Genomic DNA, 121896 nt, shown 5'->3' on the forward strand with positions numbered 1-121896 from the left:
CATATCGTTGCTACAGAGAGAAGAAAAAAAAAGCGCGGGAAGCGCCATATCTTTTCTGAAATGCCTAAATCTGGTAATATTGAGGCTTTTGATGGCGAAATAGAAGATTGGACCACATACGTGGAAAGAGTAGAGGCTTATTGCACTGCAAATGGAATAACAGATGAAAAAAAAGCTTCAGTACTTCTGAACTTAATGGGCGCGAAGACATACGGGCTGTTACGAAATTTAATCACTCCAGCCAAACCAAAGGACAAGACTTTTAAAGAAATTGTTGATACCCTGCAGGAGCATTTAAACCCAACACCGCTGCTGATAGCGGAACGATTCAAGTTCTTCAAGAGAAATCAACACAAGAATGAAAGTAACACTGATTACCTAACCGAATTAAGAAAGCTATCAAAGTACTGCCAATTAGGAGCAGGACTATCGGATTATCTTCGAGACAAATTTGTTTGTGGTCTCTTAAGTGAAGGAACACAAAAAAGACTGCTTTCTGAAAAAGATTTAACATTGGACAAAGCTTTCAGTATGGCTGTATCATACGAAGCAGCAGCAAAAGGAGCTGCAGAGATACAACAAGAGACACAGGACTTCGGCACCCATAAAATGACACAGGAGTTCGGAAGATGTTATCGCTGCGGCAGATCCACCCATAACCAGAGGGACTGCTGGTTCAAGGGCAAAGCATGCAGGCAATGTGGTAGGATTGGACACATTGCACGGGTATGCCAATCTGGACAAAATAAATCCACTGACAGAAAACAAAAAATCAATAAAGAAAAGTACAGGAAGGTACAAATGATGACGGACAATAGCTCCGAAGACCAGAATAGCGATAGCGACTCCGGAAACAAGAGACTAAGCTGTCTCAAATTACATAATGTACTTGCCAAAGAGGGTTACCAAACCATTTGGGTTACCCTCACCATAGCAGGGTCCCCAGTTAAAATGGAGCTAGATACAGGATCAGCTCTAACCGTAATAAATCGACGAGATTACGAGAGGCTATTTTCGCATATACCTCTAAAAGACACATCCATTATCTTAAAAACATATACGGGGCAGAAAGTCTACCCCAAAGGAAAAATAAGGGTGCCTGTGGTATACAACGGCAAAGAAATACAAAAGTTGTATTTATACATTCTACAAGATGGTGGTCCACCGTTGTTGGGACGTAAATGGATAAGGAAGATACGTTTAGACTGGCACTCCATTCAGGCACTGACGGTGACCAGTAAGGAAAAAAACAATGATGACATCATACCTGAACGATTAAAAGACATCTTGGCCAACGCCAAAGAAGTGTTTCAAGAGAAACTAGGAACCTTGAAAGGCATCACCGCCTCAATAAAAGTGGAAGATACAGCAATTCCAAAATTTTTTAAGGCAAGACTGGTGCCATACGCAATAGGTCCGGCAGTCGAGGCAGAGCTGAAGAATTTGGAAAAGGCAGGCGTATTATCCAAAATAGATTGGAGCGAATGGGCAACACCCATTGTTCCAGTCATGAAAAAAACATTGAAAAATAACTCTGAGGAACAGAAAAAAATTCGCATCTGTGGAGACTTTAAGGTGACTGTAAACCCGGTCCTTCACACGGTACAGTATCCTCTTCCGAGGATAGAAGATATTTTCGCCTCACTATCCGGAGGGAAACGTTTCACAAAAATTGACTTGGCACAGGCATATCTACAGATGGAGGTTGAGGAGACCTCTAAAAAGTATCTCACAATAAACACACACAAAGGCCTGTACCAGTACAATCGACTGGTTTTTGGAATAACATCAGCTCCAGCTATCTGGCAAAGAGCTATGGAGCAAGTCCTGCAAGGGATTCCGGGGACTCAATGCTACCTAGACGACATCCTTATAACAGGAGAAAACGACAACGAGCACCTTGCCAATTTGGAGCAGGTGCTCACTAGGCTGAAAGAACGGGGCCTACGAGCAAATCGCCCCAAGTGCGAATTTTTCCAAAATCAGATATCATATTGTGGCCACATAATTAATAAGGAAGGGTTGCATAAGTCACCTGAAAAAATTGAAGCAGTTATAAAAGCCCCAGCACCTGAAAATGTTTCACAATTAAGGTCATTCCTGGGATTAATAGATTACAACCATAAATTTTTACCGAAATTATCAACTATTCTACACCCTCTTAATGATCTTCTACAGACAGGAGTGATTTGGAAATGGAACGAAGACTGTAAACGTGCCTTCCATAAATGTAAAGACTTAATCACATCCGAGAAAGTTTTGGCTCATTACAACCCATCACTACCAATCAGACTGGCGTGCGATGCATCCCCTTACGGCATAGGAGCGGTATTGTCCCATAGATTCACTGATGGCTCGGAACGGCCGATAGCTTTTGCATCACGCTCATTGAACTCAGCTGAGCGTAACTATGCCCAGATAGACAGGGAAGCACTCAGCCTGGTATGGGGAGTGAAGAAATTCAACCATTACCTACACGGACAAAAATTTACCTTGCTGACTGACCATCAACCCCTCATCTCCATATTCAACCCTAAAAAAGGTGTCCCCATTATGACGGCACAAAGACTACAGAGGTGGTCCCTTTTTCTAGGGGCACACCAATACAACATTGAATACAAAGGGTCAAAACAGCATGGGAATGCTGACGGTTTATCACGCCTACCGTTGCCAACGATAGAAGAGGCACCTACAGTAGACCCAGTAGAGATATTCCACTCTACCATAGTGGAATGTCTACCGGTGACAAATTCTGCCATTGAAAGGGAGACAAGAAATTACCCTACTCTCTCACGGGTCTATGATTTAACAGTGAAGGGATGGCCAGCACATGGCGAACCACTATTGCCAGCATTCTCGCAAAGAAGAGAACAGCTGTCAGTGTGCCGAGGAACCTTGATGTGTGGATCCAGAGTGGTGATTCCACCCAAACTCCAGGATAAAGTGCTAAAGGAGCTTCACGAGGGGCATCTGGGTGGAGTGAAAATGAAGAACCTAGCTAGGGCGTTTGTATGGTGGCCAGGTATCGATGGAGACATCGAAGACATGACCAAGAGCTGCCTAGGATGCCAGAAGGTCCAAAATGCTCCGCCACAGGCCCCTCTACATCCATGGGAGTGGCCCTCATCTCCCTGGCAAAGGGTGCACATCAACTTTGCTGGTCCATTTTTGGACTCAATGTTCTTAATCGCAGTTGATGCACACTCCAAGTGGCCGGAGGTAATAAAGATGTCCTCCACCACCATGGAAAAAACCATCACAGTATTAAGGACCATATTTGCCAGGAATGGGCTGCCGAAGCAGATATGTTCTGATAATGGACCGCAATTTGTGTCCGAAGAATTCAGAAAGTTCTTAAAGAACATTGAGGTAAAGCACTACACGTCCGCCCCATACCATCCCGCCACCAATGGATTGGCTGAAAGGTTTGTCCAGACCTTCAAGAAGGCCATCAAGGCCATGGGTAATGAAGACATAAAACTTCAGCACAAGGTGGATAACTTCTTATTTGCATATAGGAATGCAACACATATGGTTACTAACCAAACTCCCGCCATGATGTTCTACAATAGAAACCTAAGATGCCGGCTGGATTTGGTCAAGCCCAACATCCGAAGGGACGTGGAGAACCGGCAGTTTCAGGGCATGAATGAAAGGCCAACTAGGGCCTTCCAGATAGGCCAACCGGTTTTGGCCCGGGACTACCGTACCGAGAAATGGCAGCCTGGAACTATCTGCACACGATTAGGACCACTGATGTATACCGTGGACACCGGAGACAGCATAATAAGGCGCCATGCTGACCAAATCATCAAGTCATCCGAAAAGGGACAACCTACACCACCACTCTATACATCTAACGATGAAGTAGAGATACCCATATCTACCTCCGATCCGGTGATACTGGAGCCCGATGAACCCGACACTGGCCTTCAAGCCGAATCAGCCTTGCCAGAAGAACTTACTACACCACCAGAAACTACTACACCCCCGAGGCGTTATCCGGACCAAGTCAGGAAGCCTCCTGAGAGACTAACTTATAATTAATTAATACAGCAATGTATATTATTTTGCATATAACATGTAATTAATAATTACTTAAACTATGATGTACTAGTTAGCTAGAAGGGGAGGAATTGTGGTGTATGTGCCTTTAAGAGCCCCAGGTGTGCGTAATGCTGGTAATTGCCACTTGGGCTATATAAGCCTGTGTATTCTGCCCTCGCAACGCGCTTCTATGCAGAGCTAGACAGATAGCGAACAACTCGATATCTTCCAATAAAATCACAAGGTTTGACTTTTCTTGTAACGCTTTACTGAACGATTCTAATTGTAAAACTGAAATACAACACAGAAATGGAAGCACACATTAGTATACAGGCGCATAACTGATATGTATACACAGATTTAGGTACGCCTGAGCAACACAGTACATTTAGTAAACTGGGAGGCATTCTCTTTAAATTAGCCCTGTACATAGTGTATGAAAATACAGCTACTAGTTAATCAGCTAGGCAGAGAAAAGTTACAACTAAACATTTTCTACAACATACAGTGCACATTAATCATCCATAGCATTCTAAAATACTTACAGACAAACAATTTCCAAGACTCAAGCATGGGGACAATACAACTGCCCGGAGCCTGTGCTGCTGTAGGAGCACCGTGGTGTAGGTCTGTGTCCCAGCGAGGACTCCACGAGGACTACGTAGCAGTCCTGTGGGGAGCGTGATGACCTCATCACGCTCGGTAGCGTTGTCCGCGCTTGGGGCGTCACGTGATGCGCGTGGTCGCGTTTCTGGCCGTGGAGGCCGAAGTCGGGAGCGGGAGCTGGAGGCCAGGCTGAGCCGATGCTTGCCGCGGGAGCGGAAGATCGCGTCGCTCCCGGCGGCTGGTAGATGCGGCCAAAGACGCTAGGCCGGGCTGTGCCGGCAGCCTTTCTGGAAGGCCGAGTCAGGCCGGCAGCCGCCTCACGCACGCTACGTTGTACGTGACGTGACGTCAGCACGCTAAGGCGCGTCTTAAAGGGGCAATGGCCCTAAAAGGTAAGTTAAAGGGGCAACGGCCCCAACAGGTAGGTTATACATATATAAGTAAGTTAAATACATACAGTGAGGTTAAGTTAGAGGGAGAGGCAGCACACTGTGTATTGTGTATATCCTTTAGAAACCCCCCCCCCAGACTTGCTTAGTAAATACCTATGAACCAACTCCTGTCTTCAGTGTCTTTATCTACACACGGACACTACAACTTATAACCTGCATAAAGCTCAATCTGTCTTCCAAATACAGTAAGTGACAGCACCTGAGCTTGGAAAGTAAACAGCTGTGAGATGGGAGCTGTTATAGCTCATTTCAAGCTGTCACGTAATGAGATGATTCCATGCCCATTCAACTCCCGCCCAGCTTAATAGACATGATCCCCGAGCAGCGTGGACCCCGTTGGTGAGATGGTAAATTCTAAAGGTGAGCTCAAAATTGTTGTTAATCCTCTGTTAACAAGGTCATAATAGCCTGAATTGCCTCTCCCGCCGCTGCATGTCGGGTCTGCTCAGCGCTGACAGACCCGACATTTGGTAAAGGCATGTGACGGCGGGTTGACAGTGGGGTCCCGACCTGCCACCAATCGCGCCCGCTGACCCTGGAAATTTCCCCCCAACGTTTCTCTGATGAAAGTATGATGCTAAGTATTTCCAACATTTTCTGTTTATAAATTATATGAGCAATACTATCACTAGGGTATATTATGATGATTCAAACGCTGTCCTGATAATTTTTACTCATACTCAATCCAAAAAGTCAACTTCCGCAAGCAAGCACACACTTCCTATGGACCAAACCTTGACCTCATCTGTAAAATATTTATGATCACAGATCTCAGGGTAAATAATGAGTCCTTTTACCAATGGGGCATGCTCGGGAAGTGGTTGCACCATGCATTCTTAATCACTGACTGATGAAAAACACCATGCTGATGGCCATATAGTTCAAACTAAAAATTACTAATACATGTTTATTAGGAAGTTAGATTATTTCGAGGCAAAATAAATCAGCTTATAAAAATAATAAAAACAGTACTTAACTTTCACTGGTACAATAATCTTTGTCTTTTTCAGTGAGTATTAACTAAGTTTTGATAAGCATTATGGAATCCCGTTTTGCCAGTATGATTCAGACATGAGATCTCCAAGTGAACTCAAGGCACTCAGACTGTTTTATTGATGTACCTAGTCCAGGCAAATTGCTGATACCTCAGAACAAAAGAGCCTTTCCCTCATTAAGCAACCTTCTTTGAAGAAGTTCCAATTGGTATAAAGCAAGATAAAGTATGCTCAACAATCAATCACAACTGTCAATCAGGAAAGATTCAGAGACTGTCTCTCAGGTTTCATTGAGTCGCATTGAGTGTAAGTAGAGTTTGGTAAGTGGCAGAGTTCGGGCAAGTGGGAGGTGAAGGGGTGCTTGTTGCTCTGTTTTGCTTCCCTCTCTCAGGCTAATCCAACACTGCGGATGTGGAGCAGTGAGACAACTCAACCGGATAGGTCCCCCAGACAGCTTCCACGAGGGAGGTTGGTGATCAACTGGTTGGTAGGTTCTCTTCCTTCTCTTCTATACCTTTAAGTTGGTAAGTCCTATTAAATAGTGGTGTAATATTATCATCTATATCGGGGCAGAGGGTCTTCATAACTAATAATAAGAAATTTAATTAATTACACAGATATGGGTGAACAGGTGATGTGTCACTGTTGCGAAATGTGGGAGCTGGTGGACCCCATTGAGGCTCACGGTGATTAAGAACATAAGAACATATTGCATTTGTGATAAGTGTTTGCTGCTAGAGGAACTCAAGCTCCATGTTAAAGAGCTTGAGACCGAGCTTCAGACACTGCGACACATCAGGGAGGGGGAGAAGTTCCTGGACTCTATGTTTTAGGAGGTGGTCACACCTATGAAATTAATTACTGCAGATGTAGTCCGTGGTCAGGGACAGGACAGTGTGACTACGAGTGAGGAAGGTACAGGGATCCAGGATGTAGTGTTGAAGGAGCCGCAGCCCTTGCTCTTGTCAAGCAGGATTGAGGTTATTACTCCCTGTGAGGGCGGGAGCGGGGACTGCAGGGAGGATGAGCAACCTGGCCACAGCACCATGGTGCAGGGGTCCATTCAAGTGGAGGGAGTAAATAGAAATGTTGTAGTGGTAGGGGATAGTATCATTAGGGGGATAGATAGGGTTCTCTGCAGTCAAGAGCGGGAGTCCCGAAGGCTGTGTTGCCTGCCCGGTGCCAGGGTTAAGGACATCTCTTCTGGGCTGGAAAGAAACTTGGAGTGGGAGGGGGAGGATCCAGTTGTCGTGGTCCATGTTGGTACAAACAACGTAGATAGGACAAGGAAGAAGGTTCTGTTAAAGGAGTATGAGCAGCTAGGGGTCAAATTAAAAAACAGAACCTCAAGGGTAATAATCTCTGGGTTATTACCTAAGCCATGAGCGAATTTGGCTAGGATAAATAAAATTAAAGAGTTAAATGCGTGGCTCAAAGACTGGTGTGGGAGAAATGGGTTTTGCTTCTTGGGACACTGGCACCAGTACTGGGACAGGAGGGAGCTGTTCCATTGGGATGGACTCCACTTGGCCAGTGCTGGGACTAGAGTCCTGGCGAATCATATAACTAGGGCTGTAGAGAGGGCTTTAAACTAATTAGTGGGGGGGAGGTTTCTAGAGAGCAAATAACAGAAATGACAACGGAGAAGGTCATAGACTTAGGTAGCAGTGGGGAAATTAAAAAACAGAACATGTCAGGAAGGGACAGAAGGTATGGAGTAAAAGGTAAAGTAGTAAAAGGGGAAAAAACAGGAACTAGGTGTCACAAAACATATTTGAAAGTTCTTTATCTTAATGCACGTAGCATTCGTAACAAAATGAATGAGTTAACGGCACAAATAATTACATATGGGTATGATCTTGTGGCCATTACAGAAACATGGCTGCAGGGTGACCATGACTGGGAATTAAACATACCAGGTTATTTAACAATCAGGAAGGACAGGCAGGAAGGGAGGGGAGGTGGGGTGGCTATGTTAATAAAGGAAGGAATCACTATAATACAGAGAAATGATATTGGGTCAAAGGAGCAGGATAGTGAAACAGTTTGGGTAGAGATAAGGAATAATAAGGGGAAAAAAACACTAGTGGGCGTAGTCTATAGGCCTCCAAACAGTTGCAACTCTGTTGGACGGAGTATTAATCAGGAAATAGTTGAGGCTTGTAATAAGGGAACAGCTATAATTATGGGGGATTTTAACTATCATATTAACTGGACAAATCAAACTGGGCAGAGCAGCCTTGAGGATGAGTTCATTGAGTGTATTAGGGATGGGTTTCTTGAGCAGTATGTAACTGAACCGACCAGGGGGCAAGCAACCTTAGATTTGGTCCTGTGTAATGAGACAGGATTAATTAAAAATGTCCTAGTAAAGGATCCCCTTGGAATGAGTGACCATAACATGGTTGAATTGCATATTCAAGTAGAGGGCGAGAAGGTTGGATCTCAAACAAGCGTGCTGAGCTTGAATAAAGGAGACTATGAAGGTATGAGAGCGGAATTGATTAGAGTGGACTGGGAAAATAGATTAAAGGGTAAGACGGTACATGATCAGTGGTGTACATTTAAGGAGTTATTTTACAACTTCCAAAAAATATATATTCCACTGAGGAAAAAAGAGTGTAAAAGAAAAGATAGCCATCCGTGGCTAAGTAAAGTAATTAAGGATAGTATCCAGCTAAAAACAAGGGCATATACGGTAGCCAAATCTAGTGGGAAGATAGAAGATTGGGAAGTCTTTAAAAGACAGCAAAAAATAACAAAAAGATTGATTAAGAAAGGTAAGATAGATTATGAAAGTAAATTAGCAAAAAATATTAAAACGGATAGCAAAAGTTTCTATAGTTATATAAAAAGAAAAAGGGTGGCTAAAGTAAATGTTGGTCCCTTAGAGGATGAGACTGGGAAACTAATGGTGGGAAACATGGAGATGGCAATAACGCTGAACAAATATTTTGCATCAGTCTTTATGGTAGAGGACACTAAGAATATCCCAACACTGGACAAACAGGGGGCTCTAGGGGGAGAGGAGCTAAATACAATGAAAATCACTAAGGAAGTGGCACTTGGTAAAATAATGGGACTTAAGCCAGATAAATCCCCTGGACCGGATGGCTTACATCCTAGGGTCTTGAGGGAAGTGGCGGTAGGGATTGTGGATGCATTGGTAATAATTTTCCAAAACTCCCTGGACTCAGCAAAGGTCCCGGCAGATTGGAAAACTGCTAATGTAACACCCTTACTTAAAAAGGGTAGTAGGCAGAAGGCTGGAAACTATAGACCTGTTAGCCTAACATCTGTGGTTGGTAAAATGTTAGAGTCCATTCTTAAGGAGACAGTACAGGACATTTGGATAAACATAATTTAATAGGACAAACTCAGCATGGTTTCATGAAGGGGAAGTCATGTTTGACAAATTTGCTTGAGTTCTTTGAGGAAGTAACATACAGGGTGGATAAAGGAGAACCAGTGGACGTAGTGTATTTAGACTTCCAAAAGGCATTTGACAAGGTGCCACACAAAAGATTATTGCTCAAGATAAAAAATCACGGGACTGGGGGTAATATTCTGGCGTGGGTGGAGAATTGGCTATCCAACAGAAAGCAGAGAGTTGGGATAAATGGTTCATTCTCAGACTGGCAATCAGTAACTAGTGGTGTGCCGCAGGGGTCAGTGCTGGGTCCCCAACTCTTTACAATCTATATTAACGATTTGGAGGAGGGGACCGAGTGTAACATATCAAAGTTTTCAGATGATACAAAGATGGGAGGGAAAGTAGTGAGTGAGGAGGACATAAAAAACCTGCAAAGTGACATAGACAGGCTAAGTAAGTGGGCAGAGATTTGGCAGATGGAATACAATACTGGAAAGTGTGAGGTTATGCACTTTGGCAGGAAAAATCATAGAGCAAGTTATTATCTTAATGGCAAGAAACTGGAAAGTACTGTAGTACAAAGGGATCTGGGGGTCCTGGTGCACGAAACTCAAAAAGTTAGTATGCAGGTGCAGCAAGTGATCAAGAAGGCCAATGGAATGTTGGCTTTTATTGCTAGGGGGATAGAATATAAAAACAGGGAGGTATTGCTGCAGTTATACAAGGTATTGGTGAGACCGCACCTGGAATACTGCATACAGTTTTGGTGTCCATACTTAAGAAAAGACATACTTGCTCTCGAGTCAGTACAAAGAAGGTTCACTCGGTTAATCCCGGGGATGAGGGGGTGGTCATATGAGGAGAGGTTGAGTAGATTGGGACTCTACTCATTGGAGTTCAGAAGAATGAGAGGCGATCTTATTGAAACATATAAGATTGTGAAGGGGCTTGATCGGGTGGATGCGGTGAGGATGTTCCCAATGATGGGTGAAACTAGAACTAGGGGGCATAACCTTAAAATAAGGGGCTGCTCTTTCAAAACTGAGATGAGGAGAAACTTCTTCACTCAGAGGTTTGTGGAATTTGCTGCCCCAGAAAGCTGTGGAAGCTACATCATTAAATAAATTTAAAACAGAAATAGATAGTTTCCTAGAAGTAAAGGGAATTAAGGGTTACGGGGAGCGGGTAGGAAATTGGACATGAGTCTAGGTTCGGAATGGTCATGGCCCTGTGGGTAGTGGAGCGGGCCCAGGGGCCATGTAGCCTGGTTCTGTTCCTACTTCTTGTGTTCTAATTCTGTGTTAGATTTCAGGAGATGGTTTTATTCCTGTTCCTGGCTGGGGTGGAGATCGCCTTTACAGAAGGTAAGTACTGTAGAAAATATAGGGACAGAGTGATCTCCTTGATGAGTTTCGATCGCCTAGATGGGTCGGAGAGGAATTTCCCAGATTTTTTTCTCCCAAATTGGCCATTTGGTTTTTTGTCTGGTTTTTCGCCTCTCCCGGGAGATCACATGGGTTCAGGTGGGCTAGAGAGTGATAGACGATTTGAGGTTAGGATCAGATCAGCCATGATCTTATTGAATGGTGGAGCAGGCTCGAGGGGCCGGTTGGCCTACTCCTGCTCCTATTTCTTATGTTCTTATGTTCTTATATAATTCTGACATCTTTGGAATAAAGCAAAACTACCAAAATGGTTGAGAGTCATCCCCTGGTGGGACAACCACTACAGATAACCATTTCTGTCAGAAAATTGTGCTGGTTGTGTGGTCGGCACCTTTGGTTTCAACTTGCTTTGTTATTCTCCCAGGCTCCTGGGCCACTGGAGCCTGCTTCATTTTGCAAGTTTTTCCGGTTTCCATATCTCCTGCTTTAACTCCCACCAACTCAGCTACTTACACACTCTCGGTGTCTCATAAATGTCTTTAATTTCACTCATCATGCCTCCTGTTAATATCACTTCAGCCATTTAACCATCTCCTCTTGTCCATTTAAGGACTTTACACATCATTCTATTTTGTGAATATGTATTAGACTCTTATTGACCTGAAGCTGGATGAATGCTTTGGTCTGTCCAATTGTGCACCCCTGTTTCAAACCAGCATTTCTCCTGAGTTGGGTAGGATTGATTGGGGAAAGTCACTCAAAGGGTTGACGGTGGATAGGCAATGGCAAACATTCAAAGACCGCATGGATGAACTACAGAATTTGTTCATCCCAGGTGGCTCAACTGTGGCTAACAAGGGAAATTAGGGATAGCATAAGATCCAAGGAGAGGACATATAAATTGGCCAGAAAAAGCAGTAAACCTGAGGGTTGGGAGCAGTTTAGGATTCAACAAAGGAGGACAAAGGGATTAATTAAGAAAGGGAAAATAGAATATGAGAGTAAGCTTGCAAGGAACATAAAAACTGACTGTAAAAGCTTTTATAGATAAGTGAAGAGAAAAAGACTGGTGAAGTGAAGCGTAGGTCCATTGCAGTCAGAATCGGGGGAATTTATAATGGGGAACAAAGAAATGGCAGACCAAATAAATACATATTTTGGTCTGTCTTCACAAAGGAGGACACAAATAACCTCCCAGAGATGTCGGGGAACATAGGGTCTGCTGAAAGGGAGGAACTGAAAGAAATCAGTATTTGTAGGGAAATGGTTTTGGGGAAATAGATGGGATTGAAGGCCGATAAATCCCCAGGGCCTGATAATCTACATCCTAGGGTACTTAAGGAAGTGGCCCTAGAAATAGTAGATGCATTGCTGATCATCTTCCAACATTCGATAGAATCTGGAACAGTACCCATGGATTGGAGGGTAGCTAATGTCACCCCTCTATTCAAAAAAGGTGGTAGAGAGAAAACGGGGAATTACAGACCGGTAAGCCTGACATCGGTAGTGGGGAAAATGCTAGAGTCCATTATAAAAGATGTAATAGCAGAGCACTTGGAAAACAGTGACAGGATTGGACAAAGTCTTTGTTCCCCATTATAAATTCCCCTGATTCTGACTGCAAGGGACCTACGCTTGACTTCACCAATCTTTTTCTCTTCACATATCAATAAAAGCTTTTACAGTCAGTTTTTATGTTCCATGCAAGCTTACTCTCATATTCTATTTTCCCCTTCTTAATTAATCCCTTTGTCCTCCTTTGCTGAATCCTAAACTGCTCCCAATCATCAGGATTACTGCTTTTTCTGGCCAATTTATATGTCCTCTCCTTGGATCTTATGCTATCCCTAATTTCCCTTGATAGCCACGGTTGTGTCACCTTTTTTGCTTTATTTTTATGCCAAACTGGGATGAACAAATTCTGTAGTTCATCCATGGAATCTACTGGAATTTTTTGAGGATGTAACTAGTAAAATTGATAAGGGAGAACCAGTGGATGTGGTGTATTTGGACTTTCAGAAGGCTTTCGATAAGGTCCTCCATAAGAGATTAGCGTGTAAAGTTAAGGCACATGGGATTGGGGGCAAGGTATTGGCTTGGATAGAGAACTGGTTGGCAGACAGAATGCAAAGAGTTGGAATAAACAGGTCTTTTTCCGAATGGCAGGCAGTGACTAGTGGGATACCGCAGGGATCGGTCCTTGGACCCCAGCTATTCACAATATATATTAATGATCTAGACAAGGGAACTAGATGTAATATCTCCAAATTTGCAGACGACACAAAGCTGGGTGGGCATGTGTGCTGTGAGGAGGATGCCGAGAAACTACAGGATGATTTGGACAGGTTGGGTGATTTGTCAGAAGCATGGCAGATGCAATATAATGTGGATAAATGTGAGGTTATCCACTTTGGTGGCAAAAACAGGAAGACAGATTATTATCTGAATGGCAATAGATTGGGAAAAGGGGAAGTGCAGCGAGACCTGGGTGTCCTTGTGCACCAGTCGCTGAAGGTAAGCATGCAGGTGCAGCAGATGGTTAAGAAGGCAAATGGTATGTTGGCCTTTGTAGCGAGAGGGTTTGAGTACAGGAACAAGGATGTCTTGCTGCAGTTGTACAGGGCCTTGGTGAGACCACATCTTGAGTATTGTGTGCAGTTTTGGTCGCCTTATCTGAGGAAGGATGTTCTTGCCATGGAAGGAGTTCAGCGAAGATTCACCAGGCTGATACCTGGGATGGCAGGAATGACGTATGAGGAGAGATTGGGTCGATTGGGCTTGTACTCGCTGGAGTTTAGAAGAATGAGAGGGGATCTCATTAAAACTTATAAAATTCTGACAGGACTGGACAGACTAGATGCAGGAAGGATGTTCCCGATGGTCGGGAGTCCAGAACCAGGGGTCACAGACTAAGGATAAGGGGTAGGCCATTTAGGACAGAAATGAGGAGGAATTTCTTCTCCCAGAGAGTGGTGAACCTGTGGAATTCCCTACCACAGAAGGCAGTAGAGGCCAATACATTAAATATATTCAAGAAGGAGTTGGATATATTTCTTAAGGCTAAAGGCATCAAGGGTAATGGGGAGAAAACAGGGACCGGGTACTAAATTTGGATGATCAGCCATGATCGCATTGAATGGCGGAGCAGGCTTGAGGGGCCGAATGGCCTACTCCTGCTCCTATCTTCTATGTTTCTATGTTTCTGACATATTGGGAGCAATGCTATCACATAATGACAAATATATACATATATTTTAGTATGTATGTGTGTGTGTGTGTATATATTATATATATATAAATATATATCAAATTTTTACAGGAATTCTTCAGTGGCAGATCAAGGGAATGCAGCAGAGAAATGGCATAAATGGCTAGAAATGGCCATCTGTGCAGCATCACTGGGGTTTCTGACAATAGTCAATTGAAATTACAGCTGGGGATCAGGAACATCCCAGAGAAGTCCAGGGTCAGGCTTTCCATAACTCTTCACATGGCACTTATTCTCACTTTTAACAAAATGAAATACATGTAGGGAATATTGTTCAAAGGAGATTTACAATTTACACTACATCTATAGATGCCCCTATGCCTTGTACAGAACCACCACAGATCACTGTGCAATATATCCAGAGATTGGTAGATAGGTTCGCTGTAAATAGAAGAACAAACATTTTTTGCAAGTAATTTTTGAATCCCAAAAATAACATTGACCCCAAAAATGCGCAGGACATGATTTTGGTCGTTATACAAGATTTGTGCCTGCCAGTGCTGTTGCAACTCTTGAAAACTCCCATCATGCTCACCAGTTCAACGTAATTTACAATTATCTTTCCGAGTTCATTTTACTTCTGACAAAATGGGCAGGAACTTGCCTAAATAGTTCACCATACCAGGATACCGTTGCAGGTCTTTTTTTGTTGCTTCCATTTGTGTAATTGTTTCCATTTTTTTTCATCCTGATGTGTGTGCTTTCTGCATAACCAATTTCTAGTAGTTTCAATTTGCACATTGAATCAGATGCAAGACTTCTATATAAAATTAGCTGTTCTCCCATACTGCTGTAAGTCTAACCCCCTCTCAATATAGATCACAATTGACACATCTGAATACAATTTCGACAACCTTACACCGTCATACTTTAAGGGACATTTGACTATCTCTTTTCTGAGTTTTGTTAACTTTTAAAACATACTTAATGATATCACCTGGTACTCGGGGCATGGGATCAGTTACTCCAATGCAGATCAAAGGATCCACTCGTCCAAGCGATGGCCAGTAAGAATGCTTGAAACTGGACAGTCTGAGAATTTATGAGCCTTTTGTTTCCCCAATCATCCCTTGTTCATTGTTGTGTTCTTATTTGTTCTTTAGAACTATTCAAAACTTTCTCTTGAATGCTGTGCAATTCCAGTCAGATTTGCTGATAGATTTAATTGCATATCTGTAAGAGTTTCAAAATAATAAGAAATCTATGAAGGGTACATTTTCCACCTTTTGCAAATTTTAGTGAAAATTAGATGAGATAACAGCTGCTTTCCTCATTTTATAGTCACATCTACTTTTTCACTGAAACAGTGAAGGAAGGACAATATAGCCTGCTACATATATTAAATAAAGAGTTATCAATGCCTTGGAGTCATTACAAGGCAGCAATCTAATGAAGGGCATCAGATACCACCGGCAGTGAAAGTGAACCTTGAGTAGTTTACAGAGACATGATCTGAACCCCAAAGTTAGATTATTAAGGGTTAGCTTTTCTCTCCATTCATAGTCAATAGGCAAAAACTCCAGTAAATATCAGTAATATTTATGACTGTTAATTATTTCCATTGTATAGGAGCTTTATTTTTGAAATTGCTTGTGCTCACAACCACTTTACATTCGACAGTAATCTGATTGAAGGGTTCACTGTCTTGAAAGCAATCACAATTTTATCTATTACTTTTACAATAGAAATACAATGAATGATTGTATTCAGTTTTAGGTTTATGTTGCTGCAAATTTATCAAGAAATAATACAGCAGTATATATTATATGGGTGAGGCAATCCTCAAACTTAGAAAAGGAAAGACAAAAAAACAGTTTTGAATTGTCTATCTAATGTAAAGGGTGGTAAATATATGGAATAGACTGCCAAGGTAGGCAATGGGGACTGATTGTATACAGCAAATCCAAGAGAGTCAGGCAGGTATCTGGTAAAAAAATTTTACCATCTTTTGTTTCTTAACTTGTCCCATTACCATCTCCTTTTGCCTTGCACCATCTCTTAATGTCTCTTAATCTCTCCTGCTTTCCATCCTATCACAGACCTTCCCTTTTGTTCTTTCCTCCCCTCCCCCCTTTCCCAGCCCTTGCTTAAAAACCTGTTCGATCTCCAGCTTTTTCCAGTTCTGACAAAGGGTCATTGACCTGAAACGTTAACTCTGTTTCTCTCTCCACAGATGCTGCCTGACCTGCTGAGTATTTCCAGCATTTTCTGTTTTTATTTCAGATTTCCAGCATCCGCAGTATTTTGCTTTTGTAAAAAAAATTGTTGGAAGAGAATGAAAGGCATCTTCCTAGACACTGGGGCTGGTCAGAAGGACCAGAATGGTCTTTTTCATCCCTGTACTCTCCTATGCTCCTAGTTCCTATGTGGCAGAAATAATAAAATGCAAATGCTGGATCACTGTATAATCTTTGTGTATGCTACAAAGCTACTTATACATTTGGGCAAGTGAAAGCATTCTCTGGGACATAGAAAGTTAGGGCTCACCTATGAGAGTCATCTGAGACACGGAAGCCAAATAAATCTAGAGTAAAGAAACCCCAAAAACCTAACAATACCATGGCAGAAAAAAAACTGAAAATGGTAAGCTAAATTTATTTTTATAAAGTTAGAAATCTTTACTTCTCTGTATATCATATGGAATAACACAGCCTGGACAGAGTGTGCTCTCAGGCAATCTCACATACTGAAGTTAAGATGACAGGAGTCAGCACTCCACCTGACTTTCACCTATTGTTCTTCTCCTGCCTTCATTTTGTTCAGTCCTATTAAGGGGCTTCCCATTCTGATGAAGGCTCTACAGCCAAGCGTTAACTTGCCTTTTTTCTTTTCAGATGCTGACAGACCTCCTGTTGGCCTTTTCAGCTTTTATTTTTGCTCTAAGCAGGTACTGATCTCAAACTGATACCTGCAGTGCAACAGTATCCTGAGAGAGGTCATGTCAGAAGTGCCTGAAGGATTATAATGAATCAATTGTTCATGCTATTGTTTTTATTTAATTAAATGCATGAAAGTTCTCAGCTTGCATACTTGAAAGAAGATGTGTACTTTTTGATAGAATTAAATATTGTTCGTGTAGACTGGCTGACAAAAAGCATTCAGTCTCTTTAACTGATTATAATGAAAGGTTGGAGATAAACGATTGCTCGAGGTAACAAATTTGTCCAGTCATTCCGCAGCAGTTTGTTATTTATTATGTGTCACCATGTGTGCAAATTGATTTGATTTATTTTGTAAAATGAAACTTCTAATCACTTCACCAAACAAAAAAAATCAAAAAACACTCCACAATCAGATGAATATAATCAGATAAAATATTACAATAGCAAAGCAGTATCTGTAATAGCTGCAAACTGAAATTTACAAATAGGTTGTCCTGAAGCAATCAGCCAGACCTGATTGTAAGCCACTAAATCATAGGGTACTTGAAGATTTTTTGTTCAAATATTCAACATGAAAAAGAACAAACAAGGTTTTAAATGTGCCTCAGAGTTAACAGAGCACTGCCAGTTATATATTACTTTATCACTAAGACACCTAACTGTAGAGTTTGGGTGCACTATTATTTTTAATACGTCCTGTCATTTTTCTCCTGTTTGTCTACCCTGCCAACTTACCCCATTGCATCTATCTAACCTGCTCAATAGGACAACAGTCCACCACACAGATAAATCTGTAGGTCTCATGAAGTGATGTAGGAAGAAACTCATCTCCTTCCTTGGCCATTTTCCCTTGCTAGATGACCCAACAGAAATAGTCTTACTTCTTCCTCAGAGGTAAAGAATCTCTTGACAAAGTCCAGTTAATCGGTCTGTAAGCCCTACATGATTCAGCCTGGTTACTGCTAATCGGTCTAAGTACTCCACGTGAGCTGCTGTTTACCAATCTTTCACTGAACTGATTATAGGTTGCTGTGTGGCAGCACTAAAAAGTTAATTGTAGCACCCTGGCTTTAATGATTAGACTAATTATCATTAGGTCACATACAGCACAAACAATTCAGTAATGTGGAATACCCCGGTAAAATGTTGCCTATAATTTCCTGGTAACTCAGACTCTTCCTGGCTCATTGCATCACTGAGGGTCCTTTCATTACAGTGTTTGTATAGCAGCCTTTTTTGTCACATGATCTAATCCCAAGAATATCACACAGAAGCCAAGAACTCTGCAGGTCAATGAGCTTTTATTTCATCAAAAAAAACTTGCTGTTTATACACATACCCTCATTACAATGAGAGCCTCGGGTTTAATAATTAAACTTTATTGTCATTGCACAAGTACATGAACAACGAAATGTGATCTTGCAAGCTCCCATGACTGGGAGAAGCAAAGCCGCTGCGTCGGTGCGCGCCGCCATTCCATTTCCACCATTCCTCCTGTCCGACAATCTTCAGCCCACCGCCCGGGCCTGCTCACCAGCCGCTCCTCCCGTGGCTCCTTCCGTGACCTTCTCACCAACTGCCCCTCCTCGGGGCTCCTTCCGTGACCTTCTGCACCTGGTCTTCCCTGGTGGTCACCCCTCCAGGTACTAACCAGGCCTGGCTCTAGCTTAGCTTCTAAGCCTTGCCAGTGACCCTGTCCCTAGTCCCAGGAACAGGGGCAAATTTATTCATTTTTTACATGAAATTAAAGGATTTTTACTGACGATTTGGGGATCGCATTCTGTGAGATCACTTATAGACTCAGAGTCATAACGGCACAGAAGGAGGCCATTCGGCCCATCAAGCCCATGCCGGCTCTCTGTAGAGCAATCCAGTCAGTCCCATTCCCCTGCTCTATCGCTGTAGCCCTGCAAGTTTATTTCCCTCAAGTGCCTATCCAGTCTCCCCTTGAAAACATTGAGTGTCTCCGCTTCCACCACTTCCATCGGCAGCGAATTCCAGGTCGTCACCACTCGCTGCATAAAAAAGTTTTTCCTCACATCCCTCCTGTATCTCTTGCCCAAAACCTTAAATCTGTGTCCCCTAGTCCTTGTACCATCAACTAGTGGGAACAGCCTTTCCCTGTCTAGCCTATCCAAACCCGTCATAATCTTGTACACCTCTATCAAATCACCCCTCAATCTCCTTTGCTCTAATGAAAACAAATCCAGCTTTTCCAACCTGTCTTTGTAGCTAAGATCCCTCATCCCCAGAACCATTCTGGTAAATCTCCTCTGCACCCTCTCAAGGGCCTTCACATCCTTCCTAAAGTATGGTGACCAGAACTGGATGCAATACTCCAGTTGTGGCCTAACCAGCACTTTATAAAGGTTCAGCATAACTTCTCTACTTTTGTACTCAATACCTCTATTTATGAAACCCAAGATCCCATATGCTTTGCTAACCACTCTCTCAATATGTCCTGCCACCTTCAGGGACTTATGCACATTAACTCCCAGGTCCCTCTGTCCCTGCACACTCTTTAAAACAGTGCCATTAAGTGTATATTGCCTCTCCCTGTTCCTTCTGCCAAAATGCATCACCTCACACTTCTCTGTACTACATTCCATCTGCCACTTGTCTGCCCATTCTGCTAGCCTTTCTATGTCCTGTTGCAGTCAATTGGTATCATCCTCACTGTTTGCCACACCCCTAAGTTTGCTGTCATCGGCAAATTTAGAAATTCGACTTTGTAATCCAATATCCAGGTCATTTATATATACCTAAAAAACAGAAATGCTCCCCGTTATAGTCAGAAATAGTTCTATTTCTTGTCCTGACATCATATTTGAATATAAACCTTCAAAGATAAAAAAATGTACATTGAACATGGTTTCAAGCTCTTTTAGCATCTATTCTTCATGTAATTTTCTTTTTCTAAAGCACTGGGGGACAAAGGAAGGAGCTATAGCTGGTGTACATCCCATTGCATGTGTATTTTTCACAGCAAGTACTGTACAAGGTATAATCAGTTTGCATGCGAGTAGCAAAACAGCAAGTTTTTCACAAATATTTTCTTATCAGATATAGTAACCATATAGATCCTAGGTTCTGCGTGAGTACAGGATTTGTAAAATCCTAGAGTGTCCACAAATACCTACAAGTATCAGTGTAGTAATCTCTGGCAGGAGCATGTGACTTTCTCTAATCCCATGAATCTCAAACAAGGCTAATTGGAATTCTTCCAAATCACAAGTCTAGGAGATTTACCTAGACAGTGCTGTTGAAAGATTAACTTATATACTTTTCAAAGCTTTTAGGATTGCACAAAAAGAAAGTTTTTTTTTTATTTACTGGGCCTGAAGGATTAACTTTAGCATTTACAGTGAAATAATATGAGCTGCTGCTGTAGCAACACCTTGGGAATATATTTTCATAAAAGGCTCAGAAAATAGAATTTTTAAAATTGTGTATTCTTAAAAGGACCAGCATTCTTTAATTTCTGCATAAATTAGGCTTTTTCAGATAAAGATACAGCTGATTTTCTTTGCTCATTATCATTAAAGCTCTTTTTTAAACTGTCAGGTTGAAATTACTCTCAACTGTATTTATAACAAAAACACGTGTTTTCAAATGAATTCCTCTGAGCACTATTTTAATGTAACCAGTTAAAGTAAATGGGTTAACAAATACATTAAAACAGTGCAAATGAATTCACTAATGTATTAGACAAATACTATTGAAATTAATTTGAACCCTTTTATTCTTCTGATAGTTTATTTATTCCAGCATTTACAAGGATTAAAGACTTCCTGAACCAGCCATTTCCCAATTCAGACCCCATCCTGCTAATACAACCTCTAATATTACAGTAATAAAGCTACTGAAATAGTTGTACTATAACATTAATCCTAGGATACCAAACCAAATGCTCTAAAACACGTAAACAAAAATATAAAAGTTTGCTTGCCCTATCTTCCCTTTTATCCTAGTCCCCGCACCATTATTTCTCTCTTGTATTATTATTATTTTGGTTTAGTTCTAAATAATATACTGTATTTACCTTTCTCGTGCAATTCCCACCACCCCATTATAGGAAGGATACTAGAGCCATGGAAAGGCCACACTGAAGATTCATGAGAATGCTATCAGGAATGAGAGATTATAGTTACGAAGAAAGACTAAAAGAATTTGAAGTCTGCGGAAAGTAAAATCGGACGGGGTATAAAAATGGAGGCTCACCTGATCCCATCAGTTTCCCACCGGGCAGGTTAGGATAAAATTACCCCCATAGATCCAGTTGAAGAGTTAGCATTGGCACAAGCATGTTGGGCCAATTGGCCTCCTTCTGTGCTATAACTTCTCCGATTCTATAACTAATATACACAACTTTAACTTGCCCACACACTTCTTTCTATCTTTAAAAGTTTACATATTAAACGTTATACTTCCCTGATCCTCCAAGTTCTGCGTCTGCATTCTGGAGATGGTACCACACACCACCAAATTAGCCCCCTAATTAGCTTTAAGGATTGACCTGGTCAAATCTTTTGATCAGTCAGGCCAAGTTTTTGACAGCTTTCTGTGCACATCAGGAGCTCCTGCCACTCAATAAATGATGGAGAGAAGCAGACATCAGTGAAACAATTATCGATGGCATCCTACGGGTTAATTAGCTTGCCGTAGGCCTGCAGCTGGAAGCTACAGCTCCTGCCATGTAAGGACTGAAGAGTGAGACCGAGTCATCATGCTCTAGGATGTCAAGAGACTGGCAGGAGCCATTTTACTTTATGTAGGCTGGAAACATTGCTGGAATGAGGGACAAATATTGTCTCAAATAAATCAACATCTGCAGTACAATTCAAGGAGTAGGTGACTGCTCACTGAGCTTCAAAGAGATTTGAGAATTTAAAGACACTAGTTAATGTGAAACATCACTGGTTTTCAGAGTTTACCATTTAGGGTTCCCACCTGCAGCATACTATCTTGCAAGTAGAGTTGCCAACTCTGGTGGGATGTATTCATGGAAGTTTGATCGCATGACATTCGATCACGTGATGTTTGATGGCATATTGCAAACGTTATTCCGTTTATCTTAGTCGGGTTACCAGGGGCAGCATAAAATATTTCACTCTTTTTGTTTTATAGGATACAAAGATTTCAGAGAGATGAATTAAAATATAATTCATAAATCAAAGCAAGTCTGGGTAACCCATTTCCTGAGCTACTTTTGGGTTGATGCTGAACTTTTTTTCTCTACCAATAAAGAACCTTCCACTGCTCCAAATCCTTTTACCCTCATGCTCCCTATTTTTCCCCTCACATTACCAGTATTTTACATCAACTTCTCATTGCTGCCACCCTTTGCCTTTGTCTGTTATCCTGCCCCTCTCCCTTCCTGTCAATCAATTGTCCCCATGTGACTGAACTGGCTCAATCCCCCTTTCAGGATTCCACACAGGTAATTTAAATTGAGGAGACAATTGGAATGCTGCAAAGATAAATCTTTCAGCTTTAAATTTATTCCCCCCCCCCACCCCCGCCATCATAAAGGGCCTTTCCCGCCCTCCCAGTTTTCAACTGGATGTTACTATCTTTGTGACGATATTTCCAGGATTTCCCCTTCTCTTTCGAATCACTCTGAGGCACACAGATGCGAAGTTGCACTTTACTGCCAGGTTATTAGCAGCAGTGCCAGGAGAGCAATCCTCAATTCTCAAACAAGCCAGTAGGGTTGGCATCGCTACTTGCAAGGGTGATGGAAATTAACATGGGGAAGAGAGACTTAATTCCATTTTTTCTCCCAATCTTCTATGCTTTAGAAATAGAGATCCTGAGTACTGCTTGTCCGAATTATTTTAACAGTTTCCATTATATTCGTATTGCTCTGATAAGAAGCTGCTGTGAAATTATAACTCAAACAGAATAAAGGAATTATTGAAATATGTTTGTGACCATTCTGCGGGTTTTCAAGATCTCAGTGTAGGAGATTTTATTTTTAATACTCTGTGCAATTTGCTAAGTCTTTTCACCCGAGAAGCTAATGTTACATTTTACCTCCATTCTTTCCTGTATAAAATCCAGATTTTTGCAATATGTACGTGAATAGTAAAATGGCCATTTCCAACCTCTGTTGTTCGTCCATAGGGAACAAAAATAACACTTCTGGATGTGCAGCAGTAAGAATAACATCCTAAGAAAGCCTGACTCCAATCAAGGTCAAAAATATATGTAGAAGCCCTGGCAAATGTATTACCATGTCAAAATAACTGAAGTATATACATTTGTTGGGGAGTAACTGCGCATTAAACAACTAAAGGGCCTATTTTCAGATCAGTAGTACTTTCACGCATTATTTCACATGGTGATTGAAAGCAGATTTCTACCATAGTTACAAAGCGTTGTTAGTCCTTCAACAATAACTTCTGCGTGATTAAGGCCAGAGTGATTTATTCAACAACAAGTTTTTATATATATTGGCCCAGCAGTATTATTATACAACTGACTTCAGATTACATTAAATGACAAGAAAGAAATACAAGCAAGTAATACAACCCAGTTCCTAGACTCCGGAGTGATCAGTTCCTGTTCTCTAGGTCACCCGCTCGGCAGTGGACTTCTGACTGCCCTGAGAATTCTAACTTTTTGAAGGGAACTGGCTCTATTTTTATAATATTCCGCTATCTTGGGCTGCATGTACACATCTCTGTTCCTATCTCTTCGCCTCCTGGGAAGATGGCATGGAGGTGGGTTGGGGGTGGGTTTGGCACCCGCCCCCAAATTCTACCATTTTCCCGGCAGTCCCGTCTCCATACCCGCCTCCCGAGGGCTGGCAAAATCACCCCCTACGTTTCCCGTGGCATGAGTCTTTAGGTATGTGGGTCTCTTAGCAACCAACTCTTATCTATTCTCTGTCTTTGAGTTTCCAAACTGTCTTTTGTTCACACACACACAGATAACTCAGCTTCTCCCCTTTCCTCTGCTAGCGTAAAGTTAGCTGGGATACTTGACTACTTTCTTAGATTTAAACCAATATTAAAATATTCTAAGAGTGGTACTCAGCCATTTTCCATTGAATTACTACTTTTTTCATGTTAATCAAGCTAGGATATCTGTATTTACCACCTGCTTCTGATTTTTCAATGTTAGGACTAAAAGGATGATGGCAACTCAGCTCTGCCTTTAATGTCGATGTGGCCAGTTTAAATGCTAAATCTGAACGGTTTGAGTCACGTTCTGAGCAGTAATGCCAACCACAGCAAGTGGGTTTGATTTGTAGTTTAGCACAGAGCCAGGCAGTTCTGCATGCTGTTCTTGACAACAATGGCCCAGAAATTCCAGAACGGGGCTTGCAGCGCGTGCAAGCCCCGTATTTACACTTACCCCGCGCTACTGACGATCAGCTCCAGGGACGCCTGGACTTGGTGAATGAAAAAGAAGAATCCCGGGCAGCGTATGACGTCACGCCGCCCAGGAGTGCAGCCAGCGCGAAGCCAGGAGCGTGCAGTGTAAGTGAGACACGCCCCTTGAGGTCTCAGTTTCACTGGACACGCCCCCAATGTTTCTGTCAAGCTGCTAATCATTTTTACATGCAAAGCAGCAGTTTAAATAGGTTTTTGGAAGTTTTTTGAAGATTTTGGTAACTTTTATAAACTTTTTTAAATGTTTACATTATTTTGAGTAATCTGAAGTAGTTTTAAAGAGAATTAAAGCAATTTAAAGACTTTTAAAAGCCCTAAAAGAATTTTTTTAATTCCATTTATTTATTTAGCAATGTCGTCGTCATACGTGTCTTCACACTGTTCCCTTTGGGGAACTGTATGAAGTGGTGGAAGGATTTATGGCCGTGATTAACGCTCATTCCGTGACCGTAACCATCTTTGAACCAGCCATTAGGGCGGTTAGTCCTATGCCGGGAGGGTTTTACGGGCTCCCACAAGCTATACAAGGAGGGGGGGCCACCCACACCCACGGACGCAAATATCCCACTGGATGTCAACCCAGAATTTAGAGCCGGAGCTCCGACTCCACTTGCCGGGACTGTCTGGAGCGGGGTTCGAAACCCTACCCTGATCTGGCCCAGCGGCGGGGATCCTACCGCTATGACAAAGGCCCAATCCGATTAGCAATGTGAAATGGCAGCATAGGGCTCCAGTCACGGGGAGGGAAAAGGCGCAGGAAACGTATGGGTGTCACCTTTTGTGCGGAGTGGGCCTTTTGCGTAGCAGTAAGCATCCCCGCCGCTGGGCCAGAAGGAGTAGGGTTTTGAACCCCACTCCAGACAGTCCCGGCAAGTGGAGTCGGAGTTCCAACTTTAAATTCTGGGTGGACATCCAGCGGGATACTTGCGTCCGTGGGTGTTGGTGGCCCCCCCCCTCAGATGGGTTGTGGGAGCCCGTAAAACCCTCCCGCCATAGGACTAACCACCCTAATGGCTGGTTCAAAGATGGTTACGGTCACGGAATGAGCGTTAATCACGGCCATAAATCCTTCCACCACTTCATACAGTTCCCCAAAGGGAACAGTGTGAGGATACGTACGATGATGACCTCTTGCGCAATGCACCTCCTTGGACCCTCAGTCGCAGATGCGAGGGGGCAAGTCGTGCAATTGTTAAATTTTTCATTTTATTGACATGTAAAATGTTGGCCCAGTAATTCCCTTCCAACTGCGCGAGTACGGTCGGGGTACTTACGCATCTGGCCAGACGAAATGCCGGTTTTCAGCATGCACAGTGCTTTTGGGGAAAACCGGCATTTCCTGTCCTCTGAACGAAGGGGTTCAGAGGCAGAACGCGTGCGACTGCACAGGCAACGCGTGCGCAGTATAATTCGCCGCTTTCATTACTGCTTTCAGTGAGGTCAAGTCCTTACAACTTACACATGAAAAAAGCATGGGTACAGTTGCTCCAGAGGCTGCGGAGGAAGATATTTCTTATCGTGGAGCTTCTGAAAGTATGTATGTCTGTATATATTCCTTTGCGTGTTATGTATATATTCCTTTACTTATGTGTATGAATGTATTATTTCATTATGACTTTCAGAGAAAGTAACTTATTTGAAAATCATAATTAAAAACATACATTCATACACATTAGTAAAGGAATATAAAACATACATACATATACGTAAAGGAATATATGTGGACATACATACATAACTCATTCTCACATTCCATTCACACAGCCACAATTGCTCCTTCTACCTACCGTTCTGAAAACACTTTAAAAAAAAAAAAATTTTAACTTTAAAACTTACTTAAAATTTCTTAAAATAACTTCCCTCCCTTTCCCAAACAAAAATATTGCATTTCAGAAGCTCCACGATAAAATGTTTCTTCCTCCGCAGCCAATGAACCACTTTACACTTGCTTTTTTCAAGTGTAACTTCTGAGGACTTACCCTCACGGATTTCATGAATGAAATCTACGAAGTTCACTGCGCAAGCGCTGCCTGTGCAGTCGCACGCGCTCGAGGTCTGGAAATGCCGGCGTTCCCCGCATGCGCTGTTCATGCTGAACGCCGGCATTTCCAACGGCCAGATGCGTGAGTACCCCGAGCGCACTCACGCCTTTGGCCGCGAATTTCTGGCCCAATATTTACATTTAAACATTTAAAGCAGGGCTACCCCTCGTTACCACTAGCAGAACCTGTACACATTTTAACTTGTGCTTTACAACTAGGTTTAGAAAGCAGTAATGACAGAAGCCTGAACCATTTTCTGCCAGTAGCAATACTTTTACCATTCACCGACCTGAAAGTAGCCAAGTAAATTGGTAACTTTAATTGAAGTATACAACTGCTCTAATTTCAAATTGGTTGGATGCTGGATTATAGTTATGAAAAAATATGCAGTAGCCATCCTGAGCACAAAGCAGACTTTTTCTGTGCAATTCGGGCTCTAAACACAAAAAAGTCTGTATTCATTTAACGGAAATGTAGAATAAGCATCGTCAAGTCAAAAGGAACTTGTGCAAAGTCTGTAGCGAGAAAGTTGCATTTTTATTTTTATTTATTTAATAGAAAATATTCCATGATTAAGCATTAATGTCAGTGCAATCATGTGTCTGTGTAACTGGTGTATTGTATTGCAATTAATTTGCATGTGGAAAATAAAGAGTTGTATTTATTTTAATGAAAATAACTTTCCTTGGTGATTACTTGGGCTTAAGTCGGTAGTGCGCCCTAGAGTGAGCCTTAATATTATTCTAAAGCCATTAGAGTTCATCTGCCTCTGCTGCTCCCCCTGCCCCAATCTTCCCTTTTCTCACAGCCAAACCTCCCACCAGGCCTCCCACCCCACTCTAGCCTTGAACCTCCATCTCTCACCCAATTCCTCCATGCCCTCTCCTACTTCATCACATCCATGAGACCTACCTCCTTCTCCCTCGAGCCCATTCCCACTGAACTCTTTACCACCCAACTTCCCTTCCTGGCCCCTATGCTAGGTGACATTGTAGATTGTCTCCACTCCTCGAGCACTGTCCCGTTCCTCGTCAACACCACGCTCATCACCACCCTCCTCAAAAAACCCACCCATGACCCCTCTGTGTAAACTACTGCCCCAACTCTACCTTCCTGTTCCCCTCCAAAGTCATTGAACATGTTATCACCACCCAAATCCGTGTCCATTTCTTCTGCAACAATTTGTTTGGATCTCTCAAATCAGGTTCCTGCCTCTCTCGCAGGACTGAAACAGTTCTAACCAGAGTCACAAATGATATTCTCCTTGAGTTTGATTGTGGTGCATTATCCCATCTCATCCTCCTCGACACCTCTGCAGCCTTTGACATGATTAACCACACCAACCTCCTCCAATGCCTCTCCTCCATTGTCCAGCTCAGTGGGACTCAGTGGTTCCACTCTTAGCTGTACAATTGTAGTCATAGCATGTCCAGTAATGGCTTCTCTTCCTGTCTCCACAGTTATCTCTGGAGTGCCCCAAGGATGTATCCTGGGCCCCTTGGCAACATAATCACTAGACAAGGGGTCAGCTTCCACACGTATGTTGATGACAACCAGCTCTCTCTTCACCACCTTTCTCAACCCCTCTGTGCTGGTCAGACTGTTTGGATGAGCCACAATTTCTGATTATTGTTGCCACAAACTCTACACTTGCCGACTGCGGTCCCTTCCTGGCCATTGTCTCAATCTGACTCTGACTGTTCACAACCTTGGCGTCTTGTTTGACCCCGAGCTGAGCTTCCAACCCCATACCCTCTCTAGCACAAGGACTGCCTATTTCTACCTCTATAGCAGCATCTGCCTCCACCCTTACCATCACCCATCTGCCACTGAAACACTCATCCAATGTCTTTATAACATCCAAACTCAATTATTCGAATGCTCCTCTGGCTAGTTTTCCATCTTCCACCCTCTAAATTTCAGCTCACCCAAACCTCTGCTGGAACTATCTTATCCCACTCCAAGTCCTATTCGCCCATCCATCCTGTCCTTGCTTACCTACATCAGCTCCCTGGATGCTTCAGATTTAGAATTCTCATCTGCATGGTTAAATAACTTTAGGGCCTTGCCACTATCCATCTCTGTAACCTCCCCCAACTCTATGACCCTTCCCCCTGAATTCACCACTTTTCTGACTCTGGCCTCTTGCATCTCCATCCCTTTGCCCCACCGCTGGCAGCCATGCCTCAGTCACCTAGGCCCATACTCTGCTATTCTAAGCTGCCACTCCTTCACCTTCCTCTCCTGCTCTAAAACCTTCCTTAAAGCTCACCCCTTTAACCAAGTTTTTGGTCACCTCTCCTAATATTTCCTTCTTTGGCTCAGCATCCATTTTTTTGACTAGATGTTTTTGGAGTTTATTTCTTCCCAGACTGTCAATATGAACCCTCAGAGCATTTTACTGATTACAAACAGTGGTTTTATTCAAAAACAGGGAATTGGATGATTAAAGGTTGATTACCTACTACCAATGGAGCTGGTGGCCCCTTGGGGTAGAAGGCCATTTCTGAGATGTGTTTCATGTTTTGCTGGGTTTTTTTCTTAAGAAGTTCCAGCAATTCTCAAACCTTCCAAAAGAAGTTTCAACTGAAGATTCTCAAGAGGTCTAGAGATACACAACTAGGCATTAAGTGAGAAACAGGAGGCATCTTTGTACCCCTACCTCATAGGATTTAACACATTTCAACTACTTTGCAGGCTGTGTAATATTGTCCATCAGAAATGTTTCATATTTCACAGAAATTTGCACTGTTCTAGCAATAGATTGAATCTGGGAGATTTGCTAGTGGATACATTTCACCCAGTGTACTTGATATTTTGCCATTCTTATTTATTCTATTCCCAGGAAGTATACCACCTGCCTGTATTCCTTCTCAGGCACTGAAGTAAAAAATAGGATTCTGCTGTGGCTAGTGGAGACTATAAATTCTGCCTATCCTGGCCATAGGAGAGGAAAACTGATTCAAACTCTTCTAAATAGTCAATAGATCAGTGGAAAGTGGAAAGTGGAAAGTGAAATCCAAGAATGCCCATGGAACCAGGTAACTTAAGTTCAAAACTAAGCTATAAACTCTCTAAACTAAAACTTCAGGGATAACATGCAAGGGTAGAAGCAAAATTGATGCTGTTTGTAGGTATTAAACTCCAAGGGGGAAAAATTCAGTTAGTTGTGCCTCCTGTTAGCGCCTTAAGAGGGCGCTAATGGGACACAAAGCAACTAGCGCCCGGGCGCAACATTGCCCACGCCTCCCACAAAATTCAGCGTGAGGTTAGTGGTGGTGCTAACCGGTAGCGCCCTGCGGTGCTGCACCGCTGGTGATGATGTCATTGGTGTGTGCAGCGCCCCGCTCACGCCCTGGCCACGATCTTCGGGAGCGCCCCCTGACTTACCACCAGACGCTATGTCCGACGGGGTCAGGGAGGCGTACCTGCAGCCAGGGAGGCACAATTTAAAGGCGAGGTGCGGGGCGGCCATTTTTGTTGCTGGCCACCTGCCAGCACCTGCCTGCGCTCCCGTCCCAGACCTCCTGAAATGTCCCCGCTCCCCCCCGCCCCCCCAGTGGAGTGCTGCTGCACTCCAAGAGCCCGGCACTTCTCTTGAGTGCCGGGCTCTTTTGCCTGCACTCCCGATCCTCGGGGGGCCCAGCTGGGCCCCAGGTCACGCTGCAAAAGGCCCTTCCACTTGAAGAAGGGGAGGAAGGCCTGCAATACCATGGCGTGACGTGCCGCAGACTCACAGTGCCCCAAGAGGGATGCAGGGCACTTCCAGTAGTGCCCCGCTTCCCTCTTGGGGCGCAACCACTCAATTTCCGGCATGGGGATGCTAATTTTTCCGGGGCGCTACATTTAACGCCCCGGCGAAGTTAGCATCCCAATTGGGGCGCTACTCAATTTTTAGCCCCAGGAGATCTACCCAATAGGTGGTAAATATAAGTGCAAGAAAGAAATACATCCTTAACTTTCTTTGCTTCTTTCTGAATTGGGAAACCCGGCATGAAGTTATACATTTTGGTAGAATGAGGAGAAGAAATATAAACTAAAGGGTTCAATTCTAAAGCGGGTGCATAAACAGAGAGACATAGGTGTATATGTGCAAAAATCGTTGAAGGTGGCAGGGCAGGTTGAGAAAGCAGTTAAAAAAGCTTACAGGATCCTGGGCTTCATGAATAGAAATTTTGGGCTGGTGTAGGGGGTGGCGTGTGGCGCGTGCACCCAGTCAGCTTCGCCTCTGACTGTCCCTTGAGCGGTTCGAATCGCTCCCACGCCCCTGGGTTCTAGACACCAGACTTAGGTACAGGCGGCGATGCAGAAAATTGAGTAGACAAGTGGTTTGGTGTAAGAAAACCAAGATTTTATTAAAACAGAATAAAACGCAGTCTTATGAGAATTACTGGTATAAAAATACAGGCATAAACAATTACACTTATACAGGGAATGGGGAACACACGGCACATCGAGGGAAAACAATTACATTAACAATCCCCTTATCCTTATCCCACCCCCTATACCTAACTAGATTAAGCTATGAGGGGCCAGGAATTCATGCTCACCAATCCAAAACCAGTTGCTTTAACGTTGTGAGTTTTGAGGTTTGGTTCTGCTGTCCTTTGGGGTCCTTCGTCACCACGTGGTCTCAGGGCGCGGTGCTGGAGTTGTTGCTGCGACACACCTTCCCTCTCCTCAGCTACTGTCGTCATCTCATCGCAATGGGTTCTCTTCTTCTTCTCCCTCGGGCGGTCGTCAGCGGTGATGGGGCGGTTGGCGGGTTTTACTGCTTATTCGATTTTACTACCCATTCTTTGAACGCCGGTATATTCGTTGCGGGTGTGGACACCCGCGTCTAATGCCAGCTTATTTGCAGTGTTCAAATGCCAACTAATTCTCACTGTCCATACATATACTTTCTTCCCCAAGCGCCAGCTTATAACTAGGCGTTTGGTTTTTATCAATGCGTCTTTTGCTGCCCTTCTCTGCTCTTGTCGGTTTTACCTTCTTCTTCATCTCGTCTTGTCTCGTCTCGTTTCGTGGCCCATGTGTCCTGTATGACTTTGAACTCGGGTCTCGTTCTCCTCCCATGTTTGGTATGGGTGTCCTTGGTTGTCTAATCAGTGCAGGGAGCGAGAAGAGAACCCGCCATGAGGCCAGGGCACGAGTACAAGCGGCAGCAGCCCAAGACCAAACAAGAGGTCAGAGTCAAGAGAGCGATTGCTACTGATGGACCTCCAATTATACCCATTCTTCCATTCCTTATCTGCGCGCCAAATCAGGTCAGTCCATTGTTCAACTTTTGGCGGGCTGTTTTAAATTATTACAACCATTTATTCTAACTACTTTAGGAGTGGGTATATCCGGGCCTAATGGCCCGATGCCCTGCTTGCTTTGTCATGGATAAGACTTGATTGTCTTCATCCTACCTTGGTGGCTACTGTGAGCTGTTATCGATTAAATATGCAGGAAGCTAATGGCCACCATTATAGGCCCATCTAGCTTGATTCGATTTGATTCAAATAAATGCGTATTCTGTGTTTACTTTGTCTTGGTGGGCTCCAAAGAGTCTCTGATCACAAAGATTCCTGCATTTTAATGTTTCGCCTGCAGGCCTGCTTGCTGGCAGAGCCTTGCTTTTAAAAAATCTTGTCAATGTTGGTCACGAGGTTTACAGAAGCCATTTTGGGTGCCCTGGTTTTAAATAACTTGTCCAAACAGGGTCCCTTGATCCATAACTTGGGGAGTGTGGGAATTTTGAACACCCTGCACTTACACTGGATTTTCATTCAGGAGTCGGGTTGGAGGTGGGACTACAACTTTTGGGGTTGTAGTCCCGCCTCCATCAAGATACGGCCAATCCACTTGATTTTAACTTGATTGACCTTGTTGAGCCCGCCCAGCGGGCTCAGCAGGCCAATTAAGGGCCACCCGGTAACAGGTGATGTCACTGTAGGGGGTGGTGTTTGGGCCAGCTTCGCCTCTGACTTATGAGCAGTTTGAATCGTTCCCACTCCCTTGGTTCTAGACCTTGGACTTATTTGGGGGTTGTGATGAAAAGTGCAGCAGACAACTGATTTTGGTGCAAGAACTTTGATCTTTATTTGAGAAAGAAAATACAACACAATAATCTTAACACTCTAAAAATGGGGAACACTTCAGTACATACGAGGGAAAATTACAGTAGACAAATACTTCACCCCTCCCAATCCCACTTTACTAGCTAAGTTGGGCTCCAAAGGACCAGGGATAATGCTCACCAAACGAATCCTTGACAGTTGAGCTGGTTCACGGTTTTGGGGTTCACTGGATGTGTTGGTTGGTGCCTGCCGTACCCCGGACACGGTAGAGGACTTCGACTGCGTGTCTGGTGATGTTCTGGATCGCTGACACTGTTGAGAACTTCTGTGGAGAACTGGTGCTTCCAGAAAGAGAGACTGTGAACTGATGCTTCCAGAGAGAGAGAACGCCTGTGTCGAACTCGAGAGCGAACTGTGTAGAGAGAGAGAGAGCTGCCTTTCTGAACTGACTGCTGAACTCTGTAGAGAGAGAGAACTGCTTGAACTGCTTCTTGATGATTACTTTGATGAACTCCCCTCGATGAACTAACTGCTTTCTTGTAAAAACAGACCACCAATTATACTAAACGAGGCCTGCTAATCTACGCGCCAAATCAGTCCTGGCTTATTGTTAGATTTTGGGCAGGCTCATTAATATTGATCTGTTCAATTGTTTAATTGGTTTCGGGATGGTTCCATCGCTTGCTTAAGTTGTTTAAGAACGTGTGAAGTGGTTTCGGGATGGTCCCATCGACTGTTTAAACTCTTGTTTAATTGTCAGTTTTGTCCTTAGTCTTTGAGTTTCCTGTGGGGCCTTGAGATTCTTTGTTGGTTGGTGGCATGTTTTGTATTATGCATATTTTTCGATGGTTCTGTAATTTGGGCAGGAACTGCTCTTCCGTAGGTCTATTGTCAGTATGTAAAATTGTCTGAGTGACTGAGACAGTTTAGATAGTCCCCAGACAGCTTGGCTAATGCCAATACCCAAAACTCTCCATTTACAGAGGCCAATCCCAATTCCTTTGTTGCAGCCTTTTTCCCTTCCACAGGCTCCAACATGCCTTTTTAAAAATACCAAGATCCTGGGGTTTTTGGCTTTAAGACTCCCTTAGGCCCAATATTCTTATACCATTCTGACATGGTTTATAAGAGTCCAAAAATCCCTCCTTTAGAGTAATCTTCTTGGTTTTGGGAGATCTGCTGAATTTTGCGAATCTTACATTCCCCCCTGTGATACTCTATTTGCTAGAGTATCATACTGGGTGAGCAAAATTCCTGATTCCCGAGAGCCACCCTTCCCCTTTATTATCTATCTAAAACCCAAAAACACATACATTCCCCTTTTTGGTGTAGTGTTCAAAATATATATACAAGGTACGAAAATTCAGTTACATTCACATCCAAGCACGGAGGGGGTCCAACACCCCTGCACCACTTGGAAAAATATTGTACACACATAGAAAAAATAACAACACATAGTCACAAAACTTTATTTTTAATAACGGTTAAGGTTTGTTTTATACCTGGTCATAGACTTTATTTTGATGCTGGTCCCATGCTCTCTCATGTTGAGATCGGAGCATCCTGTCTCTCCCCTTGCACTTTGTGCACAGCAAGTAGAAAACTATACCGAGCTGGCAGACCACTAAAATGTGGGAAGCCAGTCTGATCCTAGAAGGGACCTCTATATTTTCAAATATATCCCACCAGGATGGAACTACGATATCCAAGATCTTGGTCCCTATCTCGACTGCCTTCTGTTCTAATGTGTAGAAATGTTTTTGTGATATAACTGCTTTTAGTAGGGCGGTAAGATGTTCGGGTAGAGGGGGAATTTCATAGCCAAAATGTGTGACGTAATTTTGCAGGTTGGTGATATTTTCCCTGACAGTGAGGTGAACAGTTGAGGGTTCAGGAATGGGGACAATCCGTTCCTGGGCCAATTGAACTTCTAACTCGGGTTTAAAGCAGAAACTGCTGTCACTCACCGGACACCAGATGTGCTGTCCATGCTGGTAGTGGGGCGCACTTGTGGTGACACAATATGTCCCACCCCCTGTGAATGCTACCTGTGGGGGAACATGGTCTTGTACCATTACCTCCATGGTACAGTTCACAGGTTGTGCGCCAGCAGCTTTAAACCCGCACTGTGGTCTTGAATAGGCATTCAAGTGCTGGGGACACAGTATTATGTGTGCCCCCCAGCTCCGGCACCCGGAGAGGTCAGTACCTGTCATAGTGTGCTCCCACTTTATGACATAAAGTGGGACCACTGCGAAACGGACGTGTGCATCCCCTTGAATGATCCCAATGTTCTCCACCCTGTATACCAGTGCGGGTCGGGCTGTCCCACCCATGACCGGCATCCTCACTACTACCCCCATGATAGTGTGGTTGGAACGTCCACAATCCACTGGGGCAGGGTAGGCTTCAGAGGCTAGGCGGAGCTGACATGGGCTCAGCGAATTACTAAATGGGTGGAGGGCTGCGAGATGCTTGTTGCTAATCCAGGAGGGGACTAAATCCTGTTTTAAATCCCCCAGGTTGCTACGGCGCTTGCCCAGCAACCATGCCCCGTATAGCACACACACCTCATTCTGTGCAGCCTGATCCAAAGCATTCCTGTCCTCCCATATGAGTGTATTTACTGTCTTGGCATGTCTCTCCAGCTCAGCAATGACTTCTTTTAAATGGACCATCATAGCTTGGACCTCGTGTAGCTCTGAGCCTACCACTGTGTTTTCTTCCTTTAGGATCTTTCGCAATTGGGTTTTTAAACCATTTATCTGTGTTTGTAGTTCTATATCATCCAGGCTATTTATTACAGAGGATCCTGTATTATAGGCAGTGAAAATATCATTCCAGGTTTCCCTTCTTTGTCTCCCCGCACCCATAGTCTGTTCAGGGTGTAAACTGTACAGTTTCGCTTTGTCTACGTTGGCAAAGTCAAATTCATAAAATTTCTTAAACATTTCTTTCAGTAGGGTCTGGTATAGCTGTTCTGTCTCCTTAGGACACCATTCAGGTAAGTGTACCTCGGTCAGGTTCAGGATCACTGAGGCCACTGGTACAGCAACTTGTCGGTTGGCACTAGGACTAACTCATTCCCTGGTCCCTTGGTGGTGGTAGGACACCTCTCTACTATGGTCCGTGATGTTGTGGTCATGGGCAGGGGCTTTCGGGGGTGTGCTACGAGTTTGGTGGCGTTGACTGGAATTGGGGAGTGTGGGATCGCGCACGCATGCAGGCTAGAATCCCACCCCATCCCCCCACCCCCGGCATCTTGCCATTGTCTGTGGAAGATGATGGATATGCCTGTGGGGCAGACTTTCTCTGACCCCCACATACAAATGTAAACTCCCTGTTCCGATTTCCACCACTTATCCCAACACACACTCACTCCCCCTCGGGTCCCTGTGATCGTACGGTGGGTGTCATTCCCCAGTCGTTCCCAGTCGGCTGTACAGTCCCCTATGTCCCTGCTCAGCTTCCTGAGCCACCACCACCTATCCAGGGGAATCTGTCCTGTACATGTGAGACACACACGTTTCCCCTCAGTGACAGTGACCCTTGTAGCAACGACCCGTACCCTGGGGCACAGGATGGAGGCCTCCCCGTAGGTGAACCCGGTCTGGCTGGAGTATTGTGTAGAGTTAGACCCCAGCCACCCTAGCCACCTTCCCTCATGGAAGTAAATGGCGAGCTCCTCCACATCCTGTTCACCAGCCCCAGCAGTAACGATTGGCGCTCTCTCTCCCGAGCACCCACAGATGTGGGAGTTCTCCACGTCTCCTCGGTCACCGATGCTCACCCCCACCAGGGCGAGCAGGAGCAGGAACTTTCCAATGCCAATTTCCTTTCTGTAGGGACACATAAAACAGATGGCCATGTCCCAAGAAGGTTCTCTGGCTTGACACAGTTACCGAGTTTCGAAAACTTAAACTTTTCATAAACTAAATTAAATAATAATAATCCTAAAACTACCAACTGTAAAACACACTTAAAAATTTACCAGAAAGCTTTGTACATCCGCCGCCCATCTCCGGGCGGCCAGGCTAATTCCTGTTTGGTCTCCGTCTTTTGTGGCTTCTGGGCAGCTTGTACGCCTGGGCATAAGGTGGCCTGTGCCACCGGACCCGGAGAGTCCTCCTTAAAGGAACTGGGAGTTTCTCTGAATCCCAGTTAATCGGGGGAGTTTGCCCTCCTGTGTTGAAGCACACTACCCCCTTCGGTGTGGCTGCTGGCTCCCTGTCCTGTCCTGTGGGTTCTGCGCAGCCTGATGCCGCAGGCTGGGGACCCTTCTCTCTCTCTCTCTCTGCCCAATGCTACCTCTCCTGTGAGTCCCTCACCGTGGGAGGCTGCAGGCTGGGGATCCCTATTTTTAGGCTTATCCCTTACCTTGGGCATTCCCTTTTGGGTTGTGGCCCTTCCGGGGCTAGACCGTTTAAACTGGTACACAGGTGACCACAGTAGTTTAGGCTGTGGTATGCGAGGAGACCTCCTTAGGGCTCTGGTTACTGGGGGTGTGTCCCAAATAATTGGTGGGAGGGCCCCTCCAGTAACACAAGCCACTGCCCCCTCCAGTGCGGTCTGTGAGTCTGCCACAGCTGCAGGCTGATGATCTCTGTCTTTAAAACGGTTCACCCTTTCTGGCCATTCCCCTTTCTTGGGTTTAAACAGTTTACATTGATTCTGTGAGTCTGCCACAGCTGCTGGCTGAGGATCCCTGTCCTGAACCTTATCCTCTGTTTCCTGACCCTCCTCGTCCCACTCCACCCGGGTTTCCCCTGGTGCCATTAAACAGACCATGCCTCTGGCCTCAGACAAGGCTTGGGTCAATTTTTTAATCCTTTCTTTGCAGGGACCATGATCAGAGTCTTCATAACCCCTACTTCTTGCTACCTTATGAGCTATTTTAATGTCCCTTAGCTGACCCTCCACACCGTTAGCTCTCGTTGTTAATCTTGCGTTCTCCTCCCGTAAGGCCTGCTCATTTAACCTGGCCTCCGTAACCTGGCACCGCAGGTATTCCCCCATATTACGGGAGGTCTCTTCCTGGACGCATCTTTCAAGGGGACACAGGTAGACAGGCTGCGCTAGTTCTAGTCATAGGTCTGGGTTGTATGGGGCAGATGGAGTTAAAGCACCCGTGGCTGTGGCTACCTTCCCTGGGCCATTTAATATAACTCAGAGCGCAGCTACTATTGAATCAAGCAAGGGGGGAGAGGTCGGTGTTTCTGTCTTTGGGGCAGGAGCTGGGGAGTTTTTTCCTACATTATCCTTCCATGGATTCCTACAGTCCCTTCTCCAATGCCCACTTTTCCCGCACCCGAAGCAGTTATGCCTCGTGTCGGAAGGGTTACCCCCTTCCTGGTGCCATTCTTTCTTACTAGTAGGTTTCATTTCGTGAACCTTTCCTTTTGGTTGGTGTTCTTCTACCCCTCTACCGTTGCGGTAAGGCAGGGTCAGTTGTCTGACCACTTTCTCCTCGGTGACCTGGGGGCCTTTTGGGTCAAACCACAGCTCAGCTTTGGCCCTGATCCGTGGCAAGCTGTTTGCCACTGGGCTTCGGAGCCAGTGGGCCAGCTTGTCCTGGTTCAGGTGAGTCCGGTCGAGATCCCCATTACAGGCACTCTTATACACAGGCCACAGTCGGTCTGTGAAAGCCTGTGGGGTCTCCCCTGCTAGCTGTGTTGTCCTCTCCACCTGGGAGAAGGGACTACCATCATTCATACCCATGGCCTCCAGAACTTCCTCCCGGATAACAGCGTATCCGTCCAGCCCTTTTTTACTCTCTGCAGAGAGGGACTGGTAGAGGTTGCCATCCAGGGAGAAAAGGAACATTTTGGCCATTTCGGAGTCATCACACTTGTTGATGCCTGCTGACTGAGTTTGTTCAGGTGGCTTACCATAGCCCTAAGCTGTTGGGTACCATGGGGAATCACGAATTGGCTTTCAAGGGGTCCCTGACCCCCACCACCGCCGGGCGGGCCAAACTTTTGCTGCCGAGCCTGGCACATCGGCCCAGGCTCCGAACTATCCTGCATTGGCCTGCCCCCTTCTCCCTGCTGCCAAACCGAGTTAAAACCTGGCACCACAGGTGGTGGTGGTGTGCTCTCTTCCCTGCCTTCCTTACAGATTGCCTGTCCTTCCTGCTGCCCAACCGAGTCGTTCCCCAGCACCACAGGTGACGTCTGAACAGTTTCCCCTTCTACTCCCAGGCCCACCCGGGCCGCACCCGGGCTCACTAGGCATACCACGCCTTTTGCCCTGGACAGAGCAAGGTTTAAACTATCGATCTGCTTTTGGCAGGGGCTGTGATCTCCCGCTTCAAAACCCCTAGTGCTTGCTACCTTATAAGCTGCCTGTATGTCTCTTAACCTCTCTTCCTGTTCTTTTATTTGCCTGGTAAGGCGGGCGTTCTCCTCTCGTAACACTAACTCGTTACCTTTTGCCGCGGTGACTTGACACCAAAAATATTCATGTCTGTTCCTGTGCTTTTCCGCTATCTTTAATTTCTCCTGACTTTGGGTCTTTAATTCCTGCAATAATCCTTCCCCTGCTAGAGCCCTTGCTTGAGACAGCTGAGCTGATTCCTGCAGCTCTGCTGTTAGTGCCTTAATGCGCTGATCTAAAAGCTGGATCTGTCGCTGGGAGCAGACCAACCAGATGGCTTTCTCCACAGACTTTTTATGATCCTTGCTCTCAGTCCATTTGGCTGCAGTGCGCTCAGCGCGCAACAGACTGAGCACCCATTTCTTTGTTATATTCACTTTCTTGAACACGTAAGAGAAAATCCTCTCTTCCATCTTCGTTCGTTCCTCAAAAACAGTGTCTACTGCATCACATCCCTTTTGCCAAGCTCATGCCGCGGTCACCATTATGTATGGGGTGGTGTTTGGGTCAACTTTGCCTCTGACTTATGAGCGGTTCGAATTGCTCCCACTCCCTTGGTTCTAGGCCTTGGACTTATTTGGGGGTTGTGATGAAAAGTGCAGCAGACAACTGATTTTGGTGCAAGAACTTTGATCTTTATTTGAGAAAGAAAATACAACACAATTATCTTAACACTCTAAAAATGGGGAACACGAGGGAAAATTACAGTAGACAAATACTTCACCACTCCCAATCCCACTTTAATGGCTAAGTTGGGCTCTAGAGGACCAGGGATAATGCTCACCAAACGAATCCTTGGCAGTTGAGCTGGTTCACGGTTTTGGGGTTCGCTGGATGTGTTGGTTGGTGCCTGCCGTACCCCAGACACGGTAGAGGACTTTGACTGCATGTCTGGTGATGTTCTGGATCGCTGACACTGTTGAGAACTCCTGTGGAGAATTAGTGCTTCCAGAAAGAGAGACTGTGAACTGTTGCTTCCAGAGCTGTCGAACTCGAGAGCGAACTGTGTAGAGAGAGAGAGAGCTGCCTATAAGAGTCATGAAAGTTTAAGAAAGAAAATACTTTAAAATATTGGTTAAATAGTATAATACAGTTAATTTACCTGACTGACTTATTGTATTGAGAAACCCCCTATTTTCTTGTTCCAGTAGTATAGTCTGAGATACCCCCTTTATTCTTGCTACAATGGTACAGTCCTTAAGATTGTCACATGGTATCCAGCCATTTTACAGTTCAAGCTGCACGAGGCTGGAGCAATACAGTTTTTGACCGTGTTCATTTAAACGTGTTTTGCTTTGTAATTCTGTTTGTAAGGTGTTACAGTAAACAGTTTAAAGACAAAGTTACGTTTTGGAACGTTTTATTTCGACACGCATCTACTCGTTGTTAAAAGCCTCAAAGCTCAGTGGCTGCATGTTTGGAAATTACGAAGCGCCACTACACTGCCTTTCTGAACTGACTGCTGAACTCTGTAGAGAGCGAGAACTGCTTGAACTGCTTCTTGATGATTACTTTGATGAACTCCCCTCGATGAACTAACTGCTTTCTTGTAAAAACAGACCACCAATTATACTAAACGAGGCCTGCTAATCTACGCGCCAAATCAGTCCTGGCTTATTGTTAGATTTTGGGCGGGCTCATTAATATTGATCTGTTGAAATTGTTTAATTGGTTTCGGGATGGTTCCATCGCTTGCTTAAGTTGTTTAAGAACGTGTGAAGTAGTTTCGGGATGGTCCCATCGACTGTTTAAACTCTTGTTTAATTGTCAGTTTTGTCCTTAGTCTTTGAGTTTCCTGTGGGGCCTTGAGATTCTTTGTTGGTTGGTGGCATGTTCTGTATTATGCATGTTTTTCGATGGTTCTGTAATTTGGCCGGGAACTGCTCTTCCGTAGGTCTATTGTCAGTATGTAAAATTGTCTGAGTGACTGAGACAGTTTAGATCATCCCCAGACAGCTTGGTTAATGCCAATACCCAAAACTCTCCATTTACAGAGGCCAATCCCAATTCCTTTGTTGCAGCCTTTTTCTCTTCCACAGGCTCGAATATGCCTTTTTAAAAATACCAAAATCCTGGGGTTTTTGGCTTTAAGACTCCCTTAGGCCCAATATTCTTATACTATTCTAACATGGTTTATAATAGTCCAAAAATTCCTCCTTTAGGGTAATCTTCTTGGTTTTGTGGGGTCTGCTAAATTTTGCGAATCTTACAGTCACAGACTGAAATTGTATCTGTCAAGACATTTTGACAGATGAAATATCAGTGTTTCACAGCTGTTTGAAGCTGTCAAACACTGACAGTCTTACTTCTAACATGAGTCCTTCTCCACAGACTCAGTTAGAAATCTCACCAGCACAGAAAGCTGAAGGCTGTCACTTTTGACAGATCACAGCCATTCTGCTTTCTGTGCCGGTGAGATAAGGGACTCCCTGAACCTAAAGGAAGGAAGGCTGAAAAGGTAAGAAAATGTATGTAAAACTTATTTAATCACTTTAAACACACCAAACACACTTACCTTTGCACTCATGCACACATCACTCACCTGAACACCGACATCTCGACCCCTCAAAGCCCTTCAACCCGACGGCCCGACTTCTCCAACTTGCCGTGGTTTGGAGCCATTGAGAATCCCACAGTTCAAGCTTAAAAATAGGGATTAGGCTAAAAACTGCCTGTTAACTACCTGTTAACAGGCAGTTAATTGGCACTAATCCCTTCCCACCTTAGGGAGGCGGGTCCCAGTGCAGGGCGGGTACCCGCCTCCTTTGAAACGGGCATGGAGGTGGGTTGGGGGCGGGATGGGGTCAGGACCCCCGATTTCAGGAATTTAACCCCCTGCACGCCTCCAAACCCGACTCCACGGCACACTGAAAATCGAGCCCATAGAGTACAAAAGCGTGGAATATTATGATGAACCTGCATAAAACTTTGGTTCGGCCTCAACTGGAGTATTGTGTCCAATTCTGGACACCAAAGGATGTGCAGGAACTTAGAGAGGGTGCAGAAAAGATTTACAAGAATGATTCCAGGGAAGAGGGACTTCAGTTACGTGGATAGACTGAAGAAGCTGGGGTTGTTCTCCTTAGAGCGGGAAAGATTGAGAGGAGATTTGATAGAGGTGTCCAATATGATGAGGGGTCGGGACAGAGTAGATAGAGGGAAACTGTTCCCATTGGCAGAGGGGTTGAGAACCAGAGGATGCAGATTTATTGATTGGCAAAAGAACCAATGGCGACATAAGAAAAAACTTTTTTACGCAGCGAGTGGTTAGGGTCTGGAATGCACTGCCTGAAAGGGTGCTGGTGGCAGACTCAATCACTGCTTTCAAAAGGGAGTTGGATAAGTACCTGAAAGAAAAAATTGCAGGGCTATGGGGAAAGGGCAAGGCAGTGGGACTAGCTGAGGTGCTCTTGCAGAGAGCCGGCATGGGCTCAACAGGCCGAATGGCTTTCTTCCATGCTGTAACCATTCTATGATTTACATAGGTCACTAAAATCTTCAAGACTTCCGAACATTTCAACCAAACCAGACTGAACAACTGCATATGCAATTGAGACAGATGCACTGGCAAAAAAGACTGCACCAGGACTTTAGATAAGGCCAATAACAATGGCATGTCTAAAATCAAGGACAAAATCAAGACTGGATAAGTGTGATCAAAACAGTGAGATATTAGAAGTCCTCAACCCAGAGGCAAATCACCCAATAAGAGATTTCCAGAGTTCTTAATCCAGAACTGTACATGGCTTATTCTAACTCTACATAGTCTGACAGTTTCACCTTCAGTGGTTCAGTTGAGATACTTGCTAGAAATCAAAGAAATCAAATTTACCAATAGTTTTTCCAGCCTGTGCATGTCAGCTGGAGCAGAGGCATTAAGTCAATTCATGGACCTGCTTGGAACCAACTGTAGCCCCAGTAGCAGGAATTCCTGTCAATGGGCACCTTCCTAATTGTGCTGCCAGTTGGAGGCCCGTGGTAACACTCATACACTTTACCCAGAGAATTCCAAATATTTCCTCCAGCATAAGGTCAGAAGTGGGGATGTTCGCTGATGATTGCAGTGTTCAGTTCCATTTGCAATTCTTCAGATAATGAAGTAGTCCGTGCTCTCATGCAGCAAGACCTGGACAACATCCAGGCTAGAGCTGATAAGTGGCAAGTAATATTCACGCCATACAAATGCCTAGTAATGAACAGCTCCAACAAGACAGAGTCTAACCACCTCATCTTGACATTCAGTGGCATTACCATCGCCAAATCCCCCACCATCAACATCCTGGGGGATCACCATTGACTAGAAATGCAACTGAACTAAATGCTGTGGCTACACCTGCTGACTCCCCAAAGCCACTGCACCACTTATAAGGTACAAGTCAGGTGCATGATGGAATTCTCTCCACTTGCCTGGATGGGTGCAGCTGCAACAACACTCGAGAAGCTTGACACCATCCATCACCTTAAATATTCACTCCCTCCACCACTGACACAATGTGGCTGCAGTGTGTACTACCTATAGGATGCACTGCAGCAACTTGCCAAGGCTTTGTCGACAGCACCTCCAAAACCTGCAACCTCTACCACATGGGAACACCACCACCTCCAAGTCCACTTCCAAGTCACACATCATCCTAATTTGGACATATATTGCCATTCCTTCATCATTGCTGGGTCAAAATCCTGGAACTCCCTACCGAACAGCACTGTGGGAGTAACTTCACCACATGGACTGTAATGGTTGAAGGTGGTGGCTCACCACTACCTTAAGGGCAACTAGGGATGGGCAATAAATGCTGGCCTTGCTAGTGACACACATAGCCAGAGAATTAATTTTTTTAATGTACCAGCAACCCAGAGCACCAGATCCTCAACTTGTGCTGACATCAATTGTTCAGAGGATGATCTGGAGAAAGACGACATTGTCATGAGGAGCTGAGTGCTTACTAGCATCTCATATGAGATATTGCAGTGCCTTAATCAATAATTTTCAAATGGCTCAATCCTGCAAACAAGAGCAGTGCTCTCCTGCACCAGAAAAATGACTTAAATCTGGTTTAAATTCCCCAGGCAATAGAGGTGCTATGAAATCAGTTTTCATTCCTTTGCCCTTGATGAAACCAACAGGAAGTATTTAAGACTCCCATGGATTGAGTCATGGATCGTTCTCTACCTCCCACTGGAAAAGCATTACAACTCCAGTTTGCTCCTCCTTCAAGAAGCTTAGCTGAGATTAGGAAGTTTCTCTACATATGAACATAAGAATTAGGAGCAGGAGTACGTCATATGGCCCCTTGAACCTGCTCCGCCATTCAATAAGATCATGGCTGATCTTCAACCTCAACTCCACTTTCCCGCCCTATCTCCATATCCCTTGATTACCCATAAGTCGAAAATTCTATCCATCTTAGCCTTGAATATACTCAGCGACTGAGCATCCACAGCCCTTTGGGGCAGAGAATTCTAAAGATTCACAACCCTCTGAGTGAAGAAATTCCTCCTCACCTCAGTCTTAAAAGGCCAAGCCCTTATCCTGAGACTATGCCCCCTAGTTTTAGACTCTTCAGCCAGGGGAAACAAAATCTCAGCATCTATCATGTCAATTCCCCTCAGAATCTTGCATGTTTCAATGAGATTACCTCTCATTCTTCTAAACTCCAGAAAGTATAGGCCCAATCTACTCAATCTCTCCTCACAGGACACCCCTCTCACCTCAGGAATCAATTTAGTGAACCTTCTTTGCACCGTCTCTAAAGCAAGTATATCCTTCTTTAGTACTGTGCACAGTGCTCCAGGTGTGGTCTTACCAAAGCCCTTTGTAGCAAGGCTTCCTTACTCTTGTACTCCAACCCCCTTGCGATAAAGGCCAACATGCCATTTGCCTTCCTAATTGCTTGCTGTACCTGCATACTAACTCTCGGTTTCCTGTACGAGGCCACCTAAATCCCTTTGAACATCAACATTTAATAGTTTCTCATCATTTAAAAAATATTCTGTTTTTCTATTCTTCCTACCAAACTGAATAACCTTGCATTTCCCCACATTATACTCCATCTGCCACCTTATTGCCCACTCACTTAACCTGTCACTTAACCCTTTGCAGGCTCTTTGTGTCCTCCTCATAGCTTACTTTCCCACCTAGCTTTGTATCGTCAGCAAACTTGGATACATTACACTCGGTCCCTTCATCCAAGTCATTAATATAGATTGTAAATAGCTGAGGCCCAAGCTTGTGGCACCCCACTAGTTACAGCCTGTCAACCTGAAAATGACCAATTTATCCCTACTCTCTTTTCTGTCCGTTAACCAATCCTCTATCCACGCTACTATATTACCCCCAACCCCATGAGCCCTTATCTTGCGTAACAACCTTTTATGTGGTACCTTATCGAATGCCTTTTGGAAATCCTAATATACTACATCCACTGGCTCCCCTTCATCTACCCTGCTAGTTACATCCTCAAAAAACTTTAATAAATTTGTTAAACATGATTTCCCTTTCATAAAAACATGACGACTCTGCCTAATCATATGATTTTCTAAGTGCCCTGTTACCACTTCCTTAATAATGGATTCCAGCATTTTCCAGATGACTGATGTAAGGCTAACTGACCTGCAGTTCCCCCTTTTCTCTCTCCCTCCTTTCTTGAATAGCCCGGTTACATTTACTACCTTCCAATCTGCTGGGACAATTCTAGAATCTATGGAATTTTGGAAGATTACAACCAATGCATTCACTATCTCTGCAGCCATCTCTTTTAGAACCCAAGGATGTAGGCCATCAGGTCCAGGGGATTTTTCAGCTTTTAGTCCCATTAGTTTCTCAAGTACTTTTTCTCTACTGATATTAATTACTTTACATTCCTCACTCTTATTAGTCCCTTGGTTCCCCACTATTTTTGGTATGCTTTTTGTGTCTTCTACTGTGAAGACAGATGCAAAATATTTGTTTAAAGTCTCTGCCATTTCCTTGTTCCCCAATATACTGTAATTTCTCCTGTCCCAACCTTGAAGAGACCAATGCTTACTTTTGCTATTCTCTTCCTTTTTACATACTTGAAGAAGCTCTTACAATCTGTTTTTATATTTCTTGCTAATTTACACTCTCATTCTATTTTCTCCCTTTTAATCACATTTTTGGTCATCTTTTGCTGGTTTCTAAAGTTCTCCCAATCCTTAGGCTTACGATTATTCTTTGCAACATTACAAGCCTCTTCTTTTACTCTTTTACAAAGAAAAGCTAAGTTATTTGCCCAATGGAAACATACCTAGCACAATTTCAATAATCATTTAGTACTCCCACTGAGCTGAAAAAGTGACCCATGATTGTTATATTGCTGGTCACCAATAACTACTCACATTTATATAGCACCTTTAATGGAGTGCAATCAGACAAATGGATGCCGAACCAAAGGGGAGATATTAAGAGGGTGGCCAAAAGCTTGATCAAGAAAGCAGCTTTTAAGGAGGATCTTGGAGGAGAGGGAGGTAAATGCGGAGCGGTTTAGGGAGGGAATTCCAGCACATAGAGTCTAGGCAGCTGAAAGGGCAACCATAATTGGTGGGGCAAAGGGAGAGGGAATAAATAAGAGGTCAGAGTCAGAGTAACGCAGAGTTCCGAGGAGGTTGTAGGGCTGAAGCAGGTTAGAGAGACGCGGAAAGAAATGGTGCGGGGTGGGGGGGGAGTGTCAGGGAGAGAGGGCCCCAAAAGGATTTAAACACAAGGAGGAGAATTTTAAATTGGAGGTGTTGGGAGACTGGGAGCCAACATAGATCAGCAAGGAGAGGGGTAATGGGGAGGAGTTATTGTGTTATAGGATATGAGAAGCAGAATTTTGGATGAGTTGAAGTTATTGAAGGTTGGAGGAGGAGAGGCTGGCTAAGAGAGCACTGGAATAATTGAGGGTAGAGGTGACAAAGGCACAGAAGAGGGTTTCAGCAGCTGATGGGCTTAGGTGGTGCAGAGGCAGGTGATGTTATCTAGATGGATGCATGCGGTCTTTGCGATGGAGAATATATGGGGTCAAATAGGATGCAGAGGTTATGAACAGTCTATTCATTCAGACAGTGGCCAAGGATGGGGTGGAATTGGTGATAAGTGCATGGAGTTTGTGGCAGGGGTCGAAGCTAATGGATTTGATCTTCCCAATGTTTAACTAAATAATGTGACTCATCCAAGACAGAATGTCAGGCACCCAGTCTGACAACACAAAAGCAGTGAAGGGGTCGAATTAGAAGGTGGAGTACTAGTGTTGTGTCTCGACACGGTACAGGTGGAAGTTGACCCTATGTCTCACATAACATGTGGTTGACTGAGTCATGGGCTGCAGAGAGATTGAGGTGGGATTGTGTGCCATGGTCACAGTCACAGAGGAGGTCATTTTTGATTTTGATTAGGGTCATCCAGGGATGGAAACCTGTTTGGAGAGATTCAAACATGGAGTTGCGGTAAAGATAGGCATGGTGAGTTGATAATATGGACTTTGGAGAGGGTAGGGTGGTTAAAGATGGGACAGTAGTTTGCAACAACAGGAGGGTCTAGGGTGGTTTTTTTTTAAGGAAAAACGTTTTGAAAGGGAGGGGGAAACAATTTACAATGTAAGCTAGCATGGGGTCCCGGAAGGAAGGCTGCGGGATCAACAGTTTCATGGGAATGGCAGCAAAGGAGGAGGAGGTATGTCTCATGGACAAGATGAGCTTGGAAAGGGCAGATGGGGAGAAAGGAAAGAAACTATAGGAGATGCATGGTTTTAGGGCTACGGCAGAGTGGAGACTTGGGAGAGATTTGGCTTGCTGGGGAAGGAGTGGGAAGCAACATAGGCAGCTGAAAAAGTGGTCTGAATCAGTGACAACGATGTCCACGAGCTTCTTGCACTGATTATTGGAGATGAAGGTGGAGGGGACAGGGGGAATAATTTTAAAAGACTGTTGGCAGTGGTTATTGTGGTTTTGGGAGAGGAGAGTATGGTCCGATAGCACTTGATGTGATCCAGCCAGAACTGGTAAAGGATGGTTAAGCCAGTTGTGTGCCAGATACATTCAAGTCTGCGCCTCTTGGACTTAACGGAGCATACCGAGAGGACTACTAGGATCGGAGACAGTCTAGGATGGGAGAGAGTAAAGGCTTTAATGAGGACAAGGGTATTAAAGTTGGAGGAGAGGGAGTAGTTGAGTAGATCAACAGCTGCATAAGTATTGTGGCAAATTGAGGACCAAAGGCTGGGCAGTTGGCAGCTTGAAAGTACATTTATAAGTGCCTTGAGGGGAGCTTTTCCAGAGGTGATGCAAAAAGTGGGGTTGGATGGGCGGTTGGGGGGTGGGGGCAATGGGATACATTTGTCTAAGATTGAGACCACAGGAGTAGAAAGACCACAAGAACAGAGCGGCCATGGGAGATAGCAAGGTTGAGGGAGTAGCCGTGAATATACTAGCAGAGTTTATATGGGAGAGGTTTAGGAAGGAAAGGAGGGCAATACAATCAACTGAGAGGGGGCAGGGTGAGTTCAATGGAGATGGAAATCAGAGTTTGAAAAGTCACTCAGCACAGAAACTGAGGGAGGATAGGAGGAAAGACAACTCAGAAATGCAGGATGGGGTTAGAGGGGTGGGGAGGGGTGGGATAGTAGGATTGTAAAGGAGTGGCAAGAGGGGCGGAATAAAGCACGGTGCTCAGGAGGAGGAAAAGGTACCAGAGGAGTATGGGGAAAATACCAAAGATATGATTTGGTGATAAGGGTCACTGTAGCAGTTTGGGCAGGGAAAGTGTAGTAAGTATAGCTGGCTGGAGTGGCTTCAGTAGGTGAAAGGTGTCGCCACCCATAAGCCAACTTTCTGCCAAAGCCAGGATATCAATGGAAATATCCACAATAAATGGACTGTGGGAGACTACAGTCTCCCGCGTAAAGAAATAGGCAACACAGCGAGCTACAAGAAATAGGTCTTTACTCCAACTCTCACAATACAGTACTGAATTCGTAAAGCCCGCGAACCTGTGATGACTCACGGATTGGTCACCTGCTGGAACCTGATTGGTTTTCCTTCTCTCAGCAGCAGGCGAGTCTGAACATGCCTTATTCCTCTCAGCTTGCAACTGTCTTGCGGGGGGAGGGGAATACAGCAGTTAAAAGGGGATTATACAGGTTTATCTACATACACACAGTGTTTCCCCAATGTGGTAACGCCACATACGCCCCCCCAGAATCCTCGTTAACTGTAAAAGTCAGTCTCTGCGGAGGTTTGACCAAACGGCCGTAGCGGCTGTAGTAGCCATCTGGCGTGTGAGGAGGGCTGTCTGGGAGGTCGGCCGGTTGGTTCGTCGGCTGGTCTGGCGGCTGGTCTGCCGGTGGGCTGGCTGGACGGGCTGCCGGCGAAGGTGGGGCGGCAGCCGGGAAGTAAGTGTCTTGGTCCTCTTGTGGGGCCGCCACCAACGCGGGAGGTCTGCCCCGCCGTGGGGGAAGAGCCGGACGAAACGGGAAGCTGAGGTCCAGGTGCGCCGGTTTGAGGCGGTCTACTGAAATAAGGTCCGGCTTCCCGCCGACGTCGATAAGAAAAGCTTTGTCCCCCGTCTCCAATACTGAGAAGAGGCCGGTGTATGGTGCCTGCAGCGGGCCTCTGTGCGCGTCCCGGCGCACGAAGATGAACTCCGCATGTCGTAAGTCCCAAGGCACATAGGACGGCTGCGGGCCGTGTTGCGAAGTGGGCACTGGACGGAATTGCTGGGCCGCGTCCTGGTGCAGGGAAAGCTGTCTGGCGGCCGACCACGGCTCCGTTGTCAGGGGGAGGAAGTCGCCTGGTACTCTGAGCGGTTGGCCGTAGACCATCTCGGCCGCGGAGGCGCGGTGGTCCTCTTTGGGCGCGGTGCGCAATCCCAGGAGGACCCAGGGTAGTTTGTCGATCCAGCTGGTGTCGGCCAGGCTGGCGCAGAGGGAGGCTTTCAAGGAACAATGAAAACGCTCGCAGAGCCCGTTGGCCTGCGGGTGGTAGGCTGTTGTCCTCTGCAACTTGGTGCCGAGGCCGGCGGTGATGGCATTCCACAAGTGGGAGGTGAACTGCGGGCCTCTGTCCGAGGATATGTCGGTCGGCACGCCGAACTGGGCCACCCATGTCGAGACGAATGCTCGCGCGACGTCGGTCGTGGTGGTGGAGGCGAGGGGAACCGCCTCGGGCCATCTGGTGGTGCGGTCGACGATCGTGAGCAGGTGTGTGAAACCATGCAACGGCGGCAAGGGGCCTACCAGATCGACGTGGACGTGGTCGAAACGCCTCTCGGGCACCGGGAAACACTCCAATGGCGCCTTGGTGTGCTGCTGGACCTTAGCACGCTGACACGCCACGCATGTGTTGGTCCAGTCTCTCACATCCTTGTGGAGTCCAGACCAGACGAACTTGGCGGACATGAGTTTCTGAGACGCACGCATCCCTGGATGTGAGAGGCTGTGGATGATGTCGAAAACTCGCTTGCGCCAGGCGGATGGGACGACCGGCCTAGGCGAGGGGACTGAGACGTCGCACAGGAGGGTTGTGCCGGCTGCGTGGAAGTGGATGTCGGCCAGAGTGAGGCTGGTGGTTGACGTCCTGAGGGCCTGGATCTCCCCGTCGGCGGCCTGGTCTCTCGCCATGCTGGCGTAGTCGACGCCCAGGTGCACTGCGTGGAGCGAGGGTCTTGAGAGGCAGTCGGCCACCAAATTGTCCTTGCCGGCGACGTGGCGGATGTCCGTGGTGAACTCCGAGATGAAGTTGAGTTGGCGCTGTTGGCGCGCGGACCAGGGTTTGGTTACTTTGGCCATGGCGAAAGTGAGCGGCTTGTGGTCCACGAATGCGGTGAACGGCCGGCCGTCCAGGAGGAAACGGAAGTGCCGGATTGCCAGGAACAGGGCCAGGAGCTTTCTGTCGAACGTGCTGTAGGCCTGCTCGTTCTTGCGCAGCTGTCGGCTGAAAAATGCCAGTGGCTGCCACGCGCCTTCAACCCACTGTTGCTGGACAGCGCCGACGGCGTAATCTGAGGCGTCCGTGGTGAGGGCGGTCTTGGCGCCCGGGATGGGGTGGGCCAGTAGTGTGGCGTTGGCCAAGGCGCTTTTGGTCTGGTGGAAGGCTGTCGCCATCTCGCTGGACCAGGTGAGTTGCTCTTTGCCCGTTTTGCCCCTGATGGCTTCGTAGAGGGGGCACATGAGTGAGGCGGCCTTGGGCACAAAACCGTGATAGAAATTGACCATCCCCAAAAATTCCTGCAGCGCCTTGACCGAGGTGGGCTGGGGAAAGTCCGCCACCGCCTGCACCTTGGAAGGTAGGGGAATGGCTCCCCTTGGCGAGATTCTGTGGCCGAGAAAGTCAATTTGGGCTGCTCCGAACTGGCATTTGGCCGGGTTGACGATTAGCCCGTGTTGGCTGAGGCGCTGGAAAAGAGAGCGCAAATGCGCGATGTGCTCAACCTTGCTGGTGCTGGCCACGAGGATATCGTCCAGATAGACGAACAGGAAACTCAGGTCCCGTAGGACGGAATCCATGAGCCGTTGGAAGGCCTGTGCGGCGTTCTTGAGCCCGAAGGGCATGTGCAGGAACTCGAACAGTCCGAAGGGGGTGATGACCGCCGTCTTATGGACGTCTGCGTGGTGGATGGGGACCTGATGGTAGCCGCGAATCAGGTCGACCTTGGAAAAGACGGACTTTCCTGCTAGGTGTGCCGAGAAGTCTTGGATGTGCTGATGCGCTATCAATCACTCAAAAGACTGAGGTTAAGCGAGTAACTAACAGGCTTTTATTAACAAGAGAATGAAGGTGTGCCTCGAGTGGTCGACCAGTCCAGAATACAGAGGGACTGTGGAGCAGTCACCTTTATACCTGGACTCGTGGGAGGAGTCAGCCGAGGCATGTACAGACATGTACACAGTGGAATACAAACAGTGGTTTACCACATTCACCCCTTGTTTAAAAATGAGTCCAGCGGGGTGAAGTGTATTAAAAGTTTGTGTATTGGAGTCTCTCCGGAGGTCTTGTCTGCCGCTGTGATCGACGTGGCGATGGCAGGGGTAGTGAAGCTTCCGGCGTCGAGTCCCGCGTAGGCTAGGGCACTGGTGTGTAGTCCTCGTGGGTGTCGAGCGGGTCGCGGGGCCCAGGCGTGCCGTCTGCTGGGGTTGGATATTGGATCGTGGGGGGTGGTGGTAGTGGGTAGTGGGTTACTGGGGCCCCCGAGGGTGTGAGGTCTCGTATGGAGACTGTGTCCTCCCGCCCGTCCGGGTACGCAATGTAAGCGTACTGGGGGTTGGCGTGGAGGAGGTCGACCCTCTCGACCAGGGGGTCCGTTTTATGGGTCCTCACGTGTCTTCTCAGTAGGACCGGCCCTGGGGACGTCAGCCATGGCGGTAGCGATGTCCCCGATGTGGACTTCCTTGGGAAGACAAACATTTTCTCATGAGGGGTGGCGTTAGTGGCAGTGCAGAGCAGTGACCGAATAGAGTGGAGCACGTCGGGGAGCACATCCTGCCAGCGGGAGGTCGGAAGGCCCCTAGACTTTAAGGCTAGCAGGGCGGCCTTCCAAACTGTCGCATTCTCTCTTTCCACCTGTCCGTTCCCCCGGGGGTTGTAGCTGGTGGTCCTGCTTGTGGCAATACCCCTAGCGAGCAGGTACTGGCGGAGTTCGTCGCTCATAAACGATGAGCCCCGGTCGCTATGGATATAGCTGGGGAAACCGAACAGGGTGAAGAGGTCGTTTAGACATTTAATGACCGTGGCACTGGTCATGTCCGGGCAGGGGATGGCGAACGGGAAACGGGAGTACTCATCGATAATGTTGAGGAAGTACACATTGCGGTCGGAGGAGGGGAGAGGCCCTTTAAAATCAACGCTCAGGCGCTCGAAGGGGCGAGTGGCTTTTATCAGGTGAGCCCTGTCTGGTCTATAAAAGTGCGGTTTGCACTCAGCGCAGACTTGGCAGTTCCTGGTCATGGTCCTGACCTCCTCAATGGAGTAAGGCAGGTTGCGGGCCTTGATGAAGTGGAAGAACCTGGTGACCCCCGGGTGGCAGAGGTCATTGTGGAGGGCCCGCAGTCTATCGATCTGCGCGCTGGCGCAGGTGCCACGCGATAGAGCATCCGGGGGTTCATTGAGCTTCCCGGGCCGGTACAAGATCTCGTAATTGTAGGTGGAAAGTTCGATTCTCCACCTCAAGATCTTGTCGTTTTTGATTTTGCCCCTCTGCTTGTTGTTAAACATAAAAGCAACTGAACGCTGGTCAGTGAGCAGGGTAAATCGTTTTCCGGCCAGGTAGTGCCTCCAATGACGCACAGCCTCCACAATCGCCTGGGCCTCCTTCTCAACAGCGGAGTGTCTGGTCTCCGGGCCCTGGAGGGTTCGTGAAAAGAAGGCCACGGGTCTCCCCGCCTGATTAAGGGTAGCGGCCAGGGCAAAGTCGGACGCGTCGCTTTCCACCTGGAAGGGGATGGATTCGTCCACTGCGTGCATGGTGGCTTTGGCAATGTCTTCCTTGATACGGTGAAAGGCTAAGCGGGCCTCTGCCATCAAGGGAAAAGAGGTGGACTTGATCAGCGGACGGGCCTTGTCCGCATAGTAGGGGACCCACTGGGCGTAATAGGAGAAAAACCCTAGGCACCTCTTCAGGGCCTTGAGGCAGTGGGGCAGTGGGAGTTCCATAAGGGGACGCATCCGGTCGGGGTTGGGACTGATGACTCCGTGTTCCACAACACAGCCAAGGATGGCGAGGCGGGTTGTGCGGAATATGCACTTCTCCTTGTTATACGTCAGGTTCAGGAGTTGGGCGGTGCAAAGGAATTTTTCGAGGTTTGCGTCATGGTCCTGCAAGTCATGGCCGCAGATGGTCACATTGTCCAGATATGGGAAAGTGTCCTGCAACGCATTTTGATCGACCATCCGGTCCATCTCCCTTTGGAAGACGGAGACCCCGTTGGTGACGCCAAAGGGAACCCTAAGGAAGTGATAGAGGCGGCCGTTTGCCTCAAAGGCAATATACTGGCGGTCCTCAGGGCGGATAGGGAGCTGGTGGTACGCTGATTTCAGGTCAATGGTCGAGAAGACGCGGTACTGCGCGATCTGGTTGACCATATCAGCTATGCGGGGGAGCGGGTAAGCGTCCAGCAGGGTGTAGCGATTTATTGTCTGGCTGTAGTCGATGACCAGGCGCTGCTTCTCGCCGGTCTTAACAACCACAACCTGGGCTCGCCAGGGGCTGGTGCTGCCCTCAATAATCCTCTCCTTCAGGAGCCGCTCCACTTCGGTTTTAATGAAAACCCTGTCCCCGGCACTGTATCGCCTGCTCTTTGTGGCGATGGGCTTACAGTCGGGGGTGAGGTTAGCAAACAGTGGGGGGGGGGTGACTCTGAGTGTGGAGAGGTTGCACCTGGTGCGCGGCGGGTAATTTGGAAGCTGCTGGCTGCGGACTGTGAGTGGGGGGAGGGGTCCACCGTACGCCATCGTAACACTTTTAAGGTGGCACTGAAAATCTAACCCCAGTAGGACGGCAGCGCAGAGGTGGGGCAGGACCAGAAGTTTAAAATTATCGTACACAGTCCCGTCTACTAAGAGTGTCACCACGCAGTAGCCGCCAATGTCCGCCGACTGGGACTCGGAGGCCATAGAAATCCGCTGGTGCGCAGGCAGGACTGGGAGAGAGCAACGCCGCACCGTGTCGGGGTGGATGAAGCTCTCCGTGCTCCCAGAGTCAAAAAGGCAGATTGTTTCGTGACCATTTACCTTAATGTCCATTGTGGACCGGGCCAGTTGGTGCGGTCTCGCTTGGTCCAGCATAACGGAGGCCAGCGTAGGGGTCGGTGTGTCATTGCGGGTATCAGATGAGGCGGTGTTGGGGGCCAAGATGGCGGCTGGCGTCCAAGATGGCGGCGTCCATGATCCCCATGTGGCTGGAGGCGTCCAAAATGGCTGCTGTTCCAGTGGTTCGCACATGGCTGGGGAGGCCCAAGATGGCGGCCCGCACGGCCCACACGCGGCGCTGCTGGGGTTCGGGGTGGCTTTGGCCCTGCAGATGCTGGCGTAGTGTCCCTTCTTCCCGCAGCCCGAGCAGATCGCATTTTTCGCCGGGCAGCGCGCTCTGGGGTGTTTGGCCTGGCCACAGAAGTAGCATTTCTGGCCTTGGGACACTGCTGCGGTAGTTGGGCCATTGCTGGGATATGGCTGGGGTGGCACGGCGCTATGAGACGGTCCTACCGTGTCCCAGGCTGTCGTTCCCCGCGGCGTCCACGGTGCAGAGGAGTAGGCATCGATGCCCCGGTAGGCTGCATCCAATGATAGTGCGAGTTCAGAGGCCTTGTTGAGGTCGAGGTCACTGTGCTCCAACAGTCGCTGTCGGGTGTAATTGGACCTGTGGCCCGCCACAAAAGCGTCCCGGATAAGTTCCTCTGTGTACACGGCGGCCTTTACATCCTTACAACTGTTAAGTCTGTGTGTTCTAGTTGTATTTAAGATTAATTACTGACACAGACTATAAGAATAACGTTTCAGCAGGTCTTTACTAGTTGGAGGTCAGGGCTACATAACAGCAATATCACTACACAGTACTTATATACCGGTGGTCACCACCGGTATTACGTATACAGCAGCCAGAGAAAGTAGTACATCTCTTAAGGTGGAACAGGCTTAAGTTCTCTTAAGGTGGAACAGGTTACATACACCACAATCCTCCCTTTTTAGCTTAACAGTCATATCCCCATTTAACATAACATAATAACATATATACATATATAACTTCAGGTATAAACAGTTCAAAGGTTCAGTCTCTCAGGAGGCCTTCTGATTCGGGTTGGATAACGCCTTTCAGTGGTCTCTGATACTTGTTGCTGAGGTGACTCCTCTAGTTGGTTTCCTATGTATTGGACGTCATCGTCAGGTACATTCCCTGCCGAGGTAGATGCTTCAGGTTCATTAACGTCTTCCACAGTTGTCTCTGTCGCAACCATGGGTTCGACCCTTGCTCTCGATTCTACCAGTTGATCCACATGACGCCTTATCACATTGTTACCAATATCTACTGGGTCCTTGTCTGGCCCGAATTGTTCCGGACTGCCATTTTTCGTTTCCATAGTCCCTTGCCAACACTGGTTGTCCTACGTCGAAACTTCGAGTGGACTTGTTATTAATATGCCGGAACTGTTTGTTTTCCACTTCCCTCCGCACATTTGGTTTTAACAAGTCCAACCTGGACCGCAACCTCCTGTTATAAAACATCATGGCAGGACTATGGTTAGTTACTGCATGAGCGGCGTTTCGATATGCCATTAGGAAATTGTCCACCTTGTGTTGTAGCGGAATCTGATCATCGTTCATGGCCTTTATTGCCTTTTTGAATGTTTGGACAAATCTCTCGGCCAACCCGTTTGTCGCCGGATGATATGGGGCAGAGGAATAATGTTTCACCCCATTCTTCTTTAAGAAGTTTTGGAATTCTTCCGACACGAACTGTGGTCCATTGTCCGAACAGATCTGTTCTGGCAATCCGTTCCTTGCGAATATTGTTCTTAACACCGCAATTGTCTTTTCTGAAGCAGTGGTATTCATCTTGATCTATTCTGGCCATTTGGAATGTGCGTCCACCGCAATTAGGAACATGGAGTCCATGAATGGACCAGCAAAGTCAATATGTACGCGTTGCCATGGGGCTGAAGGCCATTCCCATGGGTGTAGCGATGCGATCGGAGGTGCATTTTGCACTTTTTGGCACCCAGCGCAGCTTTTCGTCAACTCCTCTATCTGTTGGTCAATACCCGACCACCATACATAAGCCCTAGCAAGACTTTTCATCTTAACTCCCCCCAGATGACCTTCATGCAGTTCCTTTAGAACTCTTTCCCTTAACTTGGGAGGAATAATCACTCTTGTCCCGTACATCAAAGTACCATGGCAGACGGACAGCTGGTCTCGCCTTGCCGAGAATGCCGGTAACAGAGGATCACCATGTGTTGGCCATCCCTTCACTGTCACCTCGTAGACTCGGGACAGTGTCGGGTCGTTCCTGGTTTCTCTTTCAATACTTGCATTGGTGACTGGTAAACACTCGATGATGGTCGAATGAAATAACTCAACAGGGTCAACTTTCGTCGTCTCTTCTTCAGGTAGTGGCAGGCGCGACAGCCCATCAGCATTGCCATGCTGCTTTGTACCTTTGAATTCTATTTGATATTGATGTGCCCCTAGGAAAAGGGACCATCTCTGGAGTCTCTGTGCTGTCATCACCGAAACACCCTTCTTAGGGTTAAAAATGGATACCAACGGCTGATGGTCTGTCAGAAGTGTGAATTTTTGGCCCTGCAGGTAATAACTTCTTCACTCCCCATACAAGGCTGAGAGCCTCCCTATTGATCTGTGCATAGTTGCGCTCAGCAGAGGTCAATGATCTGGATGCAAACGCGACTGGCCTTTCCGTGCCATTTGGCAACTTGTGTGAGAGTACTGCCCCAATACCATATGGAGAAGCATCACAAGCCAACCGAATAGGCAGTGTCGGGTTGAAGTGAGCCAACACTTCCTCTGAGGTGATCAATTCTTTGCTTTTGCGAAATGCCTTCTTACAGTTTTCGCTCCATTCCCATGGTACCCCTTTCTGTAAAAGAGCGTTCAGCGGGTGCAGTACCGTGGATAGATTCGGTAGAAACTTATGGTAATAGTTAATCAATCCTAGAAACAACCTCAACTGAGAGACATTATCCAGAGCGGGAGCCTTTACAACTGCCTCTATCTTGTCAGGAGACTTATGAAGCCCCTCCCGGTCAATGACATGACCACAGTACGAGATCCGCTTCTGAAAGAACTCACATTTCTGCCGATTAACTCTAAGTCCATACTCTTTCAGTCTGTTGAGCACCAGTTCCAAGTTTGCGAGGTGTTCTTCATCACCATCTCCTGTAATCAGAATATCGTCCAGGTAACATTGTGTGCCTGGAATTCCCTGTAATACCTGCTCCATGGCCCTCTGCCAAATTGCTGGAGCCGATGCCACTCCAAAAACCAGCCTATTATACCGGTACAAACCTCTATGCGTGTTGATCGTGAGGTACTGGCGTGACTCTTCTTCAACCTCCATCTGCAAGTACGCCTGCGCCAGGTCTATCTTGGTGAAGTGTTTCCCGCCAGACAACGAAGCAAAAATATCCTCAATCCGCGGAAGCGGATACTGCACCATGTGAAGCACCGGATTAACAGTGATCTTGAAGTCTCCACAGATGCGAACCTTCCCTGGTTCTCCTGGCTTGTTGCTCGTAGGACGTTTCATAACGGGAACAATGGGCGTAGCCCACTCACTCCAATCTACCTTAGACAGTACACCTGAACGTTCTAGCGCTTCCAGTTCCGCTTCTACAGCAGGTCGTATTGCATAGGGTACCGGTCTGGCTTTGAAAAATTTTGGGTGTGCATGTTCATCAATCTTGATGTTTGCTGTAATTCCTCTCAGTGTTCCCAGTCCCTGCTGGAACACCTCTTTAGCATCATCCAATATTCTGGACAATCGTTTAGGTTTGACATCTGTTTCCCCGGAATCTACCGTTAGTGCCTTTAAGGAGTGCCAGTCCATATTCATTTTCCTAATCCACTCCCGTCCCAGTAGTGGTGGACCTCCTTCAGGTAGCACATATAAGTCCATTACTTGGCTTTCTTCGCCCTTGTGGACCACTTTTACCTCTATCTTTCCGATGGGGTACACTCTTTGCCCCGTGTATGTTTTCAATATAATCGCCGTATCCCGTAGGGGAATATGTTGGAATAACCTTTTGTAATCTTTCTTATTCATGACCGTCAATGCTGATCCAGTGTCCAATTCCATGTTTACTTGGCCTCCTGCTATCTGAAGAGTGACCCAAATTGTCTGGAGATCTGCATCCTTACCAACGTTGTGTACTCTTAAGCTACCCAGTTCATTACTGCTGGCGTCTGAATCTGACTTCTGTTCGTTCGAACTGTTCTTTGTCACCTTGTGTACCTTTATGTATTTTCCTTGCGGTGACTTTTTGTTGCTGGTCTTCTTTCCTGACCGGCATACTTTAGCTATGTGGCCAAGCCTGCCACACGTTCTGCATTCTTGGTTTTTAAACCAACACTGGTTCTGATCGTACGTTGTCTTTCCACAACGATAACATTTTACAGTACTCAAAACCAATTGATTTGTACTGAGTTCCGGTGACCGTAGCTGCATTACTGCCGTGCCTCTCGCTGCGGCTTCGTGTGATGCTGCCATAGTGACCGCTTTCTCAAGCGTCAGCTCATTCTCCTCGAGCAGTCGCTTTTGTATATCTTCTTTTAATAATCCACACACAAATTTATCTCTTAGCGCATCTGTTAGTCCCGTTCCAAACTGACAGTACTTTGCTAGCTTACGCAATTCCATTAAATATTCAGCATTGCTTTCATCCTTCAGCTGCTTTCTGCTGTAAAATTTAAATCGTTCCGCTAGCATCAGCGGCGTGGGGTTTACATGATTTCTCAGGACAGTAACAATCTCCTCGAACGTCTTCTCCGCCGGTTCATCTGGTGATAAAAGGTGTTTCAATTGCCCGTATGTCTTCGCACCCATTAAGTTTAATAAAGTTAGTGCTTTCTCATCATCTGGGATTTTATTTGCTTTACAATAATTTTGTATGCGTTCTACATACGTGGCCCAATCTTCGATGTCGCTATCAAAGGTATTAATGTTCCCATGTTTAGGCATCGTTGCAATTTTTTTTAGTGATTTCCCTTTTTCCAAGATGGCAGCTTCCCGCTCTTGTCTTCGTCCTCCGCCTACAAAATGTCGGTTTCCCGCGCTTGGCGGTCTTTCCCGCGCTCGCCTTCTTCACCCGCTGGCTGCAATGGCATTTGGCGTGCCGCTGCTGCTCCCCTTTCCCAGCGGTTAGTAACTCCCCCGACGCTGTCTCCGCTTCACTGCGGCTCCCTCGGGCATTCGCGCTTCCCCAATGTCGCGCCTCGCAGCCCTTCTTGCAGCCCGGTTATTAGCACCGGCTGCGTTCGCCTTCACCGCGGCTCTCGCGCCTTCAGTCGCCCCAGACGCTGCGCCTTTTTGGCCCGAATGCGGCCCGGCCCTTATCACCAGCCGTGATCGATCTCACCGCCCTTATTCCTCCGTCTTCCCTCCCCGTCTGTACAGCCAACGCGGCCGACTTTCTGCTCGCGTCGCTGACCGGCTTACCCACCACCGAGGTAGAAGGAAGATAGCTGACTGCCGCTGATGGAGGCTTCGAGTTCAGGATATCTTCTGCACTCCGGGTTCTCGATGCCTGCCGCGCGACGTGTCTTCCAGCAGGGTGATGAGGGTGGATGCCTCTCTTCGACGCCCGTTCTGTGGACGAAGCCGCCATGGATATAAACTGCCGCAGGGTAAGAATCGGACTCGTCGCCACTGTTAAGTCTGTGTGTTCTAGTTGTATTTAAGATTAATTACTGACACAGACTACAAGAATAACGTTTCAACAGGTCTTTACTAGTTGGAGGTCAGGGCTATACTAACAGCAATATCACTACACAGTACTTATATACCAGTGGTCACCACCGGTATTACCTATACGGCAGCCAGAGAAAGTAGTACATCTCTTAAGGTGGAACAGGCTTAAGTTCTCTTAAGGTGGAACAGGTTACATACACCACAACAACCACAGGCCCGGCCAAGCACAGACAGTGCCTGAAGGTATTCCTCGGTCGATTCCCCAGGTTGTTGTTTACGACTCCCCAGGAGGTGCCTGGCGTACACCTCATTCACTGGGCGCATGTACTGGTCCTTGAGGAGCTTGAGAGCAGCCGTGTACGAGGTCGCGTCCTGGATGACCGAGTACGCTCGGTGGTTCACTTTGGAGATCAGGACATCCAGTTTGTCCTCATCCGATTTGACCGTTGCAGCGGAGGCGATCAGGAATTTTTCAAAGCACTTAAGCCAGTGAGCAAACTTGGTGGATGCGTCCGCCTCCCGATGGTCTAAGTCCAGGCATGCTGGTGTGAGGATCTTCTCCATTATAAAAAATCTTGTTAATAAAATTGATGCGCTATCAATCACTCAAAAGACTGAGGTTAAGCGAGTAACTAACAGGCTTTTATTAACAAGAGAATGAAGGTGTGCCTCGAGTGGTCGACCAGTCCAGAATACAGAGGGACTGTGGAGCAGTCACCTTTATACCTGGACTCGTGGGAGGAGTTAGCCGAGGCATGTACAGACATGTACACAGTGGAATACAAACAGTGGTTTACCACATGTGCGGAATGGGGTATCTATCGGGCGTGGTGGCATCATTGAGCCGTCTGTAGTCGCCGCAGGGGTGCCAGCCACCACCCGGCTTGGGCACAATGTGGAGGGGGGACTCCCGACCAGGGGCTGTTCGAGCGGCGGATGATGCCCAGTTTCTCCATCGTGGCGAATTCTTCCTTGGCCACCGCCATCTTAGCTGGGTCCAGGCGTCTGGCTCGGGCGAACACTGGTGGTCCCGTAGTGGCGATGTGGTGCTCAACACCATGCTTGGCTGCCGCGGCTGAGAAGGCCAGTTGTGTGAGCCTCAGGAAATCTGCGAGTAGGCGGGCGTAGTCGTCATCCGCTGGGGCAGAGCAGGACCCGACGAGGGCTGGGCTGTTGCTCTGCTGGCAGGCCAGTGAAGTGAAAGTTGCTGCGTCGATCAGGCGCCTGTCGCGGACGTCGACCAGGAGTCCGTGGGCGCAAAGAAAATCGGCGCCCAGCAAGGGATGTGCCACCAAGGCCGTCACAAAATCCCACATAAATCGCTGGCCGTTGAAACAAACCTCGGCCCGTCGCTTTCCAAAAGTAGCGATGGCTGCGCCATTTGCCGCCACGAGGGGTGGGCCGCTGCAGCCTGCCTGGATGTCGAGCTGGGAGGCAGGAATTATGCTGCATTGGGCTCCGGTGTCGCAAAGGAATCTGCGCCCTGAAAGGGAGTCGGTTATGTACAGCAGTTTACCTGCGGTGCTGATGGCCATTGTGGCGGCGGGGGTGCGGTCGAGCGGGCCTAGACGGCGGCGCGGGGCTGGCGCGTTGGGCCGGGTGGCCATCTTGGTTTGATCGAAAGAGCAGGGTGCTCTGCAGCGTTGGGTCTTGTGGCCGAAACGCGTGTGGTAGTAGCATAGTTCTGCGGCCTGGCGTGGCGGCGCGCGCTCGGTGGTGTCGGGGAGCCTCGCGGCTGCACAGCCGAGTTGGGTGACGGCGAAGACTTTGTCCGCGGTGGCTGCCAGTTGTACGCAGTCCGTGATCGGGGACCCCGCGAGGGCAGTCTATACCTGCTGCGGAAGCAGGCTGAGGAAAAGGGCCCGAAACGAGAAGCACTGCGGTTCAGAGCCCAGGAGCGCAAGCATCCGGCTCATCAACTGGGTTGGGGTAGAGTCGCCGAGGCCTGGTAGTGAAAGAAGCCTACGGGCCCTCTCCCCCCCGGACAGGCCGTAAGCCTGCAGCAAGCGGCCCTTAATGGTTGAGTACTTGCCGGTCTGTGGTGGGTTCCCCAGCAGGTCGAGAACTTCGGCGGCGGTGGAGCTTGCTAGTGCTGAGACTACGTGGAGGTACCTTTCTTCATCGTCTTGAACCCTGCGAAGGGTGAATTGGGCCTCCGTGTGCGCGAACCAAGCTGGTGCTTGGTGTTCCCAGAAGGTGGGGAGCTTCAAGGACGCGGCGCCGGCCGACATCGAGCTGCTGCTGGTTGCCGTCAGGTCGTTGCTGGCCTCTGTAGGGCTACGTGAGTCGGGGGCTTCGGCCGCCGACATTCGGGGTCACCAATGTGGGAGACCACAGTCTCCCGCGTAAAGAAATAGGCAACACAGCGAGCTACAAGAAATAGGTCTTTACTCCAACTCTCACAATACAGTACTGAATTCGTAAAGCCCGCGAACCTGTGATGACTCATGGATTGGTCACCTGCTGGAACCTGATTGGTTTTCCTTCTCTCAGCAGCAGGCGAGTCTGAACATGCCTTATTCCTCTCAGCTTGCAACTGTCTTGCGGGGGGAGGGGAATACAGCAGTTAAAAGGGGATTATACAGGTTTATCTACATACACACAGTGTTTCCCCAATGTGGTAACGCCACAGGACATTATTTTGGAATACTGTATATCAAAACACGGAGAGAGGTTGTGGGCTGAAGGACCTCAACAGTTATTATATCACAGAATAGGTTTTTACTTCAGGAATAACACAAAGCAGAAAAATACTCTATTTTCCAAAACGACTTTAAACAGAATGTAATTTTGGAGTAATAAATGTAAAAGATCTTCTGAACTTTAAATATTACCTGATTAGTTGAAGGGGTAGGGAACATAGAAACATAGAAAAATAGGAGCAGGAGTAGGCCATTTGGCCCTTCGAGCCTGCTCCGCCATTCAATCTGATCATGGCTGACCGTCTATCTCAATACCATATTCCCGCTCTCTCCCCATACCCGTTGATGCCTTTTGTGTCTAGAGGTCTATCTATCTCCTTCTTAAATATATTCAGTGACTTGGCCTCCACAGCCTTAGAGAATTTGATAGGTTCACCACCCTCTGAGTAAAGAAATTTCTCCTCATCTCAGTCCTAAATGCCCTATCCCGTATCCTGAGACTGTGACCTCCCTCGTTCTAGACCCCCCAGCCAGGGGAAACACCCTCCCTGCATCCAGTCTGTCTAGCCCTGTCAGAAATTTATACGTTTCAATGAGATCCCCTCTCATTCTTCTAAACTCTAGTGAATACAAGCCTAGTCGACCCAATCTCTCCTCATACGACAGTCCTGCCATCCCAGGAATCAGTCTGGTGAGCCTTCACTGCACTCCCTCTATGGCAAGTATATCCTTTCTTAGGTAAGGAGATCAAAACTGCACACAGTACTCCAGGTGTGGTCTCACCAAGGCCCTGTATAACTGTAGTAAGACATCCTTGCTCCTGTACTCAAATCCTCTTGCAATGAAGGCCAACATACTATTTGCCTTCCTAACTGCTTGCTGCACCTGCATGTTTGCTTTCAGTGACTGGTGTACAAGGACACCCAGGTTCCTCTGTACATCAACATTTCCCAATCTATCACCATTTAAATAATATTCTGCCTTTCTGTTTTTGTTACCGAAGTGGATAACTTCACATTTATCCACATTATACTGCATCTGTCATGTATATGTCCAATCACTCAACTTGTCTAAATCGCCTTGAAGCCTCTTTGCATCCTCCTTACAACTTATAATCCCACCTAGTTCCTGTCATCAGCAAACTTGGGAATATTACATTTGGTTCCCTCATCCAAATCATTTATATATATTGTGAATAGCTGGGGCCCAAGAACTGATCCCTGAGGTACTCCACTAGTCACTGCCTGCCACCCCGAAAAAGACCCATTTATTCCTACTCTGTTTCCTGTCTGTTAACCAATTTTCAATCCATGCCAGTATATTACCCCCAATCCCATGTGCTTTCATTTTGCACACTAACCTCTTATGTGAGACTTTATCAAAGGCCTTCTGAAAATCCAAATACACCACATCCACTGGTTCTCCCTTATCTATTCTACCAGTTACATCCTTAATAAACTCCAGTAGGTTTGTCAAATACGATTTCCCTTTCATAAATCCATGTTGACTTTGTCTAATTCCGTTGATATTTTCTAAGTGTCCTGTTATCACATCCTTTATAATAGACTCTAGCATTTTCCCTACTACTGATGTTAGACTAACCGGTCTGTTTTCTCTCTCCCTCCTTTTTTAAATAGTGGGGTTACATTTTGCCTTCCAATCTGCAGGAACTGTTCCATAATCTATAGAACTTTGGAAGATGACAACCAATGCATCCACTATTTCCATGGCTAACGGCTAACTCTTTTAGTACTCTGGGATGCAGATTATCAGGCCCTGGGGATTTATCGGAGTTCAGTCCCATTGATTTCTCCAGCACTATTTTTTTACTAATACTAATTTCCTTTCATTCCTCCTCGTCACTAGACCCTTGGTTCCCTAGCATTTCTGGGAAGATATTTGTGTCCTCTTCCGTGAAGACAGAACCAAATTATTTGTTTAATTGCTCTGCCATTTCCTTGTTCCCTATTATAAATTATCCCGTCTCTGACTGTAAGGGCCCTACATTTGTCTTCACTAATCTTTTTCTTTTTACATACTTGTAGAAGCTTTTACAATCCGCTTTTATGTTCCTTGCAAGTTTACTCTCATACTCTTAACCTGTCCCATTACCATCTCCTTTTGCCTTGAATATCTCTTAATGTCTCTTAACCTCTCCTGCGTTCTATCCTATCACAGACCTTCCCTTTTGTGCTTTCATCCCCTCCCCCCTTTCCAAGCCCTTACACTTGCTTAAAAATGTGTTCCATTTCCTGCTTTTTTCCAGTTCTGATGAAAGGTAATCGACCTGAAACGTTAACTCTGTTTCTCTCTTCACAGATGCTTCCTGACCTGCTGAGTATCTCCAGCATTTTCTGTTTTTATTTCAGATTTCCAGCATCTGCAGTATTTTCTTTTTGTACTCTCATTCTCTATTTTTCCCCTCTTAATCAATCTCTTGGTCCCTTTTTGCTGAACTCTAAACTGCTCCCAATCCTCAGGCTTGCTACTTTTTCTGGCAACTTTATATGACTCCTCTTTGGATCTAATACTATCCTTAATTTCTTTTGTTAGCCATGGTTGGGCCGCTTTTCCTTTTGTGTTTTTGCGCCAGAAAGGGATGTATAACTGTTGCAATTCATGCATTCGTTCCTTAAATGTTAGCCATTGCCTATCCACCTTCATGCCTTTTAATGAAGCTCCCCAATCTATCATTGCCAACTCACTCCTCATACCTTCATAGTTTCCTTTGTTTAGATTTAGGACCCTAGTTTCGGATTGGACTTCTTCACCTTTAATCTTAATGAAGAATTCTATCATGTTATGGTCACTCTTCCCTAAAGGACCCCATACAACAAGATTATTAATTATCCCCTTCTCATTGCACAATACCCAATCTAGGATAGCCTATTCCCTAGTTGGCTCCTCAACATATTGGTCTAAAAAACCATCTCGTACACACTCCAGGAATTCATCCTCCACAGTATTATTGCTAATTTGGTTTGGCCAGTCTATATGTAGATTAAGGTCACCTATGATTACTGTAGTACCCTTGCTACATGCTTCTCTAATTTCCTGTTTGATGCCATCCCCTACATTACCATGACTGTTTGGAGGCCTATAGACAACTCCCACCAATGTTTTCTGCCCCTTGGTACTTCTTAGCTCCACCCAGACTGATTCTACATCTTTATTTTCTGAGCCAATATCCTTTCTCACTATTGCTCTGATTTCATCCTTTACTAACATCACCCCACCTCCTTTTCCTTTTTGCCTGTCCTTCCTAAATATCGAATATCCTTGGATATTCAGCTCCAGCCTTGGTCACCCTGCAGCCATGTCTCTGTAATCGCAATAATTTCATATCCATTTACATCTATTTGCGCTGTTAATTCATCTACCTTATTACGAATGCTTTGTGCATTCAGATACAGTGCCTTTAAATTTGTCTTTTTAACATTTTTAGACAGCTTAACATTTTTTTGTACTATGGCCCTATTTGTCTTATTACCATTTTTTCTTACCGTATTTGTTAGTGCACTCCTTTGTTTGTACGCATGGTTATAACTATTGAGCCATTATTACAGAGGAGTCTCTGGCTTTCTGCAGTGACCCATTGTGCTTTTATTACAGCACTTCTCTTTCGTCTATTCAAACCTGATTGTGCAGTATGCAATTACAGTATTAAGAGCTTTGTTCCCAAGCAGGTTGTCTCAAATTGTCTGGAAAACATTTAAGTTTAGTGTACAGAAAATTAAAATAGGGCAGAGCATGCAAAAATAGCTAAAATTGTTGCCAGTGTTGCATTTTGTGGCAACACAAATGAAATTTTGAAAACTATCCAAAATCAATTTAGCAAAGTTTCTCATTATGAAGATAACTGTCCATTTTATTATACTCAAAAGCTAAACGTTTCCCGTATTTCACAAGATGTCTGAAATACCATGTAGTATTAATAGTACTCTTATGGTGGGTCCTCTGATTTTCACGTAGTTGAAGTATGAAAATAACACGATGCTTTGTGTTTTATAAAACAGAGCTTAATTGCATATGTAAATTAACATTGGCTTGTCTAATTTACAGCATCACCTAATTTGCATGTATAAGGAAAATGGATCTAATTTGCATCAGAAATTTCTCTCATGACCAAGACAAAACCTTGTAGAAAACACAGTATATTATTGCAAAATTAGAAGACAAGCAACAACAGTCAATTAAAAAAACTTCAAGCATCTAGGTTTTGCATTTATAATCCAAGATCAATCACCTATGTGTTGCCAGGAAACAATGATTGCAACCCAGCAATACGTGCTTGAGTGCCAGCCTCGACTCAGTGGTAGCACTCTTGCCCGAGTCAGAATTTCATAGGTTCAAGCCCTACTCCAGAGACTTGAGCACATAATCCAGGCTGAAACGTCAGTACAGTACTGAGAGAGCACTGCACTGTTGGAGGTGCCATCCCTTGGATAAGATGTTAAACTAAGGCCTTGTCTGGCCTCAGATGCATGTAAAAGATCCCGCAGGACTATTCGAAGAGCTGGGGAGTTTACCCACTGTCCTGGTCAATATATATCCCTCAACCAACATCACTAAAACAGATACGATAGCAAAATACTGTGGATGCTGGAAATCCAAAATAACAACAGAAAACGCTGGAAATACTCAGCAGGCCAGGCAACATCCGTGGAGAGAGAAACAGAGTTAACATTTCAGGTCGAAACTCTTCTTCAGAACTGAGAAAAAAGCAGGAAATGAAAGAGATTGAATAGCAAGTGTGGGGGCTGGGAAATGGGGAATTTGGAGAATTAAAGGTGTTGCTATGGGTACCCGCATGGGTCCTAGCTATGCCTGCCTTTTCGTGGGATATGTAGAACACTCTTTGTTCCAGTCATACTCGGGTCCCCTCCCTCACCTCTTTTTCCGCTACATTGATGACTGTATCAGTGCCGTTTCCTGCTCTTGCCCTGAACTAGGCAATTTTATTCACTTTGCCTCCAATTTCCACCCTTCCCTCACCTTCACATGGTCCATCTCTGACTCTTCCCTTCCTCGACTTCTCCGTCTCCATCTCTGGGGATAGGTTATTGACCAACATTCACTACAAGCCCACTGACTCCCACAGCTACCTGGACTACACTTCCTCCCACCCCGGCTCCTGTAAGGACTCTATTCCATTCTCCCAGTTTCTCCGTCTCCGCCACATCTGCTCCGACGATCCCGCCTTCCACACCAGTGCTTCCGACATGTCTTCCTTTTTCCTCAACCGAGGATTCCCCTCTACCGTGGTTGACACGGCCCTCGACCGTGTCCGTTCTATCTCCCGCACTTCTGCCCTCACCCCTGCCCCTCCCTCCCGGAACCACGATACGGTTCCCCTTGTTCTCACCTTTCACCCCACCAGCCTCCACATTCAATGGAGCATCCTCCGCATTTCCAACATGATCCCACCACCAAACGCATCTTCCCCTCCCCTCCCCTTTCAGCATTCCATAGGAACCGCTCCCTCCAAGACACCCTAATCCAATCCTCTATCACCCCAGCACCCTTCCAGGTGAAACATCGATTTACTTGTACTTCTTGCAATCTAGTATACTGTATTCGCTGCTCACGATGTGTTCTCCTCTACATTGGGGAGACCAAACGCAGATTGGGTGACCGCTTTGCGGAACACCTCCGTTCAGTCCGTGAGGGTGACCCCGGCCATCCGGTCACCTGTCATTTCAATTCACCACTCCATTCCCACTCAGTTTAGGATTCAACAAAGGAGGACAAAGGGATTAATTAAGAAAGGGAAAATAGAATATGAGAGTAAGCTAGTAGGGAACATAAAAACTGACTGTAAAAGCTTTTATAGATATGTGAAGAGAAAAAGATTGGTGAAGTCAAGCGTAGGTCCCTTGCAGTCAGAATCAGGGGAATTTATAATGGGAAACAAAGAAATGGCAGACCAACTAAATTCATACTTTGGTTCTGTCTTCACAAAGGAGGACACAAATAACCTCCCAGAGATGCCGGGGAACATAGGGTCTGATGAAAGGGTGGAACTGAAAGAAATCAGTATTTGTAGGGAAATGGTGTTAGGAAAATTGATGGGACTGAAGGCCGATAAATCACCAGGGCCTGATAATCTACATCCCAGGGTACTTAAGGAAGTGGCCCTAGAAATCGTAGATGCATTGCTGGTCATCTTCCAGAACTCGATAAACTCTGGAACAGTACCCATGGATTGGAGGGTAGCTAATGTTACCCCACTATTCAAAAAAGGTGGTAGAGAAAAAGCGGGGAATTGTAGACTGGTAAGCCTGACATCGGTAGTGGGGAAAATGCTAGAATCTATTATAAAAGATGGAATAGCAGAGCACTTGGTAAGCAGTGACAGGATCGGACAAAGTCAACATGGATTTACAAAAGGTAAATCATGCTTGACTAATCTACTGGAATATTTTGAGGATGTAACTGTTAAAATAGATAAGGGAGAACCAGTGGATGTGGTGTATTTGGACTTTCAGAAGGCTTTCGATAAGGTCCCACATAAGAGATTAGAGTGCAAAATTAAGGCACATGGGATTGGGGGCAAGGTATTGACTTGGATAGAGAACTGGTTGGCGGACAGAAAGCAAAGAGTTGGAATAAACGGGTCGTTTTCCGAGTGGCAGGCAGTGACTAGTGGGGTACCGCAAGGATCGGTCCGAGGACCCCAGCTGTTCACAATATATATTAATGATCTGGATGAGGGAATTGGATGTAATATCTCCAAATTTGCAGACGACACAAAGCTGGGTGGGAGGGTAAGCTGTGAGGAGGATAAGCTGTGAGGAGGATGTCGTGAAACTCCAGTACGATTTGGACAGGTTGGGTGATTGGGCAGAAACATGGCAAATGCACTATAATGTAGATAAATGTGAGGTTATCCACTTTGGTGGCAAAAACAGGAAGGCAGATTATTATTTGAATGGCAATAGATTGGGAGAAGGGGAAGTGCAAAGAGACCTGGGTGTTCTTGTGCACCAGTCGCTGAAGGTAAGCATGCAAGTGCAGCAGGCGGTTAAGAAGGCAAATGGTATGTTGGCCTTCGTAGCAAGAGGGTTCGAGTACAGGAACAAGGATGTCTTGCTACAGTTGTACAGGGCCTTGGTGAGACCGCACCTTGAGTATTGTGTGCAGTTTTGGTCGCCTTACCTGAGGAAGGACGTTCTTGCCATGGAAGGAGTGCAGCGAAGATTCACCAGGCTGATACCTGGGATGGCAGGAATGACGTATGAGGAGAGATTGTGTCGATTGGGCTTATACTCACTGGAGTTTAGAAGATTGAGAGGGGATCTCATCGAAACCTATAAAATTCTGTCAGGCCTGGACAGACTAGATGCAAGAAGGATGTTTATGATGGCCGGGGAGTCCAGAACCAGGGGTCATAGTCTAAGGATAAGGGGTAAGCCATTTAGGACTGAAATTAGGAGGAATTCCTTCACCCAGAGAGTGGTGAACCTGTGGAATTCTCTGCCACAGAGGGCGGTGGAGGCCAGTTCATTAAATATATTCAAAAAAGAGTTAGATATATTTCTTAAGGCTAAAGGGATCAAGGGATATGGGGAGAAGGCAGGGACAGGGTACTGAATTTGGATGATCAGCCACGATCTCATTGAATGGCGGAGCAGGCTCGAAGGGCCGAATGGTCTACTCCTGCTCCTATCTTCTATGTTTCACCGTCCGCGGCCTCTTGCATTGTTCCATGGAAGCTCAGCGTAAGCTCGAGGAACAGCACCTCATCTTCCGATTAGGCACTTAACAGCCTTCCGGACTCAATATCGAGTTCAACAATTTCAGATCATAACCTCGGCCCCTATTATATTTTTATATATTTTTTATCCACACTTTTGGTTTGTGCCTTTTCCTTCTCCCACATGGCAGCTGTCTTTCATTCTGCCAGCGCATTTCACACTTCATCTAGAGCCATCCTTTGTCTTTTTACCTGTCCTATTACCATCTCATCTCACCTTGAATATCTCAAGGTCTCTTCACCTCACAGAACTTCCCTTTTGTTCTTTCATCCCCTCCATTTCCCAGCCCCACTTGCTTTTCAATCTGTTTCATTTCCTGCTTTTTTCTCAGTTCTGAAGAAGGATCACAGACCTGAAACATTAACTCTGTTTCTCTCTCCAGCAATGTTGCCTGGCCTGCTGAGTTTTCCAGTGTTTTCTCTTATTTCACTGAAACAGATTATTGTGTCATTTATAAATGCTGGATGAGGGTTTCAGGAGCAGATGAGCTGAGGCAGGGGCAGAGACGGACGATGTTAAGGAGGTGGAAGTAGGCGATCTTGGTGATGGAACGGATATGTGATCACAAGCTTATCTCAGGGTCAAATGTGTGATAAATATTGCTCACATGGGACCTTTTTGCTATTGGGTGCAGAAAATATTTGATACAAAGTGGAGTTTGAGTCAGAAAATCTTGAGACAGTAGGGAGGCCCAAATAATTTGGTTTCTCATTAACTTGGAGGACCTGTGGGAACAATGGAAAGGCATCCAAATCATGGCTGATCCGATTTTGGCCTCAATTCCACTTTCCTGCCTGTTCCCCATAACCCTCGACTCCCCTGTTGCTCAAAAATCTGTCTATCTCAGCCTTGAATATATTCAATGACTCAGCTATTGGGATCTCATATTAAGAACATATAAGAAATAGGAGCAGGAGTCGGCTATGTGGCCCTTCAAGCCTGCTCCGCCATTCAAGAAGATCATGGCTGATCTTCTACCTCGTCTACACTTTCCTGCACTATTCCCATATCCCTTAATACCCTTAATATTCAAAAATCTATCGATCTCCGTCTTGAATATACTCAATGACTGAGCCTCCACAGCCCTCTGGGGTAGAGAATTCCAAAGATTCACCACCCTCTGAGTGAAGAAATTTCTCCTCATCTCAGTCCTAAATGGCCAACCCCTTATTCTGAGACTGTGACCCCTGGTTCCAGATTCCCCAGCCAGGGGAAACATCCTCCCTGCATCTACCCTGTCAAGCCCTGTAAGAATTTTGTATGTTTCAATGAGATCACCTCTCATTCTTCTAAAGGCCTAGTCTACTCAATCTCTCCTCATAGGACAAACGCCCCCCCCCCCCCCATCCCAGAAACCAGTCTGGTGAACCTTCATTGCACTCCCTCTATGGCTGGAATAAAGCAAGATTAGTGACCAGGTGCTAGCTCACCTCAGTTGGTAGCGTTCTTGCCCGAGAATCAGAGGTTGTGAATTCAAACCCCACTCCAGGATTATATAATCTTGGTTTAACACTTCAGTGCTGTACTGAGACAATGCTGCATTGTCAGAGGTGCAGAGATATTAAATTGAATCCAATCTGCCTGCTCAGGTGGATGTAAAAGATCCAAATGGCACTATTTGAAGAAAGGAGTTTTGCTGGTGTCTTGGCCAACATTTTTCCCTCAACCAACACAAAAAGAAAATCAGATTATTAATTTGTCGTTTGTGCAGTCTTGTGTACAAATTGACCATCATATTTGCCTACACAACATTGACTGCACTTCAAAAATAATCCATTGGTTGTAAAGTGCTTTGGGCCATCCTGAGGGCATGAGTAAAGTTCTTGCTTTACTATTTGTTCTTGCTCAAGACAAATGGATTAATTAGACAGCTCACAAAACTACAAATGTATCGCAACCAAAATGCACTCTCATTAGTTGATGCAAGGGAAAGTATTTTGGAGACCACAAAACCAGTGTATTCAGATATTAGGAGCTCAAACAATCTTGAATCTGGCATTACAAAGATGGCAGCCATCATCTTAGCCCCCTCAGATCCTGTACAATCCTCCACTTCCACTGCTGCCTCTGATTAAAAAAAAACACTGGGTCTAGAAGGGGAGTAGACAAGCAGGATCTTAAAGGAGGAGAACGTGGCAAAGGGCAAAGCATCTCCAGCTTGAGGCAGGTGTTTGAACATACAGCAAGTTTGAAGAAAAGGAGGACAGGCCTCTGCGGTTGGGGCAAAACATACAGAATGTGAATCCAGGAGGGGCAACCTCTGTGATGGGAGAGTTACTGGCGGTGAGCCAGGTTTCAGGCAAGCCCAAGATGTTCCTGCAGGTAAGGCAATGGATGGAGTGGGCCTTGTTTGGATACAAACAAATATTGAAGACTTGCATTAATATAGCATCTTTCACGCTCTCAGGTCATCCGAAAGCACATTGCAGCCAATTACTTCTGAAATGTAATGAGTGTTATAATGTAGGAAACACGGCACCCAATTTGCATACAGCAAGGTCCCACAAACAACAATGTGATAATAACCAGATGTTTCAGTGATGTTGGTTGAGGAATAAATATTGGCCAGGAGACACGGGGAGATCTCCACTGCTCGTCTTCCAACATTGCTCTGGGATCTTTTACGTCCACCTGGTTTAAAGTCTCATCCGAAACACGGCACCTACAACAGTACAGCACTGGAGAATCAACCTGGATTATGTGCTCAACCTCTGACTCAAGAGGCGGGAGTGCTATGATGCGCTTGACGGCAGAGGCCCGCTTAGCCTTCCACCGTATCAAGGGAGACATTGCCAAAGCCACCATGCACGCAGTGGACGAATCCATCCCCTTCCAGGTGGAAAGCGACGCGTCCGACTTTGCCCTGGCCGCTACCCTCAATCAGGCGGGGAGACCCGTGGCCTTCTTTTCACGAACCCTCCAAGGCCCGGAGACCAGACACTCCGCTGTTGAGAAGGAGGCCCAGGCAATTGTGGAGGCTGTGCGTCATTGGAGGCACTACCTGGCCGGAAAACGATTTACCCTGCTCACTGACCAACGTTCAGTTGCTTTCATGTTTAACAACAAGCAGAGGGGCAAAATCAAAAATGACAAGATCTTGAGGTGGAGAATCGAACTTTCCACCTACAATTACGAGATCTTGTACCGGCCCGGGAAGCTCAATGAACCCCCGGATGCGCTATCGCGTGGCACCTGCGCCAGCACGCAGATCGATAGACTGCGGGCCCTCCACAATGACCTCTGCCACCCGGGGGTCACCAGGTTCTTCCACTTCATCAAGGCCCGCAACCTGCCTTACTCTATTGAGGGGGTCAGGACCATGACCAGGAACTGCCAAGTCTGCGCTGAGTGCAAACCGCACTTTTATAGACCAGACAGGGCCCACCTGATAACAGTGGAATACAAACAGTGGTTTACCACATGCTACTACTGAGCCACGGCTAATACTTTTAAAGTTAATATGGAGAGGGAGGGTAGCTGGCCTTCAACTGGTTGGGGAGAGGGGAGCAGAGATGGTACGTATGCAAGCAAAGGGGAAGAGGTTTAAATTAGCTCCAGAGAAGCAAAGTGGGTGGGGGAGGCACAGGGAAAAATGAATGAACTAGTTGAGGTGACTACTGGAATAGAACCACAGCATGTACTGAAATGGAGAAAGCAAAGCATCTCCAGCTTGAAACACTAAGAAACTGTGAGCTAGTCCAGTAAGGACAAGCACTTGGGGTGACTAAGGAAGAGCTCAGCGGGGAATTAATATAGGATGAGGCTGGAAACTGGGTGGGAAACTGTTTGTCAGGGAGATCTGGATGGGAAGTAATCAGAGAAGGGGATAAGGGGGATGGTAGTGTGGAGCAGAAGCTGGGAAGAGATGGGCTGGGAGGCAGAGGCACTTCAGTTCATGTCAGGAGTTTTCATGGGCATGCAGTGGAGCAGGAATGAGCAATGTTAGATTAACATCAAGAGTTCAGGCACATGATGATAGGGAAGTCCATCAGGAGGAATCTATATTGTATTCCAGTTTAAGGGACTACTCCATCCTGACTCTGCCAATTTTGCTGAAGAGTCCTACCTGATACATTAACATCGCCTTGTCTCTTTCTTTCAGATGCCCATTGATTTGCTGTGCATTTAGAATTTTTAAAAATATTTTTTGAATCTTGCTCATTTGGTTTCAAGAATACTTTAGCTCTGGTCATGCATAGCCAAATCCTAAAGAGAATCAAATTCTCATCACTATTATTTTGGGATCTGTGTTTTGAGAAATTTCATCTGGTTGATGAAATTAGCCAATTTGGATTGTTGGTCTTTTACATTTTTGGTGTAGTCATATCGTCCCTGAATAGATTCTTTGAGGCTTTTCTGATGAGACATGTTGAATAGAAGGTGCAATTAATAATTTTTATTTGTGACACTATCTTAAACATTAATCATCAGCAATGTCAGTATCGCTTTATTAGGATATAAAATAAAATTAAGTCATCAGTTTCTGAAGATGTTTGCTGTAACACCAGCTATTATCTCATGCAATTTTACTGAATTATTGGGCAATTACATTAAGAATTTTTCCATTTAAGCGGTTGAAGTTTGTTTTTATCACTTTTAGATTTTATGGTCAAGGCAAAAGATGTGTGTCGGGGACTGAATATTTTTTCCACTTTTGTCAGCCAAGTAACAGCATCAAGTACAACCAAATCTGAGATAACTCCCTTTATTCTGCCTCAATAATGAGCTTCAGCCACAACCTCAGAAGAGGACCCACATACACTACAAATGTGACTTTTTCCACTTTCTACACAATCTTTATAGCATTTGTTAATGAAATTGCCCATAGTTTTGTACTATGGGCCTATACTCAAAAAGGAACTGGGTTGAAGCTACCTAAACATTTCATATATAGGCCTTACAACCAACAAATAGAGGAAATGTTCACCCTATTAAGCCTGTGTTGTATTCAAACTCTGGTCTCAGATGCAAGACCAGTGTAACCCACGATTACACCATCCAAATCAGAAAGGTATACTGACTTGCTACCACTTCATAAAACCTGCTTAAGATCAAGTAACTTTATTCTTCTCTCCCCAAACTCTATTTTCAATTTAATTACACTATTCAATTTATTTTACCCTATACTTGTTTTATTGGATTTAACAATATTTATTTCTGATGCAAGTATATTTAATTCAGATGCAAGTAATGTGTTTATTCTACCCCCTCCCCCAGTTATTTACATGATTACAAATTTTCTCTCATTACTTCCCATGTTGGATTCGTAGTTCTTTGTAAAGTGGCCATTGGTATAGCACTGCACCAGGTAGGTTTTAACCACACCAATGAGTCGAAATGACTAGGTCATTCATCATGCCCTGAACCTGGCTGACTGCCGCCGTAATGTCCAAACTAAAAGACTTGCACTTATATAGCACCTTTCACGACCATCGGACGTCTCAAAGCGCTTTACAGCCAATGAACTACTTTGGGAGTGTAGTCACTGTTGTAATGTGGGAAACATCAAATGTAATGCAATGTAAGCATCAACACACCTCAAACATTCCCTTCTTGTCCCACTGTGAACATCTGTATACTGTAATGTGCCGAAAAAGATTTTACTTTTGTTTCTCTCCCCTTCCCTGCTGCTGCACCTCACCATTGTAAATGTCCTGCCCGGTTTGTTTTGGTGTACTATGCGGTTATAATTCCACAGGAATAGGGTGAAAACTACGTCTCCCATGATGGAAACAAATCACACAGAATTTTTCCATAAAAATGACAATAAAAATCCCAGCATCCCAGGCTCAGAGAAAATGTTTGATTTTGAGGCTGAGCAGAACTCAAGCCAGTAAAATTAGAAAGTTTCCCTACATGACAATGGTGATTACACTTTTAAAAAAGTAATTTATTTGCTGTGAAGTGCTTTGGGACATCCCGCGGACACGAAAGGCAATATTTTAACTGATGATGCTCACAAACTAACAATTGCTTTGTGCTTGTGGTTTTTTTCATACTTCTTTATCTCATCATGAATGTTGATCAGAACCTAATGATCAGCAGGGTATCGACTACTAGACAGCATATAGAAAAATACCAGAAACAGACTTGATAGATGCACAATGATTAGGTGGGTAGACTTAAAAGTAGGTTGCAGCAAAAATATGGAAAGGGAAAAAAAAGTTCAAATATGGGTTGAGATATAAAAATATTCAACACAATTTTGATTTGAAGTCTCTAGCATCCAATTTATAATTCAGTAACTCGTGTGTTGCCAAAGTCTTCCATAAACTTCCATCTCTCACAAGTGGTTCTCAATGTCCTTGTTTCAACAGGATCTTTGCAGGCTAATAAAACTTATGCTAATTGTTGATCTTATTTAAAAAACCATGAGGACAAATACACTTTCAAAATAGTACTTCAGTCAACATCAACTCGTAGTATAAATGCCAACTCATTAACAATTACTAGGTGGTTATGTAATGCAAGCCTGTACAATTCAAACCAACATTAAAGGAGGCACATTCAAGCTATTGAAAAATTTTCATACCACATTGTGGTTTAATTGCATTTGAATCTAAACAACTGAGATGATGTCAAAGACCCACAATTAATATAACAGTAAACACTAGAAAATGCCATTCTGCTTTCCAGGGATGTTCTCAAATCTCAACAGCGCATGGAATGATTGCTCTGTTGAATCTAGACAGATGCCTGTGGCTACTTTCACCAGAGAAAATTCTGTTCCATTCTCCTTAAAGGAGCACGTTTCAGTAGAAGTAGCTTGTAAAGTAGGAAGCAGCTTGCAGGGTTTCCAAAAATTAAAAGCTATGGAGAGTCTTAAAAAAATTAATTTTATCAATCCAGGAAACAATAAGCTTCTTAAAATATATAATACAAACAACTGGTTGTTTGCAAGATAGAATTTTAAAATAATGCAATCTTCTTTTATTACATACAAATAGTATGTTTTCAGATCCAAGCTAAATTGGTGCCATTTCATTTTCAGGAGCTCATCTTGAAAATGGAGCTTTCAACTAAAACAATCATAACATTTTTTTTCTCAAATCAAATTAAAATATGCCTTTTTTTTTTTTAAAGACATAATGGAAGTTTTCAGATCATTCAATAAATTGTTTTCTCATGCTCCAATATACTGAAGAACATTCATCTTCAACTCTACTGAATAACAGCAATCACAAGTGAGCATGCAATCACTTCACATTTTGAAGTTAACTTAAAAAACAGGTAAATGAAACAAATGTGGTCCTAACATTTTCAACTTATTAATTAATACGTTTTTTAAAAACTAAACTTACAGTAAAAAACAAAATTTCTGCTGGACAAATATATTTCCCTGCAACACATGTACAATAACGTTTAGGAGAGCTCCTTGATCCATAGATGTGCCTGATTTCTTCACCGATAACCCTATTTAAACATTTTTAGATATGTGTAATTTAGAACTACTTTACTTTATTGACTTCAAATAGGGCTGCCACTAGAAGACCTATTTTTTTTTTTTTTTTTTTAATTTTTTTAAAGTATCAAGTGTTTGGCAGCCTCTTACTATATCACAGTTCAGAGATGTACAAATAATGACATTCAAAATCATTGTAATTTTATAATAGTGCTAAACATTACAAGGCATTAAAACACATTTTTAAAAATGTGCTTTACTCTTTAAATTATAGCACTTCTCTCCCCTTCTGTTACTTTACCTCAGTTAGTGTGAAGACTCCTCCAAAGTGCTGACTCCAGTTAACTGGTAAGACTCTGCTCAGATAGCAAGATGGGCATTTGTTTCCCATTAGTTAAAAGTTGACAAAAATATCACATCTACACCAGCACTAGGATGTAAACATTTGACTGAATGAGAAGTTGTTACTTACTGTTTCACTGCCAGGCCATCCAGAGTACAATTAATTATTAGGCACTATGTTCATGAGCATACTTTGCACAAGTTCAAAATATCTGTACCCATTATTACAGCATAGCATTTTACAAAATATTTCCAACAGCAAATTTGAGTTCCATATTTTGCTACTGAATTGCTAATGGAGCTCAGCTATGTAAAACAAAATAACATCAAAACGATTTCCTAGCAAAGAGGAAGCACAAAGCAAGTAAATTTGCAATTTGGGGGGAGGGAGGCAAAGGGCGAGAGAGGGAGCAGGGGAGAGTTCTCTAGTATTCAGTTTGGCCTGTAGTGTTAATTATAATAGTTCACACCTTCTCTTAACTGCTGTACCAACATAGCTGTAACTCTTAAGACTGTGTTTTGGGGTCACCAGCTCTCATTAGAGCCTTGATTGCTCTGGCTCGCATTTCTAGTTCTAGCAGTTCCAGCTGCTGTGCTGAAGGTTGAAGACCATCCCCATCAGGATTGGGAGAACCAGCTGATTGATCTCTCCCCGTGGTAGAGCCCGACAAACCTAGAATCTCATTTACACTCTTTTCAATGTCCTTTTGAATCTCATCTTCAACACCAACACGAGTTGTCGTACTTTTCTGAAGTACCAAGTCTGTATTGTCTTCTTGTTCATTGCAGTTTTGTTCAATGTCACTATCATATGCTTCAGCATTTATGCTAAGGGCATCACTTTCATCTCCAGAGGCCCCACCTGATTCAGAAAGGACAAATCCATATTATTTACTGACTAAATGCATATCATTTAACTAAAAATACACATTTCATAGAGCTTTGTAAATAAAATAATACAGTACCAAGAATGCAACAAGAAAATCCAGCTGTTGTATCTTCATTTCAAATGATACATTACTGAACTAGTAACATTCCACACACGGCAAGCTCTTGATATCATTATGATCCAATTAAAATTAACCAGTTTTATGTATTAAGATGTTTATGCAGTAGCATTTAATCTACAAGAGAAAAAAACAGCTAATGGAGTCAGGTGTGATCAGTGCATTGTTCAATAACACAGAAACCTTGCTGAATTAAGATCACAAAAGACCACTGCATTTTTATACCACATAACATTCAGAATTTCCAGAACATTAAAGTGGAAGTTAAATGAAATGTGTAAATATTTAAATCTAAGTGAACAAATCATTGGTTTGAATGTTTATTAAAATTAATGTGGTTTAGAGGATAAATGCTGGCCTTCAAGGATGCCACCCCTCCCCAATAACTGCACTAGTTTTTATACCAATTCACCTCCACAAATCCCATCAATGGCACCCTCTCAACTGGCATGGAAAGGTTCCTATTACATAGAATTATCTCCTAGATCATTTAAGCTTCTCAGTGGTGTTTGAACTTGTGGCTTCCTGAAGAGAAAGTATGAATTTCATACCAGAGTTAAAACCATTCCTCCATGCCCCAGTCCCACCCTAATAACCCAACTGTGTTCAGAATAGCATTTGGAATGTAGCACAAGGGTCTGGAGTTAATTCCTCTAACTGTAGAACCATCCCATTTGCACTGTGAGACAGTGTCAACAAGAAGAAAATATGGCCACAGTTCCATGAACACCCCTGGCCTCCCAGGGGTGTTCATGGAACCAACCTTGGATCTGCCTCCTCTTCACAATGTACAATAAAACAACTTAAATATAACATTTCAAAAATTGAATTTCCTAACTTCACCATAAGAATGTCAAGCAAAAAAAGACAAAACCCACCCTTTTCTACTGCCTTGCTCAGCAACTTGACTCATCACTATAAACTAGGTGAAACTCAAGGGTGGGTTATGATGATCAAATTCACAAGTGGGTAAAGATAAAAAGACACATACTTGGGCACCAAAGGGATTTGGTTTGTACTGTGCGTTTGGCTTTTTTCACTTTGAAATCATCTTTATTTTTTTTAAATGGAGATTTTACCATCTAGAGGCTGAGCATCAAGAGCTACACACTGAGTTGTGCATGGATGAAGGTAGTTGTACAACACACACAGACACCTCATGCCAAAACTACTAAGAAAATTCTTGGCTGAAATGTTGTTCAACTAGCCTTGCACAACTAATTTATATATCAAAGTCACAGGATATTCAGTAAGGAACCGCAAAATGCAGTATTCTACAAATGTTAGCAAATATAACTTTCATATGATTACCAGTGAATTAGAGGGCTACCTTCCAAATAAAAAATATTCTGTATTCCTTAAAATGTATCCTTTATATCAAAGGCAGACATTTTAATTTTAATCTCGCTACAATGAAGCCTCGAGTGCTTTAATACTAAGCCACCCCTTGCAATAATGGCTGTCATCTTGAAAATACTCTAACAAGGAGGCTAAATTATCAATATCAATACATTTCCAGTCCTTCTGAGAGTGTAGAAATGTCATCCGTGGAATGTATTTTGTTAGGGTAGAATAGATATAATGATGGTTTACTACACTAGAGTTTTGCTTGGTTATCTTCGCTAGAGAAATTTCAGTTTTTCAGGCAGTTTTAACTTCTGGTTGTTCATCTCAGCAGATAATCTTGCAGCAACTATAGCTGTGCAAACTATGTGGTGGATAGCAAGGAATTAAATAAATGGGCTATATAGATTTTTTCTGATTTCAAGTTTTGTTTTGTATCTTAAATATGCTGCGTTGTCTTGGTTTAAGTTAGAATACATTTGGAACAGTCACTGAGCTAGGACAAGATTTATATTCCAGTAGTTAACGTACCCAGTAAGGCACTGGTTATCTCCATTTTGATATTCAAGGTTGCTGCTCTTCTGGATGTCAATTTAAAAAAGCCTTTGTCTCTGCCTATGCAATACAACATGCCCAATATAGAATAGGATTCACCTTCCCAGACTAATTAAATCTCCACTGCATAGAAAGCTTGGTAAAGTGTCACAAAAGCAGCAAAGCTTTTCCTCCAACTTTATCTTTGTGCATTTCAGATTGTTAAAGCTGGTAAAGTGCAATAGCAAAATCAGTTTGAAACACTGCAAATACTTTTAACACTTTGGATTCTTTTAAAATAATCTACATATAATTGATATGAATGAACGGTGCATCATCACTAAATTAAGGATAACAGTTTCAAATTTGTACTGTTGAGAAGGTTCAAAGTTTCAAAGTCAGAGGGCAATTGTTACAGCATTAGTTTGACCTGTAGCATTTACATTTCAAGTGCCACAGCATGGCATGGGTGTAAACAAGGAAATGTAGCTAAGAAAATGTTCAACTTTCTGCAATATGTCAACTGTAAGACTATCACATGTGTTAGTGTAGGATTTTCTACTACCTGTAGCCAGAAACGATACAGTTCACAGGCTTTTCTGCTGATTGTGCAAGGGAACAAAAATGCATAATTAAACAGCTAGAGTAAGTATGTCAGTAGAATAGCACGTATGTAAAAGGTCAAGCACAAAGATTTTCATTTCTTGAAAGAAGTATTTGTGACATATGGAACAACATGACTTCATCATGCTGTAAATTACTACTGTAATATGTAACGGCAGAATCCTCCACATGGACAGTTTTCTGAAGTGATATCACAGGTGAAGACTATGCTTCAGCTATTTATCACAGCTGTTCAGGAAAAAAATGTTTACGTACAAATAGAGTAGAATTGAAGTTGTGAAATGTTCTGGACATGCACGCTAATCCAGAAAACTAGTCACAACTGACAGCCCCCAAAAAACTAACGCAAAAAAGCCCTGCTTATAAGCTTATGTCATACAAAAACAAGTACCTGTAGTTACAGAGATTTGTGATTTAAGCTGTAGGCACACTCAACATTTCTCCACTTGTTCTTTTTTTAATCAGTACAGGTACATGAAAGTCTGAAGGGAGAAATCCATGGGTCGAGGTAATTGGTATACATTTAAGGCAGGGGTTGCCCCAAAATATTTTGAATTTTTACAATGAAAATTACACATCCTGGCAAATTTTAAGCTCATTTATACTTCACAATTGGTTTTTTTTTTATATAAAAAGAAAAAAATTAAAAAAAGACCAAGTAGATCACTTCGCCAAAAGTCATGTCCTCAAGAGTCATTCTCCTATATCAAACCTTCTGTGCTCCAGTTCACTCCAAATCTCTCAATGGCATGTGTCTCTTTCCCCAATTCAACCTAGCAATCTTCTTCAACCCCCTTTTCAGGCTCTTCCCCCCAACCCCCAATAAACCTGGCACTCTTTTCTCTCTCTCCAACCTAGTTCAAACAGGAACCCGCCTCCTCTCCCCCCCCCCCAACCCCGATTCAAGTTGATTTCTTTTGCCCTTCCCAGTCATGCTGGCTCTCTTCTTTTTTCCCTCAACCCCCCAAAGTTCAAACCAGTTCTTAGCCATTTTCCCCTCCCTCATCTCTTCATTACTATCACGTCTCCACTATCTTGCCATCCATTCCTTCTTTCACCTTTCTCCTTCATTGCCATCCATTTCCTCCTGCTAGTCCCCTCAGCACCATCTCTACCAGAGTCTTGCTGCTAATGGAAGGGATGCTGGCTGCAGCATAACACGAGTGGAAAGTCCTATCCTTGCAAGCATTCCTGTACAGTACACAGCAGCCAGGATCCCTTCCAGTAGCGGCAGTACTCTTGTAGGAGTGACAATGTGAGTGGGGCCAGTCCACATTGATTTTTGTGTGCAAATCCTGACACCCTATCCAGACCTCTAAAATACTATCAGCATAAAACACTGATGATTGGCAAGTATATATACCCTGTCCTGCTTTTTCCAACAGAAGTTCATTTGGGTTTCTGGATACAAGAGAGGTATATTTTGCCGTACTCCATTAAATAAATGTGCACAGGAAAATTCCTCATTATTTTTTTATAGGATTAACCAATGCAAAATTGCTTAACTCTTAATTTGTTACGGTTCCACAATTTACAGTTTATAATAAATAAAAAAAAATCAGGAATCGGAAGAAATCACTGGAATGGAATCTACGACATAACTTATGCAAAGGGTACAACACTTAAGCAATGCCTGTAAAATGGCACCCTCTTGTGTTCATTAACCCAAAATACAATTTTTGAAACCAGAAACATTTCTTATTTGGATATACACAAAATGGCAATTCTAATAACAGTTGACCTATCAGCCTAATTTTGATTATTGTAATAAATTATTAAAGATTTATTATACTGTTATCGGATGACATCCATTTTGATAGAAATAAAAGTTAAGGAAATCAAGAAGTCAAACTTTAGGCAAAGGTCAAATTGTTTCCTTGATCTTATTTATAATTCTGCCAAAATGTTAACTCAAGCCACCTTGACTTTTAAAAAGGATACACACAAGTCTCAAAAATAATTTTTAAAATTAAATGCAACATTCCAATGCCAATTTAACTTACCCTGTTTCAGTTCGGGTGCCTCTTGTTGACTGTACTCTTTATAGGAAGATGTGGAATCTATATTATTATCCTGTCTGGAGAAAAGGCCAAAACTTCAAAGCTTGTTTTTTACTCTTGTTAGAATATATTGAACAATGCAGGTTAATAAACAAATGTAGAAATCATAGTGTCCAATAAGAGTAAAAGAAAAATTCTAAGTAGACAACTTCTGCCATCTTGTGGCAATTTTGAGGTAGTACACACTGTACAGAATTTATAAAGTTATTGAAGCCATGTTACTGAAACGAAAAGCAAAAGATACTTTACAGAAAAAACACTTAAATGTAGATAAAACCAATTCAGTTAATATTTATTTCTTCCACAAAATATTGTCAGACCGGGTAGAAAAAAACAGCCCTGCAACCAAGAGCCATACCTACTACTTTGTTCCTTGGAATGGCATGTATACAGAAACATACACATACGTTTCACCAATTAATCTCCATCAACTTTCCATTATCTTTTAATTTGCTTATCAGAGCTGCACAAAACATAAATTGCCAAAATACACAAATATGCAATATTGTTTTTGTTCATGATCAATTAGAAATAAGAGGGGGGCTTTTGGCAGTTACAAAAGACTAAAGACAGAAGAAGCCCTAGAGGAGTATAAAAAGTGCAGGGGCATACTTAAAAAAGAAATTAGGAGGGCGAGGAGGGGCCATGAAATAACACTGGCGAGCAAAATAAAGGAAAATCCTAAGATGTTTTATAAGTATATTAAGGGCAAGAGGATAACCAGGGAAAGGGTAGGGCCCATTAGGGACCAAAGTGGCAATCTGTGTGTAGAGCCAGAGGATGTAGGCGGGGTTTTAAATGAATTTTTTGCATCTGTGTTCACTATGGAGAAAGACGATGCAGACATAGAAATCGGGCAAGGGGACTGTGACATACTTGAACATATTAGCATCGAGAGGGAGGAGGTGCTAGCGGTTTTAGCGGGCCAAAAAGTGGATAAATCCCCAGGCCCGGACGAGATGTATCCCAGGCTGCTGTGGGAGGCAAGGGAGGAGATTGCAGGGGCTCTGACACTAATTTTCAGAACCTCTCTGGCCACAGGGGATGTACCAGAGGACTGGAGAACAGCTAACGTAGTACCATTATTCAAGAAGGGTAGCAGGGATAAACCAGGGAATTACAGGCCAGTGAGTCTAACATCTGTGGTGGGGAAATTATTGGAAAAAATTCTGAGGGACAAAATTAATCTCCACTTGGAGAGGCAAGGATTAATCGGGGATAGTCAGCATGGCTTTGTCAAGGGTAAATCATGTCTAACAAATCTGATCGAATTTTTCGAGGGGGTGACTAGTGGGGTGTATGAGGGAAATGCTGTGGATGTGGTGTACATGGACTTCAGTAAAGCTTTTGACAAAGTACCGCATAGGAGACTGGTCAAGAAGGTAAGAGCCCATGGGATCCAGGGTGCCTTGGCGCGTTGGATCCTAAACTGGCTGAGTGGCAGGAGGCAGAGGGTGATGGTCGAAGGTTGCTTTTGTGACTGGAAGCCTGTGTCCAGTGGGGTACCTCAGGGATCGGTGCTGGGTCCCTTATTGTTTGTGATCTACATAAATGATTTGGATGAAAATGTAAAAGGTATGATCAGTAAGTTCGCAGATGACACGAAAATTGGTGGGGTGGTAAATTGCGAGGAGGAAAGCCTCCGGCTACAGGACGATATAAACGGGTTGGTCAGATGGGCGGAAAAGTGGCAAATGGAATTTAACCCTGAAAAGTGCGAGGTGATGCATTTTGGACGGACAAATAAGGCAAGGGAATACACAATGAGTGGTAGGACCCTAGGAAGTACAGAGGGTCAGAGGGACCTTGGTGTACATGTACATAGATCCCTGAAGGCAGCGGAGCAGGTAGATAAGGTGGTTAAAAAGGCATATGGGATACTTGCCTTCATTAGCCGAGGCATAGAATATAAGAGCAGGGAGGTTATGATGGAGCTGTACAAAACGCTGGTGAGGCCACAGCTGGAGTACTGTGTGCAGTTCTGGTCGCCTCACTATAGGAAGGATGTGATTGCTTTGGAGAGGGTGCAGAGAAGATTCACCAGGATGTTACCTGGGATGGAGCGCCTCAGCTATGAAGAGAGGCTGGACAGGCTGAAGTTGTTTTCCTTGGAGCAGAGAAGGCTGAGGGGGGACCTGATTGAGGTGTACAAAATAATGAGGGGCATAGATAGGGTAGATAAAGAGGAACTTTTCCCCTTAGTGGGGGGGTCAATAACAAGGGGGCATAGATTCAGGGTAAGGGGCAGGAGATTTAGAGGGGATTTGAGGAGGAACTTTTTCACCCAGAGGGTGGTTGGAATGTGGAACTCAATGCCTGAAAGGGTGGTGGAGGCAGGAACCCTCACAACATTCAAGAAGCATTTGGATGAGCACTTGAAATGCCATTGCATACAAGGCTATGGACCAAATGCTGGAAAATGGGATTAGACTGGACAGGGATGGATGGGCGGCGCAGACACGATGGGCCGAAGGGCCTCTTTCTGTGCTGTAAAACTCTATGACTCAGAATTACATAAGTCAGCTGTTCACACATTTTCAAATAATGGCTCCCACTTTTTCCTGAATAATTCCCATTTAAAAAAAAAAACATTTTCAGGAAGGACATTATAGCTGTGGAAAGAGTATGGCCAAGATTCACTAGATAGATACCGGGAAGAAATGGTTGGAGTTATACAGGCTCTGAAAATTAGAGTGTGTGTGTGTGTGTGTGAGAGAGAGAGAGGCAGTGTTGGGGGGGGGGGGGCTGACCAATTGAGCTTTTAAAAATTGCCCAAGATTTTCAGAGTGTAAATAGTGAAGAGTTGTTTCTACTGGTTGGGGAACTGGTAACAGCGGGGCATAGATGGATTATCAGCAGTAGAACAAAGGGGACATTCAGAGTTTTTTCCCCCCCACACAGAGGACTATTTTGCAGATGATACAAAATTTGGCAAAGTAGTAGTGATGAGGATAGTTATAGACTTCAGGATGACTTAGCCAGGATGGCAGATGGAATTCAATGTGGAACATGAAGTGATGCACTTTGGGAGGACTAATATGGAAAGACAGTATATTATAAATGGCACGATTTTGAAAAATGCAGATAAACAGAGAGACCTTGGTGTCCATATACACAAATCCTTAAAGGTGGCAGGGCAAGTTAATAAGATAGTTAAAAAAGAATATGGGTTACTTGGGCTTATAAACAGAGGTATAGAATATAAAAGCTAAAGAGATCATGCTAGAAATTTATAAATCACTGGTTAGGCCTCAGCTGGACTATTGTGGACAATTCTGGGCACCACACTTTAGGAAAGATGAAAAAGTATTAGAAAGAGTACAGAGGAGGTTTACCAGGACGTTACCAGGGATGAGTGACCAGTTATGAGGAGAGGTTGGAAAAGTTAGGAATGTTCTCCTTGGAACAGAGAAGTTTAAGGGGTGACCGAATGGAGGTTTTCAAAATGAGGAGCGGTTTTAATAGAGTAGAGAGAGAAAAACTATTCCCTCTGGCATTATAGATTTCCAGAGGTTATAGATTTAAAATCATTGGCAAAAGATCTAGAGGGGAGATGAGAAGAAATGTTTTCACCCAGAGTTGTCAGGAGCTGGAACGCTCTACTGGAAAATGTGGTGGAAGCAGATTCCATAAATAATTTTAAAAGGGAGTTGGACGGGTACTTGAGGATGAGGAACTTACAGGGTTACAGACAAAAAGCAGGGATGTGGGACTATGCACAACTGCTCTTTCAAAGAGCTAGCACAGGCACAATGGGCCAAATGGCCTCCTTCTGTACTGTAAGTTTCTATGATTCTATTCAGACATGGAATTTTTTTTACATGCGGCTATTGTGATAAAGACTATAAATTTCACTTAAAATTAAACTGACTAGGTATTTCAAAAGAGCAAAAAATGAACTAGGGAAAAGGCAGTAAAATAGATAAATCCAGGTGGTACAGGCATAATCGATCAAATCCTTCTATGCTAAATTTCCTATGATTTTCAATGGTTTGGAAAACAATGCATTTTTGGTGAGAGCTTTATTTTTATGTTGATTTTTTGTTATGGTGTTAGCTAAGTTAGTAGCATTCTTGTCTCTAAGTTAGAAGGTTGTGGGTTCAAGCCTCATTCCAGCACCTCCATAATCTAGGTTGCCAGCATTACTGAGTGAGTGTTATAGATGAGATGTGAAACAGAGACCCCATCTATCTGGTCAGTTAGATATTTAAGATCCCATGGCACTTTCCAAAGAACAGCAGGGAGTTCTCTCACTGGCCTGCAAGGACAGTAAGAAATGAAAATGTGGAACAATGATCCATAATCTTCCCTCAACACTACCAAAAAGCAGATTGATCATTTATTTTATTAATATTTTCGGAATCTTGCTGCTGTATTTGCCTATATAAGTGACACATTCAAAAAGTAGTTTGTGAAGCAATTTTGATACATTTTCCTGAAATGTAAGATGCTAATAAATAGGATTACACTTAAAAAGCAATTCATTGGAGTGAAGAACTTTGGAATATCCAGAGGATGGGACAGGCACAGTATAAATGCAAGCTCTTCCTTTTTTTTCCATGCAGTAGAGTGTCTCTGCAGAGTGTTGACTGATATGCTCCCAAGCCTATGCTCCACCCTTCCCACAGTGATATCATTGAGACTGGGAATTCTGCAAGTTAATGGCTGCAAGTGTGATCCTATATTGCAGCACTTTGTGGAACCATGAACTGGTGCTCTTAACGTGTCATGCAACATTACTTTTAAAACTCCCTGCATCTTGAATTTGCCTTTTCCTCCCACAATCTTCTCACTTAATTCTTGTAGTTTCAATTGTTTCCATGTAATTAGTTTGCCTGTCTCTAAAGATTCAACCCCCATTTAGTACTGGTGTCAAATATCCACTAACTAGAATTTTTTAAAACTCAGTGCCCATAGTTCAAGCACAGCAAGAATCCACCCATCTACCTAAAATTACTAATTCTACAGGGGAGCCTTTGTACCAGTTTTAAAGTGCTAGGTTTTGTTTATGGGTCTGACACAATACATTTTGAAGTATTGATCATGACGATTATGTTTTTAACATGTTCCACCAGACTATAAACTTTATTTTTGATAATTCAGAGGTGCAATGAAACCAAATTTTTTCAGCATCAGCAATTTGTCATTTTCATTAGCCTAAAAAACACACGAGCAGCCTCTTTAAAAGGCTGACTTGCTAGTCCTTTAAAAATAGTTTAGGCGTGGTAGCCAACCAGCCATTTTAAGTGGATGTATAGTGCTGTTTTCAGTGGCAAAAATGTGCAAAAAAAACTCACCAGCTACACCACAATCTTTCCACTGGGTTTAGAAACAAATTGCATTTGTGGTTACCCACTGATTCATCAAATAGAAAGAAAGTAGACAGCAGGTTTAACAGGCAGGTTTGTTCCTGATGCAGTTAACAAATATTTTAACTCTCGACCTAGACAACCCTTCATCAAAAATAATTATACATGGGGAATCGTATAGGACAATGAATAAAATTATGACCACAACTTTTACAGTATTAATGGGTCCATTATTCTACAAGATCAAAATTAGATAATTTGAGAGGTATCCGACATGGTGCCCACAATGCAGTCAATCTGAATAAATACAACCAAATCTTACAAGGCAGAAATTAATGATAGAAAATGGTTTTATCTTTGATTCTAACCATGAAATGTGTGCTTTGTCAAAACCTACATTCAATAAAGGTTCATTCAAAAATAAAACCATTTTCTAACCATGAAATGGGTGCTTTGTCAAAACCTACATTCAATAAAGGTTCATTCAGCATACATAAACTGTTAGCAAACCTGCTGGGTCACTGTCCCTTTAGAAAACTTATTTAACAAACCACAATATTTCCTATTATACATGATTCTAATACAATGTTCAACAAGAATTTCTAAAATCCAATCTGTCCTCTTATACAAAAAGAGTTTCCAAATTACATACACAAAAAAATGTCTTTATTTTTCTAAGAAAATATGCAGAATAGTTCCACCAAGACAGAATGAATAGGGAGACAGGCTGAGAAATCAAGAACTGTCACTCATGCCCTCTCACAGACCAAGTTTCACAAACTCATATCCTTGCCATGTTTGTATCCACCCAACTTCAAGGTCCTCACCCTCATTTCCAAATTCCTCCAAGGCCTTGCTTCATTGCATCAGAAATCTCCTGTTATATCTTCTGGTCTGACATCTCAACTCCTCTCACACAACTCTTGGGCCACCCTCACATTCTAGTCAGTGTTTCCCAGTACCTTGTGGTTAGCTTGCTTTGTTTTTTCCTACTGTCAGTTTCTTCAAAACAGAAATGTGAGGATAGTATATATATTTTGGTTAATGCACCTTCCCTTTAACAGCTTACAAACTTCATGAATGGCTCCCAATCAAGGAAAATGCTAGTTTCCTGTGGACTTTTCCTAGAAGGCTAAGAGCACCAAAAGAGCTACAAAGTGCAAGTCCGAAGGTCCAATGATTTACTAAATGTTTGCATGTTATACCAGAAAGCTGCCAACAACCTGAGCACCTTCCCAGAACACAAGGGGCAGCAAAATAATTACTTGGGTTTTTGGAAAAAATCAGTGTAGATCTCATAAATGAACTCAAACTCACTCAGCTTATCCATATCTTTGATTGCCCCAGTAATTCAGCTCATCGCCTAGACTTTTTCCCTCATCTCCAAACCTAACTTTTACAATTTATCTGCATCCTCCTCACCCTGGGTTCTTTCCTATCACGGTCTCAGATATACCACTTGTAGAACACCCTGATACCCTGCAACAAATCAGTCCTTAAACCCGTCCCCTCTTGTTTTGTACAATAAATCAGACAAGCTTTAAAAATTATTTGCTGCTTTTCCCTGGTCCAGCTTCTGCTTTCACCCCTAGGATCTCAGGTGACAAGTGAATTTATGGCTAGTAATCATATACATTCTTGGTTATTAACTGATCAGGTGTTCAATTTTGTTAAATGGATGAAGCCTGGATTTACAAACTGGAGTACTTAGATTTAAGGGGTCCCCAAAGGAATCCCACAGGGATTCCCCAAATCATTAGATTTCTGTATTTTTTTGTATTTGTTGACTTGAGTACATAATTTTTGTAGAACAATAAAAAAAAATAATGTAATGATAGCGCTATTTATTTTGGGTAGTAGATTGTGTCTTTCAGAAGCTTGGTCAAAGAATCCCTGGATTGTATTAATATTTATGAGGGGGCTCAACACTGAAAAGAATGAAAACCACTGGTGTAAAGAGATTATAAGACAAAAACATCAAGGTAAGCTTGCCAGCTTTAGTATAATTTTGATGGGTTTTTTTTGGGGGGGGGGGGGGGGTTTGAAAGAGTAGTATCACTGCAGGAAGATCGCTTTTATTTAACTACATGAAAGCTATTTTTAAGCATTCTCATCAGATATCTTTAATTTTTACTGCATGTCCAGAGATGCAACATTTTGGGTAAGAAAATCAGCAATCAGTAAGAAACAGGAGGCACTGTAACAATCTTGCATAAATGCACAAAAAATCATCCAAAAGGATAACTTTATAAATGTTTGTAGGCAGTGACGATATTAAACAGTACTATATTGTAGCATAGGCTAATTCCAATGCAAATCTCATCCATTGCCACCACAATGCATTTAAACCAGTACCTCAAAAGAGGATCTTGTCTGCACCAACTTTCCTTCTTTACACCGTCATGTAGCCTGTTGGGGCGAGTCTGCAAAGTATTGCCAATTTTGAGGGAGTTTTGTACTGAGCACTTTTGTCCATCTCGATCTGTCAGTCTAGCAGTTATTCTTTAAAAACACAGCATAATTAAAATATAACTGCATTAAAGTGTATTTTGCAAAACAGATGAGAATTTGAAGTTAAAAAAAAGTAAATAATTACAACAGTGTGCTGGCACTCCCAACAGTGTGCCATGAAGTGAAACAATGCAGGTTTACATATGATTTCCTACACACCAAGTTTCTGATTTTGGCTGTGTAAAGCAATGTCTTTCTCCATAGCAAAAGCAGGAAAAGCTAACAGCTAAATCGCTTGAGTTACTGAAGTGCACTCCCTTGCTGCCACATTAAGAGCATCAGTGGCAAGAGCCTGCAGAAAGGCCACTTGCATACACCTCAAAAAAAGAATGATGCACGATAGCGGCAAGTCAAAAAAGCAACATCAATGTATGTGGAGGTAAAGAGAGTTGTTTTGTAATCTCATTATTTCCCATTATAAATGTGGACATAGGAATTTGTAATGGAAAAATATTTTTTTAAAACAGACTGTTGTGCAATGTTCCCTTTAATTTGTTTTGGGTGCGCGGCCCATTCAGATTACCGCGCATGCATGGATTTCCCCCCATTGTGAAGTCGGCAAGCAGCCTGTGTGGGACCTTCAGAGCACTGCACAGCTTAACAGGAACATTGCTGCTGTATGACTTTAAAAAATGGGAACCAAAATAAGTCTGAGCTCGGGTCCAATTATCCCCAGCCTGTAACCCCGCTTCACTTCAAAACTGCACTTGGTCTCGGCTCCCCATGTATAATGCCATGAGAGATCAACTTAATTTTATAATAGCCAAAACACATGGAAATAGCAACTATTAACTGAACCGGGTGAATTTTGTAGCTCTTCAGTCTGGTGCTGCTGGAAAACGTCATTTTTATATGGTAAACAGCTTTTAATGAACATTCCTATAACATGTTTTGCAATATCCCACCATTTTTTTTAAATGACAGATCACTTGTTTCAGCAGTTGCCCAAATTTAAATATTTTCTGCAGTGATTGACCCTTCAGTAACATTGGCTTGAAGTTTCATACCGAAATAATGCAAACTGTTTTATACATTTCCTTCTTGCTTTGAATAGCAAGGGAGAAAACTTGATTTGTTCTCCTTCCCACAGTAAAAGTTTTGTCCACCAGGTGCTGCTATTTACTAAAACATGCCTAAATATTACTGACAAGAATAAGCATGAATCTGCACACAGTTTACGGGCTATTTGACGTCCACTTGAATACATTCATGCCGTTTTGAAATTTAAAAAAAATTGACCAACCTGGTTACCACACATGTTCAATGCATAATTACAATATCATGACCTTCTGAATATTACTTTTCATTTGATCTAAAGATGTAAATTGCACATAAACGCTTTTACAAAATATAAATAGCACCTGACAATTGCAATTTGTCCAAGAGCATGAGTTAGAGAATGACTGCAAAATTTTGGACAAAAAAGTACATTATATTTAAAACAAACTTAAAATACTTGTGGCAACTACAGTATATTGCTTTGTTGTTATACCACATTAAATAATGAACTTTGAATCAGTTATTTTAGGCTGATATAATTGCTACAAAGTAATGTTTAATAATCTTTGAACATTGATATGTAATACTGTAAAATCGAGTGTTTAACCCCTCATTTTACGGTTACTGTTTTAGGAAACAGTTTGTATTTTCACCTTGCTTTAAGAGAACACTACATACATACATTTATTCTACATTTCTTTCCTAATGATGCTTCCTACTTTTATTTCACTATGCCCATGTAAAATATTCCTATTCTTTCAGCATTGGAAACCCATCTGCTGTTGTCATGTATTCTCTGATATCAATAGGTTCAGTGATAACAGAGGGGAACAAAATGGATTAGATTTCCATCTTCGATTTTCTGGGACAAATCGAGTAACAATGTTACGGGGAAAGATTTTGTTCCTTTTAACTTTTGATCCCGATGAACACAGCTAGCTAAAACATCTTTAAATTTATCGTTTCTCTTCTGGTTATAAGTCACTGATGTTATTATATGCCTGTTCAAAATACCATGTATTCTACATTGTGATTTGTAACCTGAAGAAATGCAATACTGCAAAAGTTTAAGATGTTACAATTGATTGCATTTACTGGTGCTATGCATTCAACATTGTACTTGCAAAAAACCTACAAACCTACAAAACCAGCTAAAATTCCAATTCCCATTGACTAAAATAACAAAAGTAAAGGCCAACAAAAGGCAATTTCACCTCATTAAAGCTCATTCCTCCAGCAACATCCTATTTCTCTCATTATAGCATCTAACTGGATTTTGAACATCATAAGCAGGTCTGGTCTCTGGCAGATTTTTGAAGTTGTGGTCAGTCATTCACTGCTCCGACACTGGTTACGCTGTGGCCCCACCCCCATAGCCTACAATCAGTGAAAAGGATGAAAATTTGGGCTTTGCTGCAGTAATAATCACTGTTAAATACCCCAGTAAAAGTTAGGCCTTGTTGGATTAGGTGTAACTGGGGTTTTAACAGTGTATTGGCCCAGAAATTCGGGTCTCCACGGGTGAGTACGCACGGGGTACTCACCCGTAGGCCCAACGGAAGTGCCGGTTTCGTGCATGCACTGCGCATACGCGGGAAACCGGAACTTCCGTTCCCTTAAAGGAAGGGGTTCAGAGGTCGAACGCGTACGCCGGAGAGGCAGCACGTGCACATCGAACTTACGTTTTTTTTTTGCAGGGTTCTCCGTGAGAGTAAGTCTCCAGCAGTTACACTTTTAAAAAGCAGGCGCAAGGCCTGCTTTTAACAAGGTAAGTGGTGAAGTAATTAAAATTAAAACATTTTTTCCACAGGTTTATTATTTTTAAATACTTTAAAAGAAAGGTAAGTTTATTTTTAGCCCCGTTAAAAATTAATTACATTTTCTTCAAAAATTTAAATTATTGTTTAAAATAGTTATTTCAAGTAATTTATAGTTATTTTAAAAATGTGATTTTTTTTTTTTTAATTTATTTGAAATTTTAGTGATGTTTTGGGGCTTATAGTATTTATGGGTTTGACAGCTCTTCCTGTCAAACTTATGAATGAAGCATTCCCTGCTACCATTGGCTCTCCATGGCCCACGTGATCCCAGGGGACGCATCGAACTAACTGCACCCCTGGGATACGCAAGCACTGCGCGCCGGCAGCTGGAGGAGGCCCAGGATCGGAATCCCACGCGGGCCCACAGCTCAACGGCCGGCACGCTAGGTAAGTACAGGTCGGAGGCTTGCACCCGCGGGAAGCCTCCGACCCGAATTTCTGGGCCATTGACTGCTAAACAAACCTTATGCCCTGAAAAACTAAATGTTAATTTTGTGGTTGCCACATTTCCCCATTATGATAAAAATTATAATTAAGAAACATTTAAAAATATATTTTTTAAACGTTTGTTCCTTTTTATTTCAAGTTTACCTTTTCTCCATGTGAGAACCCCAATCTTTGTTTTGATATAAAAAGTGGGGCTAAGAGCAGCTTTTCATTTCCTGTTTCCCCACCTGTGAGTTCCCCACCTGTGAGAATTCTGCATTGTGATTGGCTGCTTAGACGGCTTGTTGACATAACAGCAGATCGCTGTAGGAATTCACCATTACATTTCACTGAAATCACTTACATGCCGAAGTAGGCAAACTTCGCGCCACAGAAATCGCGAGTTCTTTGTGGGCAGCTTTCTTCAGGGCCAGCAGTGAACGGCTTTGCTTTGTCGCTAATCGTAAATTCCAGGCCAAGCCCTGGATTTGCGGTTGTAATGATGGCGAAACTGTCAGCGTTAGCCGTCATTACTCTGTAAAACTGACAGCAACTTCTGGCGTCCGTAGATGCGCAGTTAAACACAGAAATTCGGAAGTTGCTGACATTGATAGCCTGCTCCTCCACAGGGCGCACAGTTGCAGTCCTCACAGATAGAATCGGTTAGAAATCACTGATTTGACGTGAACTTCAACTGTTTATGTACAATTCCCGCTGTAAAAACCCTTGAAAATGTTAAGCCTTTTTGAATAAGGTGCAACTGAGTTTTTAATGGCGTACTAAGTCAATTACTGCTCAACAACCCCTCTGGCACTGAAAAACTAATTTTCTATTGTGGAGGGTCAAATCCCTCCATTCCATGATAAAAGTTCTGTAGATTTTTAAACTAAAAATACAAAATAAAAATTAATTTTTTATTAAAGCTTATGATGTTTCAGCTTCTACCTTAATCCCATGTGCATGCCCCAATCTTTATTTTGCTTTCTGTACAATTAATAAGTGAACAATAAAACCTGCTTTTTACTTCCTGGTTTGCTGTCTGAGAGAATTCTTCAATGTGATTGGCTGCTCAACCTGCTTGATGACATCACTGTTAGCTGTCACAGATGCCATATAGATGGCGCCAGATGGAAAGTCGTGTCGGAAAAGGGGAAATCAATGCCACACAGCCCGCTAACACTTTGTGGGCAACTTTTTTCAAAGTTAGCGGTGAGCGCCGACACTTTGCCACTGATCGCAAAATCCGGACCATTTAAATTTGTTGGTTTGCTCCATTGCAAATCCAATAAAAGTCCTAAAAAAACTTCAGCCAAATTCTCTTGACTCAGAGACAAGGGTCCTCAATTTAAATAAAGGAAACTACGATGGTCTGAGGAGCGAGTTGGGCAGGATTGAGTGGGGAATGGCGCTCAAAGGGCTGACGGTGGATAGGCAATGGCAAACATTCAAAGACCGAATGGATGAGCTACAGAATTTGTTCATCCCAGTTGGCGCAAAAATAAAACAAAAAAGGTGACTCAACCGTGGCTAACAAGGGAAATTAGGGATAGCATAAGATCCAAGGAGAGGGCATATAAATTGGCTAGAAAAAGCAATAATCCTGAGGATTGGGAGCAGTTTAGGAGTCAACAAAGGAGGACAAAGGGATTAAGAAAGGGAAAATAGAATATGAGAGTAAGCTAGCAGGGAACATAAAAACTGACTGTAAAAGCTTTTATAGATATGTGAAGAGAAAAAGATTAGTGAAGTCAAGCGTAGCTCCCTTGCAGTCAGAATCGGGGGAATTTATAATGGGAAACAAGGAAATGGCAGACCAACTAAATGCATACTTCGGTTCCGTCTTCACAAAGGAGGACACAAATAACCTCCCAGAGATGCCAGGGAACATAGGGTCTGATGAAAGCGAGGAACTGAAAGAAATCAGTATTTGTAGGAAAATGGTGTTAGGAAAGTTGATGGGACTGAAGGCCGATAAATCCCCAGGGCCTGACGGTCTACATCCCAGGGTACTTAAGGAAGTGGCCCTAGAGATAGTAGATGCACTACTGATCATCTTCCAGAACTCGATAGACTCTGGAACAGTACGCATGGATTGGAGGGTAGCTAATGTTACCCCACTATTCAAAAAAGGTGGTAGAGAAAAAGCGGGGAATTATAGACCGGTAAGCCTGACATCGGTAGTGGGGAAAATGCTAGAGTCTATTATAAAAGATGTAATAGCAGAGCACTTGGAAAACAGTGACAGGATCGGACAAAGTCAACATGGATTTACAAAAGGTAAATCATGCTTGACTAATCTACTGGAATTTTTTGAGGATGTAACTGGTAAAATAGATAAGGGAGAACCAGTGGATGTGGTGTATTTGGACTTTCAGAAGGCTTTCAATAAGGTCCCACACAAGAGATTAGCGTGCAAAATTAAGGCACATGGGATTGGGGGCAAGGTATTGACTTGGATAGAGAACTGGTTGGCGGACAGAAAGCAAAGAGTTGGAATAAACGGGTCGTTTTCCGAGTGGCAGGCAGTGACTAGTGGGGTACCGCAAGGATCGGTCCTAGGACCCCAGCTGTTCACAATATATTTTAATGATCTGGATGAGGGAATTGGATGTAATATCTCCAAATTTGCAGACGACACAAAGCTGGGCGGGAGGGTAAGCTGCGAGGAGGATGTCGGGAAAATTCAGTACGATTTGGACAGGTTGGGTGATTGGGCAGAAACATAGCAAATGCACTATAATGTGGATAAATGTGAGGTTATCCACTTTGGTGGCAAAAACAGGAAGGCAGATTATTATTTGAATGGCAATAGATTGGGAGAAGGGGAAGTGCAAAGAGACCTGGGTGTCCTTGTGCACCAGTCACTGAAGGTAAGCATGCAGGTGCAGCAGGCGGTTAAGAAGGCAAATGGTATGTTGGCCTTCGTAGCAAGAGGGTTCGAGTACAGGAACAAGGATGTCTTGCTACAGTTGTACAGGGCCTTGGTGAGACCGCACCTTGAGTATTGTGTGCAGTTTTGGTCACCATACCTGAGGAAGGACGTTCTTGCCATGGAGGGAGTGCAGTGAAGATTCACCAGGCTGATACCTGGGATGGCAGGAATGACGTATGAGGAGAGATTGTGTCGATTGGGCTTATACTCACTGGAGTTTAGAAGATTGAGAGGGGATCTCATCGAGACCTATAAAATTCTGTCAGGTCTGGACAGACTAGATGCAGGAAGGATGTTTCTGATGGCCGGGGAGTCCAGAACCAGGGGTCATAGTCTAAGGATAAGGGGAAAGCCATTTAGGACTGAAATGTGGAGGAATTTCTTCACCCAGAGAGTGGTGAACCTGTGGAATTCTCTGCCACAGAGGGCGGTGGAGGCCAGTTCATTAAATATATTCAAGAAAGAGTTGGATATGTTTCTTGAGGCTGAAGGGATCAAGGGATATGGGGAAAAGGCAGGGACAGGGTACTGAGTTTGGATGATCAGCCATGATCACATTGAATGGCGGAGCAGGCTCGAAGGGCCGAATGGCCTACTCCTGCTCCTATCTTCTATGTTTCTATTGCTCTTCCTGTTTTACTGCTGTCAACAAATGTGACAAAGTTGTATTAGTGTATCAATACCCAGATCACGAATTTAGATTAGAGCAGAGGTTACATCAATAACTCCGATGGGACCCCACTCAACACCAGCGCCCAATCTGTCTATATGCTTCATATAAATAATCTTCCTTTCCTAAAAAAAATTATCCATATTCTACTCTGGATTCTAATGGTTTTTAGTTTAATTAGAAGGCTTTCATATGGAACTGTGTCAAAAGCATTCTAAAAGTTCAAATAAGCTACGTCATTGGAAGTTCCACTATTTATTTTACATGAAATTTCTTAGGAAGAATCACACCTTCTAAACCAATGCTGGCGGACTCTTATTGTTATACCAATACTTCCTCAGCCTATCCCATACAATAGTACCTAATTAATGAGACTGTCATTGCTTGATTCTGTTTTAGAAATACAGGTACATTTGCTTGCTTTCAGTCATGGGAAACTGCAATTAGATCCAATGTTTCCTTTATAATTGACCAATTCCCTCCCAAGTCTCATTTAGAACCTTACTGTAGAATATGCGCCAACTTGGCCATGGGGATGTTTGTTTTAAATGCTTTTAACTTGTCAAGTCTTTCTGTCACACTGACTTCAAAACCATCTAGAAAATTGGATAGCAAATTATCTTCTGCTGAATACTTAAAAATTTAATTTACTATTTTATCTTCAGTTTATCTTTGAGAGTTCTAAGTACTTCTCTAACTGTTGTAATATTGTACCTGGTCTCCTCCTCTATACTCATCTCTTGGGTCTACTTTGCAACTCTAATCTCAATTGCAGCCTATTTCAATTACCTATTTTCTCAGGGTTCTCCACTTTTATTTCCTTTAAGTCTTCTGTTTCCTCCTAGTTTAATTGCCATACTCATACATTTTGTGGACTGTTTAATTTACATTATTTTTCTTGGGATATACAGTTATCTTGCATGTGCAACACTATAGTTTCAAATTATGTATCATCACGGATTGTAATGTGAATTCAAAGATACAGATGCACGCATACACACACTCGGAGGTGCAGAAACCATGCTTCTCTCAGTTGACTTAACAGCAATTTCAAGAGCACCCTTGTAAATAATTATTTTCAGTGAAGAGGTGTCATATCAAAATTAACAGTTTGCAGTAAATTGTGCCATTTTTTGAGAGAAAATGGCTTTGAACATTTATTTTAGTCCTTCTTTCGCATATTTTCTGGGAGTAGAACGCTCATGACAACACGACTACATGAACTGTCACCGGCATTTTATTTCACTAGCATGGGATATAATTATTTGCACTCAGCTAAATAATAAATGAAACAAAGGTGCACATCAGATGACTGACAAATGAGGTCACGTTCATTCACCACTAAACTGCAATTGTTAGTCATGTTTTGTTTATCGAAGCTGAACTTTGTAAACTGCTTCGTTTTAAAACAAAGTTTTATACACAATGACAGAGGAGATAAACTGCAACAAGAAAATGTAGTTTGAACATTTCCAGCAAGTTTCCCAGTACCACTAGGTCAAGGCATTTTCATACTTTTGCCAAACTTCTATATTGTGGGACCACAAAAAATGCTTTGGGGATCATTGAGCAAGAAGGCCAGGTTGCAATGCCTTGCAAGGAGTCTTATGGCCAAAATAAAAATAGCTTCTCCATCAGTTCCAATACCGACAAATAGTTTTCTGCTGGAATTCTTCTTCACATCGTCAGTTTCAGGATTTTTCGTTGAATGGTCCTGAAGCAATTTAATGGTAGAGAGCTATGCCCAATCACCAATAAAGAACAGACCCAGTGCAGGCTTTAACTGGGATTGGCTCAATTGATGAGAAAAGTACTCCTAAAATATCTATGACATGCCCAGATCAGCTTGTTGCTAAGTTCGGAGTGGAAGCTCAGTTATATACATAAATTCAAACCCAAAGGTGTTACAGTTAAAGGAATGCTGCCACTTCCTAATGAGCACTTTGTGAATAATAGGCAGCTGAAAAGTAGCACTCCCTTGATACTGATTCTCAAGCGAACGTACACAGCCCATCATTTGGTTGCAAAGATGTCTATGTTAACATCCAACCTTACTAGATAGGAGCAACATGTAATTTGTATTAGGGTTGGTTCAAGAGCTTGCGGTCCTAAAAGGATCAATGCGCTCAAAAGAAGAGGAAGTTATCAAAATATCAGAGGTAGAATTGTGTGTTTTTCTGGCTAAGTAAACCTTCCCTAAAGCTTTGCTGTGCAATACATTGGCTATTTCTGTAGCTAAGAGTACACTGAGAAGAAAGTTCTAATCTGAGAAATTAACTCCTTCAAACTGGGGAAGAATTTCCCTTGAAATGAAGGGCCTAACTTTCCACAACAGCATTCCCCACCCGTGAGTCTGACAGCATAGATACGAGACCTCATTCTAAGAGTTAGATTCTCTCTTCGCTGGTAGCCCAATCAGTGATGGGGTGGGTATTGGCCGATAGTTACTGTTGGATTATTGAAGCAAGAGCATTAACATGGTTAATATTTTCCCCATCATTTGGTTGCATCCAAGCACTAGTCAAAGCAATGAATGATCAAGGCCAAAGTTTGTACCCAAAGAGCCAACAAAGTAATTTTTAGTTGTCAAAAGAAATAATTTCTATAATCAAGGAATCAACTAGGGGACTATCCTTAACCAAGAATTTTGGCATCCTGTAGTAAACAAATCCGATCTGTCTTGGCTGCAGATTTGATCCCGAAGGCCCATTCCCAGTGTGTGGAAAAGATGAACAATTTCATTCCGTCAGTGGTGTGGCCTTTTCTTACCATGCTCTCCTTAACAAATAGAGGCAAGCATTGCACCCTTCAAAATGGTTTCTCCATCACTTCCATCATAAAAGAACATTCTATAAAATTACCGATTATAGAAGATAGGAGCAGGAGTAGGCCATTCGGCCCTTCGAGCCTGCTCCGCCATTCAATGAGATCATGACTGATCATCCAAATTCAGTACCCTGTCCCTGCCTTCTCCCCCTATCCCTTGATCCCTTTAGCCTTAAGAAATATATCCAACTCTTTCTTGAATATATTTAATGACCTGGCCTCCACCGCCCTCTGTGGCAGAGGATACCACAGGTTCACCACTCTCTGGGTGAAGAAATTCCTCCTCATTTTAGTCCTAAATGGCTCACCCCTTATCCTTAGACTATGACCCCTGGTTCTGGACTCCCCGGCCATCAGAAACATCCTTCCTGCATCTAGTCTGTCCAGGCCTGACAGAATTTTATAGGTTTCGATGAGATCCCCTCTCAATCTTCTAAACTCGTGAGTACAAGCCTAATCGACACAATCTCTCCTCATACGTCATTCTTGCCATCCCAGGTATCAGCCTGGTGAATCTTCGCTGCACTCCTTCCATGGCAAGAACGTCCTTCCTCAGGTAAGGCGACCAAAACTGCACACAATACTCAAGGTGCGGTCTCACCAAGGCCCTGTACAACTGTAGCAAGACATCCTCGTTCCTGTACTCGAACCCTCTTGCTACGAAGGCCAACATACCATTTGCCTTCTTAACCGCCTGCTGCACCTGCATGCTTACCTTCAGCGACTGGTGCACAAGAAAACCCAGGTCTCTTTGCACTTCCCCTTCTCCCAATCTATTGCCATTCAAATAATAATCTGCCTTCCTGTTTTTGCCACCAAAGTGGATAACCTCACATTTATCTACATTATAGTGCATTTGCCATGTTTCTGCCCAATCACCCAACCTGTCCAAATCGTACTGGAGTTTCACGGCATCCTCCTCACAGCATACCCTCCCACCCAGCTTTGTGTCGTCTGCAAATTTGGAGATATTACATCCAATTCCCTCGTCCAGATCATTAATATATATTGTGACCAGCTGGGGTCCTAGGACTGATCCTTGCGGTACCCCACGAGTCACTGCCTGCCACTCGGAAAACGACCCGTTTATTCGAACTCTTTGCTTTCTGTCCGCCAACCAGTTCTCTATCCAAGTCAATACCTTGCCCCCAATCCCATGTGCCTTAATTTTGCACGCTAATCTCTTATGCGGGACCTTATCGAAAGTCTTCTGAAAGTCCAAATACACCACATCCACTGGTTCTCCCTTACCTATTTTACCAGTTACATCCTCAAAAAATTCCAGTAGATTAGTCAAGCATGATTTACCTTTTGTAAATCCATGTTGACTTTGTCCGATCCAGTCACTGCTTTCCAAGTGCTCTGCTATTACATCTTTTATAATGGACTCTAGCATTTTCCTGACTACCGATGTCAAGCTTACCGGTCTATAATTCCCTGCCTTTTCTCTACCACCTTTTTTGAATAGTGGGGTAACATTAGCTACCCGCCAATCCATGGGTACTGTTCCAGAGTCTATCGAGTTCTGGAAGATGACCAGCAATGCATCTACTACTTCTAGGGCCACTTCCTTAAGTACCCTGGGATGTAGATTATCAGGCCCTGGTGATTTATCGGCCTTCAGTCCCATCAATTTTCCTAACACCATTTCCCTACAAATACTGATTTCTTTCAGTTCCACCCTTTCATCAGACCCTATGCTCCCCGGCATCTCTGGGAGGTTATTTGTGTCCTCCTTTGTGAAGACAGAACCAAAATATGTATTTAGTTGGTCTGCCATTTCTTTGTTCCCCATTATAAATTCCCCTGATTCTGACTGCAAGGGACCTACGCTTGACTTCACCAATCTTTTTCTCTTCACATATCTATAAAAGCTTTTACAGTCAGTTTTTATGTTCCCTGCAAGCTTACTCTCCTATTCTATTTTCCCTTTCTTAATTAATCCCTTTGTCCTCCTTTGTTGAATCCTAAACTGCTCCCAGTCCTCAGGATTATTGCTTTTTCTGGCCAATTTATATGCCCTCTCCTTGGACCTTATGCTATCCCTAATTTCCCTTGTTAGCCACGGTTGGGTCACCTTTTTTGTTTTATTTTTATGCCAAACTGGGATGAACAAATTCTGTAGTTCATCCATTCGGTCTTTGAATGTTTGCCATTGCCTATCCACCGTCAACCCTTTGAGTGCCATTCCCCAATCAATCCTACCCAACTCGCTCCTCAGTTTCCTTTATTTAAATTGAGGACCCTAGTCTCTGAGTCAACTACTTCATTCTCCATCTTAATGAAGAATTCGATCATATTATGATCGCTCCGACCCAAGGGGCCTCGTACAACAAGATTGCTAATTAATCCTTTCTCGTTACATAATACCCAGTCTAAGATGGCCTGATCTCTGGTTGGTTCCTCGACATATTGGTCCAGGAAACCATCCCGTAAACACTCCAGGAATTCCTCCTCCACAGTATTGTTACTAATTTGGTTGGCCCAATCTATATCACAGAATCACAGAAACCCCACAGTGCAGATAGAGGCCATTTCGGCCCATCGAGCCTGCACCGACACATATCCCACCCGATCCCCGTAACCCCTATACCAACACATATCCCACCCTATCCCCGTAACCCCACGTATTTAATCCCCCTAACACTAAGGGTCAATTTATCATAGCCAATCAACCTAACTCGCACATCTTTGGACTGTGGGAGGAAACCGGAGCACCCGGAGGAAACCCACGCAAACACGGGGAGAATGTGCAAGCTCCACACAGACAGTCGCCCGAGGCCGGATTCGAACCCGGGTCCCTGGCGCTGTGAGGCAACAGTGCTAACCACTATGCCACCAATGTAGATTAAAGTCACCCATGATGACTGCTGTGCCCTTATTGCACGCTTCTTTAATTTCCCTTTTAATGCCATCCCCAACCTCCGCCTTACTGTTTGGAGGTCTATAAACCACTCCAACGTTTTTTTCCCCTTAGTGTTTCTCAATTCTACCCATACAGATTCCACCTCATCAGAGCTAATATCCTTCATTACAATTGTGTTAATCCCTTCTTTAACCAGTAATGCTACCCCACCTCCCTTTCCTTTTTGCCTATCTTTCCTGAATATCGAATACCCCTGGATGTTGAGTTCCCAGTCCTGGCCTTCCTTGAGCCACGTTTCCGTAATCCCAACCAAATCGTTATTTGTTTACTTCTATTTGCGCAGCCAATTCATCCACCTTATTACAAATGCTCCTCGCATTAAGACACAAAGCCGTCAGGCTTGTTTTTTTTAACGCTCTTAGACCTATTAGAATTATTATTTACTGTGGCCATGTTTGATTTAAACCGTTGATTTCTCTGACTTATTCATGAGACAGTTGTATCAAATTCTTCATTCAATGATCTCATGGCTCCAACATTATAAAAAGATAGAATATAGGTTAAGAGGCGCACTGCAGTAAGTCACGGACCTCTGCTGCTCCCACTAAACCAGCTTGCAACATACAAAATGAGGATAATAGGCAAGACTAACAATAAAACCCTTCTGAGACACTGTTCAAAAGGACAAGAAATACTTTTGATCATAATTTGATTAAAATAAATTTTTATGAATTAATTTGTTGAATATATAGGCATGATGACATTAACCGTGCTTCACAGAAAACAGTCGAGATAGCGTTTTCATAAGCTGCAAGCACTTTCAGGCGCCCAACCTACTTTTAATGAAAAATTAAAAACTGTACTTACTGACTTTCTGTTTCCAGTTTCTTCTTGTACCCATCATTCTCTCCTACCTCTTCTTCAGTATCAGATGAACCAAGGTCATCACCTAGAATAAAAAGATTGTTTGAAACATTGCAATACAATTTGAGATCTAGAGTTGTGTTGGAATATTTAAAACTTGTATTTGCAAATACAGAATTTATCTGCTGTCAGATTTAATAATCCTTGTCCAAAATCAGAGCATACAACAGATCACAGAATTAATATCAGTTTGACTCAATTACATATTATTTCTTTTAATGTTTGGATCAAGTATTACATTTTTGTCATGACCACAGCTGCCACTGCATTGGCAAGTAGTTTTGATCGTCATGATGGTTCCCTCAAATGCTTGATTAACATCAAAAAATCAATAAAATACATGAAGATTTCATACATTCAGCAGAAATAGTCCCAGAATCTCAAGTCTTTCCTCAAAATAGTTTCACATCCCTGGTGAATCGACACTGTATACTCCCTATGGCTTTCATGTTCTCTCTGTACTGGAGGGGTGGTGGGAAATTGCATACCATATTGTCGTTTTAAAGGAAAAAAAATTACATACAGGGTATCAAGTGCTGCATTTACCAGTTAAAATGTAACAAGTAAAATCAATGTTACAATGCAACAGCTTCCTTTACAGCAGAAAAGTGTGAACAAAATAGAAACAGTAGATCTTATGCAGAAGCGGTTGGTACAGTCTGTTCTGACTCAATTTATTCCCATATCACGTGGTGTTTCCCGGACTTATAAATTGCCAGAGCAGACACAGCACGCTGACTGCTTCTTAACCCAAGCTCACCTAGAAAACTGGGCACATAATCTTATGTATTTATTCAATCTCAGGAAATACATCTCTCTCCCACTCCTTTGCATCACTTAGTTTTCTTTCTTCCTTTCACCATGCCTTTCCTGTATGTCATCCCTTCTCATTTTGTTTCATCTCGTACAGCCGACTACATTAAAGGCTACTCAAGTTATTAATTATACTCCTTGACACAGGTAAAAGTATCTATTGCATATTCAGTAGTTACAGCTGCAATGCTAGGATCTATATTTAAGCCACATCATATTAAGCCTGGAAATTACATGGGGTGATGTTATCACACAAATACGTAACAAGCTCAGATCCAAGTTCCTTTCTCCACTAATTTAATGGAGGTAATAACCAATTTATTTTAAGTATTTATATGATAACATGACTGTTATTTCCAGGCTGTACACAAAATAAACTAATATACACACTTCACATATGGTCAACATTTTAGTTCTCCATCTACTGAACTCAACTTTTTATATGTACAGTTATTAATAGTTGTGAAAGGAAAAGGAGGAGGAAAAATACTTTGAACAATGTTCAGACTTCCCTCAAAGATTTACATAAATTGTACATATACAAATTATTTTATCCTTACTGGAAATTATTTTCTGCCAAATGGCTGTTTCCTTTTCCAGTGGTATAAATAGAAAGGTTACCAACTACTTCTTTCTTACCTTCAATAATTTGGAGAAGTTTCTTATCAGATAAAAGTGTCAGTTGCTCCAGACATAGTACCTTAATTTCTTCTACTGAGCAGTTCTGCTGGAGACAAAATACAATTATTGGATTGCGAGAAATAATCCCACTGCATTACCTTGGCAAATGTTAATACAACTGAAGTTATTAATAAAATTTGATTTGGATTATAACCTGTGCAAATAAGCTGCTGTTTTAATAATTTGGGTATTCCCAGAGAGAAAACACTGATGTGTAACAGAATACATTTAACGTGAAAGGAAAGTTTTAACCAATTCGAAGAAGTTGGCCACTGGACAAGCCTCAAGCTTACTTTATGAGCAAGCCCAGTCAGAGGTATTAGCTCAAGACCTCCTCAATTGCAATTCTTGCCAAATTTTGACCAACTCCATATGAAATCAACTACCATTACAGAAAATTGATTCTGGATTAGTTTAGTGCCTTAATTGCCTATCTTCTCTTAATCCACTTCCATTCAATCTCTACCAGATCCCTCTGAACATAAATAATTAGTTGAGCTGGATTATCTGTGGTCATATTGCAAAGATTAAGCTTCATTAAAAGTTTATTTTTGAATTGAGGGTTAGGAATTAAAATGAGTCAAAAAGGATAACGATACGTGTCAATTAAAATAAATAATAAACAGGCGCTTGGACATGAAAGCCCAGTCCCCATTTATATCCCTGGGGCATAGTGAGTTTTATTTAACCAGAATACAAAAAATTGAATATCCAGGTTACATGCAGTGCACTGGCATATTTTCTCAGATGATTTTGTTGCTACAGTACCTTTAAAATATCTGGGAGCATTTTCTGGAGCTTTCTCTCCCCTATGACTCTGAAGCACTGTTCTAACATTTCTTTTCTGTCAGAGATATACAAACTGATTGGCTTCAAGGCAATACTGAGGTCAAGGCCCCCTTCTTCCAAGTCACTGGGCTCATTGGTTGGCTCTTTTTCTGAAGCTTTTCTTCCTGCCTTCAAGGACATAAAAGAGTTACAGAACTGCAAATGCAAAACATAATGCACACAAACAAAATTACAAGTTTAGAAGAATCCAAATGCTACATGTATGAAAATGTGAATAGGAAGATGGTGCATAGTCTTGAAAGATAAATGTCAAATCATTTTAATTTACTCATTCTTCAAATGCAATTTAACCTCCACAAATCATATAGCTTTCTGAACTGTAAGGCAGAATACCAAAACATCTGAACTAGCTGTAACTCCTGATGCTGTAGGGATTCCTCCCAATTGCACTGCCCTGTCTGGAACACAGCAGTAAGGCGGCTTGCATGCAACCCTGGGAGCCAGCACTGGTAATGGTCATTCCCAATTCCTTGTTTTCAATTCTTAACTGGGAAACATACTGAACCAGATTTGAACAAACTTAAAATAAGGAAAAGCTCCAAGGTGCATCTGGTTAGAACAAGAACCAAGGGAACAAAAGGCAAGGAACTGTATTTATAAAAGTTACATAAAACAGTTTTGGTCGCCTTACCTGAGGAAGGACATTCTTGCCATGGAAGGAGTGCAGCGAAGATTCACCAGGCTGATACCTGGGATGGCAGGAATGGCGTATGAGGAGAGATTGTGTCGATTGGGCTTATACTCACTGGAGTTTAGAAGATTGAGAGGGGATCTCATCGAAACCTATAAAATTCTGTCAGGCCTGGACAGGCTAGATGCAGGAAGGATGTTTATGATGGCCGGGGAGTCCAGAACCAGGGGTCATAGTCTAAAGATGAGGGGTAAGCCATTTAGGACTGAAGTGAGGAGGAATTTCTTCACCCAGAGAATGGTGAACCTGTGGAATTCTCTGCCACAGAGGGCGGTGGAGGCCAGTTCATTAAATATATTCAAAAAAGAGTTGGATATATTTTTTTAAGGCTAAAGGAATCAAGGGATATGGGGAGAAGGCAGGGACAGGGTACTGAATTTGGATGATCAGCCATGATCTCATTGAATGGCAGAGCAGGCTCGAAGGGCCTACTCCTGCTCCTATCTTCTGTGTTTCTATGTTACATTCATTGAACAAGGAGGACATACCCAATGAGTAAAAATGATATATTAAAACAATAATACCCAGGTAGTACAGAAAAATCAGAGAGACTGTGGCCGTAGAGAGAACAGTTTGACAGACAGCTGCATCAATGCGCTCGTCAACTTGAACTACCAAAGCACGATAATGATTGGTAAAAGTATGTAAAATATTCCATTTATTTGGATGGAAATAGTGTTGATGTAAACATTAGTCAAATGAGGTCTAAAGTTCACTGACTAGCAGGGTAACATCATAGAGATCCAGCCCTACTTATCCGCTTAGTTAACTTTTTGGTTCAGTGATGGATGGGTCTACCGAAGGTTTTGATACTCAAAAGAACCCCTGACGTTTACTTTTTCAGATCCTAAAACCAACAGTTGGTATGGACTAAAACAGAGGATTAACAGACTAACAGGTTGGCCTGAGATAGCTGACCACAACTGTAAATAAAACTAAGAAACCATGCTCTGATCAGATCTAAAAATTAAAATTCGGCAAGAAAAAAAAAATCTAAATATTAATCAAGTATTTTTTCCTTGCGTGCGATAATGAAAATTTTGTTGACTATGGGAGAAAGGGTAAAACTGAATCCACAACAAGACTTTTCTGCACAACGTGGTAGAGAAACTAACTGGATAAGAGGACTACTATAAGGCACCAAGCTTTTAAAAGATTGTTCCTATTGCTTCCCTATAAAAAACTTGCATTTATATAGCACCTTTCATGACCACTGGAAGTCCCAAAGCACTCTGCATCCAATGAAGTACTTTTTGAAGTGTAGTCACTGTTGCAATGTAGAATGGATGATGGCAGAGCATTAACAACCTATTTCTCATCCATGGTGCTCATTGCTGTAAATGCCTCATCTAGCTCAAGATGCCATTGTCTGGATAAGGAGTTTGAGTTTTCTGCCTTTGTTGGGTACATACCATGAAGTTTTAAGGCCACTGAAATTGAAATCCAAGCTCCCACCTCCATATGTTTCAAGTTGCTAATACTCTCAGACCTTGGTGCTTTCAGTAAGGATTTATTCCTCAATGACACAACACCATTAAAAACAATCCTTTCCATAGTTCTAGGTCCATAAAACTTTTCAAACAAACAAGATGGGAATGGGACAGACTTCCCAGTCTACGGGGGCTGCATTGCCAAAGATGGGGACAACTATAGTGTCTTTGGGCTATAATTTGGACATTCTTGGTCTGGACAATAGATTAGATGTCAAGAAGCAAATTGGTATACATGGCACAGGATGTGAAGCATCCCCCCTATTTTGTATGGAGTGTGTAGTAAATGTTTGCAACTATGTGATCTTTAAAATAAATGTGAATTCAGATAATATAAAACAATTCCTATAAATATTAAGGTATGCAGCAAAACTGCATTAAATACATTTTACCACAGCAGCTTGTTTAACAATACACAACTCATTGACCCGTAATTTGCAGTCAGTGGCGATGCAACGGTGATTGCTGCTGACCTAGAAGAAAGTTGCCAACAGCGCTCTCACGATCTTGGTGGCAAGAACTTCAGCTTCCTCGAAATGTAATTGATTGTAGTGCTGTCATGAGGGGATTCCTCGCGTACTGCAGCAGTGATGTCATCAAGCTGTCTAAGCAGCCAATCACATTGAAGAATTCTCAGACAGCAAACCAGGAAATAGAAACACAGAAGATAGGAGCAGGAGTAAGCCATTCGACCCCTCGAGCCTGCTCCGCCATTCAATGAGATCATGGCTGATCATCCAAATTCAGTACCCTGTCCCTGCCTTCTCCCCATATCCCTTGATCCCTTTAGCCTTAAGAAATATATCTAACTCCTTCTTGAATATATTTAATGAATTGGCCTCAACTGCCTTCTGTGGTAGAGAATTCCACAGGTTCACCACGCTCTGGGTGAAGAAATTCCTCCTCACCGCTGTCCTAAATGGCTTACCCCTTATCCTTACCGTGACCCCTTGTTCTGGACTCCCCAGCCATCGGGAACATCCTTCCTGCATCTAGTCTGTCTAGTCCCGTTAGAATTTTATAAGTTTCAATGAGATCCCCTCTCATTCTTCTAAACTCCAGCAAGTATAAGCCCAATCGACCCAATCTCTCCTCATACATCATTCCTGCCATCCCAGGTATCATTCTGGTGAATCTTCGTTGCACTCCCTCCATGGCAAGAACATCCTTCCTCAGATAAGGCGGCCAAAACTGCACACAATACTCAAGATGTGGTCTCACCAAGGCCCTGTACAACTGCAGCAAGACATCCTTGATCCTGTACTCAAACCCTCTTGCTACGAAGGCCAACATACCATTTGCCTTCTTAACCACCTGCTGCACCTGCATGCTTACCTTCAGCGACTGGTGCACAAGGACACCCAGGTCTCGTTGCACTTCCCCTTCTCCCAATCTATTGCCGTTCAGATAATAATCTGCCTTCCTGTTTTTGCCACCAAAGTGGATAACCTCGCATCTATCCACATTATACTGCATCTGCCCAATAACCCAACCTGTCCATATCATACTGGAGTTTCTCGGCATCCTCTTCACAGCACACACGCCCACCCAGCTTTGTGTCGTCTGCAAGCTTGGAGATAATGGCCCAGAAATTCGGGTCTCCACAGGTGAGTACGCACGGGGTACTCACTCGTAAGCCCAATGGAAGTGCTGGTTTCCTGCATGCACTACGCATGCGCAGGAAACCGGCACTTCCGTTCCCCTGAAAGCAGGGGTTCAGAGGTCGAACGCGTGCGCAGGAGAGGCTGCGCGTGCGCATCGAACTTAGTTTTTTTTTTTTTTTTTTAAATACAGGTTTTCCCGGGAAGGTAAGTCTGCAGAATTTAGAAATGTAAAAAGCAGACGTAAGGCCTGCTTTTTACAAGGTAAGTGGTGAATTAATTTAAATTAAAACATTTTTTCCACAGGTTTATTATTTAATACTTTAAAGCAAGGTAAGTTTATTTTTAGCCCCATTAGAAAATAAAATTATTTTTTCAAAAATTTAAATTGTTTAAAAGTTTTTTCATTTAATTTATAGTTTATTTAAAAAATGATGTTTTTTAAAAAATGTATTTGAAGATTTAGTGATGTTTTGTAAGAAGAAGGGGCCTGTAGTATTTCTAAGTTTGACAGCACTTCCTGTCAGAATTATGAATGGAGCATTCCCTGCTCCGATTGGCTCCCCATGGCCCACGTGATCCCAGGGGACGCTTCGAACTAACTGCGCCCCTGGGATATGCAAGCACTGCACGCCAGCAGCTGGACCAGGCCCCAGATCGGAATCTGACGCGGGCCCACAGCTCAACGGCCGGAGCGCAAGATAAGTGCAGGTCGGGGGCTTGACCCACGGGAAGCCACCAACCCGAATTTCTGGGCCATTACATCTAGTTCCCTCGTCTAGATCATTAATATATATTGTGAATAGCTGGGGTCCTAGGACCGATCCCTGCGGTACCCCACTAGTCACTGCCTGCCACTCGGAAAAACACCGTTTATTCCAACTCTTTGCTTCCTGTCTGCCAACCAGTTCTCTATCCAAGAAATGAAAAGCATTGATTGTAACATTTTTTTTAAATGCAGAGAGTGCACGAAATAAAGGTTGGGGCATTCATATGAGGTTAGCTGAAATATCATGAACAAACTTTTTTTTTTTTTTTTTTTAAATTGTTTTTAAAAATCTAGTAATTACCATAATGGAGAAATATGACATTCCACAAATAAAAAAAATAGTTTTTGGGGCCAGAACAGTTGTTTAGCAGAATAACAACAGAAAATGCTGGAAACACTCAGCAGGCCAGGCAGCATCCGTGGAGAGAGAAACAGAGTTAACGTTTCAGGTCTGGGACCCTTCATCAGAACTGGAAAAAGCTGGAGATGTAACAGATATTAAGCAGGTGCAGAGACGGGGGGGGGGGGGGGGGGGGTTTAGGAGGGGAGGAAGGAATAGAAAGAACACCCTGTACTTTTGTAAGAGGCAGGAAAGATAAAATGTTGCAAATGGGAATGGCAAAAACCATACTGCATGAAAAATGGGGGCAGGGATAATTATCTGAAATTGTTGAACTCAAATGTTCCTTCGGAATGCTGAAAGGGGAGGTGAGGGGAAGATGCGTTTGGTGGTGGGATCACGCTGGAGGTGGCGGAAATGGCGGAGGATGATCTGTTGAATGTGAAGGCTGGTGGGGTGAAAGGCGAGGACAAGGGGAACCCTATCGTGGTTCTGGGAGGGAGGGAAAGGGGTGAGAGCAGAAGTGTGGGAAATAGAACGGACACGGTCAAGGGCCGTGTCAACCATGGTAGAGGGGAATCCTCGGTTGAGGAAAAAGGAAGACATGTCGTAAGCACTAGTATGGAAGGTGACATCGTCAGAACAGACGCGGCGGAAACGGAGAAACTGGGAGAATGGAATAGAGTCCTTACAGGAAGCGGGGTGGGAGGAAGTGTAGTCCAGGTAGCTGTGGGAGTCGGTGGGCTTGTAGTGGATGTTTGTTGAAAGCCGATCACGCGCTGTTAAAACCCCAGTTACACCTATTCCAAGAAGGCTAAACATTTAATGGGGTATTTAACAGCGATATTGGCGAAAAGCTTACGTTTTCGTCAGGTCCAGATTGCCGGCTACGTGGGTGGGGGGCAAAACACAGCTAGATTCGGAGCAGTGAATGACTGACCGCAACTTCAGGATGCGCATACGCTAAATCCGGAAATTACGGTCAGTTTCAGAGGGGTAATGATGGCAAACCGTCATTACCAACAACTAAATCTGGGCCATTACAGCTAAGATGCTGTCCCAGTAAATTTACCTGGAAACAGTATTTTCAAATTACTTCCCTCCCAGTTGTGTTTATTTGTTTTTTCGCACTTTTTTCTTCACCTAGGTTCAATACAAACAGACCAGGCGTGGCCGCTGGAAGATATTGTGACAACTTATCACAGGGCTGGAAGATCCGCTGACCAACGTAAGATCATCACGGATTGCTGCATAGTCGCAGGTTCAAGTCCAGGGGGTCGGGCCGAGTCCAGGGGGTAGGTCCGAGGGCCGGGTTCAGGGGCCGGGTTCGGGGGGGACGGGTTCGAGGGGGTCGGGTTCGGGGGGTGGGGGTTCGGGGGGGGTGGGTCCAGAGGGGGTTGGGTTCAGGGGGTAGGTCCGAGGGGCCGGGATCAGGGGTTGGGTCCGGTTCAGGGGGGGGGGAGGTCCGAGGGTCCGGTTCAGGGGGGGAGGTCCGGGGGGCCGGGTTCAGGGGGGGGGGGGGGGGGGGGGGGGGGGGGAGGTCCGGGGGGCCGGGTTCAGGGGGGGGGGGGGGGGGGGGGGGGAGGTCCGGGGGGCCGGGTTCAGGGGGGGGGGGGGGGGGGGAGGTCCGGGGGGCCGGGTTCAGGGGGGTAGGTCCGGGGGGCCGGGTTCAGGGGGGGTAGGTCCGGGGGGCCGGGTTCAGGGGGGTAGGTCCGGGGGGCCGGGTTCAGGGGGGTAGGTCCGGGGGGCCGGGTTCAGGGGGGTAGGTCGGGGGGGCCGGGTTCAGGGGGGTAGGTCGGGGGGGGCCGGGTTCAGGGGGGTAGGTCCGGGGGGCCGGGTTCAGGGGGGCCGGGTTCAGGGGGGTAGGTCGGGGGGGCCGGGTTCAGGGGGGTAGGTCGGGGGGGGCCGGGTTCAGGGGGGTAGGTCCGGGGGGTAGGTCGGGGGGGCCGGGTTCAGGGGGGTAGGTCGGGGGGGGCCGGGTTCAGGGGGGTAGGTCCGGGGGGCCGGGTTCAGGGGGGTAGGTCCGGGGGGCCGGGTTCAGGGGGTGTGGTAAACCACTGTTGTTAGTATTGTTGTACTTGTCTGTGCATGCCTCAGCTGACTCCGCCCCTGGCTCCACCCTCATGGCTGGGTATAAAGGTCGCTGCTCAGAAGCCTCCGGCCCTTTTGGATACCAGGCAACCCCAAGAGGCATGCTCTGTTCTTTGGTAATAAAAGCCTGTTTATTACTTACTCAATCTCCAGTCTTTTGTAGCAATTGATAGTGCATCAATTTTATTACCAAAGTTAAATGTTGGCTGCGGATGCTGATCAACCGATGGCGCAAAACGCTGAGCAGCAGGCGCTGCTGCGAGCCCTCAGACCAACATGCCTGGACCTAGACCCCCAAGAAGCGGGTTCGTCGACTAAATTCGCACAATGGCTGCGTTGCTTTGAGGCGTATCTGGAAGCCTCGACCGTGACTCTTGATGAAAATAAACTGAAAATCCTGGCCTCGAAGGTGAGCCACCAAGTCTATACTTTAATCCAAGATGCGACGACCTACGCGGCGGCTATCGACCTACTGAAAGGGCAGTATGCACGCCCGGTTAACACGGTCTATGCCAGGCACCTTTTAAGATCTCGCAGACAGCAGCCCGGGGAATCGGTGGAAGCCTTCCTACGGGCACTGCGGGTACTCGGACGCGGCTGCGACTGCAAGGAAGTATCGGCCGCGGCACATGCGGAGGGACTGATACGAGACGCTTTCGTTGCGGGTCTAAGGTCCGACTACTCCCGGCAGAGGCTGCTGGAGAAGGGTGAAATAGACCTGACAAAAGCAGTGTCCCTCGCGCTCTCGCTCGACGCGGCCCACAGAAATATGGACGCTTTCTCCCCTCATCGCCCCGCGCCGTGGACGCCGCAATCTTGGGCCATGGGACCGCCACCTCCAACTGCTGCAGCGATGTCCAAGGCACAAAAATGCTATTTTTGTGGCCAAGCTAAACACCCTAGAGCACGCTGCCCCGCGAAGAATGCTACCTGCTCCGGCTGCGGGAAGAAAGGTCACTACGTTAGCGCCTGCAAAGGGAAGACCGCTAACGCCAGCAGCGCTGCGTGCGAACCGTGGGCGCAGCCATCTTGTCCGCCATCTTGGGCTCCCCCAGCCGCGTGGGGACCGTGGGCGCCGCCATTTTGTCCGCCATCTTGGACGCCTCCGACTTTGGTTACGGGGGACCCGGACTCCACCACCGCCTCATCGGACGACCGCATCGACACGCTTGAACATACGCTGGCTTCCGTGACGCTGGATCAATCTCTCCCGCATCAACTGTCCCTGTCCAGGTCCATGATGGACATTACGGTAAACGGCTGCGCCACTACCTGCCTTTTTGACAGCGGGAGCACGGAGAGTTTTATACACCCCGACACGGTGCGCAGTTACTCTCTCCCGGTCCTGCCGACGCGTCATCGCATCTCTATGGCTTCCAAAGCCCAGTCAGCGGACGTCGGTGGCTACTGTATGGTGACTCTTTCAGTGCGGGGTACTGAATACAAAAATTTTAAACTTCTGGTCCTGCCCCATCTCTGCGCTGCCGTCCTACTGGGGTTGGATTTTCAGTGCCACCTTAAGAGTGTCACTTTAGCGTATGGTGGACCCCTCCCCCCTCTCACAGTCTGCAGCCAGCAGTTTTTAAATCGCCCGCCGCGCGCCATTTGCAGCCTCTCCACCCTTAAAGTCTCCCCCCCCTCCTTGTTCGCTAACCTCACCCGCGACTGTAAGCCCATCGCTACCAAAAGTAGGCGTTACAGTGCCGGGGATAGGGGTTTCATTAAATCCGAGGTAGCGAGACTCCTGAAGGAAGGGATTATCGAGAGCAGCAATAGCCCATGGCGAGCACAAGTGGTGGTGGTGAAGGCTGGCGGCAAACAGCGCCTAGTTATTGACTACAGCCAGACGATCAACCGCTACACCCAGCTGGATGCATATCCACTCCCCCGCATATCTGACATGGTCAATCAGATAGCACAATACCGGGTGTTCTCGACGATTGATCTGAAGTCGGCATACCACCAGCTCCCCATCAGGGCTGAGGACCGCCAGTACACAGCTTTTGAAGCTGACGGTCGGCTCTATCACTTTCTCAGAGTTCCCTTCGGCGTCACCAACGGAGTTTCTGTCTTCCAACGGGAGATGGACCGGATGGTTGACCAGAACGCGCTCCAGGCCACTTTCCCATATCTAGACAACGTCACCATCTGCGGCCACGACCAGCAGGACCACGACGTTAATCTAGAGAAATTCCTCCGGACGGCCCAGCGGCTGAATCTCACATACAACAAAGACAAATGTATGTTTCGTACTACGCGCCTTGCTATTCTTGGCTGCGTAGTGGAGAACGGAGTCATCGGCCCAGACCCCGATAGAATGCGCCCCCTTATGGAGCTCCCCCTCCCCCACTGCCAGAAAGCACTGAAGAGATGCCTGGGGTTTTTCTCTTACTATGCGCAGTGGGTGCCCAACTATGCGGATAAAGCCCGACCCCTCATCAAGTCCGCCTCCTTCCCCCTGACAGCAGAGGCCTGTGCAGCCTTCACTCTCATAAAAGGAGACATTGCGAAGGCCACAATGCACGCTGTGGATGAGTCCCTTCCTTTTCAAGTGGAGAGCGACGCATCCGACTTTGCCCTAGCTGCAACCCTTAACCAGGCGGGGAGACCCGTGGCCTTTTTCTCAAGGACCCTCCAGGGCCCCGAGATTCGACACTCCTCTGTCGAAAAGGAGGCCCAGGCCATTGTGGAAGCCGTGCGACATTGGCGGCATTACCTGGCCGGAAAACGATTTACCCTGCTCACTGACCAGCGTTCAGTGGCTTTTATGTTTCATAATAAGCAGCGGGGCAAAATCAAGAATGACAAGATCTTAAGGTGGAGAATCGAACTCTCCACCTACAATTACGATATCTTGTACCGGCCCGGGAAACTCAATGAGCCCCCAGATGCCCTATCACGTGGTACGTGCGCCAACGCGCAGGTTGATAGGCTACAGACCCTCCACAATGACCTCTGCCACCCGGGGGTCACCAGGTTCTTCCATTTTATCAAATCCCGTAACCTGCCCTACTCCATCGAGGAGGTCAGGACCATGACCAGGAACTGCCAGATCTGTGCCGAGTGCAAGCCGCATTTTTATAGGCCAGACAGAGCGAGCCTGATCAAAGCCACGCGCCCCTTCGAGCGGCTGAGCATCGATTTTAAAGGGCCCCTCCCCTCCTCTGACCGCAATGTGTACTTCCTCAATATAATTGATGAGTACTCCCGTTTCCCGTTTGCCATCCCTTGCTCGGACATGACCAGTACCACGGTCATTAAATGTCTGAATGACCTCTTCGCCTTGTTCGGTTTCCCTAGCTATATCCATAGCGACAGGGGCTCATCTTTTATGAGCGACGAACTTCGGCAGTACCTGCTCGCGAGAGGCATTGCTACAAGCAGGACCACCAGCTACAACCCCCGGGGTAACGGCCAGGTGGAAAGGGAGAATGCGACAGTCTGGAAGGCAGTCCTTTTAAACTTAAAATCTAAGGGCCTTCCGACCTCCCGCTGGCAGGAGGTCCTCCCTGCGGCGCTCCATTCCATTCGGTCGCTGCTCTGTACACCCACCAATGCCACTCCTCACGAGAGAATGTTCTCCTTCCCCAGGAAGTCCACGTCGGGGATTTCGCTACCAACATGGCTGACTTCTCCAGGTCCCGTCCTACTGCGGAAGCACGTGAGGACCCATAAGGCGGACCCCCTGGTCGAGAGGGTGAGCCTCCTCCACGCTAACCCGCAGTATGCTTACGTGGTGTACCCGGACGGGCGGGAGGACACAGTCTCCATTCGAGACCTCGCACCTGCAGGTGCTCCTGAAACACCCTCTTCGCCACCCACCGCTACTCCTGCCTACCCCCAGGACACAGTCCCCGCACGAGACCTCGCACCTTCGGGTGCCTCTGAGAGACCACCATCGCTACCTCCCATTACCCATGCTCTGACCCCTGTAGACGGCATGCAGCAGCCCCAGGGTCCGCCACCTGCTACACCTCCTCTGAACGAGACACCGGGTTCACCGTTGGATGCTGCACCATCACCGCCGCTGCTGCGACGCTCAGGACGGCTTACAAGGCCTCCTGATAGACTTCAGTACACGAATTTTTAGTGCACTTCACCCCGCCGGACTCAATTCTAAACAAGGGGTGAATGTGGTAAACCACTGTTGTTAGTATTGTTGTACTTGTCTGTGCATGCCTCAGCTGACTCCGCCCCTGGCTCCACCCTCATGGCTGGGTATAAAGGTCGCTGCTCAGAAGCCTCCGGCCCTTTTGGATACCAGGCAACCCCAAGAGGCATGCTCTGTTCTTTGGTAATAAAAGCCTGTTTATTACTTACTCAATCTCCAGTCTTTTGTAGCAATTGATAGTGCATCAGGGGGGTAGGTCCGGGGGGCCGGGTTCAGGGGGGTAGGTCCGGGGGGCCGGGTTCAGGGGGGTAGGTCCGGGGGGCCGGGTTCAGGGGGGTAGGTCCGGGGGGCCGGGTTCAGGGGGGTAGGTCCGGGGGGCCGGGTTCAGGGGGGTAGGTCGGGGGGACCGGGTTCAGGGGGGTAGGTCGGGGGGGCCGGGTTCAGGGGGGTAGGTCGGGGGGGGCCGGGTTCAGGGGGGTAGGTCGGGGGGGCCGGGTTCAGGGGGGTAGGTCGGGGGGGGCCGGGTTCAGGGGGGTAGGTCCGGGGGGCCGGGTTCAGGGGGGTAGGTCCGGGGGGCCGGGTTCAGGGGGGTAGGTCCGGGGGGCCGGGTTCAGGGGGGTAGGTCCGGGGGGCCGGGTTCAGGGGGGTAGGTCCGGGGGGCCGGGTTCAGGGGGGTAGGTCCGGGGGGCCGGGTTCAGGGGGGTAGGTCGGGGGGACCGGGTTCAGGGGGGTAGGTCGGGGGGGCCGGGTTCAGGGGGGGTAGGTCGGGGGGGGGGCCGGGTTCAGGGGGGTAGGTCCGGGGGGCCGGGTTCAGGGGGGTAGGTCCGGGGGGCCGGGTTCAGGGGGGTAGGTCCGGGGGGCCGGGTTCAGGGGGGTAGGTCGGGGGGACCGGGTTCAGGGGGGTAGGTCGGGGGGGCCGGGTTCAGGGGGGTAGGTCGGGGGGGGCCGGGTTCAGGGGGGTAGGTCGGGGGGGCCGGGTTCAGGGGGGTAGGTCGGGGGGGGCCGGGTTCAGGGGGGTAGGTCCGGGGGGCCGGGTTCAGGGGGAGTAGATAGGGGGGCCGGGTTCAGGGGGGTAGGTCGGGGGGGGCCGGGTTCAGGGGGGTAGGTCCGGGGGGCCGGGTTCAGGGGGGTAGGACCGGGGGGCCGGGTTCAGGGGGGTAGGTCCGGGGGGCCGGGTTCAGGGGGGTAGGTCCGGGGGGCCGGGTTCAGGGGGGTAGGTCCGGGGGGCCGGGTTCAGGGGGGTAGGTCCGGGGGGCCGGGTTCAGGGGGGTAGGTCCGGGGGGCCGGGTTCAGGGGGGTAGGTCCGGGGGGCCGGGTTTAGGGGGGTAGGTCCGGGGGGCCGGGTTCAGGGGGGTAGGTCCGGGGGGCCGGGTTCAGGGGGGTAGGTCCGGGGGGCCGGGTTCAGGGGGGGTAGGTCCGGGGGGCCGGGTTCGGGGGGGTAGGTCCGGGGGGCCGGGTTCGGGGGGGTAGGTCCGGGGGGCCGGGTTCGGGGGGGTAGGTCCGGGGGGCCGGGTTCAGGGGGGTAGGTCCGGGGGGCCGGGTTCAGGGGGGTAGGTCCGGGGGGCCGGGTTCAGGGGGGTAGGTCCGGGGGGCCGGGTTCAGGGGGGTAGGTCCGGGGGGCCGGGTTCAGGGGGGTAGGTCCGGGGGGCCGGGTTCAGGGGGGTAGGTCCGGGGGGCCGGGTTCAGGGGGGTAGGTCCGGGGGGCCGGGTTCAGGGGGGTAGGTCCGGGGGGCCGGGTTCAGGGGGGTAGGTCCCGGGGGCCGGGTTCAGGGGGGTAGGTCCGGGGGGCCGGGTTCAGGGGGGTAGGTCCGGGGGGCCGGGTTCAGGGGGGTAGGTCCCGGGGGCCGGGTTCAGGGGGGTAGGTCCGGGGGGCCGGGTTCAGGGGGGTAGGTCCGGGGGCCCGGTCCGGGGGGCCGGGTTCAGGGGGGTAGGTCCGGGGGGCCGGGTTCAGGGGGGTAGGTCCGGGGGGCCGGGTTCAGGGGGGTAGGTCCGGGGGGCCGGGTTCAGGGGGGTAGGTCCGGGGGGCCGGGTTCAGGGGGGTAGGTCCGGGGGGCCGGGTTCAGGGGGGTAGGTCCGGGGGGTAGGTCCGGGGGGCCGGGTTCAGGGGGGTAGGTCCGGGGGGCCGGGTTCAGGGGGGTAGGTCCGGGGGGCCGGGTTCAGGGGGGTAGGTCCGGGGGGCCGGGTTCAGGGGGGTAGGTCCGGGGGGCCGGGTTCAGGGGGGTAGGTCCGGGGGGCCGGGTTCAGGGGGGTAGGTCCGGGGGGCCGGGTTCAGGGGGGTAGGTCCGGGGGGCCGGGTTCAGGGGGGTAGGTCCGGGGGGCCGGGTTCAGGGGGGTAGGTCCGGGGGGCCGGGTTCAGGGGGGCAGGTCCCGGGGGCCGGGTTCAGGGGGGCAGGTCCCGGGGGCCGGGTTCAGGGGGGTAGGTCCGGGGGGCCGGGTTCAGGGGGGTAGGTCCGGGGGGCCGGGTTCAGGTGTTGGGTCCAGAGGGCCGGGTTCAGGGGGTAGGTCCGGATGGCCGGGTTCAGGGGGTAGGTCCGGGTTCAGGGGTTGGGTCCGAGGGCCGGGTTCAGGGGTTGGGTTCGGGAGCCGGCTCCGGGTTCAGGTCTCCCTGCAAGTCCCTTCTCCTGACTCGAGCACCAGGCCCGCTATCTTTGACCGGGGCGCCCGGCGGGGTCGGTGGTCGGGCTCACCTCGGTGGTGTCCGAGTTGAGCCGCTTCCTCTCGCCGTGACCCTCCTCGCCATGACAGCGTTTTCGCTTCTTATCTTTAGCCGATTTCTTGCCCGCCATCGCGCTCCGTTCCGACAAACCCGATCCGCTCACTGGCTGGCTGGCGCCGGAAGTAGCCTTTCCGCCCCGCCCATCGCTTCCGGTGGCCTCTGACCTTTGGGTGGCCCGCTCGCTGCAAGTGGCCTGAGAGCAGTGAGCACCCCTGAACCTGGAACTCACTGTTCGAGCTTCCCTACATTGTTTGACTAAGAGTGAGTTTCCCCAATGTCTTCAAGGGAAAAACAATTCTGCCAGTGCCCGACATTAGAATAATTTAGCCATAAGTTTAATTTGAACAAATCAAAAGGAAGCTCATTATCGAAAATGGTAACACTGTCCGTGTCTAGCAGACACTATTCCCTGCGGTGCCAACTGGTCGCAGAAGGAGATGGGGATCTGGG

The 121896-nt window shown here is 45.3% G+C and overlaps 1 protein-coding gene across 5 annotated transcripts; it reads right to left on the reverse strand.

Moving 5' to 3' along the window:
* Positions 1-77218: 77218 nt before the first annotated feature.
* Positions 77219-121578, reverse strand: caap1 (caspase activity and apoptosis inhibitor 1). 5 transcript variants are annotated; one of them, XM_085984135.1, is made up of 7 exons: positions 121418-121577; positions 107557-107745; positions 106747-106831; positions 105238-105319; positions 91676-91822; positions 83955-84028; positions 77219-79304 (listed from the first exon to the last, which is right to left on the reverse strand). In XM_085984135.1, exons 1-7 carry the CDS (start codon positions 121514-121516, stop codon positions 78949-78951), a joined length of 1032 nt encoding a protein of 343 aa, XP_085840261.1. In that variant the 5' UTR covers positions 121517-121577; the 3' UTR covers positions 77219-78948. The 5 variants fall into 5 exon arrangements, with proteins under 5 accessions (XP_085840261.1, XP_085840257.1, XP_085840265.1 ...); XM_085984131.1 differs by having other exon boundaries at positions 106747-106834; XM_085984139.1 differs by lacking the exon at positions 91676-91822 and having other exon boundaries at positions 106747-106834; positions 121418-121578.
* Positions 121579-121896: the final 318 nt, after the last annotated feature.

The sequence above is a fragment of the Somniosus microcephalus genome, chromosome 1, assembly GCF_052327205.1.
Source record: "Somniosus microcephalus isolate GS21.2 chromosome 1, FLI_Smic_1.0, whole genome shotgun sequence".
Classification (NCBI taxonomy): domain Eukaryota; kingdom Metazoa; phylum Chordata; class Chondrichthyes; order Squaliformes; family Somniosidae; genus Somniosus; species Somniosus microcephalus.

What these genes read in the sequence shown, in the direction of transcription:
- caap1 (XM_085984131.1), bottom strand. Translation starts at nt 121,516, where the DNA reads ATGGCGGGCAAGAAATCGGCTAAAGATAAGAAGCGAAAACGCTGTCAT. An exon ending in TCAACTCGGACACCACCGAG is followed by an intron (nt 107,746 to 121,417) that starts GTGAGCCCGACC and finishes ATGTCCTTGAAG; the next exon opens with GCAGGAAGAAAAGCTTCAGA. An exon ending in AGACAAGATCCTCTTTTGAG is followed by an intron (nt 84,029 to 91,675) that starts GTACTGGTTTAA and finishes CCTTTTCTCCAG; the next exon opens with ACAGGATAATAATATAGATT.